The sequence below is a fragment of the Falco rusticolus genome, chromosome 1 (genome assembly GCF_015220075.1).
Source record: "Falco rusticolus isolate bFalRus1 chromosome 1, bFalRus1.pri, whole genome shotgun sequence".
Classification (NCBI taxonomy): Eukaryota; Metazoa; Chordata; class Aves; order Falconiformes; family Falconidae; genus Falco; species Falco rusticolus.
In genome coordinates, this window is record NC_051187.1 from 55,381,986 (window position 1) to 55,503,881 (window position 121,896).

The 121,896-nt window shown below is 38.6% G+C and overlaps 1 protein-coding gene across 7 annotated transcripts; it reads left to right on the top strand.

Moving 5' to 3' along the window:
* The first annotated feature begins 19,270 nt into the window (after positions 1-19,270).
* Positions 19,271-120,625, top strand: RAP1GDS1 (Rap1 GTPase-GDP dissociation stimulator 1). Of its 7 annotated transcripts, none has more exons than XM_037379749.1 (15): positions 19,271-19,520; positions 54,425-54,535; positions 73,054-73,176; positions 77,831-77,956; positions 93,986-94,132; positions 102,421-102,549; positions 104,981-105,106; positions 107,839-107,982; positions 108,247-108,378; positions 108,775-108,909; positions 110,499-110,624; positions 111,637-111,776; positions 114,806-114,932; positions 116,203-116,331; positions 119,959-120,625. In XM_037379749.1, exons 1-15 carry the CDS (start codon positions 19,517-19,519, stop codon positions 120,084-120,086), a joined length of 1,827 nt encoding a protein of 608 aa, XP_037235646.1. In that variant the 5' UTR covers positions 19,271-19,516; the 3' UTR covers positions 120,087-120,625. The 7 variants fall into 7 exon arrangements, with proteins under 7 accessions (XP_037235646.1, XP_037235657.1, XP_037235675.1 ...); XM_037379760.1 differs by having other exon boundaries at positions 54,428-54,535; XM_037379769.1 differs by lacking the exon at positions 19,271-19,520 and adding an exon at positions 54,951-55,100 and having other exon boundaries at positions 54,428-54,535.
* Positions 120,626-121,896: the final 1,271 nt, after the last annotated feature.

The following is a 121,896-nucleotide window of genomic DNA, read 5'->3' on the forward strand; positions in this document are numbered from 1 at the left end:
TGAAAGCAGTCTTCAGCCTGCTCCCAAATAGAAACTGAACTCTAGAGAAGGTGGTTTTCTGGGCTGGCATGCATTCAGCAGAATAATCATTGAATGAGAGCTCATAAGTCTGGCTTTGCCCACCCAAGCTGATTTCTTGTCGAGTGCCTAAGTGGCAAGCTCCTCAGGGCTGTATACTGTATAAAATGCTTTACAGATCGGGTGCAGTGCAAATGCATGCAGTCACCTTGCTTAGACCCAGCACTGCAACCAGGCTAATAAGCTCTTTTAAAAAAATATTATTAATAGGGAAGTCTGATATTCATGCACCTGTGTTGCCTGGTAAGAGACAAGAGGAGACCTGGGCAATATTTCAAAGTTTGGTTCTTTACTGACTCTGCAACATTTTTAGGTCTCTATGTTGCAACTTCAATACCTGAATTAGCAAAGTTTTTTCATTTGCAAAGTACACTTGTTCTTTACTGCTCTCAGAAGTTGAGAGCAAACTCTGTAAGAGATTGTGTTCTGGCATGCTGTTGACAGCTGAGCATGCCATCAAAAGAAACAGTAGTTAACAGATTCACATCCTTTTATTTCTCTGTTGACTTGAGGAAAGTGCTATAATGGCTTAATTATTTTTTAACCTACTTAGAATTAAATATTTGTAATTCAGAAGCCCAAGTGCAATGAAGAATTTAGTCAACAGAACATCTTAGCTAATGCTATAACATTTTGGATTCTTTCCGGCTAGATTTCCAACTATTTTAGAAGTTACTCCACCAGCCCAGGTATTAAAGAACACTGACTGCCAGACCCTCTCAAGCAAGGCCACATCACGTCAGTATTCATACACACAAAGCATTCTCCTTTAGTATTCTCACTAGCAGTTGTTTTGTCTTCTGCTGGGGCTTTTCATCAGGGAGAAAATGCCTTAAATTCCAATGAACAAGAAACCGGCACACTACCAATCTACTCTAGAATGCCTCAAGGGCTCTTGGCTACGTACAAAACAAATACCATCTCATACCTTTAACAGTGCAGATGAAATTTCTTATTTCTTTCTTGTAGTGCTCAAGTGTCTTGGCCAACTGAGACAGATAGGTAGTTCCAAGGTGCATATTACAGATTAATTTAAGCTTTGGATGATGAGATTTCTTTTCCTGTGGGTAAATTCTGCAGTACCCTCAGAGGTGGGTCACTTAAGCCCCCTACTGAAATCCCTCATTTTGTCCATTACAGTCAAATAATCATCACAAGGAGTTTTCTCTTCAAAGATAACATCAGTTGAACTGAGGGAATCCAGTTTCTTGCCTCTGCCTTCTGCAGATTATGAATACAGTGTAAAATAGGAGCAGGGTGGAAAAAACACGTGTTCTTACCCAAGCCCTTGGATGTTTGGAACATCTTACCCAGAAAGCTATCTCCTACTGCAGTCTGAAATATTTTTCTTCCTTTGTGAGCTAATTATTAAGTTGCTTCACTACTTGCAGCATCTTATTTCAGTATTTCCCAAGTTGGCCAGCAGTTTCTATGTCTCCTCCATTTCCTGGAAAACCTTCCGGTTCTTGACAGCCAGGTCACTGAACACCTCATCAATCTGTCTTGCTTTTACAGACAGAAAGCTCTGATTTGACTTCTACATTCACTCAGACACTTTTAACTGCATAGCTGAGAGCTTTTATCTCCTCTGACAAAGCACTGGAGGTCTCCCAGAAGGGAGGAGAGGATATCTTAACTCATTTTGCAAAATCTGTAGTTCTTGGGTCTCATTTATTGGACTTCTAACAGCTTTTGGTTGCTTCTCAGTGCTCCCAGCACCTCTGTAACGTTCTGTTTGGGCTTATTGGGAATATCACATTACAAGTTCCCTGCCTGGAAACTCTCTCACTAACACCAGCGCATCAAAATTTAGCCCACATCTAAATGAACAAAATGATAGGATCTCTATATAGGTTGAATGCCTTGGATAGCACTTTGATTGTTTCACATATTATAGCCCCTATGTGTTAATGAAGAAGAGGGACAGGGTTAGCAAGGTCCAGGTTTGTTCGAGTGTTAAATGTCCATCTTCTGTCTGTCATTAACATAGCACCAAAGCAGCTGTGGAGGGCCTTGGCAGGCCAAGCTAATTGCCCGAAGTTCCTATGGTAAATCCACACCTTTACTTGCCAACACCCTCTTCTGGTAGCTGAGGAACACAAGCATCATTACATGAACTCTGCATCATGCCTAAGCTTTGATGCTACTGTTAAGGCACCTGCAGGTCTGCTTTGTGCCTCCTGTCTGGTGCAAGGCAGTGGCTGCCCATCTGCAGAACATTTCTGGTTTATGTTAGATAAATCATAAAAAAAACCAAACAAAAAACAACAAAACGCCCACACATACCACAACCACGCAACACAAAACTGACAGCGTGCCCAGATAGGAATGAAAATTGCACTAGTCCAAAGACTGGCTCTTGTCCAGATGAGTCTGGATCAGTACCATATAATGTTACTAGATACTGGAAGAGACCAACTGAATTTTAGTGGTCCTATAATTGTTAGTCCTATAATACTACAAATTCCAAAGCGCTCAAGAACCACGTATCTCATGTTTTCGATGCTGATAAATAGCTGTTTCTAGAATTAGCACGGATTGAACGACCACAGTTTCAAATTAACTGATGCATTTGCTAATTGGCATCTATACACAACAGTGCAGATCAATACAATTTAGGTATTACCAAACTGGCAAATGAAGCTTTAAATTGACTTAAAGTTTAGGGACTGATTGATAATTGAAGGCAGCAGTAAACTTCCACCTTTTGTAACACAGTTAGTCATGCTCACAAGCACATCAATCTCCATTCTAAACCAGACAGGTACTTCAACTATTCAGAAGGCTGATCCAGAATCCTGTTTTCTTTTAATATTTTCTTCTGTGCTGCCTAAATTAAGGTGCATAGCCCATTCATATGTCCCTATGCCATCCCTGCTTTAATTCTGTTTTTCTTGCTCGCTGACTTCTGTCTCACCTCTGTATACTCATAGATAGAAAATGTGATCTTTAGGCCTGCATTTTCAGACTACACAGCAGGTCATACTCCACTTTTAGGATATGTACTCCATTTTCTTGTAAGGCAAATTTGAATTTACCTTTCCTGAACCTGAGTAATCATAGAGATCCTAGATAAGAGCTAACCACTAAGAGACATCTTACAGCTTGAAGTTTCACATTGGAAATGGATCAAGAGGCCTATGAGATGCTAAAGAAAAGACATTATTAAGGATGTGTAAATTTGACCACCTAAGAGGAGAAGCAGCCCTGGATTAACATACATGTCCCTCTTACTTGAGGTCTCCTATAACCCCATGCTATTCATTACAAAAGAAAAAAGTAGCTCCTTGATTACAGGCTAGATTGAAGGAAGTGCAAAACCCAGCCCCTATTTATTCCCTTGTTTCACTAAAATAGCAGGACTGAAGAGACTAAAGTAGTTGTTCCTTGCTACTTTCTGCTCATTTAGCCCTTTGTTGCTAATGGATCAGGTTAATGCAAGCAGGCTTAGGAAGAAATGCATGCTGCCTTTTTAAATATTTTTTTCCCTTTTTTTGATGTTTATTTATACTTGTTTTTCATTTTTGGCCTGTCCACACAGGTTTTGTACTGCTTTAACTAAGGACCTACTGCAGCAAAAGAGAGAGAAACCTCCTGTGTATGTGGTTTTGTATTTATACCAGGGCAACATCCAGTTCTAATGCCCTTAATCAAAATTAATATTGGCAGAAAATTTACACTGAACTAGTAAGTAATAAACTGTACTTAGTACTGACACTGCTGAACAGTTACACAATTCCTTAACTTGCAGCCATTGCTCACACCAAGACAAATACTCAATTTCAGCAATTACCTTTCACGTATTCTGAAAGTTGTCTTCATTATCATTAGTACCAGAGTGCTTGGTATCTTTTAGATCATTTTCCTTCTTTAGTCCTAGCTGTAGTATTCAAAGCATTTCCTCAGTGCTGTCTGAGGGCTGCAATTACACTCTGCCTGTGCTTAAAACCTCATGCCCAGCCCATTTAATTTCTCTGACAATATCCCATAAGGCATGTCTATTTTGCTCACTGAGCTCATTAGTATCTATTCCTGCTCCAGCAGGTAGATCTCAGACTTCCAGGGTCTTTTACTTGAAAGACTATTTTATTAGCAACCGTATACAAAGAAAAGGATTATTATGAATAAAAGATTAAAGGAAATCAGTGGCTATCGACTACAACATAAATGTAACAACAGTTATGCCAGCAAAACTTTGTCACGCAGATCTGACCTAAATGACTACTTGAACCAAATTGCAGAAAGAAGAGTAGGTTTACACACCAAGATGCAATTGATACAGTCAAACAATACCTACTTTACTAGCACACCAATGTCTGCATAAAGGTGATTTCCACTCCTAGATATACCTGCTTAAAGTATATCTTCCCCATAAAATTTCTTCCACACTATGGATTTTGTCAGTATGCCAGTTTTACATTAAAAAAAAAATAAATCATATCTTTATTTACTAGGCCAGAGTAACTACTCATAGCACCACACAATGTTAGGATCTGCTCTTTAAAGGTTTGGGTTAGGTATAACTTAAATGAAGCACCTAGAAGGACCAGGACAAACCCCCTTTCCCTCAGCTACAGAACACTTCATATTTTCTAAGATTTAATCATGCTTAGTTACTAATGATGGCAGTTACTGTGTCTCTACCCAGAAAAATAACAGTTTCTTCTAGAAGATAAATTTGCATGTCAATAAATGTCCTTGATAACACTTAAGCCTTTACTGAATTTTCCTAAATGAGCCAAAATTCTATGTAGTTCTCAAAAGTATGGCATACTCTTGCATTTAAATGTTTGTTAGGTGGCATAATATTTATGTCGCTGAATTGTAAAGCATTAAAAAAAAATCTTACAGAGAAAGGGAAAATTAAGATGCTGATTATGGGAATGGTACTAAATTCATATAGGAAGAGGAATGACTCATCTTTTGTGAGAAGTTATCTGAATGCACCCAGCCAGTACTGGCTTCATATCTGCCAGGCTTAGAGTATTTCTGGGAATCTAAAGAGCCTGACATTCCTGTCAGCTCCAACAATGTGTTCCCTTAATTAAGATATGCATACATACATTGATGAAACATCATTCCTGTCAACTGATCCGAGGGCTTGTCTGCGGAGGGAAGCTATTCTTGAACACACAAGGGTGTGAACGTAACCTGCCTGCACCAGGAGCTTGCATTCAACTGGTATCCTGCGATAGCTGTTTTATTCTATTTCCCCTTTAACCAAGGACAAATATGAAAACAAACAGATATGTTTAATTGCAAACACATATACCTGTGGCGTTAACTTAAAAAGAAGCTGCAAAAAGACAGGAAATCAGTAAATCACTTACTGAAATCAAAGATTGGGAACCTTTACTAGGGATTACACAGAAAAAGTTTGCTGAATCTGTTGTTGTATATGCAGGAGAGCTCGCAAACTATGACTATTTGAAAGGTCATTCTTGAGACAACTTGCAGACTAGCATCCTATACATCTGTAACCATTTATTTTAGATAGTTCCAAAAATACGTAATTTGAAGAAGAAAAATCTTGTGGATTTTTTTCCTGGACATACTTCTTATTCATTAAGCTCTGAGAAATGGAACATGAAAGATAATAATTTGATAACCTGAAACCTATAGGTCTGAATTTTTTCCAAATCCAAAGAAAATGAAATAGTAATAGCATACTGTGTACACCCCTACCAGTCTGGATACTTCTACCTATGGTGCACATTCACTCTAAAATAGAAGCAGACAGCACAAAATCCCTGGAACGCAGTCTGTCCTTTTTTCTTTGTGATTATTTTCTTGCACTGTCTGTGATGTGATGCAAATGACAGTCTCAATTTCAATCTGGAATTTCACTTTGGAAAGCCCAAGCATGACAAGTTAATTTTATTACACAGAACGTCTGCTGAACAATGCACAGAACTATGCTAACCACTCAAAAAATAACATCTTTGATGTGTGACTTAGCATGGCAACCAGGCAGAAAGCCACCCCTGCAAGGGTTTTACATTCAAAACCACAAGCACGGACATAGACACCACTTCGAGTTATAAAAGGTAAAATTTAGAACATAAATGCTGGCCATCCCATCATCTTAATACTTGAGCTCTACACTACGTCATGGAATAACACAAGTTCCCTACATATTTCAGGGGTTAGGGATAATTCCTTTTCTCAGACTTGTTCACTGTTTTGTTCATGAAATTGTTTCTTACAGCTAAATACTTACAGAAATTTAAAACTACACGATGAAAAGTGGTTAGGTTTCTTAATAAACAGTTCTATATAGACGAAATTGCCATAATTCAACATTTACACTGAAGAATAGGAAGAAAAGATTAATTATGATTTTCAATAAAAACATACAAGCTCAAAGGCACAGTAATCACAAATAACAAGACAGTGATTGTACCATAATCATTTATCCACATGCACCATTGTAAGGGTCCTGGCACTTAGCAATTACAAGTTTCAATCTTCAGTAATGAGTTTAAAGCACTGCTACGTAAGATCCAACAGCAAATCTGTGTCCACTCTTCCCTGAGCATATTGGCTAAACCACTGAGGATCATTAAACCAGCTGTACCAGGAAATTAAAAAAACCCAAACAACCCCACATGAACAAACACACCCACCACACCACACCACAACCTTATTTCTTTTACATGGTTTAAGTTAAGCGTTGAGATGGGGGTGGCGAGCAGGGCGGCTGAAGAAAAGCAGGAGCTGATGATTCTGAACAGCATGGAAGCTAAGTACATTAACATCTTTTCCTCATAATCTCTAGATAACACCCCCCACCCTCAAGGTACAGACAAGTTCCTTTTAAATAGTACTAAAAGGATATATACACAGACTCCAGTTGCAGGGCTTGGAAACTACGAGTGGAGTAAAATATTACAGGGAAGGACTCTGTAGTGGGGCAGGACAAAAGAGATGTCTGGAAACATAGGAGTGTTGATAAGGTTGATAGAAACACTTCAATGTATTTATAATTTCAGTATAAAAGGCCAAACTTAGCGTATACACTTAGTTTCCTAACATTCTAAAAATCAACAAGCAATTGTAACATGTCATAAATATTAATAAAAATATTTTAATAAAGCATATTATTTTTTAAGATCAGTCACACAGCTTTTTGTATGCTTCAGGTTAGATTCTTGCATCCAGGCTTTTCAAAGGATAAAAAAAAATAAAAATAATAATTTTCTTCTTGTCCAAAGATACTCCATAAAATATAGCATCTGTGTAAATAAAAGGTAACCTCACCAAGTTTGCAACATAAACTAACATGAAAGCAAATGTAAAAAAACAAGCTCCATTTTATTCTTAGGTACATCACATATATTGTGATTATCTCCTTTGATTCAATTGGAATGGTATCATTTTTACTGAAATAAGAAGAATGAAGAGCATGGGTAATTATCTTTTGATTTTCTATATTTTTATGGTGATGTCTTGTAAACCCAAAATCAATGGCTGCAAACATGGAAAAGATTAGAAGTGTGTATTCTCCTTCCAGACAAGATAATCCTGAGTCAGTAGAACTGCATGGAAAGTTACACTATGTTATAAGGACTCTATGAAGGGGTTACTTGAGCTTATTTCCAGTACAGAAAATGATAATTTTTCACATCACTGGCCAATTAAATGAGTTCAAACAAACCTCTCATATCCTGGGGTAATGCAAATTTATAAGAAAAAAAAATATAGCACTCAGTCTTAGAAATCCAAACCAGGACATCAAAGGAAAACACATCACAATATCACAAATGCAAATTAGTTTTTGCCTGGGAAACAAAAAGCTCTGCAAAAATGTCCACAACAGCAGAATTCCTAGAGCTCAGAGTTTTATAAAGCCAGTTAGCAGGGTTTGACTCATCTTTGATAACAGAAGCCTGACCCTTAGGAAGTTATTTGTGATATTGGAGAGACAGTCCCAGCTCCCCAAAGTTTGAAGGTTTGGAAATGTTTAATTTTTACTAAATATTGTATCTGAAATGTTTTTATTCTATTTGAAGTTATTGTATTCTACCTGGCCTGCACAACACAAAGTTTCCTTTAAAATAACAAGCCTAAGGAACAGAGAATTTTTCTAGATTCCAGTAGAATTTGGGCCTGGGTCCAAAAGCCTACAAGAAACTGTAATGCCTTTATTTTAGGTTCTCTCTCTGAGAAGTAAATATCATCCATCTTAATAATGCTTCTAATTTGGTAGAATAAGGTATCAGGGGAAAGTGAATCAAATATTGCAGTGAAACTCTGAGGTAGAGGTTACAGTTGTTGTAGGCTCCAGTTATTTATGCTTGTTCCCTCCTGCAAAATTACCCATGACTTCTATTTTCAAACCCTTCCAATTTATCAGGGTATGTTATTACTATGCTATTCACTAGTTATTGTTTGCCCTCACTTCCAGATATTTTATGCAGATAAGACATTTGTAATGCTGAATTTTGATAGCACTGGATCCCACAGGCATCCGCATATGATCCCATAATGGGGTCTAGGAGGCTCAGCTTAGACTTTGGTGTGCATTGATGTTGTCAGAACACACAGCTGCTTCGATTAAGCCACGGTCTCATTGTTAGTCCAAGGGGAGAGGCAGTGGTCCGCCTGGAGTTAGGCAAGCACAAAGAGGAAAGGGAGGAGGCTTCCCTACAAAATACACAGCCCCACAGAATCTCTCTGGAGAAGGTGAGCTAGGAAAAAAACAATATATAGGAGACAGTACAAGGAAAAGAGAAAAAGAAAAAAAAAAAGATTTATTTATCTCTCTTTACACAATGAGGTAGGTGTAGCTCTCTAACTGAGCAATTTTAAGCAAGTGTTTTGCATGAGATGAGCTTCCTGATTTTTCAGACCCACATCTCTGACCTGCAGGCTCGCATACATGTTTGCACATACTTCATTGTACATGTGGATTATACTTCCAAGTCCACTATTTTAACAAAGTTAGCATGAATACACAGGTGTACCCATAGGCCCAGCTCCAGCTAATCCCTGAACTATTCTTGGCACATCACCAAGCAGTAGCAAATATAACGAACGACAATACGAAAGAAACGATTGCCTTATCTTTCTGGCAAGCGCTCCACAAGAAACTCATCATCACTAATGCAAGCCCAAGAAAGGGGGGAAGTGTGCTTTCACTAAGCAGCATTCTCACTGGGGGCTCTGTTTAGGATAACATTCACAGGAGCTTAGAAAACTTCCTATAATAAAACAGTCAGTAAAGACTCATGCAGGACAAATGTGTCAAAGCAAACAGGGGAGCAAATAGCCATTTTAACTATATTGGTTCATGACATTTTTTAAATTTTCCTGCTAATCGTTTATTAATCAGGTTTGTGAAAATAAAAGAGTTTTGGGAACTGTTACTTGAGAATACCAGAGATCTTTAACTGACTTTAAATGTTTTTAAATTTAAAGCTTGGGTAGTTACCAGTTTCATACACCAAGAAAAAGGACCTAGCCTCAAACGCAACATCAAAAATCAGAATTCAGCAACATAAAGCAGCAATGAGATTACTTGAAACCTTTTCTTTCTCTTTAACATCCCTGCACTCCTTGCCATCAGGAAGTGCAAGGACTGCAGCTGCAGTCAGCCCCGCAGCAAGAAGTTTAAGGCTTCAAAGCTAATTTTTCAAAGGCCTCTCAGTTTGCTGTTGACAACAGTGTTTTGGTTTCAGTTCCAGAGTTCCTTATAACTAAAAACACTGAGATATGGGTACATATATATGGGTGTCCCTGAATGCAGGCTAACATCAAGCAGGAGACATTTTTTATATAGAAACTGCCAATTTGAAACAGTATCCTTTGGGGTGATGGGGAGGTCAGGGCCATAACATAGAGCTAGGAAACACAAGAGTAGAGGGTACTGGAAAACTGCAATGTAAATCAGAAATGTCTTTATAAGGCTAAAACATAACTCTTATAAAGAAGGTTTTAAAATTGAAGTTTTATATGTTCTACCTCCCATCATCTGTCCTCCAGCTTCAGTTTGTGCCCCCTACATTGTTGATTCCTCTTCCAGATTGGCAGGTCCAACGCTGCTGCTGCAGCCCTCCTCACCACGCCAAAAACTGTTCAGAGTGCACCAAGCCAGCGCTGCAGGCTTCGACTCCTACCTTCCCCATTTTTCCCCAAGGGAAATCACTCCTAAGAGCAATCTCCACTGCCTGAATGTCAAGGTACTTGGTAATTACCTTTGTTGTGATTTCCAGCCCTGCTTGTGCTGCTATGGATAATGTTTTCAGACATGGAAAGTACTGCAAGGTCTTGCAGTTTGTCAAAATGCCTGGCAGGCTAAATTGGCAATGGTGGTGGAAAAAATACAGTAACATATGTATGCAGCACTAAAATAGGGCAACTTCAAATCAGCTGTAAGCTTCAAAGTTGAGTAAACCCAGTATATTAATACCATTATTAGAACAAGTGTGGATCTAGCAGTTTTTAGAAATAGAGCTGTGACTGAACACAAGTTTATGTGCTTTTTGTACAACACATAGGCTACATTATGCTGGCAAGTTGTCATGCTCAGGAATGGTCACAAACATTGGGAGCACACCTGTACAGTTACTGGAAAATGAGGTCCGACCCACAGACTGTCCCACTATTTTTTTTCATTAAGGAAACAAAGAGAGAAATTTTCCGTTCCTGCACCTTCTTGTGTTACTCCAATTTTGAGGCTTCCACAAAATAAGAAATAACCCAGACTTCAATGTAAAATGCTGATGGAAATAATCCTTAAATTATATAGTCTGAATTTGACTTCTTTTTCATTTACATTTTATTTTCCTTTTTGTTTTGGTAGCTTGTTCAGTAGATAATGAAAACACAGAAGTATAAAAGGATCTCTGCATTCCAATTGCACTGACATTCAATTCTGTCTATGATCTGATCATCTCTTGCTGCTGCTGTGGCCTGGACATCATCTATCTTGGCAGCTTTCTCTGTATGTCAGAACACTACTGCTAACCACAAATCTTTTCCATCATGCAATATAACCATCAGATTTTTTTAAATCTCTCTATTGTCTTCTTTTCTCCAGATGCATCAGATTACCTTTCCCTTACTACTTGGGGTATAATAGATAATAACATTATTTCTTTATCTCAAGTGTAATTTCACAATACAAGTGTGAACTCTTCGCAGTCCTATTGTGTGTCTTAACGCTTAGTCCCTTTGTGGTCCAACTGCTGCATCTATCATCAAGTTGCTGTTGTATACCTGAAATCTTCAGCCATCGATTCCAGCCACTCTCACAGTCTTTTTAAGTATCATCTTAAAGATTCTAGACTAAGTAACACCTCTTTTTCACATTTATCAACAATCCTGACATCCTGTATTATTTGTCTGTTGTATTGAAATCTCAATCTTTCCCAAGGAAGACAGGTCTTAGGTACAACCCAAACAGCTTAGAGGCAACTGAACCTATGCCCAAAGGCAAGATTAGTATTGTGGGTTTTTTTAAAAAAAGATATTTTTTTTCCAGTCCCACTGGGGAAAGCAAATAAATTTGTTTGGGCCTGGAATATCATTATGTTTGGATTTTTTACATGGACCAAACCTTACAAAGGCAAACAATAAAAGTGGGGAACCTGGCTCAGTGAAGATGTTTTAGCAGTATTTTGTGGGAGACAGTTAAAAGTAGCACATTTCACAACTTTTGAGCTCTCCTGCTACTGTATGTAATTAATGCCCTTCTTGGGGAAAAGGAAAGACATTAAGGAAGGAGAAACTGACATAAACATTTTGAGATATCAGGCCTTCTCTGAACGCAAATCCCAAGAAGTCTGAAGAATCAGACATCTAGGCTTAATTTATCAGGTAATTAGAGTGAAGTGCTTTGACATCCTGAGAGTAGCTCTTGTGGGCATTTGAATGTCTCAGAATTGCCTTTCTGAAATTCTCAGCCTCAGCAAACAGCCAAGCTTGCCAAGAGCTGGCTATAACATTCAAAGATAACAAGGCAACAGCCTCACTTCTGGTGGCTAGGTGCAGATTTTCCCTAATTCTAGTTTTGGAAAACGCTACCTTTCTCTAGACTTGCTAGAATCTAGAATTCATTCTTGATGCTACAATGGATATGGGTTTTACTGGTAGCATCATTGTTGGTACCAAGATTTCAACATGAAAAAAAAAAAAAGATAATAAGAATGTGAAATTCACAGCTACCAAAACTAAGACACTTGCTGGTCCCCTTCATGAACACCAGCATCTTCATTGACTGAGGCAGCATTTACAGTCAATTGCTCCATCATGCACCTTTTACGTACCCTGCCTTAGCTGTTACACATTAATTACTTTCACAGCATAAACTGCTAATCCACCCCAACCTCCTGAACTGCATGGTAGAAAGAAATGCAAGGGAAAAAAGCTTGCGAGTCAGCAGATCAGCCCAGAGCTCAACATCTATCTGAAAATTCAGTTTTCTTCTCAGATTTGCCCAACTGCATTTTTACAACTATAGACGTGTCAGATGCTATTACAGACTTAAGTTTCTTGCAGCATCTCAAATACAGTATGAGTTTTTAGAGCCTGTCTAGGAAAAACAACTCAAAAAAATTACTTCAAATCACCAGGTTACACCTAGAGCCGCCTGGCTGCAAAGCAGGCTCTAAGACCCAGGACAACAGGGTTCAACTAATTATTTATGTTGTGGAATGCAGTCAGAGAAATACGGGTTGCAGTAGCTCAAGGGATAGAAATGGGTAAAAAAAAAAAAAAAAAAAAAAGAAAAGAAAAGAAAAATTAAAGCCTAAGGATTTTGTCTGTGATATTCAAAACTGTTATTTCAGGCTTCCTCAAATGTAAAACGACTTTTTTTTCAGTTCATACCTAATTTATATTTTTAAGATATACCAGAAATATCTATGCACGTATACATATTTGTATGCATATATATAGACATATACATATTAAATATGCAAACATATATATATTTAGTGAAAGCTCTGTTTCTGAAATTCAATGAAACCTACAGCCAATCTTACATTTAAGGAACCACATAGCATACAGGGTCCTACATATATACACACACACAAATTTTGCTACCTTAAGATATAGCCTAAACTCCTGTACTATAGAACAAAAAAATTAAATAAACCATAGAGTTCATATTTCATCTCCTTGAACTAAAGACAGGTTTTAAAAGGACACAGTCCAAGCAGACAGATATTCCCTTCTCCACCTTATTGTAACACTAGCATGTTGTGGGCAATAATGTGGCAAGACACTGCCTCAGAGTTGCAAATTCCTCTGAAGACGGTCATCTGGCAGATGACAGTCAGAAGTAGATTGGTTGTCAACTGTAGCAAAATTATTTCCTGACAGGGATGAAGTAAACGGAGTCAAAATAGAGAGAGTTAAGAGTACTGGGGAAGCCCAAGCTCACTGGATTGCAGGGTCTGAAAAAAGCAGAAAGATTTAAATAAGTAAGGCTAACATACACATCTCTGTAATGTCTTATTTAAATTCTGAGAGCTTACTGATGCTATTAAAACATTGCAGTATTGAACTTGGCACTGAGGGATACACTATGTGATAAAGCATAGTGGTTTTTTTCTTTAACTTTTTTTTTTGCTATTTAATTCTATCAGAATACGTACAGCAAACAACAGATTGGTTCTTTTCCATCGGTTGTTGAAAGGCAATCCTCATGGACGTACAGTCACAGACCAAAGTAACTTGCTTATACCACCTAGAAAGTATAAGAGGTAGGATATCAAACCAGGTCTTTTTTGTAATTCTACCCTAAACCATATTTTTCTTTGTATTGTAATCGCTAACAGTTGAACACAGGGCCCTTGCTTAGCTACAGCTTTGCTCTTACAGTTACTGCTTAGATAGAATTCAGGTTGTTTCCATTAGTATTATCAAGTCAGAAGCTGTTTTTACAAATGAGAAGTTACTGACAGGGCTTAGTTTTATTTACACTGAAGTAGAGAAACTGGCAGAAGCAGACAAATAAATAGGGCACAGTTGTCCCACTAGAGGAGGAACATTATTTCTGTAGTAATAAATTATAACATTTAAACACAAAAATTCTTCATAACACTTAAAGAAAATACCATAGCAAACTCTGCCACAGAAGCACACACTTCATTGGGTTAAGTCCAAAAACACGTGATTTAATCAAATGAAGATACAGTAAAGGTATACTACTAGAGTATTGTATAATTGCTTTGTACATCTTTCAACTCCAAAATAAACCAATACCCAAGAACATGATTGTGTATTAGCACTCACTTAGAAACAGCAGCACGAACCTATCAAAAGGTTTAATTCCAATTTATTTCACATGCCTCTAACTTAAGCAGGAAAATAACAAAAATTGTGATTATAGCCAGTCAATATTGAGAAGAACATACTTACAAAACAGCTGAAGATGCCTGCAGACAAAACCCCTTTTTAGCAAACACTGTAACCTCTTTCATTTAAACTAGCTGAGGAAAGCTTAAGATCTTACCTACCATGAAGGGATATAAACCAGAAAGCCAGTTCATCCTTTCCTATGTTTTTTCTCCCACCCCTCTCAGCTGCCTTGAATCACTTCCTTAATGCATAACACCAGCAGGGGCAATGAGGTCACCTGTGTATCACAGGCCAATAAATTTAACCATGTTCCATGGATTAGTCTGACTTTACTCACCTGCACCCTAATGGGATTTAGTCAAATTTCACTGTGCACCACCACTGAGGAAGGGGAACCACCAAGTTCTCATACCCAAGACAGCTGCATGACTGGATGCTGGTTTAGGTGAGATTTATGGAGAGAGTTCAACTGGCAAACCACCTCCCATAGTGAAGGGAGAGGCAAATATAGGCAAGGCCCCTATCAATCTCACCTGGAAGCAAGGTCTTTTCCCAAGCCCAGATCTTGTGACTAGGTTATCCAAGTAGATTTTTTGTGCACAAAATAATCTTGGAGCTATTTTTCCCTCCAGTTGCTCTCCTAGCTCTTCTTGAGGACTGTAAGAAAGTCCTACTAAATACAAAACCCTAGCAAATAAACAAAAATTAATACATCTGCCTAGTTAATCTGAGGTGAAGAAGGAAGACTCCTTCCCGACTATGCAGGAAACCTTCTTCAGCTCTTACAATGTAAGACTAGCCTATAGGCTTGAAGTGTAATGAACATACCAAGCATCATATGCCATTTTACTCTCCCCAATACCCAGGAAGAAAGCGGGAGATTGTGGTCATTCAAAAAGTTCCACATTTTCAGGCCAGAAAGAGTTACTGCAATCTTGTAGCATGACAGACAATGCACACATACTCACACATAACTCACACAGATTTTTCCTTCAGCCAAATTAAATCTTTGAGTTTTTTGAAAGCTTGGGATTAAGAGATAAAAAATTCCCATGAGTTTCTGATTTCACTTTCCCAGGTCAGCCATTCTGGTATTTAAATTGCACTCACAGCTCACAGCTAGAAAGATGTACTTATTTGAAGGTTGGAGTTTTCTAATTGCAAGTTCCAGCACTTAGCAGAAAGGCTTTATCATGAATACTTACACACCAGATATGGGAACATGAATTAGTTATCATAGAACAAGGTCAGGTGTTCACTTTTGTATTAATAATTGCGTTTACCCCATGGAAAACATGAGGCAGCTTACTCTCAGGGAAAAGGACATCAGGTCATCCCTGGCAACACACCCTGTGCACACTTTGTTGTCTTCCCATTCACATATCACAGGAAGATCTCAACAAGTAGCTTGTTCTGTTTTCCATGTGCAAGTTTACAGGCAGCCCTGCACTATTTCCACCTCTAGTTTTACAAGAACTTGAATTTCTCAGGGCGCCAGGACTTGGAGTGTTGTCTGTGCCTCTAACAGGAAACAAAGGGTAAAGCACTACCCACACTTCTGCTTTTCTTGCCCTTCCTTTACTTACTGTGGAATCAGTTGTGACAGCCTATTCCCATCAGATGATTCAAATTCCACCAAGTTACAGTACCATATTGTATTTCCCTATGTAATTAAGCATCCCAACACCCTCCTGTTGCTCATGTAGGTTTCTAACATCAGTACAGAGGCAATTAAAAAAATATATTCCTTACATACGGTTTTGTGCCAAATTAAATGATACAATGTATGCAAGATTTTCAAGGAGTTGCTGTCAGGGGTGAGGAGAGGTGCTGAGAATTTGAAACTGGTGCAAGATATGACAAAGAAAATTCATGAAGCAGTAAGCACTAGAAGGTCACTTTGACTCAATTTTCCATTTTCTTGCAGAACATCAGACACAGTGTTTGGGACTGCAGAGACAGAACTTGCTAACAACTTCATTATTTCTGTAGTCTACAACTCAATTTTCACAGCTGTATTACAAGACCAGAAACAAGCAGTGATCTCATAAGCTGTTCTAAAGGATATTTTTATGAAAGAATCTTCCATTCACTTCCCTGCTGCTGAAATTAAACATCCCCATGAAATCCACAGAATGTGTTTGCACAGGTTTCTTCCCAATTTCTATTGCAAATCTCACTGGTAGCTTAACACATTGCTTCTAGTTTCGAGTTTTCCTCAAAACCCTTGGTTTTTAATTAATTTTTAATTTGATGAATATATCAAGAGCATCATCATTTCTTTGTTTATAATGAGATACTCTCACAGACATCACTGCACCACACTTCACAGGTGATAATCACTTCAAAAAAATACAGCACACTGATTATGTCATTATCTTTTTATAGTTATGGTATCTAAAGCCCGGTGGCCCAAAGCTCTTCCATATAGTCTCTTGGAGATGGAAATTATTTTCATGAAGGCTCTCCTCCCTTCTGCAATATAACAGGAGTAGCCATACTTACAGGATCTTGCATTCAGCTGCAAGAATGGCAGGGCATGCTTTGGAGTTTTTTTACAACGGTCCCTTTGTTCTAGTGTAAACTTGTACCTAATTGAGGCACTGACAAAAAAATCAAGTCCTCGGCCCCTCTGGAGTTTTCTCTCTCTCCTAGAATTATGAAGTATTCAGTCAAAAGATCAAAAAGTCTCCCTAGTTTTGCATCGTTCTTTTGGATTTGCTAAAACGAACTATAATCAAAGATATTCTGTAGTGCCAGGCCTCTTTCTGCCAATTTTTTTGAAATCACAACTGCCCTCAAAATCCTCTCTTATAGCAGGTTAACAGGCTTACCTTTCTGGGTCTTGCAATGATATATGCCTGCATTTCAATTAGGACATGTAAGTTAACTTGTGAAACCCACACATTTTACAGATTGCTCCGATTTATGCCAGGTATCCAAGTCCAAGTGGGAAATAATATGGAATAATATGTGGAATATCTCCTTCATGATCTCTCAGAGACAGATCAGTAAGAACAGTATTTCACTGCCTTTTCCCCCAGACAAGTAGAGGAAATATTTGGGAAAGTTATAAAGGCAAGCAAAATTTATTGCCCGGCGAAACAAATGAGGAGGCAAAAACAGAGGACAAATGTGAATTTCAGGCAAGATTTTAAAACAGAAGCAAGAAGAAAAATACAGCTTTTCACCACAGACTCATTTAAGAATCCCTGTATTTTATTAGGTACCGAATTAGACAAACCCTGCAGTTAAAAAACCAGCATGTTCTCATTTGAATTTTCTGCACTCACAGTGCAATGAAAATGGTACCAAAAGTGTTTTAGTTGTCTAGCCATTCTAAAAAACATACTAAATGTCAGTATCAGCTGATCGTAAAATTACATATCTTCAGTGTCAAAAGTTCTGCATACGGGGACAGTGGTTAACCCCAATGAAGTCAACTGCAAAATTCTGCTGATGCCCTATGGAAGGAGTTGGTCAATCGTAACACTGCGCCAAAGTAAATGAAGAAGCCCCAACATGTCCAGTCAGTACTCCATAGAACTGATGAATTACCCTTTGCTTTGTCATGTCACGCTGCCCTTTTACAGGCATGAAAGCTCCCGGGACCTCTTCCAGAGGAAACCCCTGGCAACTGCTGATGGCTGATGAAAGCAACTACTGGCATCACTTGTGAAGCCACTGTGGGGGCTGACTCATCTGCAACTTCTTTTTACATCACTCATCTCAATTGTCCCTGGCCTATCCGTTTCTGCAGAGCAAGCAAAACACTCTGTCATACTCTTCGGTCCTACTCTATTTAACCACACTTCAGGATTTACTCAGTTAAACCTGTGAATACATAAATATGGAAAGATTTGGAAAAAGTGAAAATGCTACAAGAACTACTCAATTTGAAACACCATCACACACACACAAATATTAAAAAAATTTCTCACTGAAAGCGCTATAATGAGAGGACTGTAACAGCAAACCGGTCCTTACCGTTCCCTGCATTATAGACTGACTATCCCAGGGCAGAAGGGAAGGGGGAAAACCAAATAATGGAGATTTATCTTCTTGTTAAAACTGCCTTCACACCTAAGTACTTTGTGCACAAACCTTTCAGTTTTGGGTGTAAAACTTGTAACGTTCATTCAGCAAAACGTACGGCAATCGGACTTCACTGGGCAGTTTCCTCCCCCAATTCTCCCCACGTATCCCACATAAAATACGCTTTTCCATCCGGCTTAATCCCCCGCTTCGTGCAAAACGCTCCTCCTCAAGTCCCTGCTCTCGAATACGAACTTAAACGCCACGCTCCCCATTTTGAAGCCACCCGCCTCCTCCCTTACGTCCAGCCTGTGCCCCGACCCCGCGGCGGGGGCTGCGAGGTGGCAGCGCCGGGCCCTGCCGCACCCCCGGCGGCGGCCGCCTGCCCACCCAGCCACCGCGGCTCCCGCGGCACGCACCGCACCGCCCCGCCCGGCCTCCCGCAGCCCCGGCCACCGGCGAGGCAGCCCGCCTGCCACAAAACGTTCAGGGGTGGCCGGCGCCGCAGGGAAATCCCCCCACCGCCCCACAGGTAACCCTCTCCCCGGAGGGCACGGGCAGGTGGAGGGCGGCGGGAGAAACGAGGAGCGAGCTCAGGCGCCCGCCGCGCCCAGAGATGGGGGGGTGGGGTCGCCGCGCACGCTCCCCGCCGCTGCCAGCGGTCGGACCGGCGCCCCTCGCTGCCCCAGCGCCATGCTGCCCCCGCGGCCCGGCGGGCGGCCCCACCCCAGCCCTAACAAAGGAGGCCCGGGGCCGCGGCGAGGGGCGGGAGCTGCTGCTCTCCGCGGGGACCCGCCCCTCGGCTCCCTCCTTCCCAGCCGGGGGCGCTGCCGCCGGCCCCGCACCGCCTCCGCCCTCCGTAGCTGCCCGCCCTTCCCCGGCGGCAGCGGCAGGGTGCCGCCGGGCGGGCGGGGTGTCTCCTAAGCGGCCTTGCCCGGATGTGCTACCCTGACTCATAGCCGCGCCGCACGCAGGCTCCGCGCCGCTGCCGCGCCCGCCCCGCGCTCACGCCTCCCGCGCCTCTCTCCGCGCCCGCGGAGAGGCGGCGGCTGCAGCAGCGGCAGGAGGGGAAGGAGGAGGAGGCCGCGGCGGCACCATGGGTAAGTCGCCCCAGCACCACGCCGTGCAGCCCCCCTGCCGCCGCCCCTCTGCCCCTGGAGGCCGCCGCCCGCTCGTCGCCGGTGGGTGGGGAGAGGCGGCTGGCCCAACTTCCCCGTCGGCCGCCTGCCGCCGCGCCGCGCCTCAGCCTGGGGGGCAGCGGGGTCCGCCGAGCCCCCGGCGCCGCCGCGGCCACCGGCCGGCCCCTGGCCCTGCAGCGCAAAGTTTCCGCGGCTCCTGCGCCGCCGCCTGCCGGCTCTGCCCGGCCCGGGGTGCCCGCCGGGGCGGATTAGGGGCAGGGTCGGTTCTCCGGGTGCGAAGGGGGCTTCGGGGCAAGGAGTTATATAAGGCACCCCCGGACGCGCTCCCAGTTACCGTTTGCATAATGGAGACGGTTGGGGCAGTGATTATAAAATAATCTCCCTTCGCCGCTCGTGGAAGACACAAGGATCCTCGTATTTCTCCGGCTTTTAGGAAGGCGTTACTCGTGCCTACAGATGCAGCCATATTACCTCTGCCTTTTTTTTTTGGTCTTAAGACTGTAAATTAAGTAGCTTCACGCTGGCTGCTGCTTGCACGGAGCTTCCAACAAATGCCATGTGAATCTAAGTAGTACAGTATTTGATTTTTCTTTACAGAGTGCTCAGTGAATTTCTTTTGCCTCCTCCACCTCATCCTCTTGCACAAACTACAGCTCTGCTGGTATTAAACAGCCACCATAAAACAGATTTCCCAGAAATCTGGCTGTAACGCAGATCCCAGGGATGGGTAGGGAGCGCCCACATTGAGCTGCCAAAGACCCAGCCAGTCTGCCAGGTGTGATGGTGAGACAGAGGGTGCAGATCCGGAGGGTAGGGAGCTGTGGCTCACAACCAGGGTGAGGAGGTGGTGGTTCCCGAGTTGGGCTCAGGGGTTTGACATCAGCATTTCCTGCGGCCTTAGGTAAATCAGTAGTTTCTTTGCAGATCACATGCATCTTTCACTTTTAACTAGAAGTTTCCATGGAAAGAAGCAGTTGCAATGCCTCAGTTTTTCTGCTTATGAGGTGGGGGTAGATACTTATTTAACTCCTTTAAAGCAATGGAGAACCTTTGGAGAATGGTTCAAATTAGAAGCTGTCAGGGTCAGGCATGAGGAATGTCAGGTTTCATCCTAGGTAAACTCTTTTCTTGTGCCTTGCCTTTTTAACCCGCGTGAATTTAGTTTGGGTATGTTTTCTGTCTCCTCCAGTCACTAAGTAGGACTATGAATCTCATCGTTCTGTTTAAAGTCTGCTTGTTGGTAACTCTGTTTTGGCTTCCAGAAAAGAAACAACTTAAGGGCATCACTTAAAACCTGTTCAGAAAAGCTGGTGCAGAATGAGCACAGCGCTCCTTTTTAGAGGAGTCTATGCTTCAGTTGCAGGCAGGTTCGTAAACAGCTTGAAAATCTGCTACAGCTTGCTGCATAAGTAAGGGTAGTTATAATTATTTTTAGGAAGACTGAAATAATTTTTCTGTGAATCTATCAGCACCTATCCATAATTGCCCAGAGAGATTGCACGTGAAAATACAGAGGAGCCTTCCCCACCCCAACTTCGTCAAGTATCAGGGTCTGATTCCACTGTCTTTAAAATCAAGGCAAACTGTAAGTAGCCTCTGCAGCAGATCTTGTTGTGAGTGGCAAAGACTGAAATCAGTTTCACCTTGGCTCGCAACTAATAATGACTTTCCATGCGAGACTTATGTTTAGGCTCATACAATCAATGCACTACCTTCCCTCGTTCAGCTTATAGTATTCTTTTTGCTAATGCATTACATAAAAGCTGAAAATCCTTAGAATTAAATCAAGGATGAATTTGTTCTTCCTGTAGCTTTTATATCTTTCCCTAATTTGGGCTCAATAAGCTAGCATTTGTGGCAGAGAGAGCACTAATGTCTTACGGTTAAACATATGATCTGTTCTGTATTTATGAAGGTTGGTATGATATTAAGTGGTTTGTATACTGATGATATAAAACGGAAGCCGAAGTAGGTATATTCTAACTCCAATTAAAATATTTCTATTGTTAAAAATACTGGTTATGTATACGTGGATCTGCTTTTTCTTGACTGTGTAGAAATACTTCTGCTGCCACTCTGATTCCAAGTGTGTATTCCTCTGAAGATATTATGGCTGTTGTTTCCTCCTAGAGGATACTGATTTGCTCTCATTAATATCAGTTCTTTCCAAAATTACCATTTTTGTTGCTTGCATTTATTCAAAGTTCTGTCTGAGTACAGTTTAAACAATATTCAATGTTTGGTGCTGAGAAGCAAGTTGCCATAAGTCCTTCTGGCGGTAGAGCACTTTGAATACTTGAGATGACATGTGCACCACCAGTACTTGACTTCTGTTTTTATAAGAACAATTACAGGTTTTCACTTTTCAGTTACTATTGTAATACTTCGGTTTCACAATGAATAGCGGTTTTCCAGAGTCAGTTCTTGTTATTTAACCTTGAAAAACACAAGTGGTATACTTGTGCAAACACACTATATCTAAGAAAATCTTTCTATTTTAGAGCAGTGTCCTGTGGTGGTTATTGTAAGCAGGCTGCAGTTATTTTACAAACGTAAATTAGTAAAATAAAAATCAGGAACTTGGTTACATGTTGACCGCTCAACAGTAATCCTTTGGCCCCAAAAGATGGAGAAACACCACTTATGAGAGTTTGTATGCGGAATGCAAATACAGATGACAATTTTTTTTTTTAATGAGACTTAACAGTTTGTTTGAAGTGTTATTATGGTCTGTAATAGGGAAAGCTTATAGAAGTATTCTTCCATTTTGAGACTATTGGTTTTGTTAGCAGAAAATGGAAGGCAGCCGTTGCTCTGATGAAGCTTAATATGTGCTTAGGCGCTTTGTTGGGCAGCAAACTGTGAAAGCAACCTGCTAAACTCTTTTTACAATACCTAGCCGTAATGGCATGATGACAAGATATAGAAAGCACACAGGCTGCGATGTAGTTGGATTTAAATACTGTCCATTTAGCTACATTGTTGTCAGAACAAAGATTTGTATTGCCTCTGTCTTCCCAATATACTCTTGTTTTCTCTCCCAGATTCCCTGAAGAATTACCACGTGCAACTATGTATCGAGTTTTGGGGTCAGCCTGAGGGTTGTCACACACCAAATCCAAAGTGAACCACAGGTCAGGGTGTAACAAGCCACTCCCTGTCTTCAGGATGTGAGCTCACAAAATAAAGGAGGCAGGAAGGTGTGAAGCTTCAGGCGTGCTTGTGTGTAATACTGTTTTCAGGAAGACAGGGATAATTCTCCCTGCTTTTAGTTAAAAATGTAATCACTAGCTTCAGACATGAGAGGAATGAAAGCTAATGAAAGTCTTCCATCTTGAGAGATTTCCTGCTAGTTTTGTTATAAAAGATGCAAGTCAGACTAATAAGTTGCTTGGAAAAGAGATCTATCCATTGCACAAAAAGATAATTTTTAATTCTTTTAAAATTTTTGCTAAAACAGACTTCTTACACCACCAGTGTATTAGTTCTAGCCAGCCCAAATATTTCAGTTTAAGCCAGTATAAAATATTGTATTAGCATTTCCTAAAAACAAGACTGATTTTTGGTGAAAGTCTTGTATTTAAAAAACAAACATGGAGAAGACTGGTTTTAGACTGCATCTCTTTTGCTTCAGTAATGTTCCTCGAAGTATGCCTCTGAAGCAGCCAGAGAGGTTAGGTTAGTTTGACTGACATTCCTTAATGAATAACTGTTCCTGTGTTCAGGCCAATATTTGTGATCTTTTGTTATTACGTGAGACTGAAATGAAGTAGTTCTGTCTTTAGCTTTAGGTTAAAGGCTTCATTCGTAAGTAGGTTTCCTGAGAGCAGAATATTCGGAGGTAGTGTCAGAAGTCTGTGAGGAGCATCTGGCTTTCTGTAGCATCAAACTGAAAGTGGAAAGAGAAAGGGCAAAAGAACAGCTGAAACCTGAAGGAAACAAAGCGGTAACAATGGAAATGAGAAAGCTACCAAGACAAGAGACAAGAATAGAAGGGAACAAAAATCCCTTAAGGGAAATGCATGGAGGGAGAGAAATACTAGAAGCAGAGGAAAGATGGGCGTAATAGATGGATGAATGGAACAACAGAGGACAGAAATAGGAGAAAGAAATGAGGATCTTGACTCTGTGTTCCCCTCCCATCTCTCCCCCCACCCCCCCAAAAAAAAAAAAAGTTAAGAAAATAGTTGTGGTATAAATGTAAATAAAATCAGATAATTTTTACCCTCTTTTTTTGTAGTACCATTTAGCTGCTGCTGACAGCCCTTGAGAAGACCCATTATAATTTTCCGTGTTCCTCAAGTAAAGCAGATTTGTTTCTGGGAGTTCTGAGAATTTAATTATTTATAAATATGTTAAAAAATAACATAACCTACAATTGGTTCAATAAAAGGAAAAATTATGTCATCACCGTTTGATGGAAAGCAGTGGAGATTCATGTATGGCATCTGTCAAGGAGGTTGGTTGTTATCCCTTCTTAACTCTGTGGCAGGATGTAGTTCATGTTTTAGCATAACAAAGGGACATTAAACAGTGACTGATGTAAGAGAAACTTCATTTTCCAGTGTTGACTAGTCCACCTGGGTCTGTTCACATGCTGTGTGTTCAAGAAAACGAGCATCCCTGCTGTCTTGATATACTGTGGAGGCATCACATTTCCAATTCTAACTTCTTTCCAGATTAAAATAATTAGGAACTATGTCTAAACTTCTGGAAATTAGGAGTCTTAAAATGTCAATACATGTTCTTCAGCTAATGGAGAAATTTTTTTAATGACAGTTTGAATTTTAATTAGACAAGGAGCTTTTCCTAGTAAGGGATTTTATAAGTAGAGCTTTCACTGCGAGGACAATCTCCCAGGGCCTCTTTTTGTTAGATATGATGTAGAAAATTGTTTCTGTTTACAAATTTTAATGTAATGGCAAGCAAATGAAATTTGTTCTGGTAGAGTAAAATAGTAGTTAAAAGTCATGGACTTCTGAATGGTGAAGTTCCTTTTAGTGAAAAAAAAAAAAATAGCTGTACTAGAATTTGTGTGTGCTCTAGATATGCCTAATACAATTTGTAAACTCTGAAATAAATGACTGTGGTTTAAGGAGCCTCAAAGCTGTGCACACAGCCTGACAACATTTGTTCAGCCTGAGAGTTGCATGGTTCTTGTTCAGAGAGTTTAAGTTGTGCAGAAACTCTGGTGATCTCACTGTGTTCTTAAGCTCTAGTTCAAGTAGGTTATGAAGTCGGCAGATATCCAGAAGAATTTGTCAAATCTATAAACCAGATAATTGCTGTTCATTTAGCTCCAGATAGAGGACAGAATTTAGTGCAGGATGCTTTGGGACCTGCGAATAAATACAGCATACCTTAGCTGTACAAGTATAAGCGTTTGTTGGCAAGGCATATGTCTTGGAAGTATCTCTGACTTGAAATACTTTCAGATACATCTTCTTCACAAATTCTGATAAGAAATGTCAGGGAATAAATGTATGTGTGTCTGAAGAAGTTGGAATTCAAAATATGCATAAATTGAGACAATGCAGATGCCTGTACAAAGTTGTGTTAAAATTTGCAGTATAAAACAAGTGAAGTGCTTTCATTTCATGTTTCCCATTTCTAGTTTAGACACAAACATCATACAAAAATCAAATTTACACATTTAAAAATCCGGGGGAGGGGGACAGAAATCACACTTTTGCAAAGGAAATACTTTGTTATCCATTTCAATATTAGGTTCCATTTTCCTCACATTTCACAGCTCTTACAAGCTTCCTGCTTCCTAGTCATGTGTTGTAGGGACATCTTAGACATAAGTCAATTTTGAGCTTTTATTAAAACACTAAGCTATTCATTGTGTTAGTGATAGCTCAGGGAGATTAATGAAAGTTAATCAGTGTTGTTTAAGTTCATCAGCTGGTTCCATCCACTGATACTTGCCAGGCACAGACAAAAAGGTGGGAGAAATATGCAGAATTTTTCTATACCTTTAATTTTTTTGTTGACCCCTCCAATCAGTCGACTTAGATTTGACAAGTCATTTCAGTATCTGATTAAATCCAGTTAAGCAGGTGCGTAAATTCCCATGGTGAACAGCAGCCTTTCTTTCAGGCTTACTGCTGGTGCTCTGGAAATGTGGACTCCCAAGTCTGCTTGGGAGTACAACTGGACAGAGAGACAGAGACTGAGTGAGAAGTCTGATTCATGGCGGAGAGCAGCTAAGCGGTATAGGATAGATGACGCGATGAGGATTGAACTAAACCTTGGAGAAATTTGTCAGGGCTACCAATGAGCCTGTGGGGAACAGGCCAGTGCTTGGGAGACCAGGGGAGGTGACAGCTCAGCATCTCCTGGTATTCTTGAGTTTGCATATTTAGTCAGCCACCTGTGCATTTCTATGGCCTTCCCGATGTCCCAGTACCGGAGCATCAGGGCACACAACCTGCAGTTGAAAGCCCTATCCTTATTTCATTCTTCACCTTTCAGTAAATGTCTTTACCTCTGGAATACACCAGTCCAGAAACCCCCAGATATTACAGAATACTCATCCTACTCTCATCTTGTCTTCCATACAGTAGAGGTCTACAGTTGGAAGAGAATTCTGTCATACCTAGCACTTTACAAGTTCTGTTCTACCCCTTTTGCTCTTGATTATACCTAGGCTGGAAACTAAAGTTGCATGGTACCATATGGATTAATTCTGTGACAGCATTTTTGTGGAAGGAAGCTGAAAGTTCTGCTAGCTTAGCTATTTGACTTAAATATCAAAAATGCTAAAACATGGCCTGCAAGCCTTTATGGTCTCTAGGGTGAGTGGGGCGTTTGACTGTGGAGGTCTGTGAGTTGCTGAGAGTGGCCTGCTCTGGCAGCTAGGAACTCCTCTTGGGAGCATATTTAGAAACACTTCCCATCTTTGATGTTGGACATGACAGTCCAGGGACTTAAATTAATGGGACTATTTTAACATTTCTAGCCTTAAATACAACCTTATAAGTACGTGTCAGTATTTACAGGGCCAGTAGTGTACCTGGTCCCTTCTCTAGCCTTGCTGAGTTTATTCCCATATCCCTTGTCTATGGAGAAACCCCATCATGCTCGCAGTCTATATAGCACCCAGTACCCTGCAGGCATAACTTGAGTTCAGTACTGCCAAATAGCTACTTGTGCTACATGAAGGCTTTGGAACAATTTCCTTAAATCAAAATGCTGTTCTATCTTGACAGCAGGAACAAAGCATGGGAAGAGAAAAGGGTTTTAAAACCAAAGCAGGACTGTACACATCTTTCTTATCTAAATCTTCCCTGTCCACAGAATGTTTAACTTACCTCCTGGGCCTCTGGAGGAACTGACTGAAGTCAGTCTTCTAAGTCTGGTGTACTTGGTAACAGCAGCATCTTCATATCTCTGATCGCTTCGTTCAGCAATCTTCTGATGTGCACACTGAAAGTCACTGGATTGCTGATCATGTTAGGACCCTGTTGTACAAATACCTAAGACACCCCTCCTGAACTTCAGTGAGAAATTTAGGAGGAAATGCAGTGAGTGAACGTGACCATCAAGAGGTGTGGTAGCAGCAATGAACAGGTATTTCCACACTTAACTTTCTCTTCACACACCCCCCCACCCCTTTTCCCCTAAGTAACTAGTAGACATTATTTTTCCTCAGTCCTCTCCCATGCTTATGTGTTGAACTGATTTTAGGATCAGGATGCAGTTCAGGGGGCGGCAAAGGAAGGCCAGCCACAACAGAACACTAGTCTGTGAGCACATTCATTGTAGAATTGTCTGGTATGATTAAAATCCATTAATATGCTTTATACAAATACATTTGCTATCATCCTGCAGAACCTGTTGGGCAGTCCCCGTTCTTGCCTGGTTTTCCACAAAGCTCAGGCAGAATATACAGACATGCTGGCTTCTGCCATATGGAATTAGGGGAAAAGCAGGGAAATGTTGGCAATTGAGGGAAAGAGATGGAACGTGTACATAAGGAATTGCTGACAGGAACCAAGCAGTTTCAGGAGGATGGTTTCTGTTGTTGTGTTGTGTTTTTTTGTTGTTGTTGTTTTTTGTTATTATTTTATTTAAACCTTTGCAATAATAATTCCATCACCCATTTGCGGCAAGATAGCGCTTCAGTCCAATCACAGATACTAATCAATACTTGTACATGCAGCAGTGCCCAAAATACAGTGTGCGTTTTCCAGAAGAAAAGCACACTTCTGTATCTGATGTTACAGTGTACTTATTTTCTTTGTCTCATCTATTTTACCAAAGAATCCTTTCATAAGCTTCACACACTCTTCCACGGCCTTCCTGTTCCTTTAAGACTTCTTTATTTCATTCCCCAGGTTTCTGTGAAGTCTTCCTCCTCTCTACCTCCTCCAGTTATCTGTTCATTTGTGTCTTTCTTCCCATCTCCCACTCTCTTTTCTCCTCTGGTTCTATCTTTATTAATTAAATATCTAACAGCTTCTTCCGTCATCTATGCTTTCTACTATCTTTGTTAGGGAAAGAATTGAAAAACTGGTGTTCCGCTTTCTAATTTCAAGAACTTAAGTGATTATTTTTTTTCTCTTCTCTTTAGTTAAATATGAGTTATTTATAACCAGTTTAAAATCATGCTTCAGTTTTTTCTAATGTACAGTAAGTGAGAATATATGAAAGAATGTATCTTGTAGGAAAGAAATTAGGCAGAACTGGGCCCTATTCATGTAAATGCTATTTATGCAGCATTCTTGTACCCACACAAAGCCCACACTGAGTACTGCTGAAGTCATTGGGATCCTGCTTTTTCTGACTCAGCTGTAGTAGAGTTTAAACTGCTCTGTTTTGGTGAAACCATGTAAAAAGACACGCATCACCCCATCCGTTCAAGACATAGTAATGTTGACTTTCCAGTTTTACAACTGGGGGAAAATGGCAGACACTGGACCGATTTTGATGATCTGTTAAAATGGCTTTTATTCATAGGTATGGTGCTATACTAACATGTAGCATCTGAAGGAACTTGCCAAATGAAGAAAGAGCCATGTCCTATGATAAAGAAAATAATTTGTTGAACTTGGCTTTTCTTAAAAATTTATAGAATTGTCATTTATGTAGTATGTTTTATCAAAGAGGAAACAAACTGAACATTGAACATCTTCCAGTGAAAGGAATAGTAAGCATGGTGTCTTAAGCTATTAATATACATATGTTCTAGCTTGTAGAAGCATAGGGGAAAAAGAAAAACTAAGTTTTCAGAAATCTGTTTCAGAAACTGACTTTGTAGCCATTAGGTGATGGCTTTTGGTGCTTTCTGATATTTCCAGCAAATGTTAGGAATTCCGCTTTGCAAGATTGCTACGCATTATGCTTCTGATGACGCATGTATTTTGAGTGTGGACACTTAATGCTCTGAAGGCAAGAATGATGGAGAGAAACAAAAAGCAATTCGGTACACTTCTTCAGAATACATCTTCATCCCAGAAATGATCTGAAGTGCTTGTTTATCTTTATGAAGGCCATAACTTCCGAGGAGGGTGAAGGCATCGCAGTTCTTTTTTTTGGCTGTGGAGGGCAAGGTGGAATTTAAGACTTCCTATGCAGTCTCTGGAAGAGACTGGAAGAGTTCTCTTGTGAACATAGAATTTGAGTTCGGTACATGTACCCAGTTCAAAACAGATGGCTGGAGAGAGAAATGCCCTAGATAATCAGCACTTCATGTTAGCAAGGGGTGGCCTGTTTTACTTTTTCTTTAAATTGATATTAAATAGGCTTTCCAATAAAAAGCAACAGCTGTAGACTACTGGATTGTTTTTAGCCTGCTTAGCTCTTTCAGTTCTGAACAGTTTACTGCAGTGATCATAACAGCAAGGAGTCACTTGGAAGCCAGCATACTTAGCAACTATTTAAACTAAATTGCTTTCTTTTCTAAAATCAGAAACGGTCATCAACAAAACAAGCATATTTGGCTGTACATAAAGAACTTACTGGATTTTTTTGAAAGCTGTTTAATAGGCACATTTTACAAAACGACTTAATCATTGGCGTGTTTTTTGAAACATAGGCTTTTCTGTTTGACCCTTTTTATGCTTTAAAAATAAATAATGAGCCTATTAATTTTTTTCCCGTTACCAGAAATTTATTTCTTACAATCAGAAATATGCCGAGGAGCCTGTTTGCAGGTTAAGATTAGACTCTCTTTGAGAAAAGATGTAACTATGAGACCAAGGATTAGATATCAAACTTTAAAATTCAGGAATTCTTGCAAGTTTCTGATTTTTATTTTTTTTTTTAAATCCTTCTTTCTTCTCCCTAGATTCATGTAGTTCTTGCAGAAGCAGCCATTATAACAAAACAGGCCTCTTCAGGTTTTGGTCACAGTTTGGAATTAAAATGTTTTTAACAATTCTTTTTTAACACTTAATTGTTGGCCCCTCAAAGAACAATCAGAATAGGTTTTTGACGGCCACTATGGTTGTTGTATTTATGTAACAGTAAAAGATTCAGTACTATTTAGGCTTTGATCATGTAGCATGTGTTAGACTTTAGCATTATTTTGTAACACCTTCAGAGGGCCAGTGCAAGTTTAGAAGCCAAATTCTGCTTGTTTACATAAGCATACTATTTTGCTCTGTATTTGTAGAACTAATTTGTCCGTAGCATGTCATTTGAATCCTTTCATTCTAGAGGTTTCTGCTGCTTCATGTAATGCAATCTGAGGTTAAGATAAAACCATCAGACAAGAAAATCTGGTTGCTTTGACATGAAAGATCTGGATGCGCAACACAGAGCTTATAAAAAGGCATTAATTGAATTAAAGTAATTTTTTTTTATTCAGTGCTGAGACATGACTTCTTTAAATTGAATACAGCAAACTCCATTGAAATACATGTTTAAGTGTGTGTTGTAGTTTTAAATGACTCTGTGTTGCAGTGCTTTTAAGTGACCTGGTTGCAGAGCATTTAGAGAAGGTAATCTGTTGAAACCAGCTTTGCTGCTGAAGCTTCTGTGTAGTCAGATTATGGCCTCAGTTCCCCATTGCCCTGTATTATGCATAAAGTGACTGCAAATTTGATTTAAGATGGTAATTGGGCCCAAATTGTAGCTTTAATATTCTGCCTGGGCATAAATGGCCATAGGATAATGGCTAATAAAGTGATGGGTAATAAAATGATGCCCATGGTGCTTTCATATTTGAGATGACTTGAAGTCTCATTTTTAAATACTCATCATGGTTTAGTAGAATTAATGGATTTAAGATCTGCACACAGTTTTGAGGCTACAGTGACTCACATCTGTAGAAGCCAGAAAAAGCTGCAGGTGTTTGGTACACTGGAGAATTTGTGGCACGGGGAAATTAGGAGTTGTATTCTCAAAAGACTAGTCAGCTCAGTGTATGATGGCAGACACAGATGAGGAAATTAACTTCTCAGGGGTTAGAAAAGGTAGATGTGCTACCTGTGGGTGACAAAGAGACAGTTACTGAAAAGAGAAGACCACTGATCTCTATCATTAAAAAAAACACTCTTCAGAGGGATCTTTAAACACTAATTCATCTAAATAGCCTTTTAAGTGAGAGTGTGAAGCAGGGAAATAAAACCAAATTTAGCCTTCCCCCACCCCCCAGTCTGTTTCTTTAAAGAAGTGAAAACGACAAGACCAAGATAGTAGATTGTAAAAAGGTGTCTTCCCCTCTACTCTTTCTCATGCAGGATTTAAAGTTTGTATGTTGAAGAAGGCTGCTATTGACCCAGATAGGGAGATAGGAAATAAGTGAAAACTAGATTTTTACCTTGAACTCTGGAATGTGAAAGTAAACAAGTAGCCTACCAAATGAAAGGCGTGCTGTGCAAAAGAGATACTGGTTTGATATATGTGGAAACATTTGCTCCTGAAATGTAGTTTTCTACTGTGACACTGCATCATTAAAAGAGACATCAAGGTGCAAAAGGTGTTACAATGACAGCTAGAATTAAACCCAGCATTTTCAAGGGCCTGTGTTCAGACCACAACTCCTTATTTACCTCAAAATGGTAAAGTTTCTGGATATTTTGATAATTATTGTATACATAGAATCTCCTAACAATTGGCTGGGAAGTTCCTAACCACTTGTTTTAGTAGGAATGTGCAGAGTTAATATGCTTTTGTGGTTCTACTAGTAAACAGTTCACAAAATGGCCTCTGTGGTTTGTGTCAGGTACAACATCTTCTCACAAATGCCAAATATTTTTTTAACCAGAATTCACATTTTTAGTCTTTTTTTTTTTTTTCTTTTCAGAGATAGAAATAATTAATAATCTTTCCTTGGTATTAAAATGTAGCTACAGAAAGCAAGCCTCATTCAAGCTTTTTTTTTTTTTTTTTTTTTGCCTTTACAACTGAAGACCACAGTGAAAGGGACTCCACCTTCTCTGTTCTTCAAAGTTGTGCTCAGATCCTTCTGGAATAGTGTGAAGGACTTAACAAATCAAGATAATTATGTATCACATTCAACAAGTTGCTTTTTCCCAATAGTAAGACTTAGTCTCCATGACATTTTACAGTCACAAGCTGTCATCTTATATGTGGGAATTCAAGCAGTACTGAAAATACATACACCGCTGAGTAAATGCAAGACAAGAATCTCACAATAAAAAATAACAGAATGTTAGCAAGAGAAAGGGAATAATTTTATACATACAAAGGAGTCTGCTCTTACCTGTGTTTGAGGATTTTTCTTCTTGAGCCCCAAACTGCTACATTATTTGTAGAACAAAAGGGTACTTACCTGTTTGGAAAGAAAAGGAGAAGTTTTGTTATGTAAGGGTTAAATAGCAGGAATAGTCAGATCAGGATTTTTCCAGTCTGTGCTCTGCTAATTTTTAGTAAGACCAAGTAGTTACATTTCTGTCATGCAGCAAGACTTAGATATACCTGTAATAAGCATGTCCTGCCTGGAGGCATTGTAATAAGCCCTGTGGTATTTACAGTGAAGATGTTCCGAGCTGAAATTTGTAAAGATTCATGGAATTATATAAGAACTACAGAATTGTTATTTGGAAGGATTTTAAAGCAGGACTGCTGCCAGCACTAGAACCAGGTCAACTACGACTTTGTCTAGCTACTACTTGAAGCCTCTAGTCTTTGTAATGTCCCTTCAGGTAGCTACAGGCCTCCTCTTTGCCAGACTAAAGCAGTCCCCAACCTCCCCTTACATGTCATGTATTGTGGGCATGTGCCCATCTTGTTAGCCCTGTCCTAGACTCTGTCCAGTTTTTCAGTATCCTTCTTGATCTGGGACACCCACAACCAAGGAATTTTGGGACACACAAATCCTTGCCAGGCATGAAGCACAGTGTTGATCTGCTGGCCATGCTCCTAATATAACCAATACACAGTTTGCTTTATTTACCTTGAGAGCATGCTGCTGCCTCATGTTTTGCTTGGCATCCACTGTAACCCCTGGGTCTTTTCAACAGTTTGTTCCCAGCCTGCATTGATGCTTGGGGTCATTCTGCCTTAGCTGCAGAATTTGGCTCTTAGCCTTTTTGAACTTGATGAGACTCCTGTTGATCCAGTCCCCGGGTTTCTGAAAGGTGCCTCTGGATTGCTATTTGATATGCTAGCCATTCCCCCAAATTTAATGTTGTCTGCAAAAGATTACAAATGCCTATCTGTCTTCAGACTATACTGATATCAAACACAAACTGCATACTCGAAATCTGCAGTTTAACCTGTCCATATAGGGCCACGTAGACTCACATTTCACTTCTTGATTATTAAGTAAAGCAATGATAAACACTTTGTATCTCTAACTCTAGAAAAAGTAAAAAAGGCTGTGTGCCTGAAAAAAATTTCTAGGAGTGTTTGTTAGACTAGCGTTTGTAGATGCAAGTGAATATGAGTTACTGGCAATCATTTAATGCAAGTGAATGGAGGATGGCAAACAATTTGTATGCACTCCAATGGACTTAATTCTGCAGAATCACACTGGTGGTGAAATATGGATTCTCGGGTGTAGCCTAAATGGGATTTCAGCTTTTTCTGTGGTACTTGCTGAGCTGATGAGAAATGCATTGAGATTGACTTGCAGGAGCAATTAATGGGAACCATTGGGTCCAGATCTCCCAGTCATTCTCGTGAAAGCCCTACTGAGCATGGAATAGTTCCTACCTTGTCTACGTGTCCAGTTTCCTTTCCAGCTAAGCAGGTGACAGTGCATATCTTGAGCTGTCTCTGACATAGAATATGGTAAGCCAGAATGCATCCTTAGAAGCTCTCCCAAGTCCCCCAGTTTAGTCATAGCCACAATCTGTCTGTCATGGCCCATATCTTACTTTAGAGGTAAAAGACCCTTCCTACATTGGGTTCATTTATCCCACACATTGTGCTTTTACTTGTGTATTACTATTTTTAAAATATAATATTTTTTTCAGCTTCAGTAATAAATTTTTATCAACCTGGAGCAAAAGGAAGCTTTTCCAAGATAGATGAATCTACACTAGCAGATTTATTTGGTAGCATCTGCCACTATCTTTATCTCTCTAGAGCACCTATGGTATAGATCTGAAATAGGACAATCAAGACTTCTGCTCAACTAGATCAGAGAATAATTCATTTTCCTTACAGGAGTTCAGCTTTGATTACACATGGGAAGTGCTGTCATAGAATAGGGGAGCGCATAGTCTGAGAAGGCCCAATGTCTAGATGGAACTATGCATGTCCTGTCATCTGCTAGATTTGTAGGGAATTTGAAATTACCAACTACTACTTGTTGTGCCTAGCTGCCTGTTTCAGTGGGATGTGAGGAAGAAGAAAGACTTCTTTTTGTCTTGTGCTGACAGCTGAAACATTAGCAATTTTCCTGATAAATATTGCTTTAAGAATCAATTGCTGACTGAATTAATTAATATAACCTCAGTAACACTCCACGTGAGGCTTTGTGTGTTAATAAAATGGAAAGGATGGATATTAAACCTGGTAATGCTTCTTAAAATTTTTATTCTTATGCGCAGCCTCTGGAAGTAAATGGAATATGGCTAGCAACAAAGCTGCACTGATTTATGCCTGCTGATACAGAAGCATTCTGGTCTTTTCCTCATTTGATTAAAAACTCAGCGTATCAACAGTAGTTAAAATTGACAGCAGCTTTTGGCTTGTGCATAATCCACACATTTACTCCATGAAATGTGTCTCTAAAGTTTCCCCCTGTAAGGTGTGACAACTTCTGAACTGTTCTTTTCTCCACTTCCCCTTCCTTCTGCTTTCAAGGGACCATAACAGTTGAGAAAACAAAGATTCAGAAAAAAACATAATTGGAAAATTTAAAAGGAGAGATTCTTCCCTCAACTGTGGTTCCTTTGTGGCTGGCATCTGTGGGAGTTATATATGCTGACCAAAAGGAATTTCCTTGGCACAAACACTATGAATGTACAATATAGAGAGGACTGTGCTGGTCCTTGATGTTGGTGCAAGATGCCTAGTGGATAATGGGCTGGGGCACATGGGAGTTTTTTAGGCTATAGACAGACTTACAAAGATTCTTAGTGTCTCTTGACTGTCAAGCAGTCCATAAATTACTCCTCTGTACTCAGTTATGCTACAAGCTACAGCATCCTTGCTACGTGCAGGAGCTGGTCAGGAAATCACCTCTCAGAAAATCATGCTGTGTCCCTGCATCTTTCAGCCCTAATGGCAAAAGCACCGGCAGTCGATCAGTAGCTCAGTCCTTCTAGGAGTCTGCCTATGTTGGGTAGTCTACTGACATTATAGACCAGTGTAAGAGCACAACTGCAGTTAACAGCGATACAGTTCTCTGAGACCACGTTTGAAAATGGCATAAAATAAATAACATGAATATCCTGAAATATGGACTGACTACAGTGGAAGTTTCTCTGCAGACAGGTGGTTAGGGACAAACTGCGTTACACATTCGCTCTGGATTTTAGGTGCTGGTTCCCAGCATGGCATTCAGACACCTGAGCCAGGAGTTTTATCTCCCAAAGCAAACAGTGCCCGAAATGTTCAGAGTGGGATCAGTTACCAAGCTCAGCAGGAAACCACCCGTCATTAATATGCATACCATTTTCTGATCAGCAAAATTTCTGCCTTAAGCCCAGGGCCTGGAATTATTTCTCAGGGGTGGATGCCTGCACCTTTTCTATTAAATTCTGAACCTTCATTTCTCCTTTTCAAATGTGAGTGGAAGAAGAGACACAACTGGGTTACCACCTTTACCTTCCTTGGGATAGGCACATGTTTACGCAGGAAGCCGAATGGTCCAGGCTTTTTCTCTGCCTGAAAGTGAAGCTGCGCCATCAAACAGACCAGAAAACCAGACAGACCTAATAGTGGTATGTGTTCATAGCCTGTTAGTCAAGGCTTTTTTCAAAAGGTGGAATTGTTCAGTTCCAGCACTTCTTCCTGTGACTGCTCATTTGTTTTATGCAATGACTGCTTAATATAAAATATATCTCAATAGAAGAAGTACATGGTGTTTCAGTCCTCACGTGGAAAATATAAAAATCTGATTTGAGTATGTTTCTGGGAAATTGTGTTTAAATCCTTTCAGGTTGAGGAAAGCAATTGGTTTCTTTTCATGTTTAGGCTAATGTGCAAAAGTCACTTTCACATTTTTGCCACCTACTTTCTGTTGGATGCTAGTGTCTGTCACCAAGAATTCCTGTGTTGACTTTGTGTATGAGGCACATTCGAAGAAGGGACAGGAAGAGTCACTCTCTCAGAGATCGTGATAATGCTAATACATTATTTTGGTTATTAAGCTGCCTGAGAGGACTAGGAGAGTTCTGCATTTAGGCTTAAGCTGAATGCATGTGGAACCTCAAAGGCAAAAAGGTTAAATTTCTCCAGAATTTTGTGACATGTGAATGAGACCATGGGAGCTAGGCTTCCTAGAGTCTCCTCTGTGTATAAATGTGATTTTTAAATTATTATTTTTTCCTCCCTTGTGATTTAAGGGTCAGTCAAGATCTGCTTGGTCATCAGAGGGATGTCTTTGAGAGTACAGTGGACATTCTTGTTTTTGGGGCCATAGCATTTGCAACTGTACCCAGCTGTCACAGAACCATGCATCCCTTGTGAAACATATTCCAAGGACTTGTTTGTCCTCCCCATCTGTTATTAGCTCTACCCTTCCTTCTTGAGACCTGCAGGTTGTATGCAGAACCTGACCCTTTATTCTGTCCATATGACTATTTAGTCTGAGAGATGGTTATTAAGCAGAGAAAGCAAAGCACTCCTCCACTTTGCAACGCAGACAGATCCTGCTTGTGGGGGAAATAAATGACTTGTAATTTAATATAGCAAGTGGCATTTTGCATAATTTTTTTGTCTTTTAAAAATACATTTCTTTTGGAAAAAAAAATTAAAGTCTTGGTTGCCTTTCTTATTGAGCTTTGTACAAATACGTCTGTCTTGGGAGCATTTAATTTGTTTTTGTGATGTTGTCCAAACACAGCTAATCGCAGATTGGGGGAATAATAGTTTAATTAAGAGTCACAAGATTTAAGACAGATAAAGTAGCCTTTTCTTTTGAAGATTTTTTTTTTCATTTGATTTTACACTGTTAGATTTTTCTCTCTCCAAACCCATGTTTTCAGTGGGATACGTATTGCATCTTCCCATTCATTGAAATGTTTATTGCAGTGGTTTGAAGTAATACTTGAGGCCTATAGCATTTGGCTTATGATTTACCCAGCTGTGCATATGTACTGTAATGTGCTGCCTCAGAACATCACTATCATGTTTACTGCATTGTCACTGTTGTATAATTTTTACTAAATAAACCTCTTAAATGCTGTGCAGAGGTTAATAATCACTTATAACTGCAGCAGTTATGCAGAATACTAGTGCGTTTTGTGGAAATATTTCTTTAAAAAACGGTTATATTAAGCATTTTGTGCTCCATTTTAATTTTGCCATCTGATTATGCAGTTTTATGTCAGTCTTACATGAAAAGTCAGTTAAATTCTTTTCCTCTAGAGAGCATCTGATCCTATCACTGCAGTGTTTTTATTGATGCTCTACATCCTAGGCATTCCAAAGTGAGAACAAATAACTGCATTAATAGGTAAATATTTATCACTAGAGAGATTAACCACAGATGTCTACTAATCTTAGTAACACCAGGTTTAAGGCAGAACATAATACCTATAAAAACAAATTCTAGAGTACATTTTGGCCCTAAATTCTTATAGATGAATGATACTGACAACCCAGTCTTCAATTTACAATATGTAGGCACCACAATCTGCCTACAAAGTGTACATTGTTGATTTGGGGCAATTTTAGTAATTTGTGCTAAACTGCTAAATTGAAGAACTAGTGACATCAGACAATCTCACCAGCCAAGAAGCAGTGCTTTTCAGGATTGAGTTGTTTTCCTTCATATCCTTCATTGACATTAGAGAACATCGAAAGCCTTTTTCTCCAAGGCACGAGGAGACTGCCACACTTCTATCAGCCCTTCTATGGTTAAAGGACATTTTTGAATTACAGGTTTTAACAATCGTGTTTTTAGGAGGAAAGACACATTCTTATGTGATAGTCTTTCCCTCTCTTCCTTCCTTGGGACAAAAATGTTTTGCTGAGAGTAACTGTAGTAGGAGAATAGAGCCAAACAAGTACTTATCATATGATTTTTCCATTGAAAGACACTTGTAAATAAGGGGGTTTAGAGTCACTTATTAGATTTGCAGCTGATCTCTTTCTAACAAACTTTCATTGAAAACCAAACAATAGCACAAATGGCAGGTCATTTCCATTATGAACTTGTTTGCAGACACTCATCGGGTTCAAACAATATATTTTCAGGGCTGAAAGCTTTCATGCATAGTTTGTAATTATCATGTAGTTTGTGATTAAAAGTAGTTATTTTGGGGAAAATTAAATAAAAACAAATTAAAAGCAGATTTTGAAAGTTCTCTGGGGAACAGCATAAATCACTGTTAAGACTTCCAATCTAAGGAACAGGTGCCCTTTGGGACATCATTGTGAAGTCCCCCATTCTGACGAGATGCAGAGGCTGCAGCTCTGGTCTTCTGCTGGGATAGAGAATTGCGGGAAAACTGCATGTAACTGTGGGGACAGGTGTAGTGGATCAGTTGGTTTAGGATATGTTTCATGTTGTCAAGAAGGAAAATGGAACTTGCATGAGTGTCGTTGCGTAACAGAACATCTTATGTCTTTAATTAGGAGCAGCTAAGCTATTTATGAGTCTCTTTAATTTGTTTCTAAGCTTTATTTTGCCAGTGGCAGATGTATTATTTTACATTTGTATCTCTGTACAAAGTGACCTTTATAATTATATCAAGGTAAACATTTACTCTCCTTGCTGAGGTTTTGTTGAAGTGTGCTTGCGAGCCCTCAGCCTTTCAGTGTCTAACGTTAGATTCTGTGTCAGGGTGGTTTCTCGCAGAGCTAACACGCTAAGGGAACTATATCCGCACAGGACACCATGGTAGCAACTGCCGTTGCTGGACCAGGAGAAAATGGGTTGCTGGAGTGCTCTGATCAGCCTTGAATTTAAAATAAGCTGCTTGAAGATCCAGAAAACAAAACCATTTCTTAGCTTGGAAAAGGACTGGGAAATTAAGTCTCCGTATTTCAAGAGTTTTTAAAGGGCTTACCATTCAGAAAGATGTTCAAGGTCCAGACTTCTTCCTAGAATGGTATACATTTGCAGACAGGTACAACAATTTAAATCCATAATCACATGCAAAAAGACAGTAGCAAAAAAAAAAGAGAAGTTATTAATTGATTAAAAATGTAAGATTTCAGACCGGGTGTACAAAAGCATGTTACATAAATTGCTAATTTTCAATGACAACTTCATTTAAGGTGCCAAGATACCTTTAAAAATGTAGTTCTAAGTAATTATAGAACATGTAGAAACATTGTTATGTTCTGTTATTAGGTCTATTATAGCCTTTTCTTAAAGTTTCACAGCTTTTCCTAGATATCTACTTTTCCACTGCTCAGGCCAGTTTTATTTTCTGTAGTATTTTCTTTTTGGGTCCTAATCATATATGTTATGGCTTTGAAGATTGGAGTAGCTAGTTTTAATTAAGTCCACAGCCAAGAGCTGAAAGAGTATGTCAAAGCAAAATCCTTTAAAAAAATCAATTTTGTCAAATTGCCCACAAATTAATTAAAACAACAATAAAAGTAGTCTTTATTTTTACAGTTTTATTCCCTTTAGTATCTCATTACGTATCAGGACCTCCAAGTGTTTATGCACATGTGGAAGACTGACTTACAAAAATAATCCAGCAAGAATGAAAAAGTTACTCACAGATAAGTAGTGACAGAATCAGGCTCTTATCTGTCTTCTGAGTGCTTATCCTACAGAGATTTAAGATAAAAATTAATCCCATTAATTCGCAGATTTTGTACTTGATTCAGTTAAAAAGTGTGGAGGGATAGGAATGAGGAGGGAGTGTTACTAAACCACTTTTTATAACTGAATAGCGTTTTTGTCTCACTGTATTCCTCGCATCCCAGATAACTGATCTCCTAGCTGAGAGTCTGGTGGGACATTCAGTGTTGTTTTATCTGTCTGTTTTGACTCAATGTAGTGCAGAAGTGGATCACCTAGATTAATTCTGCCAGTCTTGCAATGCTTTGATTCCTCCCTGATAATTTGGCTATTACTGTGATTATTTTAGTAGTTATTTTGCATTGAAGGCTGTAGACCAGGCCAAGCAATTCAGTGCTGTGTGTTTATGATGTATACATCCTTATCAGATAGACTCATAGCATCACACGGAAAAGTAATTAGGGACATAAGAGGTCACCTAATACAGCTTCCTGTGCCAAGCTGGGCTAACTTTGAAGCTAGATCAGGTTGCTCAGGACATTATTTTTTATTTGGGGGTGGGGTTTTTTTGGTAAATCAATTTCAGTTTTCCAAGGCAAATTTGAATATAAGTTACAGTATGGGGTTTGTTTTTCTCTATTAAATACCCATATATTAGCACAGTGACTAGAGAATAATTCTGTAACTGATTTTGGCACTAAAAGATACATACTTAATACACACTGAACATAGTACCCATCTGTTGCCAAAATCTCTCTCATTGCTCAGAGCAGTTCTTGAGATTTGTTTCCCCCGTGAATATTTTTGTCACTGAACATTCCTTTAATTTGCTCTCTACGGTGCCTTTAACTCCCTGTACCTCCTCCCATTCCATTGGCTCTGAGCAGGCTGAGCGTATCCTTACTATGCTTGTGGTTTTAGAACAACTAGGCACCAAGTTTTCACTTTCACTTTGTATTTGCCTAAGAAGGAACTTGGTGCAGCAGTAGACTGAACAATCCTAAATGCTATAAAAAAAAATACACAAACCAAAGCAACAACCCAAAGCCAAACCTCAGCAGCTTACTTTCAAGGTTAGTGTCAAGTTTACATGCAAGTAAACTTGTTAAAACCTAGCCATCTGTACACTATTAGGTGCATATTTGACAAAAAAAAAAAAAAGGTAAATAAAAAACCTGTCAAGTGACTCTTGAACATTCAAATAGCTCAAAGGCTCTTTGTGTGGTAATGTTGGCACAGCTTCTAAGTGACCAGATGGAATTTTATTAACACTCAACAGGACAAGGGCTGAGATTTTGTTTATTAACTTACTATATTTGCAACACTTGTAGAATGTGTCAGAAAGCTTGATGTTTTTTCCTACTACGCAAAATTACACATATACCTTCCTTTAATGCAAAGATGCTGACTGCTTCAGAGGGTGTCATTTCTGTAAGGTGGGTAAGAAAAGAGATATAAGATGTACGGTAATTTAAATATCACAACTTTTTAGTGAATTATAAAAAGATTGTTTCATATGTACAATTAGTGGTCATACTAAAAGCAGAATTTAGAAACAGCCTTTTAATAAATAGACTTGATTAATGTATTTTTATAAGAAAGAATACAAAATATCTTCATTACTAAAATTACCTTGATTTCTGACATCAATAACCACTGACAGTATTGATGTCAGATTCCCATTTAAGGATGCTGGTAGACATATAAACCCATGTGAATTTATGTAAATTCTTCTTTTCTAGCATCCTCATGGGTGTATTGTTAAGTTAGAAATGGCTGAGAACTAAGAATCTCCATTGTCTCTGGTCAAGTGCAGGATTACCTTCAAACCAGACAATTTAAGAAGCAAAGGAACAAAACCTGTAACACACTCTGGACTCCTTGTTTGCCTTGTGCCTTGTAAGTGCTTCCTTTCCATATTCAAGGTTTCTGAGGAACTCGGGAGAGCTAGAAGCGTGCTGTGTTGCAGATTAGTATTTCATAACATCTGACAGAAGAAGACTGATGTGACATACAATTAGAGTTAGCAGTACTAATTTTGAGCCTGGGTATCTTAGGCAAAATTTTCACTGTTGCTTGGTGAAAGATGAGGCTGAGGGCTTTGTAAGAATCAGATCCTGTATTTGTTCAATAACTCAAACTGGTAGCATAAGTATAGTTATGACAGATATTGTACTTTGTACTTATATTGTATAATTTATATGTACTTACTTGCATAGTGTAGGCCAAAGACCAGATACAGAGCTTGTTGAAGTAAATCAGAGTATTTCTGAGCTTCTTCTTCAGCACTGTTGCTAGTCCTGGAACTTTGTATCCTCAGCCTTGTGTTGCCTGGTTTTAGTTTATTTATTTATGTATTTATTTTGTTAAAGCCTCAGCTGTGTTTATACTCTTCAGGTAGGAGAAGATGACAGGCCCAGTATCATTACAAGAGGAAAAAGTCATTTTAACTAGTTTATTGAAAGATCTAACAGTAGATCAACCTTGTTACGTAGATTAGAAATGTATAATTCAAATCTGAATCATTATCTTGCATTATAGCATCCTACAAAGGCCCATTCAGATAAACTTCTGGCATTGCATATGCGTTACTTTGTTGCTTATCAAGTCATATTTTGTACAGAACCTGGAAAAAGTATAGTGAATTGGGAGCCCCTTTAAATTATGCGAGGAAAAAACACACCAGTGTTTGTTCTAATATTATATATCTATTAAATCAGTGCTTGTTCTAATATAGTAAATGGAATAATTTAAAGGAAAATTAAAAAACATTTTAGGAAAGTGCTTTCTTCTTACTTGATTTTGTAGTGTCTAGATTAGCATTTGCCATCTGCAGTCACTTAACTTGAATGACATTAGGATCAAGACGTTTAGAGCAAGTATGGTCAGAAAAGGTTATATGCAGTACCATGGGCAGAGATCATCCCAAAGAAAAGATCAGGCTGAGAGAGCTAACAGTGTTAAATGTGCTGTTTCTAGACTGTACTATTTCTGTAGATTAATTTTCTTTTGTTTTTTATCACCTGTTCTCTTTTCTTGCTGTCTTGACAAAGTCTCTCTTGCTTGTGAGGTTAAAAAATGCTTCAGGCAGAAATCATCTGGAGGGGCAGAAGAGGAAGGGAAAAGAAAGAGGACAAAAGACAGCTAACATGAATGAAAAAAAGAGCCAGTAAGCAGATGCAAGCCCTGCTAGTTTCGTGTGTGTGCATACACATACAAGTTTTTCTTTTCTATAGTCCTGCTCTGTATGGTTGTCTATTTATATGTAATATAGCATTGTAGGGAATAATAGCATTGATTGTTATGAAGGTTACCCCTTTATTTGAAAAAATCTGTTTCAGTCATTTACTGACTCTTCAGGAAGAGCTATATTCTATGTCAAGTGTCTGCTTTAGGCTGTCCATTTTCATTTCTTGGTTGGTTTTTGTTTTAGTGTTAGCAAAATACAGGTTTGGACTATTGTCTGAAGTATCAGTAGCTGTTTAAGAGACTTTTTGGTCCTGTCAATTTTTCCCCACAAAATATTTCTCATTCTGTGCATAGGGTGGGCAGCAATCCAGGATAATCTGGTGACAGAGACCTTCTGTTGCCTCAAGGACCGTTGCAGTGCTTGGAAGCCATGTCATAAATTAAGGAGGAGTGGACATGTATAGAGAATAATTGGTCTTGACAGTTAATAGTTGAATGTTCTTACAAAGAACTGGATCCCTCTCTCCCTCATGACACACAGTTTCTGTGGGAAAATATGGTAGACAATTTTTCAAACCAAAAATAACCCTGGTAATCTATCACATATCTCATGCTTTCCTGATACCTACCCATGGTGTGTTGCAGTCTGCTTTACAGAAGTGCTGAGGAAAACTCATATCTGCATCTGAAGACTCCAAAGGAATCCAGAATGTGCAGTAACTCTGGAACCTGAAAATCAGGAGCTGTCTCATGTTGGAAACCCCAAATTCCCACACAAATACTTTTCACCTTAAATTTTCAAGTTTCAGTTCTCCCATTCAGTCACATAGTGTATTGATTCCATCTTACCTTATAAACACCCTGTGAAAATAAGCATATTAATATTTTTGAAATACTATGACATAAGGTAATGATACTAATAGTGTAATTGCCAATGAGAAAGTAAGTAATCTTTCAGAACAGGATTTTTTAACAGTATCTGGTAAATAAGACTAGAACCACATGCCAGGAATGAGAATAAGAGAAGACATTAAGTAGTTGTTCTTTGACAGACCATTTGTCCTTAAAGAGATAGGGGTCCCTTGGAAAGAGCTCTTATAACATGGAATACATGCAACTTTTGCTTAGATACATATTTTACTTATTTGGGCGATTACATTAGTAATAGTATTTGTTGATATCTAAGCAACTTAATGAAACTGACAAGCGTGGGTATAATTGTGGGAAAAACCCACAATGGAATTTGAAAATGCTGAATGATGAGCAAAACATAAAAAAAACTAATCAGTGGGATTATTTTGTAAAGAATAAGCCTTTAGTTTGTTTCTGTTATCTAGTTCATGTTTTCAGGTTGTTGGGTTTTTCCCAAATGTGAGAGCTAAAAAATGCATATTGGGAAATGAAACCTGGTAATTCTCAGATATTTGAGACTCATTGAGAGCCATGCCTTTGGAGAAATGCCAGATAACACATGATAATATTGTGACAGTTGATGACCTGGGAGTTGCATAATTTGAACTGTTCTTGGGAGCTGTTGTGGGAGGCCACCAAACCAAACAATTCATTTCTATAGTTTGGGCTAAAAAATCAGAAGCTAGTTAACAACAGAAAGAGGCTGTCTCTTTTGTGAATCAAGTGCTGTGACTACATACAGCAGCCAGCTGGTTGGCTTTTTCGCAAAGCAGCCTGTAGTACCTTACATCCTGGAAGAAACCTGTCTACTTCTTGTGGCCACTCCCTTGTTCTTCAGTAGGGACTGACGGGGAGACCAGCAATGCTGAAAGAAAGGATACCTGCAGCTTGAGCTTCAGCTCCCAAGCGCTCTTCACATGAGCTGTCACGTATTATATTGCTACAGATCAGACCTATGGGAAGCAGGAGGAAGAAGAAGCATAACACCCATCACACCCAGCAAGCAGAGGTGTGCATTGGTGTACTTACACAGCTTGCTTTCAAATCCTTAATTGTGTTTCCCTTTTTTCTAAACCACCTGTTCAGTCCATTTGTCTAGAGGCAGCAGTGCCCCTGGCCGTAGTGCTTCTGCACAGCATGGCTAACATAGTAACATAGTTTTGACACAATCTGTCAATGTGAGAACATTTTATCTATTAAATAACATTGCATTTTTGTTAGATGTTACACAGAGGAAGAAAAATCCATATACACCACAATGCACAGGTATTTGTCTCCTGCATTAGATATATTCTCAGGCTATAAAAAAGTTGAGCCTTAACAGGACTCATTGTTTGAACGCTTAGGTTGCGATACACATTTTATAATTTTTCTTTTGTTTTTGACTTGGATCTATGCCTGAGCTATTATTTCTGATGATGGTGTAATCTCTTTACCAGGGAGATGGATTGGTACTTTTTTTCATGTAAATACAGGAGGAAGGTTAGGAAGATTGCTTCTGCTGTGCTACATTACCTGTACGGATTTCCTTGGAAGAGATTTAGAGACTCCACATAACCTAAGTAGGCAGATAAGAACTACGCAAATCCCCAACATGCTAAAGTTAGGCTTTTGACTGTCTTGCAGCTTTTCTTTCTGTGTTGTTGCTGGCAATAGCTGAAGTGTCAAAGGACATTTTTATTTTGTAAGGACACTGGGCAGATGCCCTGCCTTAGCCTTTTTTCTTCATATGGAAAAATTGCTGCAATGAACTTTGATTTTCCTCTATGTTCAAAATTCTGATGCTGCTTTCCAGAAATGCAAGTACCCTGAATAGTAATATGGAGAGAAAAAAAACCTTAAAGATTGTCTTTCTAAAAGTAAGGGAAAAAGCTAAGATCTATTCAGTAGGGCGACTCTGAAGAAATCAACTGAGATATGCATGAAATTTGATGAAAGCGATATATCTATTTGAATTTTTTATGAAAGTAACACATTTTTATTAAATGTATGTAGTTATAAAAAGAGTGATATGAACATGTGAGAATTAAACCAGATGACACAGAGCAATATTATGTACTACTTAGGGTAGAGATGATAAGACATTTTTCTTCCAATCAGCACCCAAACCATTTTTCTCTGAAATTTGGCTGACCTTAATACAACACATCATTTAGGATAAAACAGTCATCTTACAGTGTTTATTATCAGTTTTATAACAGAGCATTGAATAAAGCCACTGATGTAAATTGTTTTGATTGCAGATGATGTTGTGTTTTTCTTGCTTACTAAGGATCCAGTGAGAATTTAAAAGGCTTTTGTCCATCAGAGGTTCCAATTAGTATTTTCTGTTACACCCTGCATGTCTCCTGGGTTTTTGTAACATAGCCTGGTGAAGATCAGGCACCTGGAGAAAATAATCTGTATGAAAATAAAATGTGCAGTTACCTGTCATTTAAATGTAATTCCTTACAAATTGGTAGCCATCTTGTGCATGATTTTGTTTACTAGACCTAGTAACAGAGTACTAGAAAAGATCTTTCCATAAGCTGAGAACCTCTATGTCTTTCATTGAAATAATTACTTTTTTTATCATTAGCTGATTTTAAAATGAAATTAATCTAGTATAGATTATCAAATAATAATATTTCTTTTTTATTTATGAAAAAATCCATTTCGTCCTTCTTTTATGACTTGTGTTAAGCAAGACCTTTTAGGGCTTTTTGTAAATCAGTAAAAGTTATGTTGATTTCACTGAATTTTAATCGGTTTCTTTGGACCGTAAGACAATTCCAGATCTTCAGTGTTTAATGATGAAATATAAAGGTAACTAAATCTGTACACATTTTCCCAGGGAAGGGATAAAAATCTTCCAAGACTCTGCAAAGTCTTCTGAAATGTTGTTCTTATAGTCTAGCCTTTGAAAGTCAGGATTTAAATAATAGGGAAAGGATCATTAGCATACAGAAACCAATTACAGCAGCTACAGATCAATATACTATGCAATAGTGTAAATGTGTTTGTATTAATGTTTTGTTTATCTGTGACTATAGTAAAAATCATAGAGATAATTATTTTCAAAGATCTCAAATTTCCCCCAAAGCAAAGAAACCAAAACAGAAAACAAGAGAACAGTCAATTTAGCTAATATCTGTTTCTGGTTATCTTTAGGGTTGATCCTTTCAATTCTATTTACAGACATGTTATTGAGGGAGTTCAGAAGTAGTAAAAAAAACCAAACAACCACCACCACACTACTCTTTTTGCTTAAAATGAACAAGAATTCCACAGCAAAATGAAAATTTTGCATTGGCAAGAGATTCCAAGTGAACTGAATGCCAGCTGATGTTTCAGGTTTGTTTTAGGTTTCTGTCCTGATTTTGAATACAAACTAAGTAGTTGTTAGCATGTATAGGCTGACCTGATAATTACAAAAAATAATTAGGTAGTTTACTGCTCAGGTGGCAGCGAGTCATAGCGTGTCAGTATTTTCAGGTAATAAAAATGAAGCTTCGTGAGGGATCGAAGTGTGAGAAAAACAGATGCAGAAGCAAACAGATAAATGAAAGAGTAACAAGTCTCTAAGGCCAGATGGTATATATCTAAGATTCAGAAAGTGTTTAAGAATGAAGCAGCTGAACTGTTAACAAAAATAGTCACTCTCATTAAAATTAGTTACTATACTAGAAAAGTAGAGCAAATGTACCTAAGTTACAAACAGGTTGCAGTAAAAGCCTTGCAGTATTTCTCTAGAACTAGTAAAATCAGTTGGAAAACAAAAATATTAACCCACCTCAGTGAAGATGTTAGGACAGAAACAAACAAGCAGGATTTCTGTTTAAAAAAAAAAAAAAAATAATCCTCCCTGATTAAGATACCTGGATTCATGGATTTAAGTGTTAATCTGGTTTAGGGCCAGGATCAGCCTCAGGACCTGTTCAGCACCAAAGATGCAGCCGATAACACAGGAATTACCTTACTGGCTGTGAAGAAACCACGGAACCCAAAATCTTTTCCAGCTTGCTGGATCCAAACAGAAGGCCCAGTAAAGTCCAAACACGTGGGGAGATTTGTTGGCCACCTTCTTGGTGAACTCGAGCACTGAGGTGCAGTGTGACAGTGCAAGTACTCTATGGCCCACCTGTAGCCGAAAGTCTGCGCACCCAGTTATCCTATTTCTGACAGTGGATGACCAGTAGCTGATGTCTGGGAAAACACTGGGTGGGGCAGGGACAGGGACAGGAGGTAGGTAAGTACAGGGTGATAATTCTCCCAATTTCTAGTAATCTAACATTTGAGAACTTCCAGAAGTTTTGTGCATATCATAGTATTAATAGCCAAGCATGAACTTTATTTTGCTTGTAATTTTTTTCTGATTGAATAAATTAAATGAATCTGTTTATAGTTCCAGCCTCTTAATAGTTCCACAGTTTAATTACGCGTGGTGTGAAAATATACTTTGTCCTGTTTAAGTTGCTTGACAATTTCATTTTGGTATTCTAGTTTTTGTGTTAGAAGAAACAGTAAATGCTAGCTTTCTTTTCATTACCTTAGTCCTATTCATGATTACATACATCTGGATCATCTTTTACCCAGATTTAAAAAAAAAATTAGGTTTTTTTTCAGAATGAGTCCTTGCCTATTTAACTTTATAACAAGTAGTTGTTCCTTACCTTTGCTCAGACATATCTGTGCCTTTTCTAGTTTTGCAGCATGTCATTTGCAGCACAAGGTGCCTAGACTTGTGTGCTGTATTAAAAATGTGAGTACATAGTGATCATTTAACAGTAGCAAAATAGTTTTCTATTTCCTGTTTGTTTCCCAACAAAGCTGTTGACCTTTGAATTGTCTTAGACCATTTGGTCTGTTCTGTTCTTACCAGGTCTCCTGGCTGTGCATCCTCAGACAGTTTAGGTGACCTCAGCCAGGAATAGCCCCAGGCTGCCAGCACATGTCTTGCAGGGCAGCAGAGCAGGCAGAAACAGCATCCTGTGGCTCATGCTACATCCATTCACCCTGGAGAGATGCTGTGTCCCTTCAGAGTCTCAAGAGAACAGGAATGCTTTCAGACTGCCCATTCCACTAGTGGCATAACTCACAGAAGCAACATCTGTAAGGGTCAAAGAGGAATCCCATGCCAGGTTGTTGCTTGGAAAGGTTATGTACAAGAGCACCAGTGCAGCCAAAAGCATCTTGTTCAAATGATGATAAGTGAGGAGAGCCACCTCCAGATACAACCAGTGTGGCTACAGCGCCTGTGCCTGTTTGTCAGCTTTCTGAGACGTGTTTCTTGGCACCTGGAGATCCTTCTCTGACATTGCTGACTGAATGACGTCTGCAGAATAGAGTGTAATTCTCAGGTAGCCTAAATTTCCACAGCAACCAGGCACAAGAGGGCATGGTAAGGAAAAAGGGCATTTGCTTGCTTTGATGGCCAGCATCTCAGTCTCCCAGCTCTGGCCTGCAATGCCATTATGTAGCAAAGAAGCAAGATGGAGCACAGGTTCATGTAGCAGATGCAGATCCATCTCCTGCCTATGTCCAGCAGTTGCTAACCCAGTCTGTGTGTCAGGTGTGGTTCACACTCGGGTTGTCCCAGGTGTGCCCTGGCAGTGTGTGAAATGCTGCATTTGTAAGGACCCGCTCCTCCTGGGCCCACCTGTTTGTTATTCCTGAGATGAGTAAAATGCTGTGGGAATCCATTGAGTCACACTGGACTTCCTTTGCTATTTGAAGGGCACTGTTACTTCTATCATTTTTAGGAGACAATAGCCAGCTAAGTTTCTCCTGGCATTACTTATCAAAACCTAATTCTTTACCACCAGCCTCTGACAGCATATACCTATGTCCTGATTAGATGCCAAGTTTCAAAATTTCCTGGATGGGAAGATCTAAGGGGGCAGGGGCAAGATCAGAGAGTTGTTTCAGATGGTGAATTTGGGTGGTTTGACAGAAAGCACTGTACACTTGGGAGCGCTTGAGGGCAGCTGCTGTGAAGAAAGGAGGGGCTGCAGTATTTTTTGGCAATGGCCTAAACATGAGGATAAAGTTCTTTTGTCCTCAGTAAGCTGTGTATTCGGGGTATTTTGCATGTCTAGGGAGATATACTATTGTATGGGACTAGGTATCTTCTGACAAGGTATCTAAGGGGAAGTTTCTCAGCTTTTCGTCATGTAGATTCAAGAAGGATGCATCCTGTGCATTCCTGTCAGTTTATTCAATGTCCTGGGAACTACGGGTTCTGCCTGTTCTGGGCCTGCTCTTCAGGCTTGTGCCACTCCTGTGGCCCTGACCCTGAACAAGATGGATCAACTACCAAATTTTTACAAGATGAAAGAACAGTTTTCTGTATAAAATGTTAGTGGTTGAAAATAGGAATGAGTCAAAGGAAAGCTCTCATAAGAAAGGGTAAAGTGAAATGAAATGGAATATTAAAGCATTCACTTACGTTAGTGTCTGACTGTTTTTTCTCTGTAAAAAAGCCTGTGCAAGAGATAGCAAAAGTTTGTGAGAGATAGTAATAATGCTGTGCCACCAAAAGCAATGTGGGCTACTATAGTATTTAAACCACCTCACTTGTATGAGTGCTTGTGCAGGCATAGTTATCAGGGGAAAACAAAATGCAGCCATTGGTGGAATGGGCCAGGCAGGTCTGATAGCTCTTGCCAGACTCCACTTCCTGACTTATCAGTTTGTGTCATTAGGATATATGGGATTAAGGTCTGTGGGATTCAGGGCTTTCTGTCTAGATAGGAGAACTAATTCTTCTGAAAGCAATCTGGTAAACCAGGTATAAGTATGAGCAACTCCTTCTGTTTGGGGTCATCAACAAGACAGCTGATAGTTCTGTTAAATTTCTGACTCGATGCCTAACAAACTCACAACCTGATAAAAGATCACTGAGCAACTGTGCTGTAGGGAACCTTACTAGCCTTATCTAACCTTTACTATCCTGATCTTGCCCCAGCCCCCTTAGATCTTCCCAACTAATGTGAGTTTTCTTATGACCTTGCACATTGACAAAATCTACTTAATTCACATTTCCCTGACACTCAGCCAGAAAGATTCCTTATATTGTTTTTATCCTATGGGGTTTTGTCTGTTAGAATCTGATCAGCCTATGCAGTAGTAAGCCTGCTGAAAACAGCTTCTGTAGAAGGAGAGTAAGAGATAGAAAGGTAAGCAGGAGACGATCATAAGAAAACAACAGGGTTTTTGTACATGGAAGACAAGCATCTGCAGCTTCTTCCCTAAATGACAGGTTCAGGGCAAATATGAAACTGCAGAAGTCAGGAAGCCTTGGGTAATTATATGGTAAGAGCCCACTGGAACAGTACAGTTCTTCCTCTCTGAATATCCTTGTCGGTGTCATCTCAAACTGTAAAGTTTTGTTCTTTTCAGACCAGAAAAAAAAACAAACAACAACAAAAACCCAAACAACCTCTGAATCTATTCAAGATGTATTTGCATATGTCCAAGATTCTCAGGTTTCAGAAGTAAATGTATCTTTCAAAGTATTGACCCGGTTTAGAAGGGAGATCGGCTTTGACAGAAAGAATCAAAGTGGGCAAATAAAGTCTTTCCTGAAGGGTGTTTTTTTCCTCTGCACCAGTGGCCTTCTGACATTGTGTCAGGAGGTCTGTTGTTTCTGCAGTATTCCTACTTATGTTTTCTCCTTTTGCACAAGAATAAGTCTCAAGCTGCAATAAATTTAGAATTGTAGGCTTGTTAGAAGATCAAGGATTATTGTAATTTATTTTAGAAACATACTTTATGCATATAGTTTCTAATTTAATTTCTACTATCATTTTAGAAGTACCTATAGTATCCAGTCATATCTTGTGAAATGGCAGTTTGGCACCTGTTGCAACATAGTTTCATTAGATATTTTTAAAGTAACCCATCAATTTATTTTTGAAGTGTCTGTCTAAAGTTGAAGTCAAATGTCCATGTATGTCAGTGGGATGTGCAGATGCTTGGTACCATGAAAAATTTAGTTGTCTTAGGGAATAAAATATCTGGATAGTCACATTCGAAATTTTTGCCCAAAATACAACATTCTGCATATCATATGTAACTGTATAGTGATAAAATAGTGAGCTCTTTCCCCAGAAGAACTTAACCTGGCACTGAGCAGGAAGGGGAGGTAGGAAAAAAGTCTGGGAAGACCTTCATAATTATGTTGCAGGTTCTGATGTGGCATGTAGTGGAAGAAATTACAAGTATTTGAGGTAAAGCACTTGTTTCTTTGCACAATGAAATAATAAGTGGGATCTAGTGATATATTGGGCACATGCAAGGTAGAAGAGGCTGTAAGAGAGAAATAAAGTCTGGTGTGATATCTGATCACAGTAGCCTCTCTCCAGTCTGCAAAATCTGGTGTGAAGGTCAATTTCTTACATATGCGTTTTCTTCTTCCACAGATTGTAGGAACCCCTGTTTTTAATATATGTAGTAGATTTAGTCCTTGTACTAGAAATGGTTGCTACAGTATCAAAGCTGAGTGTGTGAGTATACAGGGACATGAGATGCCTGTAGGATGGAAGAGAATTGGTGCCATACTAGTGGAAAACTGAAAAAAAAAATATGAGAGGGAGGTGGTTGAGAAAAGTCTAAGAGGAGGTGGAATGTACAATGTTCTGTTGTAGTACTGGGGCTGGACATTGGGTACCATACACCTGTGTCTTTTGAATATTCTTTCTTGAATAATTTAAACCATGAGACTTTTCAGTGCATGCTCAGCTCTACTGTTGGTTAAGTGTCATTCAATAAATGTGCTGCAGTAAGCCTGCTAGAGGGTAACGTTAAGTCAGTACAAGGGAAAATGATAAATCTTTTCTTCTTTTTTTTCTTGTTAGCTTGTTCCAGGAGGTATCAGTTCAGTGTAGTGAGGACAGGTGGCAAGGAGGCAGGTTTAAGATCTCAAGGAGCACAACCATGCAGCTGCCCCAGAAACTTTTACAGAGTTGCCTGCATGCTGCTGACTGCATTTAGGAGTAATGGAATACCTGGCTATAGTGTAGCTAGGAACATGTTCATTACTTAATAGAAAAACTAACAGCCTGATAAACAACTTCATGACAAATTTCTTACCTAAATACTGAGCACTTAAAAAATGAAGCATCTTACCTTTATCTGCATGGGATATTGGGCTTCAAAAGCATATGCTAATAAAAGATGGGTGTAGGACAGAAGCCACAGCTTTGAGCAGCAGAACAGCTCCAGAAGGAGTGAGATTGCATGCAGTCTCCTCGTGAGGTGCTTGCTGCTGTGTCTCTGCTGGGCAGCCAGTATCTCAGACAAATAAAGGGAAGTTCTTGCCATGCCTCCTGTCCTTTGCACCATGCCATATGTGGGCAAGTGAAGAGGAGGCAAAGCACAGCAGCTGCCAGCTCGCCTAAGAAGGGGGCTTCCTACATTGGTGTGAAGCTCTAAGGCAGCACTGGCTGCCATTCAGGCGTAGAAGATACAGTGATGCATTGCAAAGAAACTGTACCTACAGTTCTGTAGGGCTTGGGTCAAGGCTTTTTGGTTAGTCACTGGGGAACAAGAGACAACTAGACACTATTCAACATTATTTGTTTTGAGTAACACTTTCCGCTTACCGAGAGAGTTGGCATGGAAACTGAATCAGCACTCATTTTTTAGAAGGATAGTCCATTCAGAGTGAGGTTAGTCATCAGCAGGCAAACCAAAGAAACTCAGTCTGCAGCTGCTAACACTTATACCTTGCTTGTGAATATTCGAAATGGTAGCAGTCATATTACTTCAGCTTTTACGGGGAAAAAAAATGTGCATCTATTGAGAATTATATTATGTGGTTTGCATTGGGATGTTGGGTTGTTTTTTTTTTGAGGGAAGAGTTGTTTAATTATCTGAAATCCACAAAATAACTTTTTTATTTCTACAAGAAGCCTTATGTTTTTATGGATCAGTTGAATTTCAAGAGTTAACACAGTTCATATAAACAGTGGTGCTTATCACGTTGTGGTGGAAAATGGCATAACAGATTAAAAGGCTATAAGCTTAGCTTTAGGGATCTTTGAATATATAGCCTACACAGCACACAGAAAATGACATTTTCAATTAGCTTCCCTTTATTGATGAAAAAAAATCAAGATGTGCTTATTTCCATAGTATTTTTTTCTCGCACACAAAGGTAGAAGCAAAGAAACAGCTGCTGGTTTTCTGCATTAACTAGGCCGAGAAAATATTGATGGCTAAATTGCTGTTCAGTGGCATTTCATAAAGTGCCTGTTGGCATCCTATTCTCAGATGCAGAATGATAAAGGTATATCTAAATTTGAGAGGTTTAATTTAATCTATAAACTTTGACTCCTGGCTTTTTATATCCTCAGAATACAGACCATACATGCCTTCTTCATTGCTACAGAATCTTGTTGACTTTACAGTAACTATTTACATTCAAGGCTATAATGCTGTTACCAAATTGATGAGGACACTGATTTCTCTTTTCTTGGTGTTTACCAAGCAGATAATCTAAGTGATGCCCTGAAAAAGCTGCAGATAACAACCACTGACAGCACAGAAGATAGCTTGGAGGGATGCTTGGACTGTCTGCTTCAGGCTCTGGCACAAAACAGTAAGTTGTATGGACCTTTCAAATTTTATATCATATAATGAGATCAATGAAGTAAAATGGAGGTAGTAAAATGTGGAAGACTGACTTAAGCAGTAGGCTCCTGGATTGTCTCTTCTGCGTTTTGGGTTTTTTAACTCATGTATTTGTAACGTTCAGGTAGCAACAAAGACAGTGACAGGTGAATACCTGGATATTTGGAACAGCTGTAGTCCAGTCCTTTTTCCAATATCATGTAGTAGCACAATTACTTGTCCAATTGATCACTCTAGAAACCAAGAAACTGGATGGACAAATAAGCCTGATAGGATTGGGAGAGGGACATGGGAGCTGCTTGCTAACTCTGGTTAAAAGGCCAGAGTTTCCTATTTGTAAGTATTTTTCTTTATACTTCTGATCATATATTTTTTACTTCCAGTAGTTTCAATTAGCAGAAATAGGCTGGATGTCCAAAGATCGTCCAAATTTGACATGTGGTATGATGATAAAAATAACTGAAGAATGGAACAAGATGTCTTTTTCACCAAAAGCTGTAGAATGTATGTCCCCACACACAGTATGCAGAAAGGTACGGTAAATTAAGATGACAGTTTATAAGACTTTTCTGAGTTTAACTTTCTTAGCGCTTCAGATGATGAAAGAAGAAAAATCTGTGTACAATTTCAGGCTGAAAAACTTGTCAGGATAGATACAAGCCATGATTAGAAATTCTTCATTTAGAAAAAGTATTAGTCCTTTGTAAATATCAATACAGTCAAAAGTATGTACTATTAATAAGTTATGTTTCTTTCCCATGATGGTATTCGGTAAATCACAGCCTTTTGACTTAGTTGTTGTAAAATACTTCATGAGGTTTTTCACAATAAAATATATCCATATCAAACCAAATATGAATTATAATAGTCTCTGCAATTAATGGTAGTGGGTTTTTAATTCTGATTATTTTGCAAGGAGGTGTCAGCCAGAAGATAATAAAATATTTGGGGTTTAGATCAACCCATTTTTTGAAGATGCTGAATCATTTTTCTTATGGGTTTATTTATAATGTATATCCAATATTTCAATCCAACTTCCAGTTGGATTTCATATTTCCAGTACTTTCAAGTTTAATACCTAAATGATAATTACTAAAAAGAGGATGGTTTGAAAAGTGACAAAGTACTTAGCGCAGATAACAGAATTTACCATTTTGTCTATGAAGGTCAGATAGCTGTATCACAGAACAAGTTTTGGCACATGCAAAATAATTTTGACTGATGTACAGCAAACTTAACCAATGCATCCTGGCAACCCGATGACTCTCTTCTGTCTCAGTCTAGGGCTTTGCTCTTCCTTCCAAAATCTTTTCTCTTTGAGTCTCATAACTGCCACATCAGATAAGCAGATCATTAGGATTTTGACCTTTCTCTTTTGGGTAGTATTACAAAATTTAGCTATAAACCCTCCACCATTTACCATGTTCTTTGTGAGTCAGTAAGATGGATATGACCCTGCTGAGCTGCCATATGACATGCATCTCCACATATTTTCAGTTGCCCAAGATTGAGGGCAACTAAAATAACTCACTGAAAATGAGATGGGCTATAGATGGACATTTTTTTCAACAGATTGCTGCTGAATTAGACACTTCAACACCTAAGTTTTGCTGAGTCTCTTTGGACAACAAACAGGCTTTAGTTCTCAAGATAGTCTGATGATTTTGAAAAAAATTTAAAATTCCTCATAGAAGACAGATTTCTGGTTTGAAATAAATTTGTGAGAACAGCAGTACGTTCAAAAGGCTTCAGAGATTATGAGGTAAATTGCATGTAATAAATTGATTCCACAAACAGATAGAGAATCAGCTTTCTAGATGCTGCGGTCTCTGTGTTATTACTGGGCTACCAATATATTATGACTATCCTTCCTTTGGATAGTCAACAACAAATGAATGTCCTTTCTCATAGTTCTCATCCATCCAGTTAACATCTTAATATGGATTTTGTTTATTGATTGATTGATTTTTAGTTACAGTGTATACTATCATATATATGAGATATGATACAATCTAGACAGAGGATACACATTGAACTTCTGTTTCTTTGTATAAATTATTATACAGTAATAATTAGAAATCAGATTGTTTATATAAAACTACAGGTTAGTTGTAACCCAGAAATAATTTAAATAAGATCTCTCAAATAATTATTCTGCCCTCCTCTAGTATATTCCCATGTGTATGATTATATTGATAAAGTATATGTTCTATTAGAGTAAAACTAGAATAAGCCATGAAAGGAATACCTTATTTTAAGACAATTTTGTAGGACTATGTTTTCATTGGAAGTTCATGATGGTATCATAAGTCATAGAATTTAGTTCTATTTACTTTATTAAGACCTGGAGATAAAAATATTATTCTATTTTATATAAAATTTATATATTACTAATACACTAATGCAACCCACTCCCATCTACTGTCAGCCAAAAATGGCAGTTAAACCCAGTGTTAATACAATATTGTGATTTTTAGCAAAGGAAATCATAATTTCCACAACTTCAATTTGGGCATATTGCATGTTCATATCAATGTTTCAGAGACCATTACACTGCTTTTAATTGCTAACTGCATGCATGCAGCATAGGGTTGGGGCTGCTGCAGAAATGTAAGTTAAATTCCTTAGTCTACAGTGACAATTATAGTTCCATTTACTTTGCATCCAGTCTTTTAACTTTTCATTATGTTAAAACATTACAGACTACTTGCTTCCCATATTGTCTACCATATAGAAAGAGATGGCAAAGTTATAATGAATATTGTGGCTTTAAATTTCTTTTTATGTAGTCTGCTGCTCTTTCTTTTGTTTTTCACACCCATTCTGACAGCTGATCTTCTGATAATCCCAAACAGGCTGTATTGCCCCAGAACTGATACCTCCTGTGTTGCTTTACAAGCTATTCTGCTTTTTGTCACACCAAATTAAGGTGTGTGCACGCATGTGCTATGCTACACAAGGGTGAATCTAATAGTTTGCTGAGTGTGATAACTGCTGGTAAATATTTGGCAAGCCAAATTCAAATGGTTTTAGCTACTGTTTGTCCAGGAAGATAATTGCATAGCCCTTCATTCACATCTGAGACCCAGGTCTGAAAATCCTGCACAGATGGTTTCTTTAAGAGACATTGTTTGGAAACATGAATATTCCTGTTTATGCAGATATTTTAGTTCTTATCTGTCACCAGCACTTCTGGCTGAGACCAGTCCTATATGGCCTAGCTTGAGGCACTTGATAAAACTGAGGACTTTAGGATGGAAGAGGCAGCAATGATAATGTGTCACAGTTTAAACCCAGCTGGCGACTGAGCACCAGGCAGCCGCTCACTCCCCCCACAGTGGAATGGGGGAGAGGATTGGAAGAGTAAAAGTGAGAAAACTTGTTGGTTGAGATAAATAGTTAATAATAGTTAAAGCAAATGCTGCACATGCAAGCAAAGCAAAACAAGGAATTCATTCACTGCTTTCCATAGGCAGGCAGGTGTTCAGCCATCCCTAGGAAAGCAGGGCTCCATCATGTGTAATGATTACTTGGGAAGACAAACACCATAATGCTGAATGTCTCTCCCGCTCTCTTCTTCTTCCCCCAGCTTATATATACTCAGCATGACTGTCTATGTTACGGAATATCCCTTTGGCCAGTTCGGGTCAGCTGTCCTGGCTGTGTCCGCCCCCCGCAGTTTCCCATGCCCATCCAGCCCTCTCGCTGGGAGGGCCAGAGAAACTGAAAAGTCCTTGAGTTAGTATAAACCTTACCTAGCAACCACTAAAAAGATCAGTGTGTTATCAACATTGTTCTCACACCAAATCCAAATCGCAGCACTGCATGGTCTACTAAGAAGAAAACTAGCTCTATCCCAGCTGACACCAGGACACAGAGGAATAAGAGAGAAGCATGCATTAGAAATGCTTTAGAATAATAACATACCTCATTTTGTGTGGCCTTCCTTCAGCATTTCCAGTGAAGTTAGCTGGCATTGCTGGGAACTTTGCACCTGTAAGGCCTGCAGTAATGAAGACATGCAGTAGGTTAGCTGGGAATCTAGACAATATTAAGTCTGCACAGCTCTCTTCACCTCTGTGGATCTACCTCATTCACGTAAGCTGAGATTCTGCCCACCTTACTTCTGAAAGGAAAACATGAATGCTTGATTTCTCTCTACCTGCCAGCATTCACCATCTCTAGATGGCTAAACTTTCCATAATTTAGATTTTTAAAGGAAGGCTGTGGTGCATGATCCATAAAGCAGTGTTAGCAAAGAAATACTCAGCCATGCATTGAATGAAGTACTGGCCTATACTGAATGAGGAGATAAAATCCATATATCACATGTGTTTTCTTTTAAAACTATATATTAAAACAAATTACTCCATTGTCTGCCCCACATAATTGGGTTCTTTCTATATAGATGTATTTTGATGTGTTATTGTCAGAAAAGAATTTTGCTGATCTGGAGGCAGACTGCTGTTATATGGAGCGTGGAATGATCCTCGCAGTCAGAAAAGGCAAAACCCAAAGAATTACTTGTCGGAGAATGAGATTCCAAGGTTCTGCAGCTTTTTTTTAAAATTCAGCTTAAAAAAGCCCCTCTGAGATTAACTGTGCATTGCAAAATGAAATTTCTTTTTGTGTTTAATATGTCAGAACTCCTTAGAATTTGAGACTTTTTACAAACAGAGGTAATTTTCTACCCCTGCGATGGGCTAGAGCAATAAACAGCTTATCTTGTAGCTGCTTTATAATAATGTGTGTAAAAAAGAAAATAATTGAAGTCTGCAGAAAAAGTCCACAGGAGGAAACTGGGGGAAGGAGAGCTGTAGTAGAAGAATCTGGATGTATTTTTCTCAGAGAAATGCAGCTGTGTCACCTCCCTGTGCTGCCTGCCCTCCCCTTGGGCTTCAGACAGCCCTACGACCAGTATACAAGTGTTGCATGCATGTCTGCAGCCCACAGCCATCTAACTCAAGGTCTTAGCCATAGTTATGGAAGCTGTATATTTGCTCTGATATTTTTGCTAAGTTTCTGTCATATTTAGCAACTTCGGAATTCAAGGGTATTTTGTGTTGTTTTTGTAAATGACAGTTTACAGAGGAACATTCTCTGAAATCTCATTCTTCCCCTGCATACAAGTGGTGCTGAAAGTTACGCTAAAGATGCAAGGGAGGCGTATTTGCTTTCCTGACCAACAGAAATTTTTAGTGCAAATACTGTAGAAAAATTACAGTATTAAAACATCAGCTCCAGTGGCATCATTAGACTGGGTATATTACTGAATTTTACTATTTTTTGAATAATAGGAAACAACTAAATGTTACAAGCTGAAGTGACTTTCTGTTTTGGAACCAAAACCTATCTTGTGAAAAAGAAAACAGTTATTGGTTTCAACAGTTTTGTTCGTTCTAAAAGCACAATGTTACATGTTTTACTATGATAATTCAAAGAACATAAGAGAACTAAACTAGTTATATGTAGAAAAAAATCTGTGAGACAATGGATACAACTTCATTTATGATTTTATTGGCTCAGATATTTTCAATATAAGCATTAATGGCAGGCTAAGGTAAGAGAAAAATATGATAACTTAACATATGCTTTGCAGCTTGGAATCTATTTAAAAAAAACCCAACTTGTCAAAAGAATGAGTAAAGCACTTACTGGAGAAAAGTATTTTGAGAGATCGTACACTTACATTTCTGGAAAGAAGTAGTAAGTGCTTTATTTTTTATCTTACACTCAAAGAAAAATATGGGTATGTACTATTGGGTATTGGAAACAATATGTTACTTGTATAGGGAAATACAACAGAAAACAGTATTTGCCTTCGTTTTATATCAACATACACATATTTATACCTACTAAGAGCTGTCTCATAAATATTGTTCCTATCAAAAAAGTGCAGAAATCCCAAGATCCTCAAATAAGAGGTCCACAAGAAAGGACTGCCTGAGGAAAAGAAAACAAGAAGGAAATAGAAGTTTTCTTTTAAACCACAGGCCTTCTGGGACATAATTATTGCAGCAACAACAACAAAAAAAATGTTATTGCTCGTCCAGACATGCTGCGTTTTAGGTACAGGAGGTTATAGCAGACATAAATAACCCAGTTTTGATAAATGAGAAATCTGAAAATCTGCTGAGAACGTTATTTTTGGCTCCGGTATACTCAGTGTAAGAGGCTGGAAATGCCTGCTAATCCCAGCCTTCAGCACCTGGCTCTGAAAAATCTGTGACATATAACCGAAGTGCAAAGGCTAGCATGTGCATTTGAAACATTTTTTTACATACACTTTTTGGGAGGCTAAGAGTATGAGTTTTCCCAAGTTTGTGTGGGAAAATGGCTGAACAAAATCACATGAATAAAGATAAGCTTAACTGAGAAGCCAGGGCCCCAATTTTGAAAGAGATTTAGAAAATTTGGAAAGCTCTTGGAGTTCAAAGAAGATTTAAAATAATGCACTTTACCTTGAAGATGTGGTTGATTAAGATGCGGTGTTTTGTATTTGTTGAGCTATGCTGGTACCTGGTAAGTCAAGGAATCGTCAGATGACACATGAAAATTTTAAATTCATGTTTGAAACTGAAAATTTCAGATTATCCTAAGGCTTCTTTGGCCTTTCATTTTTCTCCTCACACAGTTTCTTTAGGTTATTTTGCTTTGCCCCAAAACATATTTTGATTGTATACTGTAGCAGTGTTTTGCTTTGAATATACTCACTGTGTTGTATCAGAGAAAATAACTTCGTTACAAACTGCCTGAGCAACTGTAAGCAACTTCGCCATCACCGCCCGCTGATTCAGCTCTGTGGTCTTGAGATCGTAAGCTCAGCCCTCCTACCTAAAGCTTCTGTTCAGGTTTTTCTCTTGAAAGTCACCAGTGGGTTTTCTCAAATGCGTTGGTTCCTGTTTGACAGCATCACAGAGGAGGATGTGTTAGCATCTGGACTGCTTAAGAAAATGTTGGATTTTTGCAGAGACTGCAGATTTCTCACATTCCTTCATCAGTGATGAAACTTTCCATCCAATGCCCTGAATCTTCTGTAGGCACTTGCTTTCAAAGGCATCTAGTTTCCTCTCTTTAATGTTTTGGTGGATTTCCAGTTCTCACAACCATATGTTAACACAGAGGTTATATTCGAGTTGGAAATTCTTCATTTTATTCTGCTCTTTATGTCTGTGGCTTCCATATGTTGTTGAATACAGTTAGTACTTATGCTCTTCCTATACTTGATGTCCTTTTTCCTGATCTTCACTGGCCATAGAAGATGGAGCAATTCCTCTGCTGAAGCAGAAAAATCATGGAGAATTTAGAGATAATGTTTTGTAATTGTTAAATTCAGAGCTCAACTAAAAAAAATACAAAATTTTAAAATATATTATTGTCACTATTAATGCCTTTGATTTATGAAAAATATGAGAGCTTTCCTTTTTGAACATTTTTGACAGTTTAGTGTACGTACTCTTATTTATTCATTGCAGAGTCAGGTAAGCAGCTCTCTGCTTAACTTTTAACGCATGAGAGTGTCATCGGATTTCCATGAAATCTTGTACTTCTTTAGTACACACAGGATTAAGCAATAGTCATTTCATCTTTTGTTTCTGTGATCCTCTCACACATTAGTATGGCAGTAAAAGATGTGCTACCCTCCCACCCCAAACAGAAAAAAATTAAATTGTAGAACCTCTTGTCCTAGCAGAGTTATTCTGAGGTATAAATGTTATCAGAAATCACTTCCATTTTGTCCCATTAGCTAGACATCTTAAGCTTACTCCTTTCCCTTTCTGAAGCATGGAGAAAAACCCTCCACATTTCACAGCTTACTCAAGCAAACCTGTCCTTAAACATCACCAAATTAACCTTTCTCTATTTTGAAGAGACTGTTAGAGCAGATTAAGAGTAAAATCAGGTGACAATCATTTCATGTGGATTGTGACCAAGTAACAAGGCTTTCATGATTGTGAATGCTTGATGTTACAGCAGCACACATGTTTAGAGCACAGAGTAAAATTAGTAAAACAAATATAAGGAAAGGTCCTGATTTTGCCAACGTTTATATATATTCTTACTGTTAAGGTCGTATAGTCTTACATTCTGGTAGTCCTGCTGAGGTCAAGAGGTATATTTTGTATGTATAAAGCTATATACGTGGCAAAGTGTTTGCATGTTCAAGGCTAAAATATGTACAGCCTTTTTTAGCGATTCCTTTTTTTTTTGGGTCACCATCCATCTTTATTCTTACGGCAGTAGGTGTCAAGGAAAGCATTCTTCTTTCAAAGGTGTATTTTCAGTTTTTTAATTAGTACACTGGCTATGTTGAGCGTCATATGAACGTGGTTTTCTTGATGCAGAGTATAAAGCTGTAAAATCGAAGGAAAAAGCACAGCATAAGCTTTAGCTTTTGCCATTGATTTGTTTTACCACATCTATATTAGTAGAAATTAATATAACATTTAACATAATTGGGAATATTTTGCATGATGAAAAATCATTTTAATCGGCTTGTATGCATAAAATCAAGTCTTATGCTCACATAAATGGTGATAATGGATTACAGAGGAAAAAATTTTTGACAGGAGCATTTTCATATGGAGAGATTGTTTTGGTGAGTGAATGTAACAGTACAGCTTCCTACCTGCAACCCCTTACTGCAGGATGCAGCTATACTGCCAAAAGCTACAAAAATAATAAAAGTCTGTTTTGTTGGTGACATTACTTTCTGAGGGATGTAGTGTAAGGAATTGTAGCAAAGGAACATTTTGTAGCAGAGCCAGAAGTTCTAATTGAATTGGGCCAGCTCAGCAAATGAAGCTCATTGCAGTCCATTAAGTTTACCTGAGAAGACTTCTAGTCAAATCCCTTTCTGAAAGTCGGAGATCCTGATGGATGTTTTGTAAGAGGGAGTATTTGCTCAAATACTGTGTTAGAGTGTTCTTTCTTTTTGCTGAAGTAAGATATTTGTTACATCTTGGCTCAGGAAGCTGTTGCCTTTTCATGGCACTGTATACACATAATCCAGAGAAGTTTCATCGTAAGTGATATATATATAATATATTATTACAGTATACCTATTTAATTGGAACATACTAAATCAAGGTGACTGCTTTTTATTGGACTGCCTCCCAGTAAACTGGCATACCCTAATGATACTGAATGGTAATCACTGCTGCTTAGTGGGATTACATTTTACATAAATTCCTCTTAATAGTGATGTATTTAGCTAGTGCCAGATAGTTAAATGATGTTTATCCAAGTGTTAACTTCCAAGTGCTATTCATTGAATACACAATGTACCAAATAAAGATTATATATTATATATATTTTTCTTCGCAGAAGGCATCAGTGAATAGCAGTTCTAGATAATAGAATTGACAAATTTCTTTTTAGACTGTGTTTCTGAAATGCAATACAGAAGCGAAGGAAAAAGCTTGGTTTTTACAAAAAGTTGTAGTTAGAGATCATGTAAGTCACAATTTCATGTCTGAAATTTCATTCTTAGTTTTGTCTCTGTCCCTTATGACTTACGATTAGCTTTTCCTTAAGCTAATTTGGCAACAAAACTTTTTAAAAATATCAGTAGCTAAAAAATTCCTTTGTATGTAGATGTACTCTTCCAATAAGCATTGGGCAGAATTTTACAGCAGGCATTAGAGCTTGCTTGAGAACACTCTTAAGAGATTGCTTAAAAGGAATACAAAGCACTTCCTGCATATATAATTTGCCGCTTTCAAATCTGATTTGTTTTTTAAACTAAATTGAAATTGGAAAAAGGATTTTACACTATGAGTCTAGTATTTCTCTTATGCAGATTGAAAAACCGAAGCATGAGGATACTTAAGGCTTTACCCAGGGTCTTTGTAGTAAGTCCAGTTAGTACAAGTAACAGAGCAGGCAGATTAAAATGTCCACATAGGCCAAGTATAAAACATGAAGATGCTAGTGGATAACATTTCTACTAAGATGCTAGACAATGAACTTGGCAGCTGAGGCGCTAATATCAAACTTTCACCAACTGTGCTACTGAAGTGGTTACCTCCTGCAGAGGGTAAGTCAGAAGGAGGGAGCGGGGAAACTAACAGCTCAGATAAATCCACCAAACTATGTGTCAGGGCTCTAAACTAGATTGAGTTCAGGAACTCAGGGGTTCTGAGCTGCCTAACTTTAATGTTCTGCCTTGTGCTGTGACATATCCGTGGAAGTATTGATGTGCATACATCTTCATTGAAGGCAAAGCTGTCATGTATTTTTATTAAATTACTTCATTGGTACCTGCAGCAGGCTATTCAAGGGGTGGGTCTCATCCTGAATTTCCTTTCCTCTTAGGATACAGCTTTTTGAGAATTTAATCAGTAGGAATCATGCAGCTACTTGCTTGATGAATCTCTCTCCATCTGTCCTTCCTTCCTTGTTAGAGCTGAGATTTTAATTACAAACATCTGTGCACTTTCTCTGTTTCGTCATCAAAAATAGGAATTGAATGTCCCTGTTGCTGCTGGCAAAGACAGAACAGAGCAAACACCATGATGGAAACATTTGCACAGCTAAGGGAGAATCTCTCCCCCTGCCTCCTTGGGGTCTAGTTAGAAGGGTAGGTGAGCAAGCAGATTGTATTTTTGGGGGCTTCTCCATGTGAGGAGGAGCATAACAAAAGGAAGTTATATTTATACATGTATTTCTATGTATAAATTATTACTAGAGGATTTTTTTCCCCCTGTAAAAACAACTCTATAGTTGGAACAGTCTTTTTGGCTAAGGTATGTTAAGCAAAAGCCTCCTTATCAGTGGTGTATTCTTTATTACATGACAGCACATAGATTGTTTCACTGAAGTTCTTTACAACCCACTTTTTGTGCTCTTGTAGTCAGACTAAAACCTCCATTTTGTGGTTTGGAAAATACAGTAGGAGGCTATGGAGAGAGAGAGAGAGAGAGCGAGAGCTTGAGGGGGCCATATATGGAGAGAGAGAGCATTAATACTTACTCTTGGTCACGTAAACCTTTTTTACTGTGGTGGTTAGGAAAATGTGCCAGTTAAAAAGATATCCCTCGCTCCCTTCATTCTCCTCCCTTTTGCCTTCTGAAAGAGCAGGTGGGAAGTTCCTTTCATAATACACATGGCATATCGTTATTTATTCATGTGTTCATCTTTCTTTTTCTGATGAAAGTACATGTAGGAGGAACATTATAAATCCAAGGTAATTTTCTACAGTAGCTACAGGAGGCTTATAAAACATTTTTGCAGCTAGAAATACATGCATTTTTCAAAAAAGTGTATTGCAAACACAGCTGGCTTAATAAAGAGGACACACAAAGCTGCTCACTTACAGTTCTGTGGCGTGCCTCATTTCTCATGTAAAGCTCCACAACATGGGAATTATTGCAGTGCTAGCCTTCACTACTGTTGAGTTACATCTAATAGTGTAACTTAATGTTCATAGAGAACAGGAACGGTGAACCTATAGCTTCCTTCTGCTGGCAAGGACAAAGTAGTAGTGCTTCTGAAAGGTATGCTTTGCCTTGCCTTGCCTTCCCCGTCCTTGCCTTTTCTTTCACTTGAAGGTGGATGAAATGATGCAGAGAGGAGAAAAGAGTGAATAGAGAGGAGTGAAATTTCACAGAAAATAGAGCTCAGAGGGAAGAGAGTGTAGAATTTAATTTGAGACATTCATTGGATTTTTTTCCTATAGTGATTTCTGCTACTTAATTAAGCAGTCTCATAGCCACGGTGCTCAGCTCTCCAGCTCTGATCTATGGCATTAAAGAATTTCCTGCCCACACCCTTTATTATTCTGACTTCAGGCGCTGCAAAAAACATGAGAAGCAAGGATATTGATATTTTAATCATCCGGCTATGACGTTAATAAGATTTTGGCACTATGTGATATAACATACCCTTTGTCTTGATATCTAGTGATACAAAGAGACATCTAGAGCTGCAGGTTTAACCTTAGAGGTTTTTGCCCCAGTTGTGCTGCCATGGCACATCACTGTATTATATTGTGTGCAAAAGGGCTGTTTCTAAAGCAGCAGTTACAGTCCTACAGTGTCTTTGCTTTAAGATAGAGGGCAGCAGGTGCTCTACAGGTGGGTTGGTGCATGCAGTCTGAAAATCAGGCTTTAAAAGGAAGCATTTGAAATCTGGACATCACACATAGCAAAAGGATTTTGAGGTATAGCACCCTAACGTCAGACTACCTAGGTTGTTAGGTTTCCTTAAGAGACAAGTTGAACAGATTTGAAAGGGCGTGCAATTCTGCTAAAGGAGTTAAAATGATAAGGCATAAGCCAGCTTTTTAACGTGTGATTAACATTGGCTATAATTTCCCTTTTCTCCGTTATAGAAAGCATGGAAAGAGATTATATGGTCGGGATTTTGCCAAGATCTTTCTTGCTTTTAGAGAAATGTTTGGTTTTACTTGCTCCAACTGCAATTGACAATACATTGAAATAGTGATTCAAAAGATTACAAATGAAATTATTTTGAAAACTTATTTAGGCTCTAGTAATTTACTAGGGTGCCCAGAATGAAACTACCATGCAGCAGATTCATGTCCTTAACAGACAATACCCCTTTTGTGCATACACATGCAGATAGGAAGCCAGGCAGGCCTTCTCCAGCCTCCAAAGAGAACAAATACAGGCAAAAATTGAGGGTTGTCTGTGATAAAGCCATTAGCAATTTTTTCCCTTCGTTTCTGTCCCTGTCTGTGTCCCATTGCCTTTTATGCATTTATACAGCACTTGTGTTATAGAAGCTGAGCGAAAAAGAGGCAGAGGTGCATGGGCCCCAGCGGATGGGCAGTCTAAATCCATGCTTTCTAAAGGCCCTGCCCTAAGAACCATCAACCATGCCACTCTCTAGTTATAAGTCTGGCTTGATTTAGGGCAGTTATTTGCTTTTCAATCGCAGCTGCAGTCCCCTCCTATCGCAGTTTTTGCCTTCAGTGCTCACTGCAGAACAGGGTCTAGAACTGCACACGACATGTGCGCAGTCACACACCAGACTCGTAGCTCATGTTTTGCAAGTATCTAGAAAGTAATTGTTCCATTTGGGCACTTCTAAGAAACATGAACTGCTTATATACCTACAGCTGTGCTGAAATAATCTTCAAAAGCTCCAACTTGGTATTTTTTTCTACAGCTATGTATTTCTGAGAATCAAGGAGGATGGGGAGAGGGGCTCCAGGCCCCTGAGCAGTGGGAAGCGGTGAGACACCAAGAACGACAGCTCTGACTCAGCGTGGGCATGGTCAGGAGTGAAGGTGCCCGGACCCCTGCACATACCAAAGCATCCCCTGGGAATGTGGCGAGCAGAGACAGGGCACCTGGGGGGGGCACCACCCCCCTACCAGCTCAAAGAGGCGAGCTCCAATAGTGGTCATTGTCCCCCCAGAAGGAACCTAGCTATGGTTTCCACCTGGCCAAAAGCCAGTGCTGGAAGGCATGTGGCGGCCGAGATGGAGCTCCCTTGTAAACATGCAGCTGTTCAGGTCCTGGGCTGCAGGGGAGAGCCTGAGCCTGTTGCTGGTACCAGAGGGCAGCAGAGATGACAGCTGTGTGAGGTATGACCAGGTGGATGATCTGCTCAGCCTGGTGGCAGAGCTGAAAGGGGAAGCATGGGCAACAAGGAGGAGGAGCTGGAAGCCATTGTGCAGCAGCAAGACTGACATAATCACCATCATGGAAACATGGCAGGATAACTTGCATGACTGGAGTGCTGCAGTGGATGAGTATAAACTCTTCAAAAGGGATAGACAAGGAAGGAGAGATGGTGGGGAAGCTTTGTAGGTCAGGGAGTGTTTCAACTGCCTAGAGCTGAATGATGGTGACAGTAGGGTTGAGTGTTTGTGGGTAAGAATCAGAGGGAGGGCCAACAAGGTGGGTATCCTGGTGGGAGTCTGTTATAGACCACCCAGCCGGGATGAAGAGACAGATGAAACGTTCTACAAGCATCTGGGAGAAGTCTCAAGATCACTAGCCCTTGTTCTCATGGGGGACTTCCACCTACCAGGTGTCTGCTGGAAATATGACACAGCCAAGAGGAAACAGTCCAGGAGGTTCCTGAAAAGTGTGGAAGAACTGCCTGACACAGCTGGTCAGTGAGCCAGCCAGGGGAGATGTCCCGTTGTGGTGGCTTGACCTTGGCTGGATGCCAGGTGCCCACCAAGCCACTCTATCACTCCCCTTCTCAGCAGAAGGGAGCAGCAGCAGGCCATCCCCATGTGCCAAAAGATGAGCTGGCAGGGAAGAAGACCAACCTGGCTGAACAAAGAGCTTTGGCTGAAACTCAGGGAAAAAAAGGAGAGTTTATGACCTTTGGAAGAAGGGGCAGGCAACTCTGGAGGGCTATAGGGATGTCGCGAGGTTATGCAGGGCAAAGATTAGAGAGGTGAAAGCCCAGCTAGAACTCAGGCTGGCCACTGCTGTAACAGGTAACAAAAAATGCTTTTACAAATACATTAGAAACAAAAGAAGGGCCAAGGATAATCTGCGATCTTTACTGGATGTGGTGGGGAACATTGCCACAAAGGATGAGGAAAAGGCTGAGGTACTCAGTGCTTTCTTTGCCTCACTTTTTAATAGCAAGACCTGCTTCCCTCTGGGTACTCAGCCCTGTGAGCTGGAAGACCGGGATGAGGAGCAGCAGAATGAAATCCCCACAGCCCAGAGGAAGACAGTCAGTGACCTGCTGCTCCACTTAGACGTGCAGAAGTCTATGGGGCTGGATGGGACCCACCTGAGGGTACTGAGGGAGCTGTCAGAAGAGTTCATGAAGCCACTCTCTTTGGACCAGGCTGCCCAAGGAGGTGGTGGCATCGCCATCCCTGGAGGTGTTTAGAAAACACATAGATGCAGTGCTTAGGGACATGGTTTATTGATGGACTTGGCAGTCCCAGCTTAATGGTTGGACTTGGTGATCTCAGAGGTCTTTTCCAGCCTGAATACTTCCATGATTTTTGGAATACTACCTGAATTTTGGTTTGGACTTCCAAGTTTCCACGGGGCAGTCCTGTGCATCATCTGCCTGTTAAGCCCTCCTCCTTTAAAAGAATATAAAAAATACTGAGAAAAAATGCTAGATTTAACAAGGAAATTTTAGGTTTATATATAAGGAGTCTTGGTCCAATTAAAACACCTTTCCTTGTGTAAGCATTTCAAAAGCCCACCAAAAAGATTGATTTGTCTGTAACTGAAATGTCTGCCAATTACATATGACTAAAGAAATTAATTTGTATATTTCAGCACATATCCCCCCCACCTTCTTTATTAGAATGTTAATGTGATGAATACATAATCCCAGAAAAAAAATATTATTTATTCTGCAGATACAAAGCAAGAACATTTAGAGTAACGTGCATGAGGATGTAACAGCAATTTTATTGGCACATTCCCTTAGGATGCCTTATATGGAGGATGTACTATAAACTACCTGCAAGGATTTAGTGGCATACAGTCATATCTCTATTTTGACACCAAATTAATTTGTATATTACACCAAGTGTAAATTGTAGATGTTCTGCAGAGGAAGAGCAGGGCTTAGGTAGACTTGTAGTAGACAAGCTGAAGCACTCCATGGCATTTTTTACATCCAAGGCAATTACTAATAAAAAAAACCTCGGAGAGCACTGTGGGTGGCATAGGTAGTAGCTATTCTTCTGCTTGATGCCGGAGTAATGTGCTTTTCCCCACAGTTATGCACTCAGTCTGGGTAGTGGAGGTAGTAGTGGTGTCCCTGCCCAGTGATAGAGAAACACTCACTGCCAGTCAGATTAATCAGTCTTCCCCCTTTTGTGACTAGCAAAGGTTTGTTGTTGGTACTTAGCCTGGGTAACAAGAACCAGTGAGATGTTGGTTTGAAGGAGAGTGTATATGCAGGTGTGCCTCCTGTACTGCCTGAGTAGGAAAAAAGGCAATGCTCTGTTTTCATCTATGTGATTCCAGCAAGGTGATTACCCAGTTTCTGACAGGTCTGTTAAACGCTGTGCAAAAGTGACCTTATGGTCACTCGCATATCTTAATAAAATAAATCAGTGCATATCTGCTACACAATTGACCTGGAGAAGCATTTAATTTTATTTTCCCACTTCTTGCAGAATGTATTTTGTTCTACTTATGCAATTTATGCTTTGCACAGTAATGCATAGTCCTTCAAACTACAGATCATAAAAATAAGACTAGATACTGTATAACTCAGCAGCATGTCAGGAGAAAATGCTTTAATGCCTTCTGCCTACTATTACAGGTTCAGAGATATCTACATTTTCAATTTTGAATTCTATACTTTCAGTTTTGAACTGAAGGGAGAAGGAGGATCTCTTCTTTAATAGACAGCTAAGATGTCTGGACCAGTCTTTAGTTCTGATATGATTTTCTCTGAATTCAAACCTTTCTTCCATCTGCATATATCCATGGGAGAATATATCTACTAAGTGTATGCTATATGTCAGAACTTATAAAATATTCCAAAGAAGCCATAATATCACTGAGATATCACTTAATATCACATTATATTACTGAGAGGGTTTCTCAGTGCATTTGAAAAATTGCAGTTAACTAGATTGCAAACAGGTTAAAAATAATCAGCACATATATTATGCATGATATATTGAAATTAATCTTTTTTTGATACCTGATCTATTTGTCATCAGATGTCATCACTGATACATTGTAGATGAATAGTCCTAGCCAAAGACCAACATCCCGAGATGGAACTGAATACAGAAATACAGAGACATAGCTGCAATCCAGACTTGAAGTTCTCTCCTTTTAGTCCATTTTCTGTAGCCTAGATGTCACTGGCTCCTGGCCACTGAAGCATGTAGATACTGTATATGAGCCATGAAACCCATGTGAGTTACCTCTGCCAGGCTTGTGCTGACTTCTGTTCAGGGTCAGCTCATGGAGATCTCTCCTGCACTTGGAGGCAGGAGGGCTTGTCCTGGAGCTGACACAAGTGAAAAATCAGTTGCAGCCCTGAGAATGGGCAAAGGGAGGAGGAGGGAGGAGGTGGTGAGCCCAGTGACATGTTACCAATTCACAGGGAAAGCACAGCTAAAGAGTGGTTGGAAACTTGCTCTATAAGACTAGCTAGTTGTGGTGCATAAAATATGCATTTACTTGATTAGGGTAAAACTGGAGAATGTTGTCTTGAAAAAAAAAAATTGGATTAGTTTAAGGCTCTCCTTTGCTGTTCAAAAGTATATAATATCTTGCAGATTTGAAAGATACTATATAAACCCAAAATCCACTGATTACTGCTGTTGCTGCCGAGCCTGACTGTGTCAATAGCTCTTATACCAGAGTAAGGGCGCTTCTAAGAAACTGCAGATAGTGGTGGTCAGAGGCCTGTCTTTTCAGCTCTGAAATGTCTACATCCGTTTCTTACCGTTACTGGCAAGCTCTAGCAATTTTTTTTAATTTTAACTGGCACTTACTGTAAAGCTTTTAAGTGATATGAGGGGGTTTGTGCATGATATAGTGCTTAAAAATGCCCCTGTCAACCAACAGAGTTGCATTCAGATGGATTTGGTTTGCTTTGCAAAAGTCATCAATTAGAGCATCTCAAAGCCATCTTTGGAGAATGCAAGTAACTTCCATGACGATTGGCTTAAGGAGTCTTGCTGCTTTCTAAAGTGATAGCTGCCATCTAATCATATTTTGTGTCACACTAATATTCATCTCAAATATGATGTTATTTGAAAGCATTAGCAAAATACATTTTAGCATCAAGTACCTTATCTTTAATTGCAGTTGAATCAATGTTAATTTTCAGTTTGTAACAGAGCTGTTGGCCAGCAATGCTACGTGGGGCCCTGTTATGGAGCAGCTGCACAATTTGTCCATACTACAGGCAGAAGGAGGAAAGGTTTTGTCCCAAATCTTTGATCTCTACTACAAGAAACTCAGTGTTATTTTTCCCTTTCCCTTCTACTGAGACTATACTGGAACTACTATAGTTTAGCAGAGTAACGCAGAAGGTACTCGAGCTGAGTGTAAGTGGAGTCTAGACCAGGATCTGCATGGCTCACCCTCTTCTCCAGTTTCTGACTCCTACACTGCATTAAGCTGTGCCCTCAGCTGTAAAGTCTTCCTCTGTCATTCCTTGAACGTTTCAAATAATTATAGAGTACCATTCCTTGATTTTTACATAGTACTTTAGGCTGCTGCGTATCATTCTGTGACCTTTAGTCTTTCTACCAGTCTCTCCAATAGTTTCCTTATGTATGCATGAGTATGTGTCTGTATTTGTTTATATATAACGCAGAGTCACCTTGCAAAGATCAGGAAGATTAGGAATAGCAAAGTATTAAGTTTTATGAGCACATCATATAAAATAAATATGATCACTGAAACAGCAGTTAGCTTTTTATGTGGGAAAATAATTACTTTAATAATTACCTTTGAGAAGACTTCACTTCCCTTCTGCTTTTCTTTCTTTTCTTCCTCAAAGCAAGCTGATGCATAAGTCATTTTTGTGTAATGTGTTTTTCAGATATGGAGACAAGTGAAAAAATCCAGAAAAGTGGAGTTCTTCAGGTGTTCGCAAGTCTGTTGACGCCACAATCTTCCTGCACAGCAAAAGTAGCTAACATCATAGCAGAAGTAGCCAGAAATGGTGAGGTTTTCTACAAGAACTTTTCTGCTGGAACATCTTCAGTTTTTCACCTCACTTGTCAGTATGTTTTACTTCATTTATGTTTTCATTTTGTAGATTAGACACTTTTCATATCCCTCTCTTTCACTCTTTTTGTTTTGTCAAATTTTATTTCTCTGCTTTTTAATATAATCAAAACAGCGTTTGGCTGCTGGATTTTTTTAGTCCTTACTTTCATGCTATTTAGTTTTTAACACAATAGTATAATTTATTGGGCAGAAATAGCATGCACCTGGCTTTATGAAATGCATATAGAAAAAAAAGATGTGCATAATTTGTGCATCCAGTTATACATAGTGCACACAGTTACAACAGTAGTATGTGTAGAGATGGTTAAAGGATAGTAGATCGTTTCTTTGGTCTGAGATTTATGATGACATTATTATCATTATGAAGCCTTTGATACCACATGGAAATCAGTTACTGCTATCAAAAGAGCATTATATGTGTTAGAGCAAGAGCCCAAGATCCATTTTGGTATGTATTACATACATACAGTCATATAATATATGAGATGATCTACAACTGTTTAGATTTTTTTTTTCTTTAGGAGAATTATCTTAAAGCTCACCCAATCTTCTGTATACCTTGAGCTCAAATAAATGGTGTCATATCTGCAGGCAGGCACTACTGTCAGACCCTGTGACACTGGGGTAGAGGAGGTTTGTGGCTGACACTTCTCACTCCTTGACTTGCTGCTTTCCCAGCCAGAGAGGCACAGGTTGCATTTTGCACTTTCCTTTCTCAGACACGAACCAGAGAAAAGTAGGATGCCTCTTAACTGCTGTCTACATGCAGGCCTGGCAGCTGTATCTCTCTCCCTCTGTAAACTCTCATGCTGATGCTCTACAGAGAAAGGGCTACATTATTGCTGACTGTTTCCACATTCCCTTCCTACCTTTTCTTTGGAATCACAGTATTACAGCTTCTTACTGATAGCCCATGTGACCTCCTCTACCCAATTCACTGATTTTGAGACAATGTATATATGGATATTCAGAAACAATTATCAACAAGAAGACATATGTATGTATATATATATATATATATATATATATATATGATTAGGTTTTAAGTTTTAAAATTATTTAATAAATAGTAAAAAGTGTAAACATAGAAATTTAAGCTTACAGATGTTTCAGAATAAGATTCATGCAACTATCACATGCTAATAATAACACTCATAATAAGTATATTTAGAATATTGCAGTCAACTGTGTATCCTCATAGTTAGTCCTTTTAGCTCCTACCTCAGAATGGGGAAAGTTAAGAATAAAACCAATGTTCACAATTAACTGATTACTATCCATTGTTTCCTGCCAGATTCTCTTACAGAGCATTTTAGCCAGTATCTTTCAAATCTGAATTAATACACAAAATCTCTGAATAGTTTCTTATGTACCCTTTTCCTTGCCAGCTTTTAAATTGTTGTTATGAGTACACTCTTCAGAGTGTACTTTGAAAGCATTTTACCTGGTTCATCATACAAAATAGCTTTTGTCTTTTTCTTACAGTTATTAGCAGGTATAACTGGGACCTCTGGCAGGTAAGGTTAAAGTGAAGGTATTCAGAAATTATTTAAGGTGCCCAGTGCTTTCAAGACTGAGATGAGCTGGGTGTTCCTCTTCGGATTCTAACTGTTGAAATCATTGCTTAAGCAGGATACCAGGGAACACCTTATTTGAATTCTGTTCTTTTCTTTGTCCTCTTACGTAAGAATACAAATGCTCATGCTTATATTGCAGCTTTTTTCAACAAGCTTCAAAGGCACTTAGAGAAAGTTGTGTTATCAACATCCTACAGATAGTAGGCATTAAACCCTGGCAGTTGAACTGATTTCCCTATGGTCATGCCAGGCAGCCCTGGCAGAGCTGGTAGTAGTGCCTCTGACTCTGAATCTGGGCTTTACTGATAAAAGAACATCTTTTGCTTCCCCACTTCTTCGTGACCTTTCCTATTCCCCTCATCTGGTCCAACACACAGACACACACACAGAGACACGCACACACACATATACAGACATGTCACATCATATCCCTCTGCCTCAGTAGTTTTGTTACGTTTCATCTCCTCTGTTCCAGCTCTTTGTGCTCTTGCTCTGTTTCACCTTTCCAGTTCACATGACTTTTCCTCCTCCAAACGTGAACCTGTGTTAATCTCTCCCATTTTAAATATCCAAACACACAGATTTCCCCTTAGTCAGTCTTGTCTCTCTAGCTACAGCCATTTCCCTTTCTACTGTGGGCATACTGAAGGCTCAGATGTGCTTGCTACATGGGGTTTCTCTCCCCACTGTGGACCTTTTAAACCCTCTTCTGAGGTCTTCAGTGTCCTCTTCTTTGCCAAGTGTAGGAATGAGAACATCATCTTCATACTCTGTAATACCAAGTCACAATTACATTTCTCTTTTGAAGTCTTGTCCTCCTTTGGTTTGTATTACTCTGTCCTCAGTGGTTCTCCTCCTAACTTCTTAAGTGATTCTTCACTGTTTCCTTCAAAGGATCAGCTTCATTTCCCCCTTCCAGGTTAGTGGAAACCTTCTAAATGGTTCTTTTTCTTTCTTCTATTATTTCTGTGTAGTATCACCTTCAAACACAGTTGCAGTTACCACATTTTTGTTGCTGTCTCACAGATCTATTTTGCTATATATGGCATCATTTCTTTACTTGTTGTCCTTACACAACCTTGATAAATAAAAGTTTGTTCAGCATATTGCCTAATTATTTTGCTGCTGAATGGGAGACTGAAAGCTTCTGCTCATTCCAAATGGAGGAAGGGTTTCTCACTCCTTTTCACCACATGAGCAAGAACCTAAACATATGACAGAACAGACTGAGACCTCTCAGTCTCTTAGGAAAGATCAAGTTCTATTTCCTGTCACAGACTAGGAGAAAAAATATATATCTAATTTTGATAATGTAGAAACTATGGTAAATTAGTGGATGTAAAAGAAAACGATGCAGGGAGAAGCTGAAGAACAGACGAGGTTTTATAGGCAATTAAGAGGAAAAGGCTGAACGGACAGAGGAAGGAACATAATACATTTAGTAAGTAAACATTGAGATGAAGATGAAAGTGGATGATAAAAAAATAGATAAAAAGTTACATGGACATGGCAAGACCAGTTTTAAAGAACAGATGTATCTGATATTTGCTCAGTTCATTACGATGGATACCATCACCATTTATCACAGTATAGCATCTGTCTACAATTTTAAGATGTTACATTATCTCAGGAAGGTGGGTCAGTTGTGGTGACTACTGTCTTCTGTTGGACCTGTGCAAGTGTATAGATATTGCTTATTCTGCTTCACCTACTTGTTGGTATATCAAAGTTTATCATCCTGTGAGAATTAGCTCTGTGACAATTATTTCTTTAGCTGAAATAACACTGCAAGATTAACTACAAAAGGTACAATATGTAGCTACAGAAACATCTAAGAACATTGTAATAGGTGCAACAAAGGGAGTATTTAAGAAGATATATTTGTACTTCAAGCATTGTATGAAATCTTTGAGTTATTGGCATGTTGATCCAGAATCAGAAAAACTTTCTTATCTCTTTTTATGGAAATTGGACACTGGTTCATTCTGTTTCATAAATGACTAAGTAACAGAAAGGTAAGCTGATTTTAGAAGATCCAACATAGTCTAGGATCAGGAAGAGATATAATTTGCGTTTACAACAAATGTATTGACCTTTTGCCTATTACAATGCTACATCTCTGAATGGTGCTCAGTAGTAAACTATTAAGTAACACTGTTGGTGTGTCAGGTGGTTGCTTCTGTAAATTTCCTTTGTAAAATGTGCAGCACAGTGCCTGTGTAACTGTAGCTCCTTATGGAGACCAGTCCTTTATCTCTCTGATACCAGGATAATTCTCTATCTATGACTTGCATGGATGTGAAATAATACTTTGGTTCTCTGTGACTGGGGGACATAGCAGGAAGGAAGGACAGAAAGGCAGAGAGCTTCCCAGTGGATGGATCCTCTAGCTTTCCTCCCATGGTGGGCATCAGTTAGACTGTGGAAAGGTACAGGCCTTTGGGCTCACCTAATCTCTCTTGTATTTCTCATTCTTTCTTTTTCTTTTCCTTTCCTTACCTTCCAAATAAAGAGCCTGTTACTTGGCATTAATTCTTTTTTTTTTTTTTTTTTTTAAAGCAAAAGCTTCTCGGGAGTTCTAATTAAGGGAATAGAGAGTAAAAAATGGTGCTCATTTTGGAATATGAATACTAGTCTTAAGTCATCTTTTGTGTTATTTAATAATTTTAAGTTGAATTTGTTGGGGTGGAGAAAAAGATTGTGAATTCACTGTTCTTTTCAGCACTTCTTTATGATGCTAAAAACATGCTCAGTCTGAGCTATGCTAAATTAGTTTCCATGGAAGTCAATTAAATACTCTTAATTCCTTCTAAATTAACGAATAATGGAAAGAAGATAAGCCCAAATCCTGACTTGGGCTTATTCTCTAGAAACTTGCATGAGAACTTACATTGTTTGTCCATGGATATGTTTATTCTCGCAAAAGGCCCAGATGCAATGCCAGTGTAACTAGAATGCATGAAACCGAAAACAGCCAGCTTGCTTTAATAGGCTTTGCATTATTTCCAGAATTTATGCGGAACCCATGTGTGGATGCTGGGTTGATCCCTCCTTTGGTGCAGCTGTTAAACTGCAAAGACCAGGAAGTATTGCTTCAAACAGGACGTGCCCTGGGCAATATATGCTACGATAGCCGTGAGTGTTGAAATATGCCATATTTTGCAATGCTCTTGTAGGAGGGAGGGAAATGCTTTAGGTGTTCTGTACATTCTGTACTAGGGGATGATTTTCCTTTTTTCTTGATTTTTATTTACCACATGACTTTTCTGATTGTATGGGGCAATTGAATGTCACATTTGCATTACACTTTTGTGACAGAGAGATTAAAACAACTGTTTCAATATTGTGATACGCTGGATATAAGAATAGAAAAAATTGTGATCCTGGGTTTGTTTTCTTTTAAACATAATGAGCTAGGTTTTCAAAGAGCAGGTATTATATACACAGAGGCCTGAAAGGTGTTTTTTTCTTCAAACAATGTCTCAGAAGGGAATGGAGTCAGAGGGGAATATTCATATTCTACCAGTCTCAAAGCAGTGCAGAGCTAAATATGTGGCTGAAATGATGTCTGACCTATGTTGCTGATTCTCAGAATCCTTTTGTGGCCAATCAGTTGTTTCAAGATTACATATTGGTAGTTTTGGTAGTCAGAAGTTATAGGGAAGGAAGGTTGGTGAGGGTTTTTTTTAGCCTTTTGTGGGCACAGTAAGTTTTGCACTGCCAAGTAATTGAGTTTTGAAATTAAATTGTGACTTCGCATGTTGATTACATGCATGGGTATTTCATTTGCAAAACCAAACCAATAGTCGTAGTGTTTTGAAAATGCCACTTCATTATCCCTTACTTTAAATATTTTGATAAAAAACAATAAATATGGTACAGAAGCAGAGACACCAGAAACATCTTTCTATGCACAGGAATTTAGAAGCCTATGGATGTCTGCAGATGGGAAGTCAGATGAAATTGTAAAAGCATTTCATTATCTTGAGATTTAGTGCCTTATTTCATATGGCAAGAAATTTTCTTTGTTCTGTGTTGCATTTACTAAAAGTTTTGTTGTTCTGAATACTGTCTGTTGAAAAAACTTTCTCCTTGCTACTTTTTCTCATCCTAGTTTGGAAATGTACATTTTGTATTGTTTTAAACTACTTTGCCTTTGACCTCAAGGAAATTGATCAGATTTTCCATGCTGGCATTTCCATTTACAGACTAACAACTGCTTGAGGATGTTAATGTATAATTCTTTCATTTAGGATCTTCTTTAAGGTGAGCAATCAACTGAACAGCTGCTTCCCCATGGAAACTTCAAGTAGAAGCTGTTGAGCTTTCTATAATGTAATTTGTTTACTATATTTTATTTCAGGGTCATATGTGATGTAAAGGTCACTCCCAGGTGGCACTGGTTTATTTCATATAAGTAAAATCTATATAACTATTCATGTCATTGTTGTTCAACCCAGATTCTTTTCATAAAATACAATAAAGACACACAAAAATGGCTTTGTAGTATCAGGTATTGTGGACTACTGCTGGCTTTTACAGTGCAGGATTTATTCAGTACAGAGAAGCTGTATTATGTGCCTTGTGTTGGTTGTCCTTCTGTGGAGCAAAGCTGGCACTGATAAAATCTACGGTAAGCAGTGATGTGTTCTGTATGCCATGTGTTGCCATGCTCCTGTGGGAGGGCAGTCATTACCTTCCCTGTCTATTCAGATAAGACTAATGAATAAAGTGTAATAAAATGTCACAAAAATCAAGATATTAGCATCTTGGATTTGAGTGGAAGAAGTTATTTACAGTGCTTATTTATTACATCTACCCTACCTGACTTTATTTTGTATGTTATCTTAATGTGTAATGATTATGTAGGTATGTATCCTATCCTAAATTCTTATCTAGGACAAATACTTTCAATATGATTATCACTATAAAATTTAATATATTTTCATGTATGACTATTATTTTTCCCTAACAAAGGGCTTTAAAGTATAACAAAGACAAGGTGTGGAGGCCAATAATTCTAATAAAAAAAATGTTATTATGTATTGATAGTCTTTTTTCTTTTCAGTTGACACAAACACAGGTGTTATCCTTCTGATAATTGAGACTCATATAGGGAACTTGAAATACATCAGTAACTATATTTTACCATATACATATGCTTTTTTTTTAACTTGTACTGTGTGTGTAATTATAACATGCAGTAATGAGGAAGGACTTTAAGTCCTAAATCAACGTTAGTCTGAAACTATGAAATCAATCCCATACTGAATGGGTCCTATTTATTGAAAGCCCCAATTATCTTGTATTTCATCCTAGCAAGCATGCATCACTTTTAGTGACAAGGAGTTAATCAGGTCTGTGTTTTTGAGAGAGGTCTGCATGGCACAGGACAAAAGTTGTGGGTCAAATGGCTTTTCTTCTAGAGAAGGCTGCTTAAAAGTGGCCTCGCAGAGGAGAAGGATTGCCTGAATTTTTTTCATGATCAAATGAAAATGGCAGGGGTTTCTCAGAGTTCACAAGTCCCAGAGTAGCTGCAGGAAGGCAAGACCATTTCCACGTAAGTTCCGGAAAGGCTACTCCTGGAACACCGCTGCTGTGGGAAACTTATTTCATGGCTAAGTCCCAGTGCTGGAAGAAGTTTAGTACCTTCCACAAGGTAAAAGGGGAATTACTTTCTGGCCAGAGACCTTACTGAATGATTCATCTCCTCACAGAAAACATGAAGTGAAAAGCTGTTGACTTACTGACAGATTTTCTTCTCTATTAAGTTTGAGGTATTGCATGCACAGTGTTATTGTCTGGGTGGTCGTCAGTGTTAGCCTCCTAAAATAATACTGAATCACTGAATCACTTCTTTGAGCAAGGAAGAAAATACAGAGAATTAAATGTATTTTGTAAACAGTTAAGGAGGAAAAAATAGGTCAAATTTATCCCAAGCAGCCTTGAGAGCATCCTTTTTAAAGTATTTATGTTGTGAAGAGATCTGCTTTATGTGAGTCTGAACGTCAAGAATACAGGCAAATATAATTGCAAAGCAAAGTAGAAGAAAGCTTTGTTAGTACTGATGAGGCTTCTAGCCTTCCTCTTGTTTGCAGAGATGAAAGAAACAATTGAGGCAGCCAAAAATATTTTAAGTCAGAAGCGATGAATTTAACTAATCACAGTATGCAGACTGTTCAATGCTGCCCTACAATTCAAGAACAGATACATTACTGCATGTTCCTGCACAGCCTGTAATTGTTATGCATGCTTTATCTAGTAAATGCTACACACACCTCGGCCCCCAAATATTCATCAAAGCAGAAAATGCAAAGCAAAGAAATGGAGATGTGATCTCTGCTCCTGTCCTTCCTGCTTTCTCCCCCACTGTATCTACAGACTGTACCAAATACAGCTACTTGTACTTCCATATCCCCAGACAATGGATTCCTCAGCCTCACTCAGGAACAGAATTTTGTCTGAACTATATTACTAGATGCAAAGCTCCTAGCCCACTCATTGCTTTTAACCACCAGATATGGGTTTTTGCTCATAATCAAAGCTAAATTCTTAAGCATTGTCCAGTCAGAGCATAAGACCTGTCCCTCTAGCTGCTTCACCACTCTCTATCCATGAATCAAACTATAGCTACTTTTCTACTGTCTTTCTTTCCAGTCCCCCTGCTGTTCTCCCCAGTGCTATTTCTTTAGTCAGTTTGTACAGATGTTATAGACGGATAGGGCATACCTCCAAAACCCTAAGTACCCCCTGCACCTTGGTTCCACGTACAACATGAAGCTCTTATCTCCATTGTCCGGGAAAGGTTATGTTTAACGTAACATGGTTCTTGCTATGAAAAGCAATGCCTTAAGTCACAGCAGAAATGGTTAATTATGCTGTAGGTAAAGCCTAAAAATTATTCCCTACCATCAGCTCTGCCAGTTGGGATATTAAGTTAAACACCATTATCCAATTTGCAGCTTGTGGTCACTTCATGAACAACCTGATGGCTAGTACATGCCCATGCCTCGGCTCTCTCTGCTGGCTTCTTTCCCAATAGGCTGGGAAGACTCTGATGACTTTAATCCTGTGGCAGATTGAGAGCTTGGGGGACAGGGAGACGGAGACCACAGTTTTCAGGTTAGGCCTGCCTTCTTGCAAGACCCACATGACAATGTAGGAAAAAGGCAAAACCTGTCTGTAGCCAGGTCTCTGACCTCCTTTGACAGCCGACACACCAATGCAGTTTGTATAGATGAAAGATCAGGCCAACCAGATCCATTTTAGTCAAGAATTTTAATGGAAGATGATACTGTATTAAAATAGTAGTGTTTTCTGAACAGATAATAGCCTCACGATGTTTTTTATAATTGTTTGTGATGCACGTTCTGTCTTAATCTCAGTGATCTTTCCATAAGTAGTTTGTTAAACACTTCAGTTTTGAACTGATTGACAAACTGTTTTCTTGTGATTTATATAGCATTGAGCACACTAGAAGCTACCATCATTATACTGTAAAAGTGATAATTAAAAGAGGAAGTGAAAAGCTAGGATATTTAGAGCCTGATTCAGTAGCCATACAGACTAGAGGGAGTCATTCTGATTGGCTTCAGATGAGATTAGATTAGACTCTTACCCATTAGAAAATAATTCCTTCTTGCTATTTGGAGCATCCGCATATTCTGAAAGCTATCAAAAGGAAATAAGCTCTCCATATATCTTGTAACAGAAATGAAAAATTTCCCATTCTGCCCTTGCATAATATTTATATTAATGGCAGTGCTTAGAGACCTCCTTGGGGAGTCTCAAAGCTACTCCTTTCTGCACCTGTCTACAACCTTGTTTCTCCATGAAGCCACCAGCCTGGGTACATGTTCTCACCAACCATACTTCATGATATAAACAGCTATAGAATTGGAAAGAAACTAAAAATGAGAACTCATTCTATAAAGGCTTTCCAGACAACTGCTTATCCAGCTTTTTCTGCAGGAAATTTACTGGATCCTTTTTTCATTTTCCAAGCTGTGTATTTCTTTGTTACCTACCCAGTCTTACTTGGGTTGATGGCAGAGCTCCTCTCTGAATTGCAGCAGTGTGGCCTTTCACATAGACCCAGATCTCTCTTGATCCCAGCCTTAACATCAGACCATGAACATTATACCACTTCTTGTTAGAAAGATCCTACACATGCTATAAATTCTCTATACTCAGTTGTCGATCCTGTAAGGATGTACAGACCTCTTGCAGAGATCTGCTAAGAAAGGCTAAATATAAAAACTACTCAATTGTAGAGTTACATCTCCTCTCAGGAGATGAGGCTAGTTTCAAGATCTAAAGCAGAAAACCAGACAGCTGAGAATTAAAGGTACTGGAAAGAAGTCAGATTCAGTTTTCTCCAAAAATGGCATAACCTTTTTCAGTACCATATGGAAAACCGGCAGAATCTTAGAACACAACTGGTGTTGATAATGGCACACTACTGGCTAATCATTTCTATGAAGGTCACCCTGATTCATGCAGCCAGGCAACATCTTACCACAGTCTCACTTTTCATTGCACCAGATCCTAGCAAATGCAAAGGCCACCTATTAAGCTGTTTCCCAAGCAATACCATGAGATTGAGACCAGAGGTTTTAACTTGTTGCTTGAAAAGTGATTGTTTAGAATGGCTTTCAGAGAACAAAAATTCTAGTTTTCAGTTGTACAGTAATAAATATTGTTTTACCTTTAGATCTGTCCTCTCCAAGACATATCAGTTCTAGAAAACTATAGCATTTTTAACCTAGAAATCCTTGATAATGCAGAGTACAAGTATTGCATCAGCTAGAAACTAAGCACACCATATGCATACCAACACATACTTCCACAGTAATATTTAGTACTTATCAGCAGTTAATCATGAATGTACTTAGGAAGCTGTTAAACAATATTATTGTAATTTACTTATTTTAAGCTGGTCTAAATGGAATCAGAATGATGCGGAAATCTTCCTAGAGCATCAGAAGGAGCCAGGCAAGAGGTCATATGAAAAACCTGAATTCTCATTCTCAGGCTATTACTCTTTCTGAAATTTACATTCTAAATATTAACTCTACTGAAACAAGTGGCAAAATTCTCATGACTTAAGCCAGAACTTAACAGAAGGCCACACAGGGAAGAAAAAAACCCACAAAACCACCAAAACCAAATTGCCATAGATTTGCAACTTTAACCTTCTTTAAGATGAAGGTATAAGGCCTGATTTTCTGTTTGCTTTAAAGAGTAAAAGGTATGATAGGTTCTGCTTATTTTCTGCGGTGCAAATATTTTACCTCTTCCTGTTTTTTCCAGGAAGATTATTTGAATAAGCAGAATAAGTAGATCAGAATTCTGTCAGTACAGTTGCAAAATAAAAATCTAGAGAAACAAAGCAGATTTTTTTCTGATTCCTTACTTGCTGCTTCTCCAATATTTCATTCACAGTCTGTAAAGTTTGTGTATTGCTCAGGTTCCAACAGGCTCAGAGACACCTGCTTAATTTACAGTCAAAATAGAAGCCACAAGCAACAAGGAAATTTAACAAAAAAAGAAAAAAAGGGGGGAAAAAAAACCCAGAGAGAGATGAAAGGTGTTTCCAGGGTATTAAAGAAGTTCATTGGCAGACTTGGGAAGGAATTCTGCTTTATTCACTAGATCTTGCTGCCACCCTAAAAGCAAGTTAAGGATTCAAACTTTGGTTAAGGACTGAGCTATTTTTTCATACTTCAAAGCTAAAAAAGTAGGAAAGGCAAAAACTTGGAATTCCCCATATATTTATGAAGATTATTTTTAGAATTTCAGTAATAATAAGTGAACAAGACATATAACTCACTCTTCTCCTTTCAATTCAGCCTCTCTTTTCATGTCTTTTTTTCACTTTGCCTTTTAAGATATTTTAATTTGTTCATATTTGTAGATAACTGCAGAGCCACATTTCATTGCTTTCAAGCCCCTCAGAAAGCAAAGCTCGTTAATTTGGTGTCTAGACATGGCCAAAGTGTCTAGCTTATTCTACTTTTATTTAGACAAATAGGCATTATGTGACTAGAATTATCAACTGTCACTGAATCAGCAGTGGTAGAGAATATTAACTAAATTATCATGGAAAACAGAATAAAGGATCTGTGAGCATCTTGCTAAATATTGCTTATTTGTAATTGGGATGTGTTTATTAGACTTTTTTGTTAAACTTGCAGCCATTGTTCTTTTAACTTTGTGTTTTAATACAGTCTAATTATATAATCATAGCTTATTAAATAATAATGTAGAATGTAATTTTGTTGTACTCTCATTTTTGCAATGCTGTGTGCATATGTTGCATAGGCCAAGCCTTTTATTTGTTTATATAATAGCTACACAGGCATCAGGTTTTATACAGCATTTCATACAGTGCAGTAACAGCATAGAGTTAGCACACAACATGCAAACAACCTGAATTAATTCCATTTGTTGTGTCCCTGTCTAAGGAATACTGCACAACTCTCAGAAACAGGAATTGGACATTATTATCAAAGAACGATATTAGTAAAATCTATCCCTTAGTGCAGTGAAAGTCTTGAATGTCACAGCCCTGGCACCAGGACTGTTTAGTCAGTGTCTTTTTATAATACTTTTAGTACACTAATATAATCAAGAGATGGTGCCCACCAGAGGAAGTTGCAGCCGAAGCATTTGATAAAAGTTGGTGAGGAAAGAGTTAGGTAAAAGTACAGATTATAGCAAGAGAGTTAGCATCAGCAATTATAAAGCTGTGTTCCTGTCACAGAAGGTGTTGGTGTGTATGAACGAAGTTGGTCTTCAAGCCTCCTTAATCCTGAGACTGCTGTGTGTCTGCATAGTTGTCCAGCCAGCAGAATAGCTTGAGGACTCAGGGTGGATGCCTTGAATACCCCGCCTACAACAAGATGCACATTTCCCTGAAAAAAGTGTCACTTTCCCGAGACAGTGTCTGGTTTATCAAACACATCTTGGCATCACTTGGCCTCTTGAGCACCGGCTGTTCTGCAGTCATTGTATTGCTAGTTGCCCTCCAGTCAAATCAGTGGGTTGCCTTCTGCTAAAGAGGTAAAAGATTTCCTAAGACAAAACACTTTGCTGGTCATTCTCAGGTTGTATTCCACAGCCGTGCAAGATACAAGTATCTTCTACAGGTGAGCTCCTCTGTGCAGGCTGCACACTAACAAGCAACAATGCCCATGTGCTGGTGCTTGGAGCTGCTTCAGAAGGCTGGGCCCTGCCACCCCGCCTTAGGCTTCGTAATTTGGGGCAAGGATAGCACTGACCCCAAACGCAAGACTCACCCCAGCTTTTCCTAGATCCCAGGGTGATTTGTTACTTTCTCACTTCTCCAGATAGTTTTCTTTCTTCCTAGTAAGATCCACGAATACGTTTTATGGCGTGTTTTTTTGGTATTGTTTCATTTTTTGCTTCTTGGGCTTTTCCCAACCTACTCCAGATTCCCACAGGTTACACACTTTCTGAGTCTGCTTTTCTGGCAGCTTTGGTGGAGACCCACAGCTCCCTTGCTCTCCTTCAGCTGACAGTGCCACCCTTACACCATACCAGGCAATGCCCCTTGCCAAGCTCCTTTCAGAGGCACCCAGCAGGATGCTCCTGTTTTGCACTGGACTGTGACCATGCGATGTTCAGGCCACAGCCTTGTCCTGAAGAGTTTGAAGCTGAGAGACATCATTGCTCTTAAAGACTTAGGAGTAAAAATTCTAAATTAATTGCTGTGGGCAGGTTTATTCTGTTAATAGCATGACATGCTATAAATGCCTATTTACCATTCTAGAAAAATTTCCTGATGTTTTACTGTATAATTGAATTCCATGATTTATTTCATGCTGTATGAAATAATAAGCATGGGCTGGCTTCAGCTCTAACCAACCTAATTTGTTTGACTGCAGTGGAATTAATAAGGAGTTACATAGAGTTATAAAGTCAACTGAAGAATCTGCTGTAAGCATATTGCACATGAAAAGGAAGGCAGAGGGAAGTGCTGCATTCAGATTTGAGGACCTTTACCTGAGTTTTATATATCTAGTAGAACTTTCTTCTACTGGTTAGCTTCTTTATTTTTAAATAGAATTTAGGAGTGGAAATTACTGCACTTTAAAATTAGTATCTCCTCGGAATCCAGAACAAATCATATCCCAATACTGAGACTAGTAGTATTTTATATCGATGCTGATAAAAATATTTCTGCTATTATATTAGAAACTCAGATCCACTAGTAGAAGTTGACTGGAAGTGAAGTATTAAAAAGTCTTGAACAGTAAACACATCCTATTCTTTTGCCTGAAATAGAAACATTATTTTTCTCATATGTATCTGACATAAGAAGAATATGAAAAATAAGCTAATTTTATTGGAATTAAATTGTGGAGTTGAATCTGGCTTGCATTTGACTGCTGCCTCAGCATAAGATTATGGTGATGTGGTAGTGGCACATTTACCTCCCTTCAAACGTTCTGCCAAACTCATGACTCTGTGGACAAAAGAAATTCCACAATACTCATGAGAGAGATTAGGGCTTGTAGACATTGATATCCTATGGTCCACACATTGAACATATTATAAGAATACCACTAGATCTCCATTTGAATGCAACATTTTAAAGTTGTGTTTCTTCGGAAAAAAACCAGTTGCATAAGAGGGCCAGTATGCTGCTGCATCAGTTGTCATTAGCCAGCAAATATGCTGGCAACAGTTTTATCGAAAAAGATCAGTGCTATATATTCTCAGTCCTTGAAGGCGCTATATTAAGTGACAGCGTTCTGTTAGCATTTCTAGTTTACTGTTTACAGATTTATCATTTTAGCAATAATTTCTAAAAGAATAATTTATGAGACAATACCTTCAATGCAGCTGGAGTTGTAGGGCTAAGGATAGTTGCTATCAATTCAAGATGAACTGATTACCAGACTGTACTGTGAAGCAAGCGTGAGTAATTTGAGATTATTTTTTCTTCATAAAGCAAAAATTTTAAGGCTATATTGATTGATTTTGGTCAGTAAGCAAATAAAAACTGTACTTGTGGTAATCGGAGTATTATAATTCCTGAAGGTATTAAATAAAAGGAAATGAAATTACAGTACAAGATAGAGCAATCACCAAAATTATCTTTCATATTATTAAAACATGAATCTCAAAATAAAGTATTGCTGTATCCTGTCCCTTGTAGACAACTGCACAGAAGACATGGAAAAAGCAGCAAACAAAAATAGTGCAATATAAATACATGAAGCTTACTTTCCTTGAAAAAATAAAATTAATGCAGTGCTGCTGTCTGTTCTGTAATAGGGCTGTAGTCTGTAGACTTGCAGTCAAAATGCTGACAGGGTCCAGAATCCAGTGATTTTAAAGCATACATAAACAGACTGAGGATTAAAAGTAGGGTCAAATATTGACTGACTGAATGACAGCATGGCATTAAAAGATTTATCTTTACAGTGTTCAGACAGAAAAAAAAAACAACAACAAAAAAGGAAAACTCCTAGTTTATGTAAGTAGCAATGTTTTTCCTAATGTCTACATAGATAACATGGTTTATACTAGCTAAGGGTTTGCCCGTAACTGTTTTCTGAATGTTATCTCTATTTCCTTAATAAGGAGAGAGAGAAAACACATAAGCAGGACCTTGCTTCCTTTGGAGTTCTACTCCTGCTGTTTTTTCCCCACACATGGTCATAATTTTCAGCATGTCACACCATCATTTCCTCTGCAGCAGCCAGTTTGATATCATAGATGATTATGACTTAAGCTGAAAGAATAAACAGCAGGAGCAGATGAATGCCTCAGTACAAAAACAATGCAAAGAAGATCTAACTAGAAAATAGAGGAAAACAAAAACAGAACATGTAGAAAGAGTCTTCCCCCCGCCCCCCACCTTGGGCTACTGTAAATTAGTTTAATCTAAAAAAAATAAATAATAAAACTTATTTATAAAGCACTCATCTAACGTAAGCAATATTTTGGTCAAAAAGAATGCAGGATTGTAGCCAAATGTAATAAAGATTAAGTACTTCAAGTAAAATGGCAGTATGTAATTTAAATTATTTTATGATTACACCCAATTGCAAAGTAAAATTATTTTAAAAGAAATATTTTTTTTTTTCCATGTCACCAAAAGCTGCTGTCTTGGCAGGTTGGTTTATGCAAATCGGGGACCTTGATCATAGAAATCATCCTTTCCCTCACTGACTTGCACCATTTATACCAGTGTAACTGTTTATACCAATAAACTTTTGCAGAACATGAATTGGCAAAAGGAGAATTTGGGTTTCCAGTTGCAAGGCAAAACCAGAACATTTCAAAGTACAAGTCTTAAATTTGAAGCCCGTAAGATCATTTTTAAGAAATACTATCAAGTAGTTTTCTAGCTGATTATATCTAAGAAATGGGTATATATTTGAAGCATACATATATAACAAACATTATAGCAACATGGTAGCTTGTGATTTCTGGTGCTTTTTAAAGGTTAAATCTATTTTATGCATTTTGAATCTGCAAACCAATATAGGGCCCCTACTGAGAAATATCATTACATATGATTATTGTAAAACACAAAATTCACATTTCAGAATGATGATACAGTAACAAAGACGTAGTAAGTAAAGAACCGTTTGGAAAGCAGTGGCATTGTGGCCATTGTGATGTAAAGGTATGATAGGCAAAAGTAATAGAGTGTTCATACCTTATCTGTTTTGTGAGGAAAAAAAAAGGGGGCCCAGTTTTCGAACAACCATTTAGTACCTCACTATACTAAACATAATTTTCTGTGCTTTTATTTAGTCTTTATTTAACTAGCTACGATACCATCATCACCATAATCATAGCCTAATTTTTACCAGTCTGTGAGTTTACTCACCATATACACACTTAAGCTGTGCATCTTTGCAGGACCAGGATCATTTCAGAAGTGCAAATTAGTTCTAAACTGTAGTTTAAGTATTAGAGATTATGAAGAGAAAAGTGTGGACTAACGGAGGAACCAGACCATTATATATATATTTTTAACTTCATTAAAAATTGGTTAAACCACAAATTTTCAGAACTGTCTGAAAGAGTGTTGGTTTTTTCTCTTGTGAAGACACAGCTCCGTATCCTAATAGAACATCAATAAGAAATGTTTTTCTCCCAATCTATATGAGATGCATCTGTTTCTTTAATGTCACTTGGATTGGCAGAGCTTGAACTCTGTATTAAAAAAGGGTCCAGTATGAAAACAGCAAAGTTAAGTTAAAGTTTAGATTAAAGAGCACTAGGTGAGTATTTGCAAAAATATTTTCTGATACCTGTCTATACTATGGCACCACCCTTTGCCTGATGTAACTATATTTCCAGAAATAATAAGCTTATAGTGGTGACAAAAATCAAAGTATTGGTGCATGTGTTTTAGAAATAACTCATTGGCTTTGTATAGTTTATCCTTTACATTATTCCCATACTTTAAGCTGTCACTTTAATTCTTTTTTTCATGTTAATCTTTTATGACAGTGGCTTGTTTTAAGGTTTAGGAAACTGGAGAAGAAAACTCAAGGGACAATTATGCAAATGCATCTTAGGAAAAGCAGATTGAAACTAAATGCATTTTAAAGACCTACCAATCATATGCACTAAAAAAATTTTGGTCTTTGACCTGGGCATCCGTTGGAGAAGACATGGCTGAGTCATGGGAAAGTTTGTCAAGACTCTTATTTGTAGAGGGAATGAGAGCAGTCACAGTAATTTGATAATATACATTAAAACCCAGTTTTGCATAAAAGCAAAAGAGACTATACTAGTTCTTAGAGATGGTTGCGGTACATTGGGCTAAAGAACAGTGTGGAAGTAACTCATTCTGTAATAAATCTTACTGTACATTTTGTAGAGAAAAAAAAAATCCCTCTGTTCTCTTGGGTTGTCATTCTGGCATCTTTAAACAGTATTACATGTACTTAAAAAAACCCTATACAACACTATTGCCCATTGTGAGCTGTAGCAAAGCATTTTTAAGCAGAAATGTGAATGCTGTCGTTGAAGTGTTCAATCACTGATCTCTTAGGCACAGCAAATGTTTATTTAAAAAGGTCACAGGAAAAGAATTCAACACAGCTTCTGGGAGGCTGGAAGCATGTTAACTGTGGGAGTTCATATTGCTGCTGAACTGCAAGGTAGCAGTTGGATTGAGAACAAGATACAGCAACATGCTGTGGTCTTGTTTTGACTGTAAATGATTTGGAGTTCAGTGAGTGTTCTTCTGTGCAAAATCTGTTTCTTAGTGACAGAGCAGGGAGAAGTGAGTCGGTAATAAGTACATGGAGCATTCTGAGTCAGAAATATGCTTTTTGCTTGGGGATGCGGCAGGGTGTCATAGCCTGAGCTTGGAGTGGGTAGTCAGGACCTTCAGAATTTTCCTCCTACATCTAGTACAGGGTTCTTTGTGGCCCTGCACTAATGAGCTGAGTTAATCCTCTTGGGCTTAAGGAGGCAGCACCAGGAAATCCTAATTATAGCACTAGCCCAGGTCTGTTCTTCACCCATCTGGCTAGGACAGAGAAGCAGCTATGCAGGATGAGCTGTAGCATGGGAAAGAGGTAGAGCAACAAACTCAGTTAAGGCATCTCTTTTATGAATCTACCAACCTATGTAGTCATGTCAAAGTCTGGCACTTATAGCCTGCCACCTAATTGGGAGGGATCCTGAAGTTCATTTTACCCTGACTTTTTGAGTATACTATAAAGACAGACATTTCTTGGAGTGAGATTTGTTTCTGAATCTTTCTGCCATACTTTTGCTGTCTGTACAGTGTGAAGCTGATTGTCAGTATCTACCTAACAAAAATACTGTGTGGATAAGAATTTTGTCATGTATTTGACATGAGAGACTATTATGTACTTAAAGATACAGTTGTTTTTTATGTATAACTTCTTTGACAAACCAGAGAGAATGGAAGTAAAAAGACATACAAGCTAGATTTTCATTTGTTGTAAAATATTACCACACAATTATTTTCAGTGGAGTTGTGCCAAATTCCATCCAGGTAAGGAACCTGGCTTGTGATTGTTTTTCAGTTTTTTAAACGTTGCTTCCAAATCTTCACCCAGCTCTACCTTTATATTATTCTTTGCTTACATTTTTTATATGCAGTTCCATATCAAGACATGTGACCAAGCCTGACAACTGATTCTCAACTCAAGCTTAATTTTATCATGGTTTTAGTTTGTTGAATCCAATTGTGTTATAGCAATTTGAGAACCATATTCAGTACATCTGATATAGAATCAGTGATTAAGTTTGGTTTTGCACATCTGTTTTGACTCACAGAACAGGTGAGTCAAATACAAAATCATGTATTTGCATAACTTTTGTAATAAAAAATGCATGAAGAGGATACCTAAAACAAGGTGCTGGAATATTCCAGCCAAATTTGGGGTGTTTTCTCTGCTGACTAGGTAAACATAAGCACTGAATATGAACACCTGACTTTATTGTCTCACTATATTTTGGTCTGGGACTTCCTTTAATTTCAGCATTATGTCTATGTTTGTCATTGCATCAAGGATGGAAGAGATTTATTTCTTTTATATTTCTTCTGTTTTTTATAGTTCTTTCTTGACACAGAATCTTGTCTTGAATTTGTTTGACTGTACGCTGATTCCAGTTTCTCCTTTTTCAAAATGGAACATACCTACCTGCAGTGAAACACAGTCCCCTGATGTCCTGATCATGTCCAAGATGGAGACAGTTGTGGCAGTGACATTTTTCCTCTTCTGCATCTATTTTTTATCCTGCAAAACACTTATTACTTTCGTAATAAATTTCGTAGTTAAGATCCACCAAGAATTACCCTTCCTCCTTCAGCTCCACACAGCAAATTCTCTGAAGTCCATTTATATACCCCTCATATATATATATGTATATCTATATTTATGAGTATATATAGTGTAACTGTATATGCAATACTTATAATCCTTTTTTAATATATAGTATGTAAGGACTATGTATAGTATAAACCGTATTAACAAAACTTGGAAGATTTATAAACTTCTTTTTGCAGAGCTCTGGAGCAATTTATAGCGGAAGATCATATTCTGAATATGGACAGCCTTGGTTTTCTTACTGAATACATTGCAGAATGAGAACAACTTAGTAGCTTGACCTCCACGTACGATAGAGAGAGAGAAGAGTGGCAATGGAGTGATGAATAACAAAGGAAAGAGGAGATTTGCTTTGGGGCCATTAAGAAATTGAGGAGAGGGGTTTTTTACGTACTTTGCAAAACTTTTGCTTTAGTGATTTCCCCCTCAAGGTTTTGTTTTCGTCCAGATTTTCCAGTTGATTCCAACTCTAACTCACCTGGAAATCCCTCCTTTGGAAGCCCTGGAATTTAGGTTATTGGCTGTTGCCTGTTGCTGATTGCCTGCTGGGAAAGGAAGCAGTATTGTTGATTATTGCAATGGAAGGCCAATTTTTCCTTTATTCCTACACTGATACATCAAATCTGATTTCTTACTCAGAAGGAGTTCCATCCAAGATTATAGTGTGTTACTTACGACACCTCAGAACATTGTAGCCTTTTGTAGATGCAGAAGATTTTGTCTTTTAGCCATGCAAAAAGAATCTGATAGTGGTATTAAATTTCAGGTATAGAAGTACAAAGAACATGCTGTGTGGCAAAGTGAGTGCGTGAACAGATTTTGCAACTGGGAAATAGTACCTCTGTCTGCTTTGTCCATTTTATTCCCGATTTTGTTTTTAAGTAACCTAAGCAATTTATTTTCTGTATTTCAATTTCTTGGTCTGCATAATGGCAAAGGTAATTTACCACAAGAGTGTATGGGCTAGGCTTTGAAAAGTGCTGAGAACCTCCCTCTGGCAAAACCCAATGTATCTTCAGAATATTATTGATCACCTCCAGCAGCTCTGCCTTAAACACTGGATTTCTTAACAAAGGTATTAGTGCCAGGTGGTTAATCCCTTTTGTTGTAGGTGTTCTCACTTTCCTAGCTCTGTTGCACTAAAAACTGGCCCTTAAGCATCTCTCTAGATGAATTTGACAAGACTGGAGGAATGACTTCACTCTATTTAAAAGCTTCGTTTTGTATGATTACTGTTACGTTCGGGACTCTACGGTGGGTTCTGGTTTCATTTTTTTTAATGTAACTCTTTGTTTTACAGATGAGGGCAGGAACGCAGTTGACCATGCAGGTGGTGCACATATTGTAGTAGACCATATAAGGTCACTTTGCAGTAAAACAGATCCAGCCAGTGAGAAGCTCTTGACTGTCTTTTGTGGCATGCTGATGAACTATAGCAATGAGAATGGTAAACAACACCGAAAATTTGCTTTATGTCTACCAGGAGAACAATCCCATCAAAAAAAGAAAAAAGAGAAAAGTTAAAGTCAACTGTAGGTTTGCACTGTGAATACAAACACTAAGTTATTCTGAAAAGATCAAGTACCTCAATTCACATATACAATTTTCTGTTTCAGTAAAATTATGTTCCCAAAAATGCTAGATATCTTCCTGATGCAATTCCATATAGCATATCGTATAAAATTTTAAAATCGACATCTGGAATTTACTACTTTGTCTAAAAGCAATACATGGAGATATATCATACACCTTAGGAAACAACTTTTTTTTTTAATTATTTAAAAAAACCAAGAAAACCCCAAGATTTTTGGAAAAAAAAACCAACCAAGATTTACAGAAGTAAACTATAAGGCTACATTAAGTCCTCTCTTTTTCATTTAGTATCAAACACCGTAAGACTAATTTGTTGCAGGCATGCAGTGTTGTCTTGATGATTTGGGGGTATGTATGCCAAACAGCTTTCCTTAATTATTTTTCTCCTTGTGAAATGTATATAAAACCACATGTTACTTTCTTCTAAGATAAATGGGGAATAATTAATGTGTATGTTCAACATGTGTATGTTCTGTGTCTACAGATTATAAGTTTATTTTCTTTATGCCATTAAATGGAAATGTTTAGGGGCTGGGACAAAAACACAAGATAGTATCTTAAATGAGTAAGGGTAAGAAAATAGTGTTCTACACTAGTTGTATAAACATACTGATATTTTAGTACCTAGTTTGCTTCTGCATGCAAACATGGTAAAATGCCAAAGTATATTTTACAGCATTCACACATTTCCAAGTTTTTTAAAATTTGAATCTCTAAGAAAATGGGGATAAATGAGGAAAGCTAAATAGTAGCTGTTCTCCTGACTTGTAATGGCACAGATTGCACATGTAGTTAGCTAATCACATTTTGTCTTCAATCATGCCCATTTCCTGAATTGTAGTGTTTTATGATAGGAAGAAGTAGCTTCTTTATTAGCTACTCACTATTTCCTTAATGTTGTCACTTGCTGTAACTCACTTTCCAAACCTATGTCCCCCAAACTCTTCTACTTTTCAGGATGGTCCATAGGCTTAACTTTTTTTTACCTTTACTGTATAAATTTTTAATCTGCTTTATCGTCTCTTCTAGCATAGTTTCCTTGTGTGTTTTCTGTGCCATCTCTCTGGATCTCTCCGCTCCTAATGTTACTTTTCCACCTCCGAATATCACTATTGTATATGTCTCATCTCTTTCTCTTGTTCTTACATGCTTGCTTTCATCCTCCTTTCCTAGTATTATCTAAGAATACTTGTTTACAGTATGTCCTCCTCCTTCTCCAAATAGCAACTTTCTAGTTCCTTTATTTCATGTAGTTTTCAGGAATTGTTTTGCTTGGTGTCTGCATGAGCGTCACATTTTATTACATTTCATAGTGTTAACTTTCTGTTTTCCTTATTTGTTAAAGTATTTGAAACAAATAGATATTCTGACTTCTAAGCTACCAGAATCCTCTGGATTAAGACTAAGGAGCATCTAGTATATTTGGTAGCAGAAGACAGATGAGTCCAAGAGGGCTGTGAAGAGATACTGTATCAGTTTTGCTTCGGTGACCAAACTCCCAGCAGATATTCCCTAGGAAAACTAATTATGAGATAAATCTCGCAAACAAGCAGCTTCTGAACACTTTAACTGTTATGAACATTGAATACATGACTCATTCCATCTAGTAAGAAAGCTTATTCTGATGCAATCAATAAAGCAGTTGTGTAGTTCAGTGACAACTAAGGAGGATTCACTAGTGGCTCTCTACTCTGCTAAATGACATCTTTCATTTCGCATGAACTAACAGACTGACACAATATTCACAGGAGCCACTGAAGCAATGTCAGAAGTGAGAAATGCAGGAGTATTCCCAGCTTCTGGATCTGGGTGCACACCACCATCCTGTCCTACTACCACATCAGGGAGGAATACTGGGGGCTTTCCCCATATACTTGGTAGTCTTCATGAGAAAAGACCTTGAGTAGGGACCTAGCTCCTGTTTGGCCCAGGACCTGTGGCTGTGCTGTGTAAGACTTAGAATCATAGAATGGTTTGGGTTGGAAGGGACCGTAAAGATTATTTGGTTCCAACCCTCTGCCATGGGCAGGGACACTTTCCATTAGACAGGTTGCTCAAAGGACCTGTGTTCTCTAGTTCCACTGTGAATTTGCTCACCGACTAAGGCAACCACTGAACTAAACCCCAAAAAAATCTGCCAAATCAATATTAAATAAATAAATTAAAGAATTAATTTTTTAGAAGAAAACTCAGTGACTGTACCTGCAGCATGTGAACGGAGAGTCAGTTAGTTGACCTGTTATGCCGGTTTTATTTTAAGAGCCACAAGTACAATTGGACCATAGTTGTGAACTGCTCTAAAAATATCACCTGCAGACCACGGTAGATTTCAGGACAACAGTCTGTCAAACACGAGCCCAAGACATCCATTAACTTGCACACATTGCAGCGTCAGATGAATAATAGTATGACTAAATACAGTTCTTTGCTGACCTGTTAAACAAGAGAACTCAGATTGCTCTGACAGTTAATTGGGCTCACAGATCAGTGGGTAGCATTTTCAGAATTTACTTGCAAAGGCTTGATCCCATATTACTTAGGAAGAAGATAAACACTCCATTTGTTTTGGTGAAGGATGGGTAGCATTGGGTTGCAGCCTGGAGTCCCAGCTCGCTTTGTAGTTATGGAAACAAATTGGACAAAAATAAAAGAAGTAGTGTTAGAAATGTAAGAAGGAAGTGTTTCAGTCTTTGAAATAGCAGTTTTACCTTCTCTTTTCTTGTTTCTGTAATCTTTTCCTGCTTAGCATGCTATGTTACAAAATTACAGGTGGGGACTTCTTTGAAGATTTCTTTACTGTTTTCAATGACTTGCACTCTTAAGTTGCACTAGCTATCCAGATAAGGATGATTACAGCATATTTGGTTCTTAGTTGCATCTAATTATCTGTGAACACCCAAATATTTTCTGATCCGTAGCATGTTATGAGCAAAGAGTATATAAATTGTTTTATTTGATTCTAAACAGTATGTCATTCCCAGTCAACTAATTGCCCTCTTTTTCCAATATGTACTGCTTTTTTTAATAGCTATCAACCACCTTATTTTTTAATATGAGAGACTCATTCCGGAGTACTTTAAGTTTTTGAATTAGTACAGGAATTTATCACACATGAGTTTTACAAAAATGGCAACTAAAGAGCAGCTGTGAGTCATACTTACTTTTCCTAAATGGAGCAAATTAATGGAGCATTCTTGTACCTTGTCCTCATTCTGGACAATCAGCTTGCAATTATAGCTCCATTCATAACACTGTTGTCTAAACTTTAAAACTAATATTCCTTTACAAGGTTCTTGTGCCATCTGCTTGTGTTCAGGAATTATTTTTGCCTGCTGTCAATTCTTCCTTTACCTCTTTGGTATCTTTTAATTTCAGTAGTCACTGCAAGGTTAACAGAACAAACTCGGCTCTGGCATCTCTTGCAGTTCTTTTAAGCTTCAAAAAAAAGTGTTTGTTTTTAATTGCATTGCTAGTAATCAGAGGGTTTTTTTCTGATGGGACGCATCCCTTTGCCTTCAGCCCAGATTATCTTGGCCCTCTCTGTCATAATCGTATTTTACTACCCAAATTCAATCAGACACAAATAGCTCATCCCTACTTTCCATTACTTGTTCTTAAGATGCAAAGTTGCAGCTATGGCTAGGAGCAAAACAAATGTGTCACACATGTTCGTGAATGTTTTTGCTCATAGCTGAATCCTGAAAGAAGCAAGTCTTGGCAAAAACCTACAATAATTCTTTTTCAAGCTATTCAGACTTCATTTGAGGTACAGAGCACCTATGCTTAAAGCTGCTGTTTTGGTACCTTTCAGTGGGTTCAGTATGTTGTTGTGCTTCTCCCATTCTGAAGACTGTTATGCCATATAGTCTCTGTGTAAGCTATGAATCTGCTTAAGAGCAAGAGGTAAAGCAGGCTTGGCTAAAGAGTGAAAAACTAATAACTAATCTAATAAAACTAATAATCACATGCAAACGCTTACGTAAAAGAGTTAGTGACACGAGTAGTTATTCTGCATATCTCATAATCCTGTGAGCCCAGACTATTTACAAGTTAATGGGATCAGTCTATAAGGTAGCTAATTGTCTCTTGAGATTTATAAAACAAACCAGGAAAGCATTTTTAAAGAAGCAGAAATGGTGGAAGAACTAGGCCAATTGGCTTATTACGTATCAGATTGGAGATAAAGTTAACTGGATTCAGTATGCATGTGTAAAATTATACATACGTTTATATATGGGCATATATATGTAGATAAATGCAATCATGTATTGGTTGCTTCCTCATTTCATTTCATATTAAACTTCAGTCTGTCAAGGTTGTCTTTCCTTCAGTGCCTTCGTAAAATGCAACATCCTGATGTTAAATCATATAACTGCCAAGCTTTTCTTATTCTCACAAAACTCTTAGTGACTGGAATGAATGTTGGGGACTGATTTTCTCTGTTTTACCATCTGTATGTAAATACACAAGAAATGAAAACGAGAGTCATGGCACCATTATTATGGTCTAACAGCAATATTCTAGTAGTGCTTCCGTCTAAGACTTACCTTTGCTAATTTTCATGCTTGCCGTGTTTTTTTGTTTCATTTACATCACAGCTAAAGATGTCTAGCATGCTTTCAAGACCTAAATATACTTAAATGCAAAATAACCTAAAGCATGTAAAAGCAGATAAAAAGTATGTTTCTTATGATAGTGAGATAATCAATACAATCATTTATATGTTATATGATGATCTAACACAGACACGGGGATTGCAAGCAGGTTTCTCTAGGGTACAAAATTATGCCACCAAATTGTACAAAACAGATTTTCCTTTAGCATTAAATTCACAGTTACTGATGAAACACAACATGATCAGTTGTTTTCTGAAATTCTGTCCAAAATCATGAACTAACCTAAATCAGCATTTTAAACTTAAATGCCCCCAATAAAGTTCTCAATTTGGGATATTCTCCCCAGATCTTATTGTTGGGAGTTTCCATGTGTGTCACCGAAGGACATGGAGCCATTGAAATTTGAGTTTTAGGTAGGTAATTCTTTGTGCTGGCGCATGTATTGATTGCCTTTTATCTACCTGTACAGCATCACTGTCAGTGCTTTTCACCCCGAGAGAACACAGATGTGTTTTACTAGTGCAGCATGTGATAGCGGTGTAAAATTTGAGAGTTTCTTTTGTGGCTTTAAGTCATAAATTCAGAAGAGGCATTCAGGTTTTCATGCTTCTGGCTCACTACACCCAAAGTTCTGCTTAGGAAGCTGGTAGAAATGCTGTTTCATCCTGAGACAGGATGTTGCCTGGCTTCGTGGCTCACTTCAGTCCAGTGTCGGGCAACTGCTTGTAGGATGGATGCATGTGTCCCCTGAATTTGTCTCCTGCTCTAGTAGGACCTTAACACTTTGTGCAGTGAAAGGTGGAGATACGCTATTCCAAGTTACGCAGTCTGCAGTCTTTCGTAGGACAGCCAGGGAACTGCTGGCAGGCAGTCCATGCAGCTAACGCTGATCCACTTGGATGTTTTTAATTTCTCTGAAAAGTGCTGTAGGTCTCCATACCAGTGAGAAACCTAATACAATACCCTTAAACTACTTCTTAACTGGTTTTGATCTTGTATTTTTTACTAGAGAAAGAGCCTTTTATTGGTGGTAATGACAGATGTAAATGGCAAGTTCAGAATTTGTATGGCAAGCCCAGGCTTAAGTATAAACATAGCAAAGAGCTGCTGGCAGTCTTTTTTTTTTCCCCAAAAAAGGTTTCATCTCCTATGCAGCTTTGTGACTTACAACGTTGTTCTGTCTTTAACAGAGGAGAAAATTCATCCTTTCACTTACTGCTGTTAAGGTATCAATAATTTACCTTATTGACAATTCTTATAATCCCATTCCTACCACTGTAGACCATTCCTGTGCTCAGGTGCCACCGTTCTACTCCAGGGAAATGAGACCAGTATGACCTGTATATTTGTCACTGGTTTGACCCAGTCCAATTGTTCTTTCTTGGTATATTTCTTTTTCTCTTTTTTCCTACTTAGGAAAGGCCCTTTTAGTACACTCAGGCCTTTTAGGCCCTTCAGTACACTCCATGCTCTCTTGAACAATATATCTTTCTATTTGGCTAAGATTCTAGTTTCCTTTCAAAGGTGGACATGGTTTCCCTTTTTCCACTGGTATTCTCCTCTATGCTTTTTATATATTTTGTATTAAGAAAGAGATAGCAGAAAAAAAAAACCCTACTCAAAATATACTTTATGCTAACACATTGCCAAATGAAGCCCGTAGAGATGAATTGTCTCTTTGTCCATTACAGTCGAATAAAGTGATGCTAGAGTCACTAAAGGCAGTCTAGTAACAAAGCAATTTCTTTCCACATAATTTTCTATGGCATTTGTGGTTTGTGTCTCTGTTCTCCTGTTCTCCATGACTACCATTTTTCCTTCAGAATTTTTAAGTGTCTGCAGGGGACAATCACAAACCGAGGACAAAAACAGATTATTTACCAGTAACTTGAGTTCTCCTACATGATCATTTTCTCCACAGAACCATTTCAGCTCCCCCCTCCCCTATTTTCCTATTCAGAGACAGATTTTTACAGCCCATTTGAAATGAAGTAAGAGGGTGTAGTAGTGACTCACACATCTGCTGGAGGTAAAATGGCATTCAATGCATGCGCTAGTGCAATTTGTACTTACCTGAAATTTGACAACTTCAACAGCTCTTTGATGTCTGACATGGCGTTCTCATAAAATTCTGTAAAAAACACCAATCTGTGGAAGAAGTAAACCCTCCCCCCAGAAAAGGAAATTCAGTTACTGGTAAGTAATACAGTTTTATGAAAGATCTCAAGCCATAAGGATTCCTGCTCATCCCCAATAACCTGCAATAACAGTGCCATTCGTTTATCTAGTGTACCAAATTGATAATTATTATTAAAGTGTTTTACACTGCATATAAATGAACTAAACATTCCAGAATTTTTCATAATTTTTATTATATGAAAAATCCAGACACACTTGGCAGAATCATGAAGGCAAAGAGTTTTCTAAGAGCATGAGATGATACTAAATATGCTAGTCTTGAGATGTAATATGGTTTTATCTCCCTGTAAAAATCTGCAATATTTATGGGTCTGATTCTACAGGTATAAAAACTCCAATTGGTTTCAGTTGCTTGGAATGAATTACTTAAAAAATAGAAAAAGAAAGAAATAATTCCCCTGCAGGGCTTGACCCAAAGCTAAATGAACTAATACAATTCTCTTGAAGTCACTGGGCTTTGGATCCTTGTCTTTTGAGCGTGTAACATCTAAACATAGTTAAACTGGTTAGAAACAAAGCTTAGGAAAATTACTAAACAACAGCTGGTGTGTTCATGTCTGCTTCATTCTATTCAACTGTGAAACAATGTTTTTCTTCTTTGCTATGTTATAGGTAAAACATGTAAGAGAAAATATTGTTATAAATAATCCTTTAAAACAATCATGTTTCTGCCTAACCATCAAAGCATCTTTCTATTTGCAGACATCTAGGAGCAATAACTTTCTTACTTGTAAATACTATAAACTTTCATTCTATGCAAGAAATGATCAGAATGGCTTCTAAGGACTTTTCTTAAACCTTCCATTTTTTTGTCTTTATTAAACTTTCTTTTTTCTCAAGCTCCTCATAATCTACATTGTGACTTCCTGTGTTTATAAAACTTTTCATGTTTATTTCAGTGGCAGTTTATATTCATTCTAATTTTAATTTTCCAGTTTTTATCTTTAAGGGAAAACAGTATATAGGAACAAGCTCTCAGATAATTATTTCACTGATGTAGTTTTGTTTGATTTCAGTCAGCTACTCTCAGTGAGCTCAGAATCAAACCCAGCATGTATTAGGAACGTGATAACCACAAAATTATCAGTAGCTGCATAATTCCCTATACCCTATGACCAGATCAGGAGGGAATATTTCTGGGAATACATCCCATTGGCAGGAACAGGGGAAATTATAAGTCCACATCACAAGTCTGGACCAGATCCTAGTGTAGAAGGGTACAGGAGACAGACATTTTAATGCTGCTTAGACTAGAAGTTGCTTTGTGTGAAAAATGCTTTTTCAGAACAGAAATGTAAACTTACTGTTGTACTTTCTTTTTATGTAGATACCCTGCAGTCACAGCTTATCAATATGGGTGTTATTCCTACATTAGTGAAATTGTTGGGTATTCATTGCCAAAATGCAGCTCTGACAGAGATGTGCCTTGTTGCATTTGGCAATTTAGCAGAACTTGGTAAGTCCACAATATTAATTTCAAATTTACATCCAGTTTTCATCCAGTTGGATCTTAAGACTAACGCAGGCTTTGCACTGATGCTTGTTCTGTTCCTTTTGGTACATTCAAAATTTAAAGCAAACATTTTCTGCTTAACGTCTCTAAAATCTATAGCTGTCTTTCCCTCCCCCCCCCTTCAGTAACTGAAATTTATTTGGGTACTTAGTACAACCTTATGTTTTATGTTAACGTTCTTCAATGCAACTAAGCACATTTTAAATCATCTAAACAGTACTTCCTGAGTGCTGTTGCTTACTGTGAATTATTTATTAATAATATAAATTATGTATCCTAGTGTAGCTCCATGAAGTTATATCAGGATTAAATTTGGCTCATGGAAATCACTGAATGAAACAGAGACAGGCACAGTTCATAAATCTGCCTATACAATAATCTTTTAGGTGTAGAGTTTGAACATGTTCTAGTCTAAATACTTATATGTATAAATCATGAATACTACTAAGCTGTAGATATTATTTTCAGCAAGTTTAGTTACAACTTCATTTAAATTGAAGAAGTTTGTGGTCCTGCTTTTATCCAATGTCTTTGCAGGTAGATTAGTATTCATTGGAATTCCATCAAGTGTAAACCAACAGGCTGTTAGACCCCCTGTTTTATTATCACTTGTGTTTTACACTGCTGTTCTTCTGTTAACCTATTTTCTGAAATTTTAGTCTTAAGAGTTTTTTTGCACTGAAGTACAATATCAGAGTAGTTATGATATCATCCTGTATTTCTAAGAAGATTTCAGCAGTTAAAATATGAAAAATATATCTGTGTGTTTGTACTGTTTGGTGGCCTGAAGTTATTCACAATTAATAATTCCTAAATACATAGATTTCAAGGCCAGAGAGACTATCATGTTATCTAGTGTAGTCTGATCACACGCATAATACCTTTGCTTATAGCAGACAAGTCTGCTTAACAAACCAACAACTGAAAGAGCCATCAAAATAGCCCTAAAGAAATGAATATATCAGATGTCTTAAAGGTGGGCACTGTGTATTGTGTCTGCACAGCAGGAAGTATAATACGAGATGTGTACTAGAAATTCTAGTGCTTAAATGCAACTAAAAACCAGAAGGATTTTAAATATAATAAATGGTATCTTTACTGAGAACTACATTTCCTTTCAATCTTTGGAAAGATCCAGCTTTGTCCAGTTGCATAATAAGAACCATGGGAAAGGAGCTTAACAGCAGCTGCTTCTTTTCCTGTTCCCATACACCAAAAAGATGCTCGTTCTTTAAGATTGGCACAAAATTAATTTCGCTTGTAATACTTTTATCTCCCTTAAGCAACAGCTTAGTCAATCACATTGTAACAGTAATATTTTATTTTTGCCTTTTAACTTCAGGGAATTTTATTATGCAGTTGTCATTTTTTATCACTTAAGAGACAACTGCATTGCACAGATCCCTTGAGAAGCATTATATGAAACTTTTATTCTGTGTCAAAGCAGGTCAAAAACCCAATAGAGTGATGTTCTGCTTTTAAAAACACTGGAACAATCAAAAATCCTCTTAGAATATGTTATGTACTTCTGCATATTGAGAGAAACCAATAATGGGATATGCACAAAAGGGTCTAGGTCTGCAGTTCATGCTTTTCCCCAGTCCTTGGGGTTAATTCTACATTAAAATAATCCCTAACCATCCATTAGAGCAGTAGCAAAGGTGCTGGAAGGTTTTCTATCTACAGATGGTCCTCAGGAGGTGGCAACTGCAGAATGCAGAACACCAGCCCCTACCACCTGCACCCCCTGTGATACTGCCAGTGAGTAGGAATAAGATACAGGCAATAGAATAGGAGATGCTTTTGTTGAATGTACATTTGAAGAACCGTTACCTGCTGGCTGATCTCCTGGTAGCAAAGTAGCCCATCTGCAAAGCCACTTTATGCTATCTGTGCAGTATGAAATGGCCCTGCAACAGCCACACACAGGTTTAGAAGGAAATGTCACCATCATAAAGCCATGTAAATACTAAAGCATTCAGTATGACTCTTCATCTCGCCCATAGAAAATGCAGTATATAATCTGCTCTCTTCCTGTTAAGCTGAGGGGAATCAAATGCTTAACAATTTTTGTAATTTACTGTTTCTATAGCTACCTTTACATTCTGTTGGGCAGAAACAGCCCCAACAGCCTTGATCATATATTTATATATTTTTAACACCCTTAGTCATAATTAATTCAAGTCAGTACATTTATCTTAAAGTGTTAGACATTTGTCTTTTTATTTAGTGACAAGCATGTCTATTGTTCTTGTCTGTGAAGAGCACTATTAGTCATCTTACTGAATAAACCTGGTAATAAAGAGAAAAAAATAGTCCTACCTTTTGATGTGGTTTGTTGACTTGATACTGAATTTTTCCTTTTGCTTCACAGAGTCAAGTAAAGAACAGTTTGCCTACACAAACATCGCTGAAGAGCTTGTGAAACTGTTCAAGAAGCAAATAGAGCATGATAAAAAAGAGATGATTTTTGAAGTTTTGGCTCCCCTGGCAGAAAATGGTGGGAAATTGATTATTTTTTTTTTCTTACGCTGTATTTTGTTTATTCCCTTGTATATATTTTGGTTTATCAGTGTCTTTCTCAGGGACTAAATGCAGAGTAACTGGCTGCCTTGTTCAAAAGCCACCGTGACTGATCCTCATGGTGATAGTTTCATATAAAGTGTATGAGTCTTGTCTGAGCATATGACAGGAGCCAAAAAATTGTTGATGCTAATTTCACCTCTGATTCACTCTATATGCAATTATGTTGTATTTTATTTCCCTGTAACCACAGTAGGAATATTAAAAGCGGCTTTTTAAAGGGCTTTACAATATTTGTCTGCAAAACACAGGCTCAAGCGTTCATAGGCTGTTACAGCACCAGGACATGAGTCATTATGTCATTTTCTGGGATTGTAGAACCCCTGGCAGTTCCATTTCGTATGGACGTTATTTTTGCAAGGGGCATGTTAATTGCAGAATTAAGAGCTGGATGCTCTCCCCCTACTGTCCATTGACAGATCGATCATATGAATTTAATTTGGGTGTTTAATTTTAATTTGGTCACATGGTAGCCCCAGGAGACCTGAGTTTGGTTCACTGCTCAAGCCGGAGCAGGCAGTGCTGTGTGCCCAGTCACCCCTCCAGGATGTTCCTCCCAAAGTAGCTCTGGGTGGTTTGTGTAACTCCCATCTGCCTGTTAAGGAAACAGAACTGAGTTAACAGGTGGAGCTGGACTGAAGTGGGAAGCACTTCCGAGTATGAAAGGCATCATAGTATTTGGTGGCACTATAACCTTATTTTAATCACCTCAGCATTAAAGATCATTTGAATGGGATAAATTATTAGATAGAATTGTAAACTCTGAAGATTTAGGTTTCATCCAACTGTGTTGTACACACTGTCTGTTTCTTTTTTACATAATATAAATCAAGATAAATTCTTACTTCAATTTAAGAAGTTGTCTTTTAAGTGGTATGTGAAAACCGAATTTCTTTTTACAGTTCTGAAAATGCATATCTTGGCAAAATATATTCATTTATTATATAATAACTAGCAAGTTGCTAGAAGAGTTCCATCCTTGGAGACTTACATAGAATTGGGTTGAACCTGTTGCGAGTTTGACATATTTAAGTTCAGAGTTTAATTTTTCTTAGCCTATGTTTTATAGTCACAATAAAATTTGATTAGTTTGCTGCTGCTGAACACAACTCAGGTGTTTGCATGGTATGAGGTACTCAGCTGAACTCTTCCACTGTGGATTCAAGGCATACTTAAAGGAGTTCACTGTGCTGGTACCATTTGGGTGCTTTTGACTGTAGATAATTAGCAATAGGTCGGAAGGCAAAAACATCTAAAGTATTTGCAGAGTCTGCATTTTAGTAGTTGGGGTTTTTTGAGGCGTTTTTTATGTTTGTTTTGCTTTGCTGTTGTTCAAGCACACTGGTGTAGCAATTTGTATTTCAAACCACAGAATATTGTAACATGGTATTTTGTAACTAAGGGAACTCTCTTATTTTTTAAAGTACCTCAGTGCAAAAGTGCAAAAAGATTAAAAAAATCCCAACTGGATATTTTGCATTCCCTGACAAAGTTCATGAGAAGGTCAGCTGCTCTTAGAGGAACAATTAATTTCACGCAGACAAAAAGCCTAGTGACAAGAGGAAATTGAGATTCATTCAGAGTCTTCCTTCACCAGAGGCAGAACTGTTTCCTCACCTAACTGTTGCTTGTAAACTATGTGACAAAAATACTTCCAAAGCTTTGGCCTTCAAAAATATTTCAACTTTGCTTAAACTTCTTATTGTTAAAACACCCATTTCACACAGAAAGCTAAGAGAAATCAATTTGTTTGCACATTTCTGCAGTAGTTTGACTGTGCTTTCTAAAATCAGCATGCAAAAACTACCAGAATCACTTTCACTGATCAGAAAGACATAACATGGCATCAGGCAGCCTGCCAGACAACCTTAACAGAAAGGGAGATTAGGCATGTAAAGGAGATTTCCCAGCTTCAAGTTCACAGGGAAAAACCTGTTAAAGATTATGTTGTAGAAACAATAGAAAAAACATTACTCCCAAATCCTATGTCACCACCTGAAAAACATGCTTATCACCTCTGTTGAGCCTCATTGCCAATAACAACTAAGAAATTAGTTTACCTCATTAGTTTCCAGTTTTTCTTCAATCACAACAAATTTCTCTCCCAACCCAGCCTTTTGGATTTGGCCCTACTGTACTTCCAACAAACAGCACAGATTCTGGCTCAGCTAAAAGCAATGGCTGATTACTTGCTCTTGAGATTTCATCAAAAAGTTCTATGTGTCATACTTGCACATCTCAGTAAAGTACATGAAACAATAAGAAACCCCAAGTTTGTTCTGCAACACAGTCCAAAGTCTTTTGAAAGCCCAAACATAGCACAGTCCTTATGAGTCTGCTGCATGGTGACTGAGATGCCAGAAGTTTGCTGTAGAGAAATACCCTCATTTTTGAGAAGTCAAGAGCAGCTCCATGCAGCTTCAGTGTAAAATTTTGCTCTACAGGCATTCCAGAGCAGGGGGAATGCCTGGTAAATGAATAAAGTTGGCCCTGAGAATTTAAGATAAGGAAGTTGCAAGTTTTATCTACCCAAGCTCTCTTTGAAACCACTGACATCGCTGCTTCCTTTCACAGTCTGTCCTGCATGTTTGTAAAATAGATGTATTTAAAATCATGATTCTTACTTCTATTATCCATACTATTCTTCAGATGTCATTAAACTGCAGCTTGTTGAAGCAGGCTTGGTGGAGTGCTTACTTGAGATTGTCCAGAAGACTGTGGACAGTGACAAAGAGGATGATATTGCAGAGCTTAAAACAGCTTCTGATCTTATGGTTTTATTATTGCTTGGAGGTAAGTACGGTGTGTCACTATCTTCTGCAAAGCAACAACAGATACTTGTAACGCCATTTGGCTGCTGAATTTTACTATTTATTAATTTTCTAAATAACCTAGAGGACCTGCTACCTGCCAGTTAACATTTAATAGGTCAGATTTTGTCTCTCATCCCATTGCAAGAATGGATTAATTGTAGTGAAGCCAGCAGAGCTTCACAAATATAATTTTCCCTAACAAACACTTCTTTGGCTTGCTGATTGTCTGTGCTTTTTACCCCAGATGAATCCATGCAAAAGTTATTTGAAGGAGGAAAAGGCAGTGTGTTCCAAAGAGTACTTTCATGGATTCCGTCCAATAGCCATCAGCTACAGCTTGCAGGAGCATTGGCTATTGCAAATTTTGCCAGAAATGGTAAGAATATGCCATAATAGCTTATGTAAATTTATCTGTGCCCTTCTATCATGCTCTGTCTGTACAGCTACAAACAAAAACTGTATGTTGCGGTAAACCTGATATTAAGCTATACAGCAACATCAGTAGTTTTATACTTTATAACTCTGAAAAGTGTTAAACCTACTTTAAAAAATACTGTTTCACATTTGTAGAGGTATAGGGGACTTCTGCTGCCTTCAACCATCACTCTTAAATTTGTCATGAGCATTGCAGCTCCCATTGATGATGGTGGTCAAATTCTCAGCAATGAAATCTAGAAATGAGCAAGGAAATGGGTAACCCTTCTATTCTTAAAAAGCTCTTGTAAAAATCTTAGTAATAACCTTCCATTCACAAGTGACTTATCTCACACAGACGGAAACTGCATCCATATGGTGGATAATGGCATAGTTCAAAAGCTGATGGATCTGCTAGACAGACACGTGGAGGATGGAAATGTAACTGTGCAGCATGCTGCACTGAGTGCTCTCAGAAACCTGGCTATTCCTGGTAAGCCTCACTTTGCATTGCTAATTACCCAAAGGTGAAGTTCTGTTCTCCCTCTGCCCCCCTCCAGGGGATGAGGGTGGGAGAACTGACTGAGTCCTAGAGGCAGGTCAGACTGCTGCTTTTCATTCAGGCCCGTCATTGCTTTTATGTCTTCTGCACAGCAGCCGTGACAAGCAGTTTATATATATCACAGGCACATTGACCATTCCTTTGCAACTTTGATCCCACATATTATCCCCCATCACGGCAAGGGCAGCTTTGTAATGGGCAGGGAGCTGAGGAGGCCTTGGATATGATTTCTCAATCCTTTCTGTCTCCAGAGCACTGTATTTCTACTTTTTTTTGTTTGTTTCATTTGGGATCTCTCTCACAGCTAAAGGGCCCCCACCAGGGAGCAGTGCCAACTTTGTTGAAACACTGCATCTTACTGTAACTTCCTGATGCTTTGACAATTCCCATATTAGAGCTAGAAGTAGACTGCTAGAATAGCCAGCCTATTGCAATTAGTTACTGTTTGTAGGCAATGAACTGAATGCTAATTTTTTCATTTTAATAACTTAATTTGTATGAGTTTTGATTACCCAAGCATAAAAGGCAGGGCATATGCACATAAAAACAAAGCACGTCTCTAATACTTGCATATGCTTTCTCATACCAAGCCAAAAATAAGCCTTTCATCCATTTAACCTTATTTTACTATTTCCAGTTTTGGCAAACCAGAACGTTCTAAAAAACGATCATGCGTACATAACTAAACCCATGCAGCTTCACAGCATGCCATTTGCTTACGTTTCTCAGCTGAGCGATGCTATTAGCTTCCATCAGTCGGCAAGCTTTCCTGTAGCCTATGCTCAAAAGCATGTCTGCCAGAGACCTACTTAAGATTTCATGTATATTGTTATAGAAAAATGAGCAAGTAATAACCGGCCTCAGTGATGAGCTGCTTATTAAACACTACTTTGATTATGAAAGAACTACTTTTTCCGAGTACAATATTGGACCACATTGCACCTTACATATATTTCAGACAGCTCCATGAAAGTGGAAAATGTAGACTAGAGGAGGGGATGAATGAGAGTTTGGAGGGGCAATACAAGGACTACAGGCTCCAGACATGTCAGGCCACGTGTTGTTTGTATAAAGTATTCAAACCAGGCAAGAGACTATTGTGCTACTTAGGTGCTTTAGTTCCTTTGCCTATGTGAAATAGAAGAGTGTTGTTGGGAACCAGAGAAGATTCCTCATATTTTGGGGTGCAAGTACCAGCCTGGGCTTCTATTTGATGCATTTTGTGGAAGACGCCTTTCCCAGAGAAAGGGGGAAAAGTCTAACCTTCAGTTTACGTTCAGGCTGAACACTGAAAATGTTGTGCATAGTAGGAAAAAGCACTTAATTTCATACCTGTGTCTTAGCAACTATGACATTTTTTCCACAACGCAGCATTGTCAGTGCACACTCATGTTCCTGAAGTCTGTGTTCACAAGCTATTTTTCAAACCGCGTCTGAAAATTTGCTTCAGGACTGTCTTGGAAATAAACTGCATCTTCCAGAAATGTTCTTGAGATCATCCCTGTTCTTTATTCATGCAGTTGTAAATAAGGCTAAGATGCTATCAGCTGGTGTTGCAGAAGCTGTATTGAAATTTCTCAGATCGGAGATGCCCCCTGTTCAATTCAAGTTGCTGGGAACATTAAGAATGTTAATAGATGCACAAGGTAAAAATAAACTGTTCTCTATGTTAAGTGATTCTCTTTGGTTCGGTTTGTGATATGCTGCCAAGATTCTTACAAGAGAGAAGCAAAAGGTTTTTTAAAACTTTATTCCTGAAGTGTTGGAATAAATCTAATGCATACACAAAGGAAGAAGAATGTGGGTTGGGTTTTTTTCAGAACTCCTAAATTGACTGCCAGGGACCCTCAGAATAGGTGTAGAATGCTTATTTACTTCTGTACTTCAGAACTCTCCTACACTGTCACATTACGAGTATGTATTGAGGCGTATTTTAAGCTACCACTCCTGTTTGGCTGTTCACTTACTGCATTTCCTGGCTGTACCTAGCTCCTTGGAACAGACTAATGCACTTGTTAATTGATAAACTGCAGTTTCAAAATGAACAAGCACCTTTTAGTTTAACAGCTTGTTCCAGGACGAGGATTTATAAAATCAGAGGTCTACTAAAATCTCAAAGTATGAGAGAAGCTAGCCAAGTATTTATTTTTGACCCAGCCCTGCAGGTTCTTTCAAAAGATCCATTCTAGTTCTAGCAAAGCTATTAGATGTGATATTGAAATTCATCGAAAGATTGTATGTGACTTACAGTCTATAAAACCAAATCTAACTGACCACAGTGCTCCCTTCTAGCAGCAGTCCCTCCTGGTTTTAAAATTTTGAATTTAAAAATTTAAAAAATTTAAAAAAAAATTTAAAATTAGCTCATCTGGGGCTGTGACATCACCTGTATTTTCCCTACTCTTAATCAATGCACATGCCTCATTAGCTGGCTGGTAAGTTGTTTTTAAAAACTGGATTATGAAGTTTTCCTGTATTTTGTTTTCATTTTGACTGGCTTTACTTGCTTCCATGAAACCTAGACTTCTCCCACTGTCAGTGCAAGCTAGTGAAGTTCTACTAACTCCTTCTAGTTAGTAAATTGCAGCTTATTTTTCTAGCACTTGCTTTAAAAAGTGACTACTTTTTTGTTGTGTTGTTGGCTCCGGCATCATGTAGCAGAAGCAGCTGAACAGCTGGGCAAAAATGTAAAACTGGTGGAACGATTGGTGGAGTGGTGTGAAGCCAAGGATCACGCAGGTGTGATGGGAGAGTCCAACAGACTACTTTCTGCACTTATACGACACAGCAAATCGAAAGTAAGTTAGTGGTGAAAAAGCTTGTAAGAACTAAGAGTTACCTCTGCACTTGGTATTGATAGCCAAGCCCTTCAGTATGTAATCCTTCTAGAGAGCCAGGTTGATTAATTCATGGGTTACATCTCCTCCACCTCTGGGACACGCCAGTCAGACACAAGCAACAGGTTTAAATGCTCACTGGAACTACGTAGTTAAAAAGACGACAAAAGCAAGGCAATGCAATTTCAGAGTGGCAGGGCAGTTGAAGGAACACTGTTAGGATTGACGTGGCTAAGTCGTGACTCATTTTTATTTGTATTGTATCCTGTAGAAGTTCAGCATGCCATATTTTCTACATTTTTAATGATGCTATATATGAAAAATTGCTGCACTCAATTGTTACATACTTCAGAGTTTTAAGATTCTAGTGGGTCATTACAAATGATCATTTATTCTGAATTCTAACAGAAGTTTGCTTGTACATGGCAAAAGGTATGACGCTAAGAGAAACTGTGGAGCAGGAATTCTGTCTCTGGGATCACCTCCTCATCAACCTTTACATAGCAGCTCAAGTCCACCTCCTTGCTCAGGAGAGTATTAGGCAGAACACAGCCTTAGAAGGGACAAAAGCATCTCCTCTAGAAACAAGCTATTTCAGGCTCAGACTTCACTGATGTGAACACAGGCTGCATGACTGAGCTTAAATAGCAAGGGTGGTTTGGAGAACTCAGACTTTTAACAGTGACCTCTTCATTCATGCATGGCATTTACGAAGTGAAAAACATATTGCGGACCTGATCTATTGAGCCTCTCCAAAAGCAAATCAACAGGCTTTACAGACATTTAAAGCATTGCTGATTTCTAATACTACTGTCTCTTTCTCATACCCATTCTCCATTTTTATGTTCAGCCGCAAAAACTGATCAGGTTTCATTTTTTCTGAGTTCTTATTTTTTTCTACACCCCACACATAGAGTCCCTGAGGCACACGTTTATGGCATACACTGCCACACCTGTGAGTTTTGATCAATACTTTCTACAGCAAAACAGAATTCAGTTCTTAATACAGAGACACTATTGATGGCATCAAATCGATATTAATACAGAAGTTAACAGTTATCACAGCTGAACTTTCATGTAGTTTATGTACTCATAGAGGAAATATAACTGAAATGGGAAAACAAGGCTGAGAGGGTGGTTTGTTTTTAATGCTTTTACTGCCCTCTAGGCTTGAATATGAGTACAACTGTATGGTTCTTTACGGCAGATCAGATCTGAATTTGGTTTTTAATTTTAAAGTGTTTGGGGTAATATTTACAAAGGCAACATTAGTTTGGAAAACTTATGTCTCATTCTAAAAAAAATGGAGTAGGTCATTGTGAGGTAAGCCACACTAGCACCAAACCTGACTGCTGTCACCTCTTCTGTCTGTTTGGTACTGCCTTTTAGAGGGTGATGTTCACCTACAAAACAAAAAACCTTGATGTCAAAGGTACTGATTGATCCGCAAGGCTTATATAGCCAAAACTTCACACCAATTCAATTAGCAGTTCCCAGATTATTCCATGAAGTCTCAAAACTACTTTGGAGTTCCACCAGAAAATCACAAATAATAAAATACATCATTGCAAGTAAGGAAAACCATAAAAATACTTACATGTTTGTGCACATCATGTCATTCAGGAAAGAAACAGATTTTAAATATGAAATGCTTGAGTCATTAGGCTGTGACTTGTGCCATTAACATCTTCAGTATGATTATCTAACTATTTCAGTTTTCAAGGATTATGATTATATTGTGGCTGTTTCCTTGCATAAAGAATGTCACCACATAGCCTATGCGAGCACTAGAACATAAATCATTCTGAACACATGTATCAGTTAATGAGTTTTGGCTTGTGGCTGGAGTTGGAAAGAGATGTGTGCTTTAAATGGAAATTCAACACTGATTAAAAATTTAAATCAGATTCTTATTTCAAGAACTATTATTTCAAAACTTTGTGCACCCACAGAACAAATAAAAAACAATAAAAAACAAACCACGTTTCCTGGAACAGTTTCCCTTGGGCATGCCAAGTTACCTGGTTTTCAGGTAAACATCTTGCAAGTAGTTTTGGGACATATGATGGTGAAAACATCAGGTGCAAACTCACTTTTGAAACAGTAATTATCAAGTAATCAAAGGCCTGCAGACACCAGAAATCTCTATTCATCCTTTGTCACATATGTAAATTGGATCAAGTTGTAGATGTGAAAACGGAATCCCAGCTGTGTATTTTTAAACTGCTTTAAAGCCATTTAACCCAGTCAGTTTTTTCATTTCCTACATACTGGGCAACAGTTCATTTTAATTGCTGGCTTTAGAACAGAAACCAATACATTGGTATCCCATAACTATCCTTTCCTAACCTGCTTTGTATTTGAAGGAAAATTCTACAATACTTCAAGAGAATGCTGGTCATTTTCCTGCCTGTTTCTAAATTTTTTTTCAAGTACAGCATTTCTGTTACGTAGTAAGGTGTAGTATTGGTGATCTCACCTCTCTGAACGTTTTGAAGAAACTAAAAATTCATGGAGAGAGATGATTTTGTAACTTGATTAAAACTATGTTCTTGTGTCTCCTTATCCCAAATACATGGTTTGTTGGGTGCTTTTGATAAGCTGCTCTGAACATCACAACATAAGGGAAAAATACACATCCTTGAACGCCAGCTGAGTTCAAACATAAGAGAGAGTAGACTCACTGTTAGGCAATTCATGGCACGCCATGAGAACTTGAGTTACACAGTATAACCCGAGTTAGTTGTGCATCTTAACTTAGTCATGGGGTTAACTGGCATGGTTTAACAGGTTGTATCTTATAATTGCAGAGTAATAGCAGACAATTTATAGGCTCACATGCGTGTATGTTCATGTATAAAGTGATTATATGTGCATAGCGCCAACGAGTATCCTTACCCAAAGATGACGTAGCATCCATGACAATTTAATTATTTAATACAGTTTGTATGCAATGCAGAATTTTCTCATTTCTATGTTATTTATTTTAGGATGTTATTAGGACCATTGTACAAAGTGGTGGCATCAAGCATTTAGTAACCATGGCAACCAGTGAACACGTAATAATGCAAAATGAAGCTCTCGTTGCGCTGGCATTAATAGCGGCTTTAGAATTAGGTGAGTATCCCAGTGGTTAACTACCTGTTTTCTTCCCAGTCTGCCAAGAGACGTCATAGAGAGAGCACTGCGCAAGTTCCTTTTGCAGTGCAGGGCAGCCTCCCACCTGCCTTTCAGTAGCACATAAGCACACAGCAGTTCATGCAGACATAGGCAGGCAGTAAGGTTATGCAGAAAACTGGAGTTTGCTGGTAAAGCAGCATCTGCTGCACCATTCTGGTAGGTGATCATATGATCTAGGAAGGCCCTTCAACATAACTTTCAGATTCTGGGTAAAACCCTGAAGGCCAACAGTTAAGAGTCATGCTTTAGAGTGGAGACTGTATGTATGACCTGACCACACTCCTACACTGGAATGGTTAATCCCCTTTTGAGAGGGCTTTCACTTACCTAATTAGTAAGAGCTACAGAATACACACAAGAGGTGGATACTGCCCCTGAAATGTCTTTATTATTAAGTTCCACAGAAACAGGTACAAGAGTTGCCATATGAAGGCAGAGATGATTACATGTCTTGACCTGCCTTTGTAGTACCTCAGCTTACCAAACAAAAAGGTAAATGCCCAACAGAGGTTTTGTTTATCCTGTCTGCTTGCTTCTTAACTAAGGAACAAGCAATATTACATATTTTTGCTCATGATTTCACCTCTTGCCATCTCATCCTACAGGAATGCTGTGTTCAACTTCCAAATCAATGCATCAGGGAATTGTTTTAATTAAAAGGAAAAATGTTCCTATTGACATGAATCATCTAACCCTTCTTTGTCTTGTCTTCAGACATTTAAAGGTTTCAAGCCCCAAATTCAGTACATAATGTTTCTTAGAAAGCTACTGAGGAAGTAACTCACACTCTGATCTTGAAGTTTTTCACAGCCTTTATAATGGGCTCCGAGCTCCCTCTACCACGGAATCGGGAATTCACCATCTGTTCCAAAAGCAAATTCAGGCAATGGAAGTCTTGAAAGCTGAAATATGCTGTGTTAGCCTAAATAGCTAGAAAGGCTGATGGCTCTTCTGTTAGCTCAATGCACATTTAAGATTGGATTTTATCATTATTCTGTCATTGTCCTTTCAAGCAGTTAGGCTAATTTTACATTTCTGTAGCAAGAGCTGCAATTCCTATCATCATACCTTCTAATAAGTGCTTCAGGTTTATGCCAATAAGCTATGTACCATAGCACCACTTTCACTACTGTGAAATAAATAGCTAGCACAGAAGCATCAAAGCAAGCAGCACTTCCAGATTTATAAATTTTCACTTGTGTTTCAGTCACTGCTGAAAAGGATCTTGAAAATGCTCAGCTTGTTCAGATTCTACACAGACTGCTCTCAGACGACAGGAGTGCTCCAGAAATAAAATACAACTCCATGGTGCTGATCTGTGCCCTTATAGGATCTGGTGAGTATTCAGGAGAGGCTGCTTTCCCAGGAGATTTATGTATTTAAACTTAGATCTTTCTTTTAGCCTAAACACAGAGCATATGCAAACACACTCCGAGACTGGTTCTGTGTTCACAACAAACGTACACAGAAGAGTTCAATTTACTATAATGCTTTATTTACAGCATATATATAGTTTCAAGAAAACTCAGTTCTGGATGTTAACTGCAGAAATTAGACTCTTCTTTGGAATGCAGCTAGCTCAAAATTTAATTGACCGGAGAGAAATGAAAGGCATTTAAAACTGTACAGTATCAGGCTGTCTTTGCAAACATGCAGATAACAAGAACTTTCTTTTCACCTGCAAGTTCCCAATAATTGATGTGATGGTTTTTTAGATTGGTCAATTTAGTCAAGTAAGATTTGGTGGAATTTTGCAAGGAGCCTTGTCACTTGTAGTTTTAAGTTCCTGCAAAAATGGTAGGAAGCCAATACAAATACAGGTAATATTTGCAGGGACATGTGCACACAAACAAGTACTTAGCACAGCACATAGGCTATAATCCTGATTTAGGAGGGATCCTCACACCTCACTAGGAGGAGTCCTTCCCTCTGCAGCCCTCACATGCTCAGCCCACCAGGTGCAACTGTTCATGGTTGCTTTGAAAGATGAGCAGGACACGCTCCAACACATGTCAGTGCTGAGTACTGTAAACTCTCCTGAGCTAACCCTCTGCTAGAGGTCAGACTGTTTGAAAGATGGTGTAGCAGGCTATGGTTTGATATTGCAACTTCCCACCTGTGTGTGGGCAACAACAACAAAAAAAAACCACAAAAACCCACAAAACCAAAACCCACCACCACCACAAAACACAAAACCACAACAAAACACAAATGAGCTAGGTGTCATGGGGAAATTTGATTTCCAGCTGAGGTTTCAAGAAGGGGCTATGTTTCTTTCATTCAGTTCTTTAAGAAGTATTTACTCTATGGAAAGAAAACAAATTTCATTCCCTAAAGGTTTCAAAATTTACAAACAACTAAGATGACATAGAACTGGATTAAGTACAGAAAAGTAGAAACTCAGAGCCTGTCTGCACATGACTTGCCAACTGTAAAACATCTGAAGGTTCTCCAGAGATGAGTTTACAACAATTCAATTGTTATTAAAAATTATCATAGCTAAGTGTGCGCTGTGTCTGTACACCAAGCTGCCTTTTTTTTTTTTTTCTTAGTTTAGCATGCCTACTGTAACTCTGGTGACCTGTAAATCCATGTGCGTGAATGCTGTATTAACTGCCACCTTAAAGGAACAAATATTTTTTAGAGCACTATATACATCTCAGTGTACAAAGATTGCACTTAAAATTTGCTAATGAGCTTCAGCCCCCAGTAGGCATTCACTGTAATGTTAAGAAATAATTCAGTTGTTACTCACAACCTTCTTGCGCCATTTTGTGCTTGGGATTATCCATCCATTTTAGAGCAGAAGCCTTTCTAGAGAGGTTCCCCCTCAGCCTCACTGTGATGTTCTTGTGCTTATTCCCACTGCTTCCAACCAAAATAATCATCCTCAGAAATTCTGCCTGACATTTGGATTAACAGTTACTTAAAGTCAAATACCTGTCTCTCTATTCCACCAAAGTAAGTAGCAGTTTTGTCTTAGGGTGTTTTTTTAGGGTTATCCAACTGGCAGAGTTCCGTCTGCCACCGTACTAGAAGCTTTGCCTAGTCAGGAGCCCCCTCCCAGGCTCACAGGGAACAGAGAGCATGTTCATGCAATACGCAGCTGTAAAGGTAAGGCTCAGCGCTTGGCTGACCCAGTGTTCAGCCCTGCTTCCTGATGAACAGACCCATGTAAAATCAGTGAGTACATGAGAGTAACAACTGAACAACCCTGGTATTAACTTTTTTTTTTTTTAACCAGTGGGGGGCAGGATCAAAGATCCAAGTCAGCTTTTTACACGTGAAAATACATCTCTCTCCTGGCTCTGTTGCCTCTAACTTATTTTCACCACTGTCTCCACAGAGTGAGACATTATATTTACATGTTTCCATATTTTACTGTAAACAGACCTGTGTAGTCATTTGAAAGTAATTGACCACAGTATAGTTCCATAAAGACTAGAAGTGGTTGCACTGGTTTCATTAATTCTCCAGTGACTGCTTGCTGTTACTATCTTTTGTTACAGGGCATCGCATTGAATTTGATATTGCCAACAGCTGTGTGCTAAGCAGTAAATAGATATATATTTATATGTGATCTTTTCCATCTGGAAGTTGCTCTTGCAACTGAGTGAATAGATGGAAAGAGGGAAAAATGAGGACAATGGAAAATGGAAACATGTAATATAGATAATCAGCAAAAGCAGAGCATTCATAGCTGGCACAGTCATTTCTGTGTGTGACCATCTCCAGGCTCACAGGAACCTGGATGTTAAGCAGAACTATTCAGCCACTGTAAAGCACAGCAAATTCCTGAAATTCAGTTCTCTTAACACCTGCTTAAACATGATGCAGGAAGGAGAAAGAGAGCAGCAAGTGCTTACACAGCATAAGCACCCCAACAGCTTCACTTGGCGGTGCTCGCTATAAAGAAGTTCCCAGGTGCACAGCAGTGTGAGAGTTCCCAGCTCTTACATGGTATGGGTTAAACTGCAAGAAAACTGAAAACGTGTGAACAAGAAAATAGGTAGGAAGGGAAACAAATGTCAAAGTTTTCTTTTGAAAACTTACTTAGAAAAAAGTAAATGTGCACAGCATACAGCATAGCTCTCTGAAACAGATGGTTGGGATTTCTCTTTGGAAGCTCAGGGATTAGCCCCCCGGCAGCACCTGGGAAGCAAAAATATATAGTATTTGTTGCTGAGTGGGAGTTCACTAAGGTGGTCGGAACAGAGCATAAAACAAAACCAGCTGCTTTAGATCTCAGCTGTGAGATGTCTAGAGTACAGGGCTTCAAGAAAACTTTTTTTTTCTTAAATTGTTCAATTTTATAGGTTGTTCCCAACCTGTACTTATTAATACAAAGTACAGCACAATCCAGGATTGCAATCATGAAAGTGTCTGAGTAAAACATTAAGCGCTGCATACCTATGCACAGCATTGGGCAACACACCATGTGTTGTATTTGCTTTAACTTCAGAGCTGAACTGTAAATGGACAGCTAACAGTGACCAAGTGGTGACACATCCATTAAAGAACCATCTCACCCACTTCACACCCCCACACAACCAACCAGAGCTGATCCGATGCAGACAGATGACCTAGTGGACCTTTCAAGGCAAGCTCACTTCATCAGGCTAGTTGTAACAAAGCAGAAAAAAAAATTCACTAAAAACACTTCCTAAACCTCTGTTTTGGAAGGCAGTCCAGGTGGGTTTTTCTATACTGCTATGCACCAGCTTCATCATTCATCTCTACCTGAAATCTGTGGAGTCTCTGCATGCCCCAGGCCCTGGAGAGCTTTCTTTCCATCCTCAAAAGAGATTCAAAGTAGTAAACAAAAAGGTTATGTGTACACACACATTTGTGTGCTTATGTGTGTGCAGGGTTCAGTAGGAAAGTTTCTCACATGTGCCAAGCTTTTCTGTTCCTTTGCCTCTCTCATACAAAGCACCATTTCTTTTACTATTTCTTTTTCCAGAACCTCTCCAAAAGGAAGTGCAGAGCATGGCGTTTCTAGAAGTCGTATCAAAACTCCGCAGCCATGAGAACAAAACTGTTGCCCAGCAGGCCTCGCTAACAGAGCAGAGACTTGCCGTAGAAAGCTGAGGAAGGTCTTGTTTCCAACGCATCCCATCACAGATTTCACCTTTGTCCTCCGTCCTGCTGCCGCTCCTGCTATGTTTTCCACTGTATCACTTGTGCATGCGTGTAATGTTCCCACACGAATCGATGAACTGCTGTAGGTACCCGTCCAAAAAGGTTTCTACAAATTCATAGGTGGTGTTAACATGAACCTGTCTCCACCCGTAACTGTTCTACTTGTATTCTTGTTGCTTGGGCCACATAGTAGAATGTGCATGTTGTAGTCCTATGATGATGTAGAAGTGGTACTACACAATGACTCTTTCCTCACGCCCCCTAACTGCATAACAATGTACTACTAAATTAGGGACAATACAAGTTGCAGCAAGTCCAGACTAGTGTGCTGACTATAGGATTAAGTAGTAAATCTAGCTCCATTTTTGGTGCTTTGGAGATTCAGGTTTGAATGCAATGTACTGCTGCTCATTCACTGGTCTTGCCTATTAATGTCAAACTTGCGGTACCTAGAGATAACAAATAAAAAATTCAGTGCTCTCACTTTATCCTGTGGTTTATCCTTTTTTGTAATAACATGCTGAAGCCGCGACTGCACCACCATGCACTGGCAAGGAGCCCTTTTCGTTCCTGGCTCTGGCCCCAATGCAATCACTGCCTTTCAGTTGAGCAAACACAAAAGGAAACTATTCCAACCACTTTCACTGCGTGTGCTCACACAGAGGCACTGTGTGGTTTAACAATAAGGTGTTTTAACAGGAATACACTAATACAGTCCTTATCCCATAAGGCCATGTGGGTATGAGTGCTCTTGGGCTTGCCTGGGATTGGGGTTTTGTTTGTTGGGGTTTTTTTGTAGATTAATTTTTAAAGGCGTATCTTGCAGCAAATTTTCAACAGAACCCCATTGAGAAGTGCAGCGTGCAAGAGTTCTTTTTTCTTCTTTCCTAGGTAAAGGAGTCGGGAAGCTGCCAGTTTAAGCATCTTCTCTCACAACTGCTCTTAGTAGGTTTGTAACATGCCAGCAAGCAAACCAGCAGACAACTCTTTGACAAAACCAGGAGCAGTTGGGATAGCAGTTTCCAGCAAGCCAGCACATGTCAGTTTTGACTGTGCGATACACTGTCTAGCTTGATCAAGCCCACAATGCACAAAGATCGTAAGATCTGTAACATTTCAATGTGAATACAGCGCTCCCAGTGCTGAAGTGCCAGCCTTGGAAGTATCAGGCTCCTTTTTTTATCAGCAGAGGCAGCAAACCCAGAGGCCAGGCCTACCACATGGTTGCAAAAACACTGCTTTTGACCCTCTCGAATTCACTTCCCAGCTCCATGAAACCACTGGCTATCCTATAGACACTATGATCAGAAGATGCTGGTTGTGATGGGAAAGGGACTATGTAAACACGCTGGGTATGAAGAGAAACTTGCCTCAAATACTCAGTTTTAGCTTTGAGACTGTACCAAAACTCAGCAGATGCTACAGGAGTATTAACAGCGGAGATTCCATGCCCATTTAATCCAGCACCAGAAACACAGGAAAAAACTCTAATGCTGAACTGTACAACAGCCTCTTATTTTAAAAAAAAATAGCATTCAAAAGACATTTGCTAGTAATAGCGCAATAAAGCCACTGACAGAGTGTAGAGCTGTGAACATCGACCAGAACCCCATGCCACCAGGCTCCAGGAAACACAGAACCTCTGCACTGCTGAACGTGACCAGTATGTTTACAGCCACAGTTCATAGTGGACCCATGTGAGCCCAAGTGTTCTCAGGCATAGAAATAATTTCCATTAATTTACACAGATCCCAAAATA

What these genes read in the sequence shown, in the direction of transcription:
- RAP1GDS1 (XM_037379749.1), top strand. An exon ending in TCAGGCTCTGGCACAAAACA is followed by an intron (nt 54,536 to 73,053) that starts GTAAGTTGTATG and finishes TGTGTTTTTCAG; the next exon opens with ATATGGAGACAAGTGAAAAA. An exon ending in AGCAGAAGTAGCCAGAAATG is followed by an intron (nt 73,177 to 77,830) that starts GTGAGGTTTTCT and finishes CATTATTTCCAG; the next exon opens with AATTTATGCGGAACCCATGT.